General features: G+C 27.4%; 3 protein-coding genes across 3 annotated transcripts; all 3 read left to right on the top strand.

Moving 5' to 3' along the window:
- Nucleotides 1–20351: 20351 nt before the first annotated feature.
- Nucleotides 20352–59854, top strand: LOC100211033 (cytochrome c1, heme protein, mitochondrial). Its single transcript, XM_065819938.1, has 8 exons — nt 20352–20597; nt 26095–26142; nt 40917–41068; nt 41139–41436; nt 44350–44500; nt 51294–51356; nt 51519–51556; nt 59680–59854. Exons 1-8 carry the CDS (start codon nt 20541–20543, stop codon nt 59785–59787), a joined length of 915 nt encoding a protein of 304 aa, XP_065676010.1. The 5' UTR covers nt 20352–20540; the 3' UTR covers nt 59788–59854.
- Nucleotides 59855–60120: 266 nt separating this feature from the next.
- LOC100204688 (uncharacterized) lies at nt 60121–61234 on the top strand. The gene is made up of 2 exons (XM_065819939.1): nt 60121–60749; nt 60828–61234. Exons 1-2 carry the CDS (start codon nt 60237–60239, stop codon nt 61092–61094), a joined length of 780 nt encoding a protein of 259 aa, XP_065676011.1. The 5' UTR covers nt 60121–60236; the 3' UTR covers nt 61095–61234.
- Nucleotides 61235–87766: 26532 nt separating this feature from the next.
- Nucleotides 87767–101661, top strand: LOC100207452 (docking protein 1). The gene is made up of 4 exons (XM_065818965.1): nt 87767–87995; nt 90478–90784; nt 93238–93466; nt 100794–101661. Exons 1-4 carry the CDS (start codon nt 87906–87908, stop codon nt 101083–101085), a joined length of 918 nt encoding a protein of 305 aa, XP_065675037.1. The 5' UTR covers nt 87767–87905; the 3' UTR covers nt 101086–101661.
- The last annotated feature ends 12004 nt before the right edge of the window (nt 101662–113665 follow it).

The raw sequence follows: 113665 nt of genomic DNA, 5'->3' as shown, positions 1-113665 counted from the left end.
GGGAACACAGTGTTTTGACTCCAAATCATTGTACGTCTACTGGGAGTTATTGTCCATGAGGAGTCTACTGGGTGAGTCTATTGTGACATTGTGCTTAAAGCGATCACAGTAACTCAGTGTTCAACTTGGAATACTTTTAATATAAAAGTGAAAAACAAAGTTAATTATATATATTTTGTTTAATTTTGATACAAACGCAAGGAAAACAAATGTTCAAACCTGGTAGTTATAATAATGATAAATCATATAACGTGATTAAAAACTTTTAAACAAAAAATTTTTAATCAAAAGTAAATATAGTAAAGAAATAATAAACAATAACCATGTTAATAAAATTTTATCTTTTTTTTTTGAAAACCACCTGGAGCGTGTTCACTTTTAAATTTTTATGCTTTAAAAGAATTTAAAGAAGCTTTTTTTGCCCTATTTTATGACTAATTCTCCAACAGTTTTATTGTTGCTACGTTTTAGACTCTGATTCAAAGAAAGTAATTAAATAATTCTAAAAAGGTTCTTCAATCTTTTCCATTTATAAACCGTTCTATGGTCACGAGATTTTTTGCGTTATGAGATATGTTTTACTCTGATACGTAATTTTTTTTTGTTTTTTTTTGTACTTTATCTTGATTATCAAACAATTTTTAAAATCTTAAAAAATAATTATTTCATTAATTGAGATCACTACTATAAAGTCCCAGACTCCAAAATATACCGTCAAAAATAAGACAGCTTTTATGTGTTAATATCCTAGAGAGTTTTCTCGCATAGTTTTTTATGCATTAATCATTACTGAGAGGTATAACTTAAAAGTTAATTTTTTGGAGTTATTTGTGTAAGTTTAATGTTTATTTTAATAAGCATTTTAGCTATTGAACATTAATAATGTATAAAAGTTTCAACTTTTGTAATATCAGGAACTTTTAAATGAGAAATAATTTTTTTTTATATTTCGCCGTTTAAATACTGTTACAATACTTAAACTATATATATATATATATATATATATATATATATATATATATATATATATATATATATATATATATATATATATATATATATATATATATATATATATATATATATATATATATATATATATATATATATATATATATATATATATATATATATATATATATATATATGTATATGTATATGAATATGTATATGTATATGTATAAGTTTTTACATGGCCGGGGCAAAAAGAAGGCAATAGTAGTCTTAACACTAGCTCCAATTTACTGAGGAAAAAATATCAATTTTAAAAGTTAATGCAAAACTTTGGGCGTAAGCGTCCTAACAATTTTCAATGAACTTTTCAAGTCCGTTAGACGTCCGTGGGCGTGGTGTGCCAGCTAGGTAATTAGGTATAAAATTTAAAAAAAAATTTTTCCTTTATTTCATGTCGTTGCTGCGCTGCGACTATTTATAACACATAGTTACAGCGTAGTTTTAACGCTTGCTATTAAAAAGTTTTTGAATCTAACAAAAATGGTTGTTTAAAAAGTTTGTTGCTAGAATAAAAATGTGTAATAAATTTGAGGCTAGTATCCGTAGCGGACAGAGATTTATGGTACCCAGGATTATATAACTTTTAAATGCCCTGCTCAAAAAAGTAAAGCAGTAATACTAAAAAATTTTTTTCTTTATTCTATTAATTGCACAAATCAAATTTTTAAACACAACTAGGGAAAAAAACTTCTGGAATTTGTATTAGATATTTAAAGTAAAATTTTACCAAACAATAATAAAAAAAAAATGTTTTTAACTTTTCAAGGAATTTGATCAAAATAGCTCCTATTCAATATATTCCGCTATTAAAAATATAAGTAAAATTGAAACCTTTGAATATTTGAGGTTTTACGAAATGTTGTTAAAAACGTTCGTATTTGTTTGTTTCATTCAACTAGGAAAGCATTTTAACTTGCCATATTTTCGTATTTGTAACTTATATTAAACATTAAAAACGAGGGATATGTCAAAAAGTTATTTATTATGAAAATATAGGTTTTTTGATTTTAAGTTACTATTTTATATGAATAATTTGGTTATAGGGTAAAGGAAGGTATGTTCGTGATATATGTAATTTCGTGATATTTCGCTCGGCATTTGTAGCGAACATACCTATTAGTCAAAAACATCGAAATTGCGTCAAATGGTACCCCGGGGTACTACTGTCGATTCACAAATAGTCGTTGGGTGCGTGTGATACGTCAATTGTTTACTATCAGTTTGTACATTCTTTAGCATTATTTAACGTGCGTTCAGCACATTGGTTTGGAGTACTTGTCCAACATTTTTATTTCCAGACTTGTGTTTTAAGGTAAGTAAATTATTTTTATTAAATATTAAACTAGAAAAGATGCTTGATTTAATGGTAAAACTTTTGTTTTTTTATTAACTTCCTATAACTTATGATTCCTTATCGCAGTTACACATTTTCTTAACGTTTTCACCTCAAATGAATTTACATTTTTAATCATGTTTCTTTTATTAAATATAATGACATTAAAAATTGTTTTATTAAATATAATGACATTAAAAATTGACAAACAGAGAGATTCAAAGTACAGAAATTCAACCACACAGTAATACTGCTATACAAACATTGTTAACTATTCCATCTGTAGAGCCAACCACACCTAACCCTAATAGGCCAAAAAGGGATTCAAGTGCAAAGTGTCTGACTCCTCCTGATCAACCTATTCCATTAACTTCAAAGGATTCTATTCCTGTATGTTCTAAAAAAAGTAAAAAAAATAAAAGTGCTTCAAAAGATGATGATTGGGAGTGCGGTGTTTGTAAAAAAAGTTACAACAGTGATGTAAAAAAAAAAAATGGAAAAAAATGGGTGCAGTGTTCCTATTGTTTAGTACCTTATCATGAGAGTTGTCAAACATATGAGGACATTGGTGAAGAATTTATGTGTGATACATGTTGTCAACAAGAATGTGATTTAGAAAAATAAGTTAATCAGATATAAGTATGGTTAATATTATAGTTATTATATTAAGAGTTTTTTGTAGGTCTGTTATTTTATTTTCTAAGCTACCTATGTTAAAAGTATATTTTTTTTATATATAAATATAAAGTAATGAAAGTATTATTATAATTTTATAACTTATAATTTTGTTAAATTTCGTGAATACACAATGATATTTAAATTTATAATTTAAATTATAAATTTAAATATTATTGTGTATTCACGAAATTACCTAACCACTATCACGAAATTAAATATCATATCACAAAATTACCTAACTTTTCTCAATGACTTTTGAGCTTTTATAAAAACTTATCAAAGGACTTAAAATCCCAAAACTGCATAGATTCTAGTAACTTTACTCTATGTACATCAAACAATTAAAGTAATTAAGTAAAATTACTGAAATTGACTTTGTAATTACACATCTAGTTAATTTATCACGAACATACCTTCCTTTACCCTAAATCAACACTAAATAGTTTATTTGAAGGTTAAAAAGATCTTACTCATTGCAAATCAAAGATATTATTTTAATTCTACAATTTACTCAAAATTATACAATTTAATGAAAATTTATTTTTTCTTTGAAATTGAGGCGAAAAGAAAATTAAGTATAAACTTTTTATAACTATAAAATTTAATAAGAAAAAGTTTCGGAAAAATTTTTCTAGTTGTGTTTTTTAATACTATTAATAATGTTTTTTCAAACGAAAAAATTTTTTTAAAATAATTATCATTATAAAGATAAGCAATATTGTTGATTTTTAAAAATACTTTTTTTTGTAAATGTTTCGTAAAACTTTTTAACTACCGTAAACTCGTGTGACTTGGGCCCATTTTTCACCTTTTGTGGTGAAAAATGGGCCCAAAAAAATAAGGTTTTAAAAAAGATTTTGTGACAAAGCTTACATTAAATGTATAAAAATGTAGGCACAAAATCAACAAGTTATGATTTTATCTAAATAGTATTTTGTGATACACCTTAAGTTATGTAGTTCCACAGGTAAGCCGTGAAGTTATATCAACAACAACAACAAAAAATTTTCTGTAGATATAAATATATGGCTAGCCATCATGCTTTTTGAAATATGCGCGTTTAATCGTATCTTTAATACGGATCTGGATATTTTGTATTTGACTTAAACCATTTGCTGGTTGTCTTTGACTTAAACCATTTTAAAAACTTTTAATGTGTTTTGGTGTACCTGTTCTAAAGTACAGGTAACAGGTTTTCTGCCTACATAGCTTGTTTATAATTTATATATTTAGACTAAGAACTGAAACAGTTTTGCAATCATACTGATTTAATTGTATATTACAAACATTTATACTGGTTTAGTATTATGCTGCTAATACAAAATCCTAATTTTTATCATTACAGCACATAAACTCTCCAGGGATGGATCCAGCAGTTTTTGGTCTTTGAGATAGCTAACTTCCACACATGGAGCAAACATCAAACATTTATATGTTTATATTTATGTCAATTAAGGATGTTTTGAGAAAATTGCGATGACTGGAGCCTGGGAACAAAAAAGGCTCAAAATTATACCCTCCTTCTGCCCCTATTGTGAGAGCAACAAGTTGATAAAAAATTTTTATACTATTCTTAACTAGACTTATATTCATCGATAAATTTTAAGTTTCATATTATAATCTCTCAGCGATCAAAAATTAGGATCATATAAAAATAGCAACCCCCTCAAATTGAAGGGAGCTCAAAGATTATATGGTCATAATTTTTGAACACTGAAATATTTTACTATGAAATTTAAAATTTATTGATGAATAGAAGTCTAGTTAAGTACAAAAAACATTTTATCAACTTGTTGCTCTCACGTTTCGGGCATGAAGAGGTGGGGGGGGGGGGATTTTGTGGCTTTTTGTTCCCAGGCTCCAATCATTGCAATTTTTTTACAAAGCATCCTTATTTAACATAAGTATAGACATATGAATGTTTGGAGTTTGCTCCATGTCTGGAAGTTAGCTATCTCAAAGTCAGAAAAATGCTGGATCCGCCCCTGAAACTCTCCTAATACTTACAAATAATCATTAAAATTATTTCACCTGATGTAAACATGTAGTGGACCAAAGGCATCCAATTTCTTTGAGCCTCAGTTACGAAAAGGTTATAAGCCTATGACCTTCCTAAACAAGATAGAATCAAACATTGATATTTTAAAATTATTTAGTGCATATTTTAGTGAAACACTGCTAGGAATGTTAAAGTTTGCACGACTAAAATAATACGGCTTTTAGGTGTATGCACCAAAGTTTTTGGTGCGCTCTCCCGGCGTCCCGAAAAAGTCAATTGTCCCGGTTTTAAATCAGTTAAGCTTTTGAAAAAAAAAAATCAAAAAATGATTATTTAATTTTTATTCAACAAAACGTTAACTATATTGGCCTGCGTATTGGTCAGCGTAACTGTACAAACCCAATATAAAAAATAAATCCGTAAATAAACCAGGCTATAAAAAAATTTTTGCAGCAGAATTTTATAACTTTGAATTTTATTGCTTTTACGTGTTCTACTTTAAATTTGCAAAATCAATGAAGGAGAAATTTTTTTTTAAAAAAGTTTTAAAAAACTTTTTTAAAGTTTTAAAAAACTGTATGTCTATACCACCTTAAATATTTTATATGCAATATTTTTTATATACTTTAAATGCGCATTTATTTATTCTTAAACTTTCGATCATTAACAAAAGATTACGGTTTGGGAAAACCCGGCGTTTTAAGACCCGACGAGACCAAGCTGAGCCTACGAATATTTATTGGGTCTGGGTGCGGGTCTTATACGTCATTTTAACTCGTAATTTTAACAATAGCATGAAAGGATTTTTCGTTCTCACGCCGATTTAAAAAAATGGATTTGGTATATGTTAAGGTAAATAAAACGACTTTTAGCTGGCTTCTAACGTAAATATATTATTCTATACTTTTATTATGATGTTGAACTACCAAATAAACTTGACATTACTTTTTAAAAATATTGCGTTAGTATTTACAAACATAGTTTATAATTTATAATAAAATGCCTGTAAAAGAACAAGCAAAAATAAAGTCAACTAAATTAAAATATATATAAGTGTTTACACTTATAAGTGTTTACAATACATTCCAGAGCAATTATTTTTTAGTTAAAAAATAAAACTTTAAAAAAACTAATGCACCCAATGAATTGTCCGATAATCTAGAACGAATTTTTGTACTCTATAACGAATTCTTGCTAGATGTTACAGAAAATGTTCGTTCAGAATTTGTTGATGTTGGTTTTACCGTCATTAACGCTTGATACAGTTTTTCTATATATGCAGTTTTTTTTTTAGTCTTTGAAAACAATAAAAAAAAATTTTTAATATCAGCAAATTTATCTCCACAACTTGGCAAAATTAGACATGTCGTACATTCTAATATTTTATGTAATTCTTCTTCCAGTGTTAATGCTTGTGCGTTTCCTGTAGTATTTTCGTTATTTTCTGTTGAATGTTCCTGTTCATTATGTGGATTTTGCTGTTCTTCATCCCCATCAAATAATCTTTTCAGTATATCTGTTGTAAATGTTTGTATTTTTTTTGAAGGCATAATATCATTTACAATAGAATCTAATAGCTCTTTTAATTCTTGGTTTTTACGAATTTTGTTCATTCGAGTTTTCATCGTCATTTATAGCTCTCTTCTTAAATTACTATTAGATTCTTTTAATTTTCTTTACATAAAATCAATTGCTAATCGGGCTGATGCAGATTAGCATCGTCTCTGCTAAAAGCTTCAACAGTTAATTTAATAGGTTTAAGCGTATTTTCCAATTCATGTAATAATTCAATATTAATATTTTCTATTAAATGTACACTTCCAATATCTTGAAGAGCTTCTTTAATGATATAAATTAATTCTAAAAATCTAGATACCATTTCGAGCAATGAGTTTCAACGAGAACTCTTACGTCTAACACTAGCTGAGGTTTATTTCCTAAAACTATTTTGATCTTTTCTTGCAAAATATTGTTTCGCACAGAAGAACTTTTTAAAAATTTAACAATTATACGAACACTTTTTATATTTTCTTCTACATATCTCAAAAAAGAGCTGCACGATAAGTTATACAGAACTGATTGAATTTTGTTCGACAGAGTGGTTCATTTAAATAATTATTATTCCTCATGTTTAACGCACTTAATGGTTTCAAAATAAAAAGATCTTTAAAATTTAAAGAAGGTAAATCATACTTCCACATATAAACAAGAGATAAATTGTTATATACGTTTAGTTTATATATATCGAGGATTTTCATTCAGAGTTGTAAGTCGTTGGCCTTGGCCTTGGTTTTACCTTAAGGCCAAAAATTGAGGCCTTGGTCTTGAAACTGTTGGTCTTGGCTTTGAAAATTTTGGCCTTGGCCTTGATTGTTTTGGCCTTTGCCTTTAAAAAATACATATTTTCTTATTGATTTTGTTGAATTCTGCGCATAAACTTGGTCATTTTTAAAAAATGTGGTTTTGTTGTCAGAGCACTTGCTACTTACAGTTTTGTTAATAATTGACCTTAATGTAAGGCAAAAATTGAAGTCTTTGGTCTTGAAAATGTTTGCGTAGGCCTTGAAACTCTTAATCTTGATCTTGACCTTAAAACTCTTGGCATTGGCCTTGTCCTTAGCCTTGTTACTCTTGGCCTTGGTCTTGGCCTTGGCCTCGGTCTTGCTACTTTTGGCCTTGTTAACAACTCTGCGTTCAATCAAAACAAAGCCGTTGTCAAAACTATAATAATTTATTTCAATATCATGAAAGACTAATGAACATTTGGAGTAATCATGGTTAATAAATATTCGATTAAAAAAAATTAAAAAAAACCGTAGCCGACGTCATTTATTGTAATGTTGAGGTTGGCACCGGAGCAATTGTCATTAACGCAACTTTTGGAAATTAAAAAAAAAAAAAAAAAAAAACCGAGTTACGGTTTGACATTTTTGATAGGAGCAAAGTCAATAATGTTTAGTTGATATGAAGTGGATATCCGCTTCCCTCTTACCAGATTCTAAGTAAATATTAACAATTGAATAGGTTCATACAATTGTTGCAAAGTGGCTTGCAATTGCAATATTATAATGGGGATTTATTGGAAATATATTAGCTTTTACTGTCTCTGGATTGGCTACCCATGCTTTTATAATAAATTCAGATCTTAATGAAATAATTTTGGCACGAGGCAGATATCGAGAAACTCCAAAAGGCGCAAAAAGAATACAATCGAAAGCGAATTGACACAAGCAATAAAACCAAATTGCAATTCACAGCTGAAGAATGCTATCCAATAAAGTAAACATAGAGTTTTGCAGAGACTCTCAGGCTTCAATGTTAGTGTGGGTTAAAACCAAGGCATGGAGAAGAGATAAGAACAGCATTCTTACTATTAAAGTGGTTTAGACAATTGTATAGAAGAAAAATATAAGTTGTAGAAAAATAAGAAAATATAAGTTTTAGAAAAATAAAGAAAAATATAAGGTGTAGAGCTAATATTATTTCATGAGTTAAGGTTTAAAGAAAGATAAGTAATTAAGATGATCAGTATTTCTATTTCATCAGGAATTATACATTTAAAATACAGGGCACATTATTTATTTTAAGACTAGAATTGGAGGTAGTACTCTTGATCTAAAAATTGGGTGAATCTTTAAATCCTGTAATCCTGGGATAAATACATTTATGAGAAAATAGTCGGCCTGGAATTTCAAAGTTAAAAAAGACTAAAACTTTTATTTAGTAATTTTGCATCTAAAACAGATAAGATTAGCTATAAATGAATTTTATCTGTCTTAACATCAAAAAATACGCTTATATGGCCGATATTATTAACATATTTATCAAAAGCAATTTTTTCTGAGTTTGCAATTGTCTTTAGAATTTCATCTGTTGTGTTTTTTAGTGCAATTTCATTGCTTTAGTGCTATACAGTGTGCACAATATTTATGATCTAACTGAGTGATGTTTATTATTTTTACATATAAAAAGTTTTTTTACAATACTCATGAACCCCATTTAGCAAGAGCAATCAAAGTTAAAATGAGTATAAGGTTACACCTGCAAAATAATGACGGCATTATGGACCAAAATACAAAAATCATTAAAATAATTTTAAATGATTTTGATCAAGATCTGCTTTTGAATAAAGAAATGGCTTTTGATGAGTATCAAGATGAACTAGAAAGAATGACAACAGAGATATTAGCCCTGACAAAATTACAGTCAGCTCAGAGACCCGCCCAAAGCTGCAACCTTAACTATTGTCTAGACCTATTTCGGATCAAAGTTAAAGCCTTAACCGATTGGTAATGACGCGTGGAATCAAATTCATTAGAATTTAGTATTGACTGACGATTAAAAAATCCGCGCAGCCAACAACCAAGCTCCAAGACGTTGAACTATCAATGATTATTTTCTATAAAGTAACTGACAGTCTTTAAAAGTAAAAGCGGCTCCAGTGATAAAAAGCATCATGATCATCGTGATATTGAAAAATTTGAAACATTGAAAAGCTTAGTTCATTACAGATATTCTTATATATTCAGATATTCTTCTGTCAATCGTTTTTTCAGATATTTCCGAGGTAGCATTTTCTCAAAAATGTAATTTGCGTTCAAATACGAGTTACAACGATCACTTAAGTAAAATAAAATATCAACAGTCAAATTTTCAAACTACGAGCCGTGTGGTCTATCAATATAAAATCTTTTAGTATTTTACAAATAAGACAACATATTCGTATTCAAATTTTTATAATTCTTTTTCCTTTTTTTGCCTTAATTGTTTTTGTTTTTTTTATTATTATTTTTTATTTCAATCTTTTTATTTTCATTTGTTACACCAGATAAAAATGCGCTTTGTAATGTTGAATTTTCGTTTTGTTTTTCGTTTTTATTTTACAAACGGTATTTAGTAAGAGTATTCCTGGTTTTTGTTGTAAAAGAACTTAAATTTTTGAAAACCCTATTCACCCCGTATTGCGCACAACCTGCGCAACAAAAAATTTGGCAATATTAGTTTAAAAAGTTGGCAATATTAGTCGGATTAATCCTAAATTTTTTGAGTAGTATTTTATTTTTGGCCTATAGATAGATACTTTAATACCGGCCGTAACTTGAGTCGGAAATTGCACTTGGTTTTTCATATACTTATATAAACCCGATTTTTAGTCATCTCTGGATAGTGTGTTTTTTTCAAACCAGACTGCTTTTTAAATTCTCTAGATTTTAAAATAGACTTGTTTGTATTTCAACATTGAACACTTAATCTTTTTATAAATAACTTGGAAATCCTTCATCCAGTGTGTTGTTAGTGAAAAATTTGATTTTCAAAACAAGGTAAGTTTTTATTTTCGAAATTATTTGATTTTTGTGCTAGATAGTCATTTTTTTATTAAATTTGCATAAGGATGTATGTTTCTAATTTACTTTTGTGTATTTTTTATGTAAATAAATTACCCAATTTTAAAAATAAATGCTTCCCAACGAACTTACCCACAAGTAACCGGTTATTAATACCGATAATGGGCATTTGTGGTGTTGCACAATCCAATTTAGAATAAATGTTTTAAACACAAGTTTCTTAAACTACTATTTTCATTTTTTCAAAATATGGTTGAATTCTAATTTCATAAAATTTGACATTTTTTTTACTTAGTTATAATGATAATAAAGTGTAGTAAATTGTGCTTAGCTTAAATGGCATAACAATTAATAAATCAATAATAATATAATTGAAATAGCTATGCCTTATTAATCGTAGATTAGTTGCTAATCTACGATAAATAAGATTTATTTAAAAATTAATACTTAGTAGTTTTTCTTTGTTTTTATTAAGTTGCCTTGTTAATTACTAAATATATAAATCCCTTTTTTTTATTTCAGTTTTTTACAATAACTTGTTTTTGTGACATGGAGAAAATAATTAAAAAGGCAAAAGACTTTGAAAATCTTCTTCGTTCCCACAAGTATAAACTACTTTCAAATGGTTTTATGTGTACAATGTTTTTTTTACAACAGAACAGAAATGCTACAGAAACAGCTAAATATTTAATTCAGCAATTTAGTAAAAATTAATGTAAAGTTTCATCATTAACACTATCAATTCTGAGAGTTAACGAAAAAATCCAGTTTTTTAAAAGACACATACATTATAGCTGGGATAGGATAGTTGTTTTTTTAAGTGAAGACTTCAAGTTTCCGATAGCCAGGGCATCACTTCTCCCTGTTCAGCCAAAGACACCTCCTTCTGTATCTCTATTAAAGACAAGGATTAACAGAGAATGTCATTCCTGTGAAAAAAGGAAACTTTATAATAAAGCCTTACTTACTCAAAACAAAAAGCTTAGGACAGTGATCAAAACAGTAAAAAAAGAGAAAATAACAATCAGTAAGACTTTTCAAGTTAAGAGAGTGAACCAACTACTTAAAAGAACCTCACGCAGGATCTCGAAATATCAGTTGAAGGCCCAAAAATATGAAGCTGATGTTATATCTTTAACAAAATCTTTGAAAAAGTTGAACCTCAAATGCAAAAGTTTGGTTAAAGAAAATAAAAGTTGTAAGAAGAAGATCCTGACATTAGAATTTACTATTTTAGATTTAGAAAAAAAACTTAGAGCTCAAGACTTAGCATTGAAAGAAAGTGATATTACCATAGACCAGCTAAACTGCGACATCAATCAAATTGAAAAGGGTTCAATTTTTACAAAAGAAAAGAGAAGTTTCAATGCCACATTGCGTCTGGTTGTTTACCATTGTCTTGAAAGCAACGTGCCTTGGGAGTAATTGTTCTGCTACAAGTGGCAAAAACAATAATAAATGCTGATGTTGTGACATAAGTATTTGATGCAACAACAATTAAGGGCAGTCACATAAATCAAATTCATTTTGCTACTAAGCAACAAATCCTTACAGCCAGCATCACTGAATTACCAGGAGGCAAGGCAGAGGACTATGTAAAACACATTACTGATACCATTGAGGATTTAGCCAACACATATGCAGCATATTATAAATTAGAGATTGCTGATGTAAGGAAAAAACTATTGGGCAAAATAATGTCAACGTTGACAGACAGAGCCTCGGTTAACCATGCAGCAGTTGTGAAGCTAAACAGCATACTTGAAAAAGAGCTGTTAGAGTTAAACTGTCATCTGCATCCACTTGATGGACTAGCCAGTAAGACCAGGAAAGCACTTCAAAAGCTGAATGATACAATACCCAGTACCAGTTATGGGTCAGATTGCAGAGCTGCAAATCTTTTGTACAGCATTTCAAAGTTAAGATCAATGTTTGAATTATGTATTTGATCCAAATAATGTAAACAAACTGCATATTGTTACTTTTTTTATAAAATCAGAGTTTAATTGCTTGCTATATTTTAAGTCTGCATTATTGTATTTCAGATACAAAGCCAAAGGAGATCCGCATGGATTTAAATCCTTTCTTAAGCAAAGTGGATTATCTTGCAGTACTTTTCCAAGGTATGTTGGCAACCGATTGCACATACTGTTTTGTTCAGCTGGCATTGTATACAGGTACTGACAATTGGTATTCAACTATCTAGTCCATGCATTTGGTTTTCCAATAGCAAATGCATAATTTGTTTTATTCTGTTTTTAGGCACAGACAAATACTAGTCAACTATTTGGAGAAGTACTGCAACAACACAACTTTACTGAGAACATCTCTACTAAGAGATTTCAATAATGAGGAGATAATGATCCATCTACAAGCCCTTGGACTCTGGGGCAAATTCTTAACTGGACCTTGGATGGCCCTTTTTTATGCAGAGGAAAAACAAAGAAACCGTTTTGAATTGGTATGCAATTTTTTTTATTCTTACAATGTAATTTAAACCTGTAATGCATGTATTAATTTATGATCTAAAAAAATAACTTCTAATAAAAAATAACTTCTCTTTTGGCTGAGTATCTCAAGTCTGCAATTAAGGTTGTGGAAATACTTTGTGATGAGCCGGAATTTCTATTGTCGTCACAGTTAGATGCATTTGGTCGCCCACTGATTTCTGATGAGACATTGGTTGCATTACGCATTATTGAAGGGAAGTATTTGGAGCAATTGCTTTCTGTTTTAAAAATAATAGCTAATGCTACAGTGACAGTTTTAAAAAGGCAGCTGTCAAGGTACTTGACTGGTGAACTCTCTACACCGACCCAGTTCAGGCAAGATAAGGCAGTTAGTGCCCCTGTTAATAATATTTGGGCTGAGAAAACCCTTGGCATGATAGACTTTTTTACTCGCAGGGCGCCCAATGCTGAAATTTCATTTTAAGATGGCAAGACAAAGGTTAAGGTGAACAAATCTCTGGACTGGCTGTGTAATAATACAAAAAAAGAGCAAGAAAAAATAGTTAAATTTTGTATATCTAGAGGGGCTGTTTCAAGAAAACAAAGTAAAGAGAGAAGATTGAGAGGAGAAGAGTTAGCAAAGTTACGGTTAAAAGAAAAAGGTCAGAAGAGAGAAATGGAACAGAGAAATAGATTAGCTAGAGATATAAAAAAACTTATTTAGAAAATAGTTTAGATATTGTACATAATTCCATTTTCTCTTCACTCTCAGAATACCAAAGAGTCAAAGTATTAGAAATGTTAAATGAGGATCCAGTTAAAATTGAAGGAGCTAGAGTTGAAAATTTATGAAGTGAGGAGGGGAATAAAGTAGCTTATAAGGGAAGAATAGTTATGAAGTTACCACCTGTTACTGGAAAAGTTGTTAGGTTTAGAATTGCATATTGGAGAGTGGAAGAAGAAGAAGATGATGCAGAAGACTTTAAAATACCAGTAGATAGCCTCTTGGCTGACGTTGCTCTTGGTGATTTAGTTTTCTATTGATTCAGGTTCTACATTTAGTTACCGGTATTTAAATATTAGACAATTGTTTACAGTAGTATTTTATTTTAGTTATGCATTTTAATTTTTTTGATAAATTGTGTTTAACTTTACGTTGTTATCAATTTTACTTCATTTTAAAAGATTTTCAATATTATATTGATAATTAATATTTATATAAGCCTCCTTTCAGCAGACTAGTAACTTGTACCTTAAACATAAAGTTAATGTAATGAGTCATATACCTTAGAAAAATAAGTCTTCTTTGCACTTAGTTTGTGAACTATTAATTTTTAAATTGCATCATCGTCAAAATTCACCCCCACTCCACTTTGTTTTTTGTATCTGATAAGATGAAAATAAGCTATTTGATCCACAAAAAATGTAATAAATTAAAGATCTAATAATGATGAATTACTGTTTTAAATTTTATTACATTATCTCAGTCGGTTTTTTATTTATGCCGTTTTTAGTCCCAGTAACGCAAAATATTGGTCTCGGTTTTTCTTAATTTTCTATAGCAGAAATTACCACTTTTACACGCGGAAAAAAAATCATAACTTCCGTCATAATTAACATAGACAGACAAATTAGGCGTCATTGGTTAGCTCTCATTAAGCTCTATGTAACAGCATAAGTTTTGTAATTGTATTATTATATTGAATTTTTTATCAAAGTACCTAATTACTGTCATTTAACTCACATCCACTTACATAACATGCCTTTTTATTTTTCTGCACATTAAATACTCTTCTTTTTTTGTGATACTTTGTTCTCTGCTTTCTCTATCATTCATTTTTGTGTTTCTAATAACATCCAAATCATCCAAAACATCCAAAAGATTTTATTAAATTTTTTGGTTTCTGTTGTTGGATAAATTAGCTTTGATAAATAAATAATATCGCAGAGGTCTATGTTTGAATATAATAATGAACAGAATATTATTTAGCAAAGAAGATATAAATCAAAACATATATTTGAAACAGTACTCAAGGATAAGTTCACCAACAAAATATTTACCCCATAGCAACGCGTTGTTATGCAAATATTGTCCACTCGGGTTCAAAATAACATAAATTAAACAAAGACTTATGAAGAAATCTATAATTTTTTTTTGCAGATTCAAAATCTACATAAAATTTTGGTCAACAATTATTAGAAAAAAAAAATCAAATTTTTGAAAAAAGTTGAGGGTAGTTGCCCCTTAATGTGTTTTTTTCATTTTATATTATATTTTTTACTTTATTTTATAAAAATTGTAATATGGTAAAGTTTTATAATTTATTATTATTAACTTTTATTTTGCTGATTAAACAATATTACAATTTTTCACATAATTGTGTAAAAAATAAATAACATTGTAAACTTAAAAGCCTTGATGAAAAACGATTTAAATTTTTTTTATGATACATACATATATATATATATATATATATATATATATATATATATATATATATATATATATATATATATATATATATATATATATATATATATATATATATATATATATATATATATATATTGCTATAATCGGTCGGGGACTCATTATAAGATAAGGATGATGCATTTATCATCACAACCGTTTTATAGAGCTCCTTTAGTTACTCATTAAAAAAAAACACTTTAATTTTTAAAGTAAAATAAAAATTCAATAAAACAAAGCTCTTTTTTTTTTTTAGTGTAAAAAACTGAAAACAAAAAATGTTAAAACAAACAAGAAGAAAAAAAAGAAGAAAAAAAGTTCAAAAATCTGAAAACAAATACTTTAAACTATAATTTATATATCAAAAGTTAAGAAGATGCAATTTAGTTTGCCATTTAAACGATCAAATGCTTTTTAGGTTTTTTAATTTTTTTATTTTGGAAATGATTCCATATTGATGGACCACGCATTAGAAAACTTGATTGCTGTAATTTAATTTTTCTAAGGTGATAGTTGTACCTGGTATTTGAACACAGATTATATTTTTCAGATCTAATTGTGTCAATTTAATTTTTATTAATAAGTAGTTTAGGCAGCTTTAACAGAAGGTTAATTGATTGTCTTTTTTTATGAAATAGAGTAAAGTTTGTTTTTTTAAAATTTTTGATAGTTTATTTGCTATGAACCAGAGATTGAAATTTTCGAGTTTAATATTCATAGTTTCAAACAAAGTCTTTGCATCAGGATGATTAAAAAATAAATTTGTATTGTCAGCATACATAATTGTTGATATTTTTGGGAAGCTTTATGAATACCATTAATATATATTAAAAACAATATGGACCTAGGATTGAACCCTGAGGAACTCCACGCGTAATATCGAGAGCTCCTTACTTTTCTAGTAATACAATTTGCTTTCTGTTAGACAAATAGCTTTGAATCCACTTAAGTATTGAGTCTATTATACCGTAATATTTTAGCTTGGAAAGTAAAATACTGTGATCAACTGTATCAAAGGCCTTGGAAAGATCAATAAAAACTCCTAATACCAGTTCATAACTATCAAACGGCTTATATATTGTGTCAACAAGTTTAATAATAGCATGTTCAGTAAAGCAATTACTTTGAAGTCCAAACTGATTTTTGTATGATAAATTGTTTAATATAAAGTATTTATTAACTTTATTATAAATTACTTTCTCAAATAATTGTGAAAATACTGGAAGTAGAGAAATAGGTGGGTAGTTAGAAACATTATTGCAATCACCTTTTTTGAGAATTGGATTGATTTTGACTAATTTAAGTTTGTCAGGGAATATACCACTTTCAAATGAAGATGGTATTAAATAAAATAGCTACATAAAAGCTACATTACTGGAAATACCATCATATCCACATGACTTGTTGCATTTAAGTTCAATAATTGCTTTATTAAATTCAAGTTTAGTTATTTCCTCCTCGAAAGTTATTTACAGCCTTGTCAGGGTGTTTACCCGTTTAAGTATGTAGGTAGATTTTACCGCTTTAATGACTACCATCCAACTTTCACCGCTTTAACAACTACCATCCACAGAAAATTTTTTTGAAACTATCAAGAAAATAAATTCAGATGAGAACTACCGAAAAAATGCTCTGAGACTCATAATGTATTAATTGTAGTATGTACTTAAAACTGACGTAATGCTACAGGCCAATATATTTGATATATTCAAGGATCAATGCAGTACTGTAACCATGTTCCAGCAAACTAATTTAACTTTCCCGGAATGTCACTATGCTAAAAAAGAACAAGATCAATCTCGAACTACTTATTGACGTTGACTTGTACTTGTTCTTCGAGAAAGAAATTTATGGTGAAATCACAATTGTATTAAAACGCTTCGCCAAAGCCTATAATTCAGGGCGTCCAGATTAGAATAACTTCAAATGCTGGATAACGATAACATATCGAAGCTAACATTCTCTATAGCCGGGCCATTATTCAGCTATCACTCGTAAAAGGGTTTTGCATACGAGTTAACCTCCTTTATATCGGTGAAGTTAATTGAAAAATTTTGATTGCATTTAAAAAAAAAGTTATTTTGACCACATTTTAATATTGAAAATAAGATAAATTATGCTATTATCTAAAAGAGTCGGAGCGAATAGAAGACAAACTTTTATCGATAAGCCCCGTTTACATTATTAAATTGTCAGTTTGTAAATAGAAATAAAAAGTAATAAAATACATAATAAAAAATTTTAAAACATTTAGTTACACATGTTGAAATAAATTAAAGATTGAGAACAAAGTTAAATGTATAATATTTATTAAACAAAGAGTTAAAGTAAATTAAATTGAAATAAAATTGGACAAAAAGAGAAATGTATAGTGAAAATAACTTTTTCAGAAAATTTATATTAGTTATGCATTAACTTTGAAAAATGTCTGCAAACAATTTAACCTACAATGTATTTGATAATAAGTATCAACCATTAGGGTGGAGCGATTTTGAAAATTTTTGAAATTTGATTTGCCTGAGCAGCAAATCAATATCTTATGGTGAAAAAAGAACCTTACTCTTTTTTATTTTATTTTAGAGGAGTTCTTGAGGTTCCTCTTTGGATTCTAAATTTTTGATGGGTCCTAATATTGTTTAAATTTTTTTTTTCTAAACTATATCAACTTGATACTTTAAAAGAAGCAAAATAATATGCTGATTTTGAAAATAATATTTGTTTTTATTAAAAAATTAAAATTAAAAAAGTAGAGTTGTTTTTTTCATTAAAAACCCCCGTCTTCAACAAAACGGGGGGTTTTAAGGTATATTTTTGCAAGTATTTTTTTCACTAAAAAATTTTTTTCATAAAATTATTATTTATGAAACAAGCATTTTTTTCTGCTTTTTTTGAGTCCAAGGTTGATATGGTTTAGAAAAAAAAAATTCAAAAATATTAGGACCTGTCAAGAATTTAAATTCCAAAGAGGACCCTCAAGATCTCATCAAAATCAAAAAATATTTTTTTACTTTTATCTTATAATTAATAGACATTGATTCGTGTCTCAGTAATATTGGTTTTTAAACTCTTTTTTTTTGCTATGAAAATCGCTCCACCCTATTAACCATTTATTTACAATAAAAATAGTAGTCGCCCTAAAATTTATCTTTGGAGCACTCCACGCGTAATGCTTTTTTCTGATTCAATATTTTTATAAACTATGATTGTTTCCTGTTTGAATGGTAACCTTCTTAGTAATTTTTTCTTATCGATTGCAAAATTGATCTAAAGTTAGATAAACCTCCAATACCCTTACTAGTCGTCAAATATTTTCCACCGACACAAACAAAAACAAATTTTCGGTGACTAGATTCGACAACAATAATTCCCAAAAATGTTGCGTAAAATAACTAATTCTTTTACATGCATAGTTACCACTAATAAATACAGTCGACTTATTTTTGCGTATTTTGATAAAAGTAGATAAAAGTGTTTCTATTTATATTATAGTATTCCATTTTTTAACAGCAAAAAAACCAATATATTTTTTTCAAATTTCTGAGGAGGTCATGGCCCCCTCGCCAAAGTACCCCGAAAAAATTGTCACATCATTTAAGATGTGACAATTTTTTACACATCATTTAAGATACAAAAAAATACACATCATTTAAGATGTGAATACACATCCTAAATGATGTGTATTCACATCTAGGGTACGGGGGATGGGGGAAGGGAATTTTTTAGAGGTGTATAAAAAAACATTTTTTAAACTAATAGCCATCACAATTGAGGTAGCTAGTAAGTTTTTTCGGGGGGTATTTTTGTTCACAGGCTCCTAGAAGCGTTTCTGATGAGGTCGGTAATATGGAGAATTTATGTCTACTTCTTGCTATAACCATTTATATACTTTTTTTAAAATATTTTTTACATTGTAAACATTTTTTAACGTCGAAATAAACTAAACTCATTACCGCATTTTTTTTTATAAACCCTCATTTGAGATTAGCATGAACATACTTAAGTTTGGTTTTTGCATAATTCTTAAAAATGTCATTTCTAAAGCATTTAAAAATCTTATCTACGCCACTGACTCAAACAACTACATATAAATATAAAGAAAAATAATGTCTTCAGTATTTTGTCTGCGTTTTTTTTATATATAACAAGCAATGCAATATTACACCATAAGTATTTTTTTGCATTAAAAGAATGGTATCATTGAGTAATAGTAATAATAATAAGTTTAATAACAGTATTAATTATAATAATATACATTCAATCGTGTGACCTTTCCTGTTTCTCATAATATCTGATTTTTGAACGCTTGTTAAAACAATTTTTGACAGTTTTATGACTCATAAGTATTTTCGTAAGCAATACCTTTCCAATTTTTTTGAACCATTAAAGTTACTATGGGATACCCTTTTACAAAAACTTTAAAATACCTTGCGGAAACCTTTTATGTTTCGAGATGAACGTATTTAAAGTAGGCCCCAAATGTGAAAAAAAAAATTTGTGATTTCAGCTTATAAATTTTAGATACGGGAGGGTTTTCCTCAGTTTTTTTAATTCTTTATTTTTTGAAGTACTACCCCCGGTGGGAAATCGACTATAATAGAGATAGCGATTTGGCAACGAAGACAGCTAGCTTAATAAGCTAAAGAACCACTGGCTATTGTAGCTAACGTCATATCGGAATAACATCGCTGACTAAAAAATTTTAATATGTAACTATCAACAAGCTATAGATTTGTAGTTATTTTGTAGCTGGCTACAAAGCTACGAAGCTAAAAAAATTTAGAGGCTTCCTTCTACCCTGTAAGCTTACTATATCAAAACTTGCGGGTGATTAAAGGATATCACTTTTGAGCCAACAACACTTTTGCCTAGTTTTCTCAGAAAATGGGTCTTGGTTCTCAACTATCATATTTAGCATTTTGTAACTATACTTTTTAACATTAAAAAAAAAACATCTTTTTTGAAACATATTTGTATAAAGCATTTGATCTATTTTCGCATTCAGCGTGTCACACAAATAGTTATGTTTTTTGAGTATAGTTGTCGAGCTGAGTTAAAATATTACGCTCATACACAACTTAACGTTTGTTACGTTTGGAGGAGGTTTAAACATCCAAAGGAAGGTCGATGAACCGCGAATGAGCAATTGAATATTACCTACCTTACCTTATTTCAGCTTATGATAATTTTTTATTTTTTTTCAAATACAAATTTTTAAATTCATTTATCGGGAAAGTTGTCTCTAGAACTTAGAATGTTTGGCCATATTAAATTTTCTGATTTATCAAGACTTGGAAAAGCAGCTGTTCAGGTATTCTTAATGTTTATGTTTCATAGCTTTACATTTTGACTAAAATTTTCATTTGCATAACGTCTTGTTACTAGTAGGAATCAGATCAAAGTATAGTAATTTAATAACGACTTACGTCATGTTATACGAGAGTATTGGTTAATGTTTTGAAGTCTACAATTGTTGTATTAGTGTTAAATTGTGTATAAAGCACAAATACTATAGCTACACAAGATTTTCTCTTAAGTAATGTGTTGCTGCACCCTAAAACTGTTAGCTTTAATTAAATTTTTACAAAGAATTTTGGCTTAAGTTTTTATTGTTATAAAAAAGTGTAACTAAAATTAGTAAAGGTTTATGGTGATATATAAAAAATTATCATAACAATATTGTATGCTGATTCATATTTATACTAAAAGATAACCTGAAAATAAAAGGAAAATACTCTTATTTGATGTTTCATTAAAAAATACTTTTAAAATAATAATATTTGACCTGATTTTCACAAATTGTTGATGTGCTAAATTTAACATTTATATGCTGTCATAGTTAATCATTTTTCAACAATAAATGTCTGCAATGCTTGAGTCAAACTAAAATAACCAGCTGGTGGGGGCTTCAGTACATACATCTAACTACTAAAAAAAAATTGTATTTTAAGAGTGCTGCTACATATACTAAGGGTTTGGGTTACAAGCTTTTTTTTAATTGTTCATCTTTTTTTTCTTCTGAAAAAGCTGTATGAAATAAAGTAGGCAAAAATAACAAATATATATTAATATAGGCTATAGTAGATAATATTTTTAATAAAAACTTTCTTGTCAAATTGTCTGTCATTCTGTTGCTAGAAATTGTTCAGCCATGAAACATGCACATTTCTTATGTGGATAGTTTAAATAAATGTTATGTTTCTCAACAAATCTCTGCAGAGAATGGATTTTAATTATGCTATTGCAAGCCTTCCCGGAAAGCGCGTGCAAATGCACGCCTTGCTCGTCCACGTTTAAAGTCATTTTTTTTTAAAAACTGACTACGGCAGTTCTTATCTTTTAACTTATAAAGTGTTTCAATCAATCGCATCAAAAAATTATACTTATCTACTAAGAAAAAAATAACAATCCTAAAAAAAAGAAACAAAATTTTAATGAAATATCAAGTTTAAACTAGAAAATTTAATAATTAAAAAAAATAACTATAAATTAGAAAAGACTATAATAAACTATATAATATAGTATATAAGCGTAAACTAGAAAATTTGATAATTAAAAAAGTAAACAAGAAAAATTTTTTAAAATAAAATTTCTATACAACTTTTATATTCTTTTTTTTTAGGGTCGTTGTTGAAAAAAAACATTATCTCATTATATTTTATAATGTTTTAGCAACAATTGAAAGTTTTGATATGCAATTTATTCACGATTTTTATCAGTCCATTTAATTAAGAAACTACTATGTTACCCTAGAACTATGAGAAATTTTGTTAATTTTTTTTCTTACATTTATTCGTTTTGTATGTCTTTTCGCTTTTAAAAATGATTTTGCTATATTTGACATTTTTTTCTCAATACTTATAGAATAGGAAAATAAAATAAAAAGATTATGTTTTGTAAGTTATATTATTAATAAATTTTGTAATGATGGAATAAATTTAAAGAATAGCATGATTTCTTTAATAAATGTATTTACCGCATTTGATGCATGTCTGAAATTGTTTATTTATATTGCCTAATTTCCAATGTTAATACAAATTATTAGAGATAATGAACATAACAATTGCTCTGTTGAAAAAAATGTATTTAAAAACTTGAAAAAAAGTTTTAATTAGGCTCCTAAACATTTCATTAAAAAAGTTCAGTAAATTTTAACAATTTAAAAAAGTTCAGTAAAAATTAACAATGCACTAGCCCGCAAGCTTTTGGAGCATCGTCAATAACAATAGTTCATCAGGAAATAAACTATTGGGTTTAAATGCACCATTTGGATAATCCTACAAAAGTGCAGACTAATTCAATGGGATTATTGAAAACAACCTAATATTTTATATTTAAATTTTATTATTAATGACTTTTAATTTTTTTACAAGAAAAACTTGTTAAAAATTTTTTTTTTTTACAAATAAATAGCAATTAGTTTTCTCACTTTCTGTGCATTAATAAAAACAATAAAGTTTAACAAAAACATTTAAAAAATAAATTTAAAAATTGTCCATGTTTCTTGTGCAAATTATAAAGTATTTCCTCAATATACTGACTGAAAAAAGTCACGAAAAAATTATATATTAAAAAATATTTTTATTTTCGTTATATTCTTATCTACTTTCTTTGACTTGTATCAATTTTGGTAGTGGAAAATAACTAGAGCCCTAAAAATAAGAAAACAAAAACAGTAAAATATTTAGGTATATTATTTTTTTACAATAATTTACTTTTTTTAATATTAAATTTTTCTAATTTTTCTATTTTTTAAAATAAAAATTAAAACAGTTACTATTTTAAATTTCTTTAAAATCGTTATATTAAATAGAAATATTTTAATTTAGAAATGTTTGAAGGGACCATTATGAGACAATCAAAACCAACATATGCTACATTTATATTCAAGGGATTATCAAAAAAGATGTTTATGTTAAAAAACTTTAATAAAAACAGAAAAATAAGTGTATCCTAGTAAAATAAGTTATAGTATTTAAGTTCATATTTGCCATTTTAATCACATGTTAAATTCTCTTAAATGTTTGTGCTTTTAATGCAATCTACAGACTTAATAATTTATTTCAAGTGTGTTTAACTCATAAGAGATTCAGTATTTGGTATCACTGTAGACTATTTACCAAGTTTTATAGGTGCTTATTATTAAATTATAGCATTATGAAATTTTTGTTTTGTATTTAATTTTAAATCAATTTGTATAGTTGTAAGTGTAATCCAATTTTTAAAAAATATTTAAACAAATTTAAAAATAATGATAAAAATTTATTAAGATTTTTTTAGGTTTTGTTTATTGCAATCTTTATATTGCTTTAGTGCTATATTTAGTATTGTTAAATGACAAAGTATTTGTTATCTTTAACAACAATCTGGCAAAAAAAATGTTTTCGATTGTTTTTCCTATGAAAGTATATTAATTAGAACTTATTTTTTTAAATTTTCATTGCATAGTTTTGCATATTCAAAATTTTATATTATTTATCCATATAAGAATATATTTAGGATCAGTTCATTATATTTCAATCAATGGCCTTAGAGACATCTCTAATTATGCAAAAATTATTATTATGTGAACTTATAACCTTACAATTTTTTTCTAACTTATAAAAAGTCTCATTTTTTTCAGAACTATTATTTGGATAGTTTTGGCTTTAAAATAGTGTTTCATTAACTTTATCAATTAAGAAAAAGGTTATAAACTCTTTAACTTTAGAAAAAGTATGAGAAATTTTAAAAATTATAAAAATGAAAAAACGTACTGTCTTTTCAGAAGTATTTGTCAATAGTAAATGGACTTGATTCCTTTTATCATTAGTATCACAGTGAAACTTTGTATGAAAATTTTAAATTGTACTACTATTATTTAGAATAATATGTTAGATTTCAAATCTATAAAGTCCTGCTTCATATACTTCATTTAGAGTCCTAAAAAGGACTCTTATGAATTGAAATGATTTAAAAGTCATAAAAAGGTTACTTTTTTATAGTTTAATAAGTTCCAAGTTAATAAATCTTATAAACTTTTTATTATAGCAGATTGTAAGTCAGTCAATGTTTAAAGCTTCTGAAAACCAGAGACCAGGAAAAAATGAAGATATAGAGCTGGAGTCCTTTTCGGACTCTGTAACTCTGCACTTAAGCATATTCTATATTGTAAAGAATATGCTTTTCAAATTTAAAAAGAAAATGCTTTAAATTTTCGGCTAAAAGTAGACTTGCTTCCTTCTGTTTTGGCAGAAGGAAGCAAGCCCACTCCTTGAGTTGGATTTAAAACATTTGTCTTGCGTGCACAACATTTAGACATTCATTAGATTGAGGGGTCGGGTCGGAAGTTATGGTATTTATTGTGAAAAGCTCTTTTGAGGGTCCTTTATTGGAAGTTTTAAATTAAACTTTCTTATCGTAAAAATGTTAAAGTTTATTTTAAAATAATTACTTAATATACTGAAAAAGTTTAAATAAAAAACTTTTATAAGTATTTACACAGAATAAAAACATTTCAGTGAAAAATACATTTTTATCAGTTTATGTCTAACTCAGTGGGCATGAAGTGTTTGTTGGTCATCTTAAGAATGTTTTATGGACATGTGGCGTCTATAAGATGTTCTATGGATGTCAGTGCTCTCTGGGAAGTATTATAAGTATTTGTTTTATACGCAAAATGTTATAATTTTTTAATTATGTGCATCTAGAGATGTTCAAATCTATCTAGATATTTCTAGATGGATCCTCGAATTTCTTGATTGAGTGTGGAGTGTTCTGTTACTAGTCTATTACCACATAATAAAAAAATAAAAAATTGATAATAAATAGATTATAAAAAATAAATGAATAGTTAATGAAAACCGAAAAATATGAAAATAAATATATAAAACTTTGCAAAACTGTTTGGATTGTTTAAGTGTGGTAGTGGTGTAGTGGTAGAGAGCTCGTTTCATAAGCAAGAAGTTCAGAGTTTGATCCTCACCATGTCCCTGGTAGTACCGCGCTCAACTTGTTTCTCCGCACAGCAGCCTTATTCGTTTGTGTTTCAGAGTTGATAGAGGGCTGTAACCGCAAATAAGAATAGCCTCCTTGACTGCAGTGGCCTTCATGGCCTTAGAGAGGTGAATTAACATTTATATATAAAAATAGAAAACAAATTTGGATGATGACTCTACTATATCAAATGAGCATAGTACAATAATGTTACAATAAAGCTTAAATAAACCCAAGTATTTATTAAAAAATGCACATTTTTGCATCTGTTAGAAAATAAAAACTCAACTTGCACTACAAAACTTTTTTTGTTTGTGTATTAAAAAAAAAAACCTACTTTCAAATAAGCAGCTAAGAGCTGCCAAAATGTGAGCACCACACCTAGCATCCTTAAGACTAAAACATTTTTTGATTTATTTGAAAATCATTAACACTTCTTTTTTATGATTTATTTAAATAAGTTTTTTACTCAAATGATTATTTGTTATGGTTGTTGGTTACTAATGTGTATAATTTTTTTCTTCTTCTCCCAAACCTATAGTTTATTAATTTGATCAATTAATTATTGGTTAGGGAAAAATAAAAAAAAATTGATCTATGTTACTCTTCTCCAAAGTAATACTGCTTTTTAATTTTTTTTTGCTTTTGTTTAGCCATGAGTCAAAGTTTATTTAACTTGTTGTTTTAAATCATTAAAAAAATTGATAAGGATGTTTAATATAAACTTTTTTAGTCCTAAATGTCTTTCAAAATTTTATAGATTTTATTTTTAAAAAAGGTCAAATCTCTTATTAACTCAATAAATTTTGTATATTTTTCTTTCTTTTTTTTAGGTTTCAAAGCTTTCAACTTCATCAAAAGGCTCAAAATATTTTTCATTAGTAAGTTTTCTTATGATTTTAATTTTTTTGATCAATTTAATTTATAATAATATTTTTAATAAATTTTATTTAATAAACTAAAACTTACCCCTAATTGCATATTTGAGTTTTTCATTCCAATCAATTTTGAAAATGATCATTACATAATCATGCTGGTACCCAGCAGCAGTATGGGCGCCCAAAATTTATTTATTATTTGTTGTTTTTCTTTTGCATTTTTATTAAAAATAGGAAAAAATGTTTCAGTTTCAAATGCAGTAGGAAATTAGCTAATTTTCCCTTTATTTTAGCTTGTTCATTAATGTTTATTAAATTCTTTTGTTCTGTATTCAAAGAGTTTTTTTTTATATATAGACAATAACTATTTGAATACAAGGCATAAGCGTTTAATAAGAGTAAATACTATTATTTTAATTTTGTGACTACTAGCTTTTTGTAAATGATGATTAAAAATATTTGTAAGTGTTTTAAACATTTAATGAGTATTTCATATTTTAACTTGAAAGTTTCTTCCCTTAGGCATCATAATCCCATAAATGCTAAAATATTGTTTTGTTGTATATTGTTTTGTGTTTTTGAGCATTATTGACCACAATTTTGTTGATATTATTTTGTTGCATGATTGCAAAATAAAAATCTGCACACAAAATAATATTTCATAAGCTTTTAAAAAAATGTTTAAAATATTGCAAAATTAGTTAAAGCAATAAAAAATAAAGTTGCGTATTTTTTTGAGATTAATAAAATGTTTTTATTTTATTATGTTTCCTCAAATTAAATGACTAAGATTAGCTAATTAGCGCATTGAATTTCATAATTTATCAAACTTCAATCACTTAGCAACAAAAAATCATGTGTTAACTAGATATTTTTGTTTATGCTTCGATTTAAAAAGCAGCTGCGAGAAATCTACTATATATGAAATAATAACTGTAACTTAAGGCATATCAAGCCTTGTTTTAAGGCGTAAAATGGTGTGCCATGTATGTAAAATGGTGTGCCATGTAAGCTCTAAACTTGTTTGTTGACTTATTATCTGCTATAATAAAAAAAATTCATGAGATTTAATGACTTGAAACTTATTGTTCTTGCCGCCATTATACCTAAGGACTCCGGGCTCAAAAAACCATTGTTCCTCTAACCTAAAAGTCTTAATTTTTTTTCATATTAGTAGTCCATAAACTTATTTATATTTTTAGAGCTCCTGGATACCAAAAACTAGGATAAAGTAATCTTTTTGTGACTTTCAAATCCGGAGTCCTTTTTGGGACTCCACATCCCTGGTGTAAAGCCATTTAATGCAAGCTCGACCACTCTAGTCTAGCTGCTTTTTATCATTTTTTAATATTTAAACAAGTCTAAAGATATTGTTTAAGCAGTAAAATAAGAGAGGTAGTTAACTTTATAAAAACCACTTATGAAGTTTGAATGGCGATTAAATTTGATATTAGTGCTATTTACAAATTTAAGAAGTTGAGAAAAAACGAAGAAAATTTAATTTTTGTTAATTTAACTTTGGGTCATTCCATGCCAAATGGATCAAAATTTTAGGATTTCAACATGAACCCTCTCAGATTTTGATGAAACTTAGTGGGTTTGTTAATATCAATGAGAAAAGCAGTTCCTGAAAATTTCAGCATAAAATCTTTTGTGGTTCATAAGGTATGGTCAATTTGAAATTTCTGATTTTTCCAAAAATAAAAACATCAGTAGCAAAAACATGTTTTATAATTTGAAGCTCTATATTTTAAAAACAAAATTTCAGAAAACCTTCTAGTTTTTTTTATTGTATACAACTCTAGACTTACTTTAATAAAACTTTGAAAAAAAAATATGACATTGAATTTTCAAATGTCACATTTTTTCCATAATGGCTACCTAAAAAAGCTAAAATATTGTTTGCAAATATAAAAAGTTGATTTTTGATAATTCAATATACAAAATCTGCAGTTTAAGAAGTGAAAAGACATATTTTTTTAGTTTCTATATATGGTAGGCTTCCAAATTTTTAAAAATTTACTGATTAGATACAAATCAGTAAAAAACTATAGACTTCTAAAAATGGCTGTGGCTAAAACTTAGGAAAATGTGCATCCACTTCAAATCACTGGTAACCAAGGATCAACACTGGTTTTAATAATATTTTTTTTTTCTTCTAATTTAATAGACTTTATTACAGTGATTTCAGAAAGAAAATATTGGTTTTTCATGGGGAAGTTACAAAATCAGAACAATGAAAATTGCCCGAAATGCAATAGAAACAATAAAAATAAAGTTATTGTTGTACTTTAGTTTGTATTATATATTCTAATTCAAAGTATGTACAAATCTAAAAGTATTTCATAAGAAGTACTAAAAATAAGTCTTTAATTAGGCTTGAATTAAACTCAGTTTTTAAATAGCCCTAGCTCTTACCTGCCCCCTCCCCCCTCTCCCAACCATTTACTTTTTTTGAACCATGTTCATTTTTTTGAACTTTGAAAAAATTTGTAATTGGACACTTCTCATTACATGGTGTGTCTGGTTTTATGTCTGATGTATGAAGTGCTTTAATGCCCAAACAAACCACTAATCATACACATATAAACTGTAAAATTTAGTTTTAAATGTCAGATGGTAAAAAGACTACTTATAAAACTTATAAGTAGCCTATTAGATTAAATTGAAAAAAAAAGACTTTCTAGTCTAATTTACCTAATATTTAATACCATGACTATAAATTTTGTAATATTTTTCCAATACACTCTTTATTCCACCCCTCCCCATTAATTTGACTTATTTGATTATCATGTTCAAATTTAGATTACAACTTATACCAAGTTAGTATAATAACTTATATAAGTTATTTGACTTGTCAATACAATGCACAAGTTGATTATGTAATAAAAAATATTATTATCTAATGAACAATCAATATAAGCATTGAATCTTTCAAATAAATTTTTGCTAAAAAACTATGAACAAGTAAATCAAATTTATAATAATTTTGCTACGTTGCTATTTAATTATGTTACTTATGGCATTGTACAAATGTAATATTTCAGTTTTTTCTTAAGCTAATAGCATTAGCTTGAGCTAATTGCTCATAGCATCTACCAGTTGCTGATTGAACTTTTAAAGATGAAATTTTGCATAAAATGTGCGTTATTGGAACCCAGCAAATATCTTCTTTATGTGGCCAAGTAAAAGTGTTTATCAAAATAGACTGCTTCATGAACTTGATAAGAACATCTCGATTTTCTTCAGATATTTCCACTATATTGCCTAAAAACCATTTTGCATCATAAACACATGGTATATTAATTCCTGGTGAAAGAGAAGCAAGTGGAACCGTATGATGCATTTTAAAAACATTTACATTAGTATACATATTTTCAAATGATACCTGTTTCATCTGTAAAGTAGTTAATGATTCTTCTAATTTAAACTTTATGCAATGTAATACAATTGCATCATTTGAAATGTATTGAAAATGTGTTCCTTTAATATTTTGTCTACACCAATCATACATTTTTTCAGGTGAATTGATAGGATCTGTTAGTGATTGCAGGCTTGGTCGGGAAGCGGGAGTGATCACTCTCAATAACTGACCACGGGAATAACATTTAGTTGCGAAAAGCTGGCCAGATTTTTTAGTCATTTTGAGAACATTTCAAAAAACAAAAAAAAAGCGCCAAAAAGATTAATTGGACTGATGAGAGACAATTATGTAAAAAAATAACCTAGAAAAAGGAAATAACTTCTTACTCAAAAAAAGTTAAATTTAGTTAAATTGCAGCGTTTCTTTAAGAAAAGTAACAACACTATGTCTAAATGTAACAGCACTTTTTTTTCAAGTCAAATTTTGAGCAACTTGATTACATAGAAACATGTAAAAAAACAACTATTTATTTTACAAATTATTAAAATTTTACGAAAAACTTACGAAAATTTTTACGAAAAACTGATTAAAAAAAACTATACTTTTAAATTGTATTTATATGTAACAACTTACGTTAACAATTTTAAGTTTTAATTTAATTGTACTTAAAAAGCATTTAAGTAAATTTAAAAATTGATATATATATATATATATATATATATATATATATATATATATATATATATATATATATATATATATATATATATATATAGGGCGAGTAACTTCGTATGGATGTTTATGTTTAGTTACCAGAAACTTCTTTTATGTTAATTTTATAATTAGTTTTAATAACTTCGTTGATTATTAACAATTTCATTGAAAATGCAATTATTGTTGAAAGTCTTTTGTTTACAAAATAGATCGTAAAAATTGCTTTAAAAGATTAAATTAGAATAAAAAACAGATACACAAAATTACATTTACATAAAAAATATATACTTTTTAAAGAAAAATAAGAATATACTAATAAAAATTAATAATACATAATAAACATTCAAAAATTTTGACAATTTAAAAAATATATTTAAAACATTTATTTTTGTAAACAAATAATATTAGTTTTAAAGATTTACGGCTTTGCATATGTGGCTCCGAGAATGAGCCATAGTATTAAAGTAATAGTTTGTTTGATATCCTTTTAACAATTATTGCTAGAAATATATATACAAAACAAATTTCTAATAATACAATTTTTAAAACAATTCAACAGAAAACTCAAAAACTTTATTTCGCTTAGTCAGCATATTTTTCGAACCAATAGAATTCGTTTGTTCATAGATTTGGGGGGTTTTTGCAAGTGTTTGCAAATATTCTTTTTATTCTTCCGCACCAAGAATTTTGAGAACATTCAAGTTTATATATTTTTCCATGTATGTCCATAAAACAAAATTTTTTTTTCGGACATACATAAACTTAAATGTTCTCAAAACGACTACAAAACCTGGCCAGTTTTTCGCAACTAAATATTATTTCCGTGGTCAGTAATCGAGAGCGATCGCTCCCACTTCCCGACCAAGCCTGGATTTAAACTGGCCCTAGCTACTGTCTTTTGACAGAGCCCCCAACGCCATCACAAGCACTCTTTCCATGTGATGTGGCAAAAAAATGCCATTCTGCAGATACTTTATGATCTAGTTCATGGTGACATAAGTTAGATGTTTTTATTATTTTTATATTGTGAACCTGCACCATCACTAAAATAAATGCAGTGGTTAAAGTAAGGCATCAACTCTTTTAAATGTTTTATTACTTCTTAAATGAAACAACTGAGTTTGTATTATGTTGCAAATGATCTGAATAATACAAACACTTTTACATTTTTTCATATTTTCTTATATATATTAAATAACAAAAGGATGCAATGTTGCTTGACTGTTGTGTCAATGGAAACCTTGTACTGCATCTTGAATTAAATTGATTTTTGGCTGTATAATGATGGTCTCTTAATTGGTCTATTTGTTGACAAACTTTTTCAATAAAATCATCCATGTTTTTGTTGGCTTTTTGCCTCTGGTTAAAGGTGATTTCTTCCTAGCTGTGTTTATCAAATAAAGCAGTAAGTTGCTCTTTTAGTGTGTTGGTATCTGAGCAGTTATCGCAACTGTGCAGCATGCAATCTCAATTTGTTAAGTCACATGCAACTAATGTCAAGAGTACTTTATAATCTATAATATCTGGTATTTTTAATGCTAAAAGTTTTGCATTTTGGTGATACTCACAAACACATATTGAATGGAGACCTGAAGCACCTCCAATAGGAGTACACCACTTTGGTCTAAGTTCACAAAATTTTGAAAACCTAATCTTGACATCAACAGAAATTTTAATGAACTCTAAATAAAGTTCTTTTATATTAACTAATAGAAGTCTTTTTTGAAAATGTTGTCTTTTACCATCAACTTGGATTGAGACATACTGTTTTATACCTTGACACATTCTAGAGTATTCATCTGATTGGTAAAATTCATGAACTTGATTTTTTACTTAGTCACTAATATATTTTCCTTCTTTTTTACATGGTTCTGCCATTATGCCATACATTTGTTTCAAATACCTTGCAGCTTTTATCATTCTTAGGGAAGCAGATAAATAGTTAATTCACTTCTTAAACTGCAGATTTTGTATATAGAATTATCAAAAATCAACTTTTTATATTTGCAAACAATTTTTTAGCTTTTTTAGGTAGCCATTATGGAAAAAATGTGACATTTGAAAATTCAATGTCATATTATTTTTTCAAAGTTTTATTAAAGTAAGTCTAGAGTTGTATACAATAAAAAAAACTAGGTTTTCTGAAATTTTGTTTTTAAAATATAGAGCTTCAAATTATAAAACATGTTTTTGCTACTGATGTTTTTATTTTTGGAAAAATCAGAAATTTCAAATTGACCATACCTTATGAACCACAAAAGATTTTATGCTGAGATTTTTAGGAATTGCTTTTCTTATTGATATTAACAAACCCACTAAGTTTCATCAAAATCTGAGGGGTCCATGTTGGAACTTGGTCCAGTTGGCATGGAATGACTCCTTTTCCATCAAAAATGTTCAGCCAAAGAAAAAAAAAAACGCATAAAAAAATATCATGAAAGAAATATGATAAAAAAGCTTCATTATTATAATTATTTATTTAGAAAATTTCTCATAAACATTAAGAAAAATAATTACTAATTTTAGAAAAAAAAAATTTAGCTTAAAAGTTAGTAGGAAAGAGCGGAGCACCTTGACGACTTTTTGATTTTTGCATTGTAACAATTTTTTTAATATCTTTTTTTTAGGCTATTGGTTTGAACTTAGGATAAATTAATACCTACAAAGTTACATTTATAAATGACCAAAATATAACAGGTTAAACTTGTGAGACTATTTAATAAAATTAGAAATTTGTTTAAAGGTACCCCACCCATGGGGTACCTCAATACACACTATGAGAATCATTAAAAGGAATCAAAAAGTAAATAAAAAGTATAAAGCGTGGATAAAAGGCAAATTTTTACTTAAAAGATAAATAAATTAATAATTATGACCCAAATAATGCATCCAACAATCTAATTCACATTTCAGAAGACCAGATATTTTTAGTTAATATTTTAGTATTAAATGTCATTCCTAAATGCCAATAAATAATGCATTTGTATTATTTATTGTATTATGCAACAGTGAATACAATTATATTATACATTAATATACAAAACAACTTTTTATTGATTTGAAAATAAAATTTGCTTTGTTAATACACTTCATATACATTTATTATGTTGTAAATTGTTGATTGAGTCAGCTTTGTGGTACAATTGTATCTTAAAATGTTTAGCAATAATAATTTTGACTAAAGATGGTTACCTTGAGGATCTTCATCGAACATATGATCATGCAAACATTTAAAAACAGATTTGTGCATATTATGCAAACATTTAATCACTAATATTTCTATTATGTTCCTTTTATTTAAATGATCTGTTTGCTCTAATATTCTAAATTCTGTTTCAGCCAACTTGCATAAATAAATAACACTAGGTGTGATGTGTTTATAAGGCCAGTCTTTAGATTTAAGGTATATGGTTTCAAAGTCACAAGTGTAGAAGTATTTTCATCTGAAGTTAAGGCACAAATACAAGGATTACAACTTGTTTAACTTGCTGAACTACAAACCTAGCAATATAGCTTACAACATCAACAACGTAAAAGGATAGGGTTTCAAGTTATGGAAGCTATGCTTATAAATGTATGATCATTTAACTGAAACTTACTTTCAAAAATATCATTATTATCCTTTAAGTTAGGATCTAAACGATCTATTCCCGATTGTATAATTTGAGACTTAGGGTTTCTACTTACAGTTAATATTGATATTGGTGTTTGATCTAAGCAATTTGCATTTTGAGAACCAGTCATTTCACAATGAATCAAAAGATGTTTATACGCACTTTCAAATTGACAAGGTGATGGGTTATTATGACCACCACAACTACTAATAGCACTAAAAAAAACTTCAATATGGTCTTGGGACAATTTATATGCTAAAACATATTTCAATATCGGTTAATTGCTACTAACTTTTTTTTCATCAATTGACTTCGAAGAGTTCAGACTAATTATCATGTCTAGAAAACCCATTTTTCTTCCTGTTGTGTACATAAATTGTCCATCTATTAATTCTCTTTTCAGATATCTAAAGGCTAATTCTCTTTTCAGGCTAATTCTCTTTTCAGATATTTAATAGCTTATTATCTTTTCAGATACTCAAAGGTTAATTCTCTTTTCAGATATTCGAAGGCTTTTCAGATATTCAATTATTTGATCAATGCGTAAAAATATTTTTTCTTTGTTCCAATTTTTTATGCCACACTTCAAATTTTTTGCTAGTAAATTCAGACTATTTAAAATATCAAATGCATCATTAATAATAATAACAAAAGTTTCAGTTGGTTCACTATTCTTAAAATTTTAAAATTTTAAGAACAAAATGCTTTTGCCACACTTAAAATATAAGTCTGAACTGCAGTTTTCACTTTCATTTTATCCCGTACCCAGTCAATGTGTAGAGTTCTAATTTTTGTATCAATGTGCAGACCTTCACTATTCTGTATATCTACTAATTTCTGCAAGTATGACCACTCTAGGATTTCCATTAATAGCATAAATTGCTGATCTAATTTGTAGTGCATTTTGTATGAGCTTTAACATGTGTTGAGGATCAAGTAAAATGTGTATTGGAAGATTTAATATAGGATGAGGAAACCAAGTCTTCATGTTTTCAATAGACATTGGATCCTAAATAATTTGCCATACTAATATTTGAAGCAGTTCCATTAAATGTAAGTGATATAATTTCTGCACCACTTTCATAAATAAACTGTAGACAACATTTAAGAATATCAGCTTTTTCACAACCACCTAAACCATCAATCTCATCTAACACCAATAAACACACAACATGTTGACCAATTTTCTGAGCCACTTTTACATTGATATGAAGAGTAATTAAAGCTTCTTTACTAAAACCAGGAGGTCAACACTTTTATACTATTTTTGTTTAGTTTGTGGATAAGGAAGTGCATTATTAAATAATTTCCTAACATAACTATATGCTTTAGCAGAACAAAAATTTAATGTTAAAGCAAAGCTTCGTAATTCTGGTGGGTAATGCTTTTCAACTTTTCCTTGTAAAATACTGTTTTGTAGACTCAGACATAGTTTCCTGTTTAAATAAATTAATATATTATTAGTTATGGTATATATGCATGCAGAAAAAAAAAAGTTACAATATCATATTATCACAATAGCATTAAAATCATAACAACAATTATTACTGTTACGGCAAATGCAATAATTAACTCATCGCTATTCCTACTGTAATTATGATGAACTAAATTTTTCCCTAACTGTTATCTAATGTTTAATGTATTAAATTTTTAATCTAATTTACTAAATTGAAACCATATTTCTTGACTAAAATAAAATAATTCTAATGGTATAACTTAAATAAGTAACAAATATTAACAAGTAATAAATATTTAAAATAGTTGAATAAAAAAATAAAATAAAAAAGTCACAAATATAAATATGCTTAACAACTACTCTTAATAAAAATTTATATCATGCTATTAGTTTAATTGATATTTCTTCATACTTTTTGATTTAAAATGATGAAGGAATGAATGTAAGTCTTTAATCCTTTTTATTAGATAGTGCTTGGATTGATACAGCATTTTAGTTGTCTATTGTTTAGCAGCAAAAAGTTTTTAAAATTTACTTTTGGTTCATTTTAAAAACTTTTTATTATTTTCTGGTGTTACCATATCATTTTTATCAAAATCACCAATATACCGTTTATCATTGATGTTAGGATTGATTTGACAATTTTCAACATTAAAGTTCTTAAAAATATAAAGTTGTTATATGTCACAAAAAGTAAACTTAAACATTTAAATCAATATAGCCATTGTAAAATTAATTGTAAAGTATGCCATTGTAAAGTAATTACATTAGACTTGCTGTACTGAATCATTGGTGATATTATTGTTGACCTTAATGATATAATTTTTAGTGTTATTGTTCCTAAAAATATATAGGTATTATGTCACAAAAAGTAAACTTAAAAATTTTAAATCAATATATGCCATTGCAAAAGGATCAGTTACATTAGACTTACTGTATTGAATTATTGGGGATATTATTTGAAATAATACTTTGTCTGTTTTTTGATGGTTTTCTAGGATAAGTACTTTTTCTTAAATGTGTTGGGAAATCAAATATAGAAAGAATTGCATCAGGTCTTAGTTTCTTTTGTGAACTCCAAGGACTTCCTTCATAACAGTCACTTGTGTAATGTTTACCACAAAGTTTAGACTGTTTGGAGTAAAATCATCCCTCCGCAAAACTTGTATCCATTTTCTCCTTAATTTCAGTCTTTCGGAAAGCTACCAACAACAAAAAATATTTAATAGGTATATTAAAATTATTTACTATTTAAATTTGAAATATAATGTAGGATCTTAGCAAAGAACGATTTGAAAAGAAACCCCTTTAGTATATCTTTTAGTGCAATTATATGTAGAACAAGATATAACCATGATCTTTATATATCTATATTCTATTTGAAAATTAAAATTTAAAGAAAATAATATACATAAGAAATATTAAAACTTTACGAGTGTTAAATACATCAAGCTATTTTTGCCCTAAACCGATATTATAAATTGTTGAATGCCTAAAGGTGATGTCACACGCTAAAAGATGTTGGCTTCAAAATATTGTGAATATTAACTTACGGTAAGGTGTGTCTATCAGTTTATATAGTTGAAAGTTATAACACTACATCAAAAATGATTATAAAGTGTACGTTTTACTTTTTAGTCATAAGGCAAGTAAAAGCTTAACAGTATATATTTTTTAATAAATGGTTCTTGGAACTTAAATCTTTGTTTCTCACAAAAAAATAACTCTATCTACTCCAAAAAAATTTTTTAGTTGGGACCCAATTGTGGCTTTTATTTTTAATCTTTAGAACTTATAAATGATCTAGAATAAGTCCAGATAATTTCACATGACTGGACATTTTTTCAGGATTATTGAACTGTAGAGTGTTTTTTTATACAATTCCACAGTGATTGAAAATAATCGAAAAGTGATATTAATTCCAGATTTGCGCCGGTGCTAGTTATGGACAATTGTAAATTCCACTGGAGTCTTTCTGTTAGGCAAACATTAGCCTCTTATGGCATAGCTATTAAGTATCTGCCAGCATACAAGCCACAGCTTGTATCCAATAGAAGAATTTTTTTCTTCTTTAAAGCATACTTACAAATAGGGAGAAAGGCCTCAAAATACGGATGGGGTAATCAGGAAACTTAAAAATATTATGGATACTACAGAGTTTAATTTAATTCCATTTTACAACCATATGCGCTGGCTCGGTAACCTTTTTTTGAATAAATAGCAGTGGCTACAACCTAATTTATATTTTAAATATATCTATATAAAAACATAAAAGCCTATATATTGTTTATATTGTGGGGAATTATTATACCTTTCCCAATGACATTAATGAATTCACTCCTTTGTTTATAGTTGTTTTTTTATCATTTGACTGCGAATATATTATTTACAAATATCATCTTTTTTATCTAAGATTCAGAACCGCAAAATATTATATTAATAACTTTAAATACATGTAATTACGTTGGCGTCATTTCCAATACCTTCACGTAGACCGCATTATTACAAATGCATTAATGTTAATATTAAGATTTCACAACAATATAAGGTAATTTTATAAGTAGTTGACTTGCATATAAGAATGAATAAATGCGCATATAAAAATGAATAACCATGTAAGTAATTTTGTATTACTTGAGTAAAATCAAGTAATTTTGATTTGACTTGAGTAAAATCAGAAAATTGATATTTTATAATAATTTGTATAAAAGTTGTCTGATTTTCAATTTTGTACTCAATTTCATTTGGTACAATTTTGTACTAAATGAAAGTGTAATAATTTTTTAGTTTACATTTTAATTATTTCTTGGTTTTGGCTTCACCATATTTTCTGAAAAAAGATTATAATTTGGACTATCAAAAGAAAATTTAAGTTATAAATCATAACAAATTTTATTAGGATACAGCATTAATGTCTTTCTTATGATCATAAATATCCTAAAGCATCAACAGTTAAATGTGAAGCCTCCAATATTAAACTAAAGAATTTTCACGAAAAAAAAAAAAAAAAAGGCTTACTCAAATGTTTTTGATCGCATCAAAAAAGAAATGAGTGTGATGTTTTGAAGCTGAGTTTGAAGGATCAAATGACTGTCAAAAATGCTTGAAAAATGGCACTGTGCTTTAAGGTTTTTATCAACACTATCAATTTGCAGCCATGTAGCGCAATAGGTAGCGCATTTGTCTCAGACTCCAGTGATCCAGGGTTTGTAACCCACCTCTGGACAAGTTTTTCTACATCACTTAGAAAGGAGGTATAAACTTCTTATTAAATACTTCTCTGCGGTGCTCTGTGATAAGACATAAAGGTCTTCTTCCTAATCGATGTACACACAACATAAAAGTTTACAACACACATCATACAAGTTTACAACACACAACATACAAGTATACAACATACAAATTTATTTATTAATCTTTAATCTGCCTCCTTCCTAATCGATGTTCACACAACATACAAGTTTTACTACAAACAACATACAAGTTTACAACACACAACATACAAGTTTATTAATCTTTTAAATTTCTCTGTCGACTGACATTTTTTTCTCTTAATTTTTGGGTATCTGTTGATTTCATTTAGAACCATATATTCAGTTGATATACAATTAGAAATCTCAACAAAAAAATTTTTTTATGTGAAGTTTCCGGTTCCTTGTGTGATATATCTGTTGGCATTGGTTTGAAAAAAAATTTAGTAAAATGAGTTGGGACAAGTCTGAGCATATATTTGAGCATAAATACAATATTTTGGTAGATGTTAATTTGATAGATATTTAAAGCATTTAAGTTTTTAAGTAAAGGATTGAGATGAGTGAATTTATTTTTATTATAAATCAATCTTGATGCGTGTTTCTGGTGTACATATAGAGAATTTAGTTAAGATTTATTTGCAGTTCCCCTGGCAATATTAGCATATGTTAGATAACTTTGTATATTAAGAAAAGTAAAGAATTTTTAGATTCTCCCGGGAAAGTATAGGTTTGACTTTGAGTATGCCTATACTTTTTGATATTTTTGTGTTAAATGTTTTTATTTGGGCTTTCCAAGAAATCTTTTCATCAATAATTATCCTAAAAAAATTAATGGTTTCAGTTCTTTCGATGTTTAAATTATCGATTTTTGCTTAGTTTTTTTTTTTTGCTGGTTAGAATGAAACAAGATGTATTTTGTTTTTGTATTTAAAGCTTTCAATTCTGCATTTAGCTAAAACAAATTTACCAAAAAAAAAAAAAAATTGTTACAAAAAGATGCTTTAGTGCTCTAAACTTTTTTTTATTTTGTTACAAAATTGAGTAAATTTTTCAGCGATAAATGGATGAAAATTTTATGTTTTTATGTTCTATCTTGAAAGTTTATTTAGGTTATGATTTGTTATACCTATATAATACCTATATCACACAAAAATATAATACCAGATGTAATATTTCATTATTTGGAAAAAAACTAAAATTACTTAAAATTAAGTTAACGCTCTCCTGCAGATGTTCAACATTGTCAATTTTAGAATGAAATTTATTTTTAGCAAAAAAGCTACTATTATTATTTTTTATCTTATTTATCAAACCACAGCTGTGAAGTTCCAGCTATTATATATTAGTTGAGAGAATATTATTTGGGCTTTCAGAGTATAAGTTTCTCAATTTAAAAATGTCTTCATTTGTAATTTTTCCTTCCTTTCTTACATAAAAATTGATGGTCATTTTAAATGAAATTGCCTAATTTTATCATAAAAAGAGAAATTGTGATTTAACACCTTCTATAAAAGTAATGTTATAACACATCTTTCAAGTTGACATGACTTGAAATCTACTAAAATTGAAATAAAAATTTTAATCTTAATGTTAATTTATAATCATTGTAAAAAAAAAAGTTTCAAATTCTTTCAAATTGAGGTAGATTTTAAATCAAAAACATGCTGGATTTTAAAATAAAGCTTACTTTTTGTGTTTTTTTTTTAATTTATAAAAATATTTTATATAAGTCCATTTTATAAAAATATCTTATTTAAGTACAATACACCATTTATCATTTACTTTTATTAGCATGATTTCTAAAATTATCAGTCAATTAGGATTTAAATCCTCAGTCAATTAGGATTTCCTTTTTTTAATTTATTTTTTTAAACTTTTAACATTTTACTGTTTTCCATTTTTTTTAAATGTCAAATATTTTAAAGTTAATTTTTAGATAAATATAAAAATTAACTTTAAAATATCTTTTGTCTGCAAAAAATGTTTTACTTTTAAAATTTATGGTCACAATTTACTTTAAAGTTTCTTAATTTTTTTTTCTTGAATAGTTTTTAAAATATAAATAACCAAAGACCCTCTAGAATCCCTGAATAGCATTTATGTCCAACATGCCCCTGGAAATGCTCAAAAACATTTTGAGGTTACCATTAGATTTCTAGTCATTATTTAGACCTTGCATATAATCAGGTCTAATAATTAATCAAATCATTATAATTAAAGCTATTATAATTTAAAAAAAAAGATGTGAACAAATTTTGAAGTAATATTTATTTTATAATAATTTGTATGAATTTTTATTATAAATTATTTATTTTTTATATATATATATATTATTTTATTTTTATTTTGTATATATATTTTTATATTGTATTTAGTCTTGGCTATCTGCAAGTGCTTTAGCTACCAGTGCTTTAGGACTTGGTTATACTTTGTATCAACTCCCTCTTGGAGCAGAATCACTGAGTTTGCATCCTCCAAAACATAGGTGGTCACATAGTGGTCTTCTAGACTCATTGGATCATGCAAGGTATTATACCTTTAATGTTTACTTAATTTTTTTGTTGTTAAATATAAAAATTGTAAAAGTTATATTTTAGTATTCGTCGAGGTTATCAAGTTTACAAACAAGTGTGCGTAGCTTGTCATAGTATGGATCAAATAGCATTCAGAAATTTAGTTGGTGTATCTCATACAGAAGAGGAGGTTATTGAGCTTGCATCCCAAGTTCAAGTAACTGATGGCCCAAATGAAAAGGGTGATATGTTTTTACGATCTGGTAAACTTTTTGATTATTTTCCAAAGCCTTATAGAAACGAAGAAGAAGCAAGAGCTGCAAACAATGGTGCATATCCCCCTGATTTAAGTTGGATTGTACCTGCTAGACATGGTTGCGAGGTATTCACATTTTTTATATTTATATGTTGCATTTTTTTTTTTAGTATTCCTTTTATCCAAGTCTTGCTCATTTAAAACTTTAGTTTCACTTATCTAAAATAGTAATTAGAATCTAAAGTTAGGTTTGATAAAATAAAGTTGAAGCCATTCTTAATTGCAATCGCAATGGTTTTTACCATTTACAAGGTTTAAGATGATAGAAATAGAGATGTCCAAATTTCAATATTGAAATTAAGGACAGTAAGCAATTCTGATCTGTGTGTGTGCGAGAGAGTTTGATTCAAAAAAGTAATGCTGAGAGTTTGAAAAAAAGTTATTTTAGCTATGAATAATTAAATTCTGCTAATTTGATTATTTAATCAAGCCCAGATTTGTAAATAAAACCAAATTTCACCAGGTTCAATTGATTACTAAAGGACGGGCAGAACTTTAGCAATAATACAGTAATTTCTTTTTCTGTATTACTGTTGGTATATTTTTAAACAATTATAATAATTATATTGGAATGTAATCTGTTATAAATAATAATAAATGCAATTGTGGGCTTTGTCAATTGTCATTTAAGAATAAGCAGGAATAGTCTTTTTAAGGATATTTCTGAAGTCCTGGAAAATTCTTTCAATTTATACTTATTCCTGATATCCAAATAGTTTTCTAGTGATACAAGTTAAAAAATTTATTTGTAACTTTGTCATCAGATAATTAAAATAGTAAAGGTATCATTAATCAATTACACCATGCTATATTTAGGCATTATTTGTATGCGTGTGCAACTAATTTTTTCTTATTTATATGCATATATTTATTACTAATTTTTTTGACTATTTTACTTAAAAATTTAGTGTAATTTAATATAATAACTTTTTTATATATATTAAGTTAATTTATAAACCCTATTGAAATAAGTATTGAAATACTTTTTTTTAAATATAAAAAATGCCTGCGAAAACCTAAACCCTCAGTTTCACAACTGTCACTGCTATAATAGTTGATTTATGTCACTTATTCCATAAAACTTAAATAAAAAAATAGATGAACAACAAAAATATTTAAAAAACATAAAACTACTGTGGAATGAAACTTTGATTTGAAAAACAAATAAGCAATCGTAAGATGTTACTTTATATAAAAAATGTCGCCTCATTATATAAAAAAATTATAAAAGAGCGATGTTTCAAAAATATTTATTCTAAATGTAATTTATTTTGCTTTAAGTTTTTTTGCATTAAAAGTTATTTTCTTTTTTCTATTTTTTTTTTTTTTTTTGTTATTGTCTCTCATCGATCCAATTAATTTTTTTTTGCGCTTTTTTTGTTTTTTGAAATGTTCTCAAATGACTAAAAAGTCTGGCCAGTTTTTCGCAACTAAATACTATTTCTATGGTCAGTTATTGAGGGTCATCGCTCCCACTTCTTTACCAAGCCTGATATATATATTTTATATATATATATAAATATATATATATATTATATATATATATGTACGTGTATATATATATATATATATATATATATATATATATTATATATATATATATATATATATATATATATATATATATATATATATATATGTGTATACAGGGGTGTACACTCGGACTTTTGATCAGTCACTAAAAGAGTGACTGAAAGTACTCGGTTTGTTAATTTAGGTCGCCCTCCAACTTTTTGAGTTACCCGTTGCTATTTTTTATAAAAATTTTTCCATTCAGCAGATTTCTCGCATATTATAGATAAAGCACATGCTGATATATATGCCATTAGAATTTTCACTTGAATTGAGCACTTATTTTATCAAAAAATGTGCGCTCTTTTTTACAACAACAAAGTATTGACAAATAAAAGAAACTTCTCAAAAAGTTGTTAACACTTCAGTGACACGACTAATACTAGTTTTAAATAGGATGTTGCTTCAACACAGGGGTGTGGAGTCCTAAAAAAAAAGTACCAACTCTGGCTCCAATTGTTGTAATTTTCAGAACACAACTCCAAAGCAAAGTTTTTTAAAATTCTTTGAATTTTCTAAAAAATATTACGCAATAATTAAGAAATTTTTTTTTGCTAAGCATATGAAAAGTTCTTTGAAGGTTAAATATTTTGTACATGCATGTGCAATACCAAGAAGTTTTACTATTGGGGTTTTACTATTCTGCTAAAAATGTTGCAATAAAGAGAAGTTTTACTATTCCACTAGTTATTTTTATCTAGTTATCAAAAAACATTATATTGTCTCGTAAATGAACCCAATATTTGTCTGTTTCTGAATAAAAGTTTTTTTATTCCGAAACAGACAACAAAATTGGACAACAAAAATAAGTAGTTTCAAAAAAAAACAAAAAAAACAAAACAAAAACAAAAAAAGTTTTCTTTTGAAACAACTTATTTTTGTTGGTGTTCAACTATTGTTGCAACCCTCTCACAACCATTTCACTGTGAAACATTTTGATGTGACGTCTTGACAAACCAAGTCCAAAGGCTCAGAAAAACAAGTTTTACATGGATGTTGAGGGGATAAAATTCAGAGTTTTTTGCTTAAAAAGCAAGCGGTCTATTATTACATCACATATCTATACTGCCTAATACTTTTTATTTATATAGTAAAGTAATAATATTTATTATCAAATTAATATAATTATTATATTTACTATATTTTATTTACTAGTTGCTATTTAAGTTATATAGTTCTATTTCTAAAAATAATTAAAAACATTGTAAAAAAAAAGATATAAAATTTATTTTAAAATCCGTATTTACATCATTATTTACATACTTAAATGAAAAAATTTAGTTTTTAATTTTTTAAAAGCTTTATTTTCTTTAATTATACTGTTAAATCAAGTTTTACATTAAGAAATTACAAATCAAATAACAAGTATTTTATGTTTTTGCAAAATATTACAATTTTTTATGTTAGGATTATATATTTGCATTACTGACTGGTTACAGAGAAGAACCTCCAGCTGGTATTAAATTGCAAGAGGGGATGAGCTATAATGTTTATTTTCCAGGACAAGCTATTGCAATGCCACAGCAGTTATATCCTGGAGTAATGGAGTATGATGATGGTATGCTTTTTAAATAAAAATAAAAAATAAATTTGGAAAGTGAAATAATTTGATAAGTGATTTTTTTTTAATTTATTATTGCTCTGTTCTTTTTCCAATATTAAGCACTACTATTTTGAAGAATACATTTAAAATTATTCACAAATATATATATATATATATATATATATATATATATATATATATATATATATATATATATATATATATATATATATATATATATATCAGGACACAACAAATCCACAAGCGAGCAAACGTTTGTTTAAAAAAAAAAAAAAAGAAAAACAAATGCCATGTTTTCTTACCTTTACTTAAGCAAACGTTAGCGTTCGCCTAAAATTTTTAAAAACGAACAGATAACTTAAGCAATTTTTTTTCCAAATAATTATGCGGTTGATAGTTTTTTATTTATTATAAAAAAACATAATTATTAATAAAAAACAATAAGTTAATAAAATTTAAAACGCATTTTCAACAACATTAAAAGAAATCGTGCTAATACTTTCTTCAATAGCGTTACTTTTAAGTTTAATAATTAAGATGCAACTGAAAAAAGTAATTATATTTTAGCATGGTTTCTACATGCATTTACAAAAGAATGAGAAATTTTAGTTCAAAATGAATGCATATGCAATAACTTAAAAAAACCATGCTAAAACATTATTTTTTCCAAAAGCCTACATTTTATTAATTTTTTTATTATCATTAAATTAAAGTTATGTTTGCTTGCCCTTTTTAAAGTTGGGAAAAAACTTTGTAAGTTTGCAGAAATATATATAATTTAATAGAATATATAAAACTATTATGTTTATTATAGTTTTCATTTTTTACTGTGCGTTTAACAATACCAATGATATGATATTTTTATTAAATAGCTAATGATATTTTTATTAAATACCTAATATTATAAATATAATAATATCATATTAGATATTTAATAATAACTTAATATAATAACTTATTAAATACTTAATATTATATTATTATTTTTAAATGTTTTAAAAAAGAAATTTCAAAACAATTTATTTTATTTTTAGTTCTCTTTTATTTAAATTTCTTCAAGTTTATACGCTTTTTTATTAAGTAAATAAATTTAACAAACTATATTGAGAAAAATTCACTATTTTGTATTAATGAATAACTGTTTACAGTCATTAGGTTATTGCTTATTTGTTATCATTAATTTGTGCGCCCTTTGCAAATGCTTGAAAAATTGTTTTGAATTAATAAAAAATTAATAAAATTCAATAAGCAACTTTGATATATACAATTATTATATATCTTATTAACTAGAATAAAAGTTGTTTAAAAATAAAACTCCCTTATAATTTAATAAAAAATTATTTGAATAACATAATTAAAAATTGAAAGAAATAAAACTGGTTTATTCATGGCCGAAGACATGGATTTTGAAGTGGAGTGTTGCACAACCATCTATTTCTGAATAAAAGTCATCTATATCTAGATTTTCTCCTTAAAAACAAAATAATAAAAAACAGGCCTTTATAAAAAAAGTAGGTGGGGGGGGGGGGTACATGCCCCCCCCCCTCTCCTTTCCTGCATTGTCTGCCCTGTTACATACATATATATATATATATATATATATATATATATATATATATATATATATATATATATATATATATATATATATATATATATATATATATATGTATATATATATATATATATATATATATGTATGTATATATATATATATATATATATATATGTATATATGTATATATGTATATATATATATATATATATATATATATATATATATATATGTATATATGTATATATATATATATATATGTATATATGTATATATATATATATATATATATGTATGTATATATATATATATATATATATATATATATATATATATATATATATATATATATATATATATAGATCTATAGTTTGTTGTCTTTGGGAAGAGCGGAAGGAAAAAAGTGATTCTTACGCCAACACATACATCACTTTTATTTACTTTTGACTTTCGTCCAACATTTTCGTGTTGGACGAAAGTCAAAACCATTAATTTAATTACAAATTAATTGTTATATAAAAAAACCACAAAAACGCAAATTTAATTGACCAGAATGTTTTTAAAACATTCTGAATGTTTTTAAAACATTCTGAATGTTTTTAAAACATTCTGAATGTTTTTAACAATATAAACAATGTTTTTATTTTTATTTTTTTTAATAAAATGTTTTTATTTTTATTTTTTTTAATAAAATGTTTTTATTTTTATTTTTTTTACTGTAAATCATGCGGGGAGTGTTGCTACATCGACTATCTTATAGCCTGACTTGCAAGGGAGTGCTGCTACATCGACTGACAAATAGCCTGACTCGCAAGGGAGTGCTGCTACATCGACTGACAAATAGCCTGACCCGCAAGGGAGTGCTGCTACATCGACTGAGGGTTGGGTTGGGGCAGGCAGTCTATCATTAATAAAAAAAAAAAATTCTGGTTTTGCATTTTAGTTTTTACTTTTTGTCAACAGAATATGGAAAAAACTTTCGGACAACATCTTAGGGTTATATATATATATATATATATATATATATATATATATATATATATATATATATATATATATATATATATATATATATATGAATTATGTTAATGTATTCTACAGTTAGAGTGCTCAGATTTCTTATTATTTATATTGTGTTCATATTAAAGAGAATGATAAAAAAAATAACTTAATTCTTTAAAAATAAATTATTTATAAAAAAAAAATGATAAAACTGACAATTCAGATATAGCATGGAGCATAAAAGTTAAAATCCATAAACAATAAGAAACTTATTGTAAAAAAGAACTTTTTATATAACTTTTTTTAAAACTTTATATGAAAAGAATTTAAAAAAAAAGTTGTTCATAAAAAAAAAAAAAATTTTTATGAAAGTAATAAAAATAGTTATTCTTGCTCAATCTTCAATCAAATTTAAATTAGTTGAATTTTCGAAACCAGGTTTTAAAATAATTTAATTTACTAAAACTTTTTAGAAAAGCTTTTATATTCTTTTTTATAAATTTTTATATTATTTTTTAGAAAAAATGTCCGCATGCATCATGTGTTTTATTATGCTAATTTTGCTTAGCTCATGCTGCTGAGCTTGAATCTCTTTTCCATCATTGTAAGACTTAAGTGACCTATCATCATTTGTTTCATCTATCAAAACTCAATAGGATATGGCTGAATGGCAAGTCACTTTCGTGACTTGCCATTCAGCCATATCCTGTTATTGTAACAGTTTATTAATGCTTGAAAAACTTTTGTCAATTTATTTTGCTCAAACATTGATGCTCTGGAATTTTTTTCCATCTTCATATTTTCCTGACACATAAAATTTACAGTTTTTTAGTTCTTCTGTCATTTTCTTACTTGCTCTTCAGCTCTTTTCTTTGTTTTCTGTGAACTCGTTTAATTAGTGGTTGCGTGTAGTCTAGTTGAAAGTGAATTTGTCAAAGAATACATTTTTAAAGAAACTGTTTTAAGATTAAGGTAAATTGCAACCGATAAATATTTTGGAAATGCTTAACATACAAAATGTGCTGGAAATGTTTAAGATACAAATCAAGTTTTATTTGAGAATGTTAATATTTCAACAATACATAAATAAACAATTGATTATTATCTCAATATTTTATTATCAACAAAATAATTAACTGTTTAATTTATAATTCTGCTGCCAATACTAAACAGTGGTTTAGTTATAAAACTACATCTTATTGTATATGCGCTTCATAAAATGAGCTTCCAATGAAAAAAATTTTTAAATAATTGAATGCACACAACTGGAAATAATAATTCAGCTGACCTCTTAGCAAAAAATCTGCTGAAAAAGTAAATACCATGTGAAACTTATGCTCTTTCCAAATAAGTTGTAAATTTCACATGATCATGATTTTCAAACTCTAAAAGATTATTAAATAAAATTTAAAACCTGTCAAAGAATTCAAGTTTAGTATAATATGGTAGAAATTTTTATTTTGCTGACTTACTGCCTTCACATTTAAGGTTAGCAAACCTTTTTATGGTATTTTTATTCAAAGTTCTATCCTTGGCCCTATACTCTTTTTATTTACATTAATGATCTTCCAGAAATTCTCACAAATAAGGTGGCATTGTTTGCTGATGACCATTTATTTTTGTCTTGATAAAAAGCCAACACTCTCTGATTGGTTGGAGGAGGCATTAGAAGATATTGAGAAGGATGTCACTTCTTCCACAGCATGGAGCTCTCAGTGGCTGATGAACTTTAACTCAGAGAAAACTCAATTTTTTTTAGCCAATTGTTATCGCAATAATCTAGATCTTCCTATATTTATGAACGGTAATGTACTCAATGAGTCATCTACCCTTCATCTTTCGATCTTTCTTGGAAGCCATATATAATATCAATTCTAAGATTAGCATCTGCTAAGGTTGCATCTTTTTATTATGCTTGATACTTTCTTACTCCAGATTCTATTCTTTATCTTTATAAATTTCAAATCCGTCTTTGTATGGAATATTGTTGCTATATCTAGGGCAGATCTTCCAATGATGCTCTTTCTCTTTTAGACAAGATGCAAAAACGCATTGTAAACATAGTTGGATTATGTTTACAATGCGAAGTAATCACAATGATGTTCTTATAGACAAGTTTTCTGATATGCTGAACTCTTGAAATCTTTGTTTAAAATTATATTAAAAATTTCTGTTTTTGACCTTCTTTAATAAAATATAACAATTTTTAGGTTGCGCTGCATAGATGTACAAAGAATTTATTTAAATAATATTTATATTTAATTATTTTTAATTTAGATAAATTATATTTAAATAAATTTATTAAAATAGTTTTTTTTTAATTTTCTTCATCTGAGAGTCACTAGTATTTTTTAAAACTCCTAACCCATCAACACCAGGGATTATCTTTTTTAGGATGTTTCTGGAATTCCTAATGTTTTTCTTAATTTTTAGTTTTTCCGGATATACAAAACATTTTCCATACATACAAGTTTTGATATATATTTTTGTAATATATTTCTTTTTTAGACTTTTTCACTCAGCACTCATACAATATTGAGAATCGTTTAAAAAAAAAGTCAGAATTAACTCTGCCCTAAGCAAAATTAAGAGGAAAATATATTCTGGATTTTTTCCAGATATTTTACCCAAAATTTTTTGCAGATTTTCAAAATATGGTCTGGATGATCAATGCATCACAGTATAAGTCAAGGTGCATACATGACTTAAATAGGAAAAATATGCAGGGAGTGTACAAACATCAACTGAGAGATTTGATTTGAGGGTTTCAATTTCGGTTTGACGGTTTTGAGTTGAGCATGAAATCTACCAATTTATTGAGAAAAAAAGTTTCAACTTTTTTCAACTTTTTTTGCATACTTGCAACTCAGATTGCGCTTCTCGCATTTGACAATATTATTTAGGTTGTTCTTATCATGGCCATTTTGAACAAATACATTTATCAGAAAATCTATTTCTTGTTAAAGGTGTTTTTTATAGCATATTCTTTTCGTGCGACATAAAAACTCTTTGGTTATGCTGATGATAATATTAGGGTTGATGCTTTAGTTTGAGTTTAATATAAGTAGTTGCTTCTTTTTAATGTGTTTGTAATTCATAAGCTCCATTCATTGTGTTTGTAATACTAAAATCTAGTTGTTTTGGTGATTTTTAAGTTCAACAGTGTAATTTATGGCAGAGTTTTGTTCATTTAAAATATTTGAAAATATGTTGTTGATTTATTGAATTGAGCGAGTGATAATTCTTGCAAACAAGCTTATCGTTCAGTTGTGTGCTTAACAGCTAATTTCTTTATCTGATAATGCTGATCACAATAGATCAGAAAATATCTGATATAAAAATTAAAAAATATATATATTTAAAGTTTATTTGCAGCTCCAGTTTATACCCATTTACAATAACCTTATACCAGTCAAATCCAGGTCTGCACATTTCATTTTATTTTGTATAACAATGCAAGCTGCTGTTAGATGGCCTGTATAAGAGTTGATAATCTCAATTATCATATTAATAATTAGATCATCACATACCCTCTCAGTCATTTGTTTTATAATCAACTTAACATAAATGCCAAACAAATAGTGTTTTAGGTCAGAAAAAAGTCGCCGACCTTGTTTCTATGTTTTATGGTAACACTTTTGACTAAATTTTTTTTTTGCGGACCTGATGCCAACCTCTAACAGATTAAGGTCTGCAATATATATATATATATTTATATATATATATATATTTATATATATATATATTTATATATATATATATTTATATATATATATATATATATATATATATATATAGATATATATATATATATAGATATATATATATATATATATATATATATATATATATATATATATATATATATATATATATATATATATATATATATATATATATATAGATATATATATAGATATATATATATAGATACATATATAGATATATAAACACACACATATACACATGTATATGTATGTATGTATATATACACACACATATATATATATATATATATATATATATATATATATATATATATATATATATATATATATATATATATACACACACACACACACACACACACATGTATATGTATGTATATATATACTCACACATATATATATATATATATATATATTTATATATATATATATATATATATATATATATATATATATATATATATATATATATATATATATATATATGCTATCTATACCATAGGTACTCCTGCAACAGTTAGTCAGATGGCAAAAGATGTTTCAACGTTTTTAAAGTGGGCATCTGGTCAGTTTAGTTTTCCTTATAAAGGAATTTATTGTGTACCTCATTGCTTTATTATTTTTGTGTATATATGCTAATTATTATTTTAAAGACAAAGTTATTAAATCAATTTAAATAAAAACTTAAATTAATTATTATTCAATATTGCTTAATGAATATGTTTAGAACCAGAACATGACACTAAAAAGAGAATGGGAATGAAGGTTTAATTTTTTTTTATTATTTCTTTTAATAACATATTTAATATGACATTTTGTTTAATTGTTATTCAAAATCTCAATGAGTTTTGGATGTGTTTTGACAGACGATTTAAAATAATTTACTAAGCAAATTATTTTTTAAAGGTGTCAAAATGTGTCAAAATAATTATTTTAAGGGTATAAAAAAATTCCAAAATTTTAATCAAGTTCAAAGTCAAAGTAGTTTAGCAAGTTCTTTTTTTATTTTTAATAATCAAAATAGTCTTTTTCATGCACCCTTTTAGAACAGTGAATCTTTGGCCAAAAAAAGGTTTTTATTTTTTTAATGAGTTATTTTCTGAGCTAAATCACTTGCCAAGGAGCATCTTTTCAAGTTTGCAAAGGAGACAATTGTTGTTATGGGCCAGATCATGACAGTATTATGAGTGTCAAAACGATTTTTGTGATATTTGCAATATTTTTCAGTGGCTTTGACATAATTGATTGTCTTTATGAAACAATTTTTTTAACAAAATATGGTTTTTTATTCATAATTTTGGTTTTTGAACGCACCAATAGTCTAATATAATGATTGTTGTTTATTTTTTCGAAGAAGTTAGTTAATATGAGTAGTTATATGAAAATCAGCTGCCAAAATATGAAACCTATTATAACCTTGTCATCTGATTGTTGTATTTTTGGTTGTTTTAAATAGCTTTCACAAGCTTCTCTCCTCATCAAAGACTGGATTTGATTCTAGAGTAAAATGTGGACCAATGTTTCATCCCTTGCAATGTATTGATGCATTTGATTATTTTATTTAAATGTCTAAAACAGTTATTGCTTTTGTTCTGGTAGTAAACACAGTACATATTTGATAAACTTTTCATACTTTAATTTTTTGTCTACAACTTCCTGTCTTTGCTATAGGCAATAATGATTTTAAGGGCTTCTTTGATCTTTTCATAACATTAAACGTTATGCATGGGTGAACCTTTAAAGCAGCAAACCAGCATTTAATTGTTGTTGTAGATGGAGCAGGGTCTGTGTAATCAAGTATTTACACAAAATTAAATCTATACGTAAAATTACGTTGTTTCTGAAGCAGCATAATTAGTTTAGTTGCTGAAGGTTGATGTGAAATTTTGATATATTCTTTTAAGGGTGTTACTATTGAAATATCATATGAATATTTTGTTAAAAGCACATTTTAATGGTTAAGCCAGGGTCTTAAAATGTGTTTAACCATAAATTTTACTGATGTGTTAAAACTTATTTCAGTTTCCAGTCTCTGTTGTTTTTCTTTAAAATTAATGCAAAATCAAAAGGTTTATTACCTGTTTGGCTACTTTTAAGACTCAAGTCGACTTTTAAAAATTTTCTTTCTTTTAATAATATTAGGAACCTTTATTCAAGGTTTTTTTTCAAGGTCTTTATTTAAACTCTCTAAACAATATTTTAATTGTATAATCTTTTTGCAGTTCTTTTTTATGTCATTCGTCACCAAAAAAAAAATAACTATGCATCTGTAACAGTGACACATATACACATCACATGCATATATTTAACACTTGTTTTCACTTTAGTCTAGTATTTTGTATTTCATAAATAAAACTTGAAGAAAACACTTTAAATTTAAAAAAGTAAAAAGTATCTATATAAAATATATTTTTTAATATTTTTAGAAATATTTTTTTTTAAATGTCATCAAAAATATTTAAATGTGCATCAAGTAAAAAAAAAATTAATATAAAGAAGCGAAAAAGAGTGATTTAAAATTAATGGAAAATCAACAGTTAAATAGACATTGACAATACAAGTCATTTCATTTACATATTGTAAATATTTGAATAACTAAACATTAAGAAACTCCAAAAAAAAAATAATTTTTATACGATTTGTCACTAAAAAGAAATTGACATAATTCATTATTTCCATTTACATTACAAGATTAGTTTTAATAATTACAAACTTCTTTAAATTAGTTATCAAAGTTATCAAATAATATTATCAAATCACAGTCACCTGTCATTTATAAATTTAAAATATCTTGAATGGCAAGTGACCATCATTTAATTAGTTATTTTAAATTTATAAAACAACGACTACCTGTTATTTTATAAGTTTCAAATTCTTATCAACGATCTTATTAAAGTTCTAAAAAACCAACAGGCATTTTTATCGTGAATTTTATTATTTAAATTAATTTTTCAAGTTTAAAAATAACATTCGTAATATAACAATTTAACAATATAAACATGTAAAAAAAAAAATCTTGAAGATCTTTTCAATAGTTACGATTTCTTTAACATCATCATAATTTCTAAATGTTCAGAAAGTTATTTGAGTTTCTAAACTCTTCGAACTGGTTTATTAGTTAGTCTCTGTCGGACATTACTTTGTTCAAAAAAACCTAAAAAGTTTATTCTAAATAACTAAAATCTTATAAAAAGTTATTATAATTTATATATTAAATAAACATTATAAATTATATGTTAAAAGTTATAAATTATATGTCAAAAGTTATTATAAATTATAAAAAATTAGCATTCATTGATTTTTAACAAATATATGTTTTGTAAAAGCTAGGTGTTGTCATTTTTTTTTTATATACTTTACTTTAATAGTCTGCAGTGGTGATGAACATTTTTTACCTTTTTAAATTTGATTGACAAAGAATTCCAAATCTTCCCATATTTTTTGCTGTAGAAAAACCTTCATGTATCATTTTTACATTTAATACGTGAATTAAATTTTTGGGCATGACATCTTGTAGGATAGTAAGAAGGAGCAAATGTAAAAAACTCAAAAAAAGGTAGATCGACAAGGTTGTGTATAATTTTATAGGTCATTACAAGATCAAATTTTATTCTACGGCATTCAAGAGATTTTATTTAAGACATTCATTAGATTGAAGATATTCAGTCTTAAAGAATAATCTTTATAAGAATACGACATCTTTTACAGACACTTCTAGTGGAAGATTTCTGAACCTTTTCAAACCTTTTCAAACCAACATATATCTTTTTAAAAATTCCACACAGAGCTACAAGATTCTATCATAGGTTGAACATAAACTTTATAGGCTTTAATCAGAAGCTTGAAATTATTACAGCTGATGAAGTTATGATTTAAAAAAAAAGTAGGATTGAGAATGTGCCTTGCTTGCAATAAAAGAACAGTGATTAGAAAACTTCATATCTGAAGGTATGACTATACTGATATCTTGAATTGAATTAATAGACTCAATAGGTATATCAATGTTCATTGAGTATGAACTTAATGGTAAAAAACTGTTTTCATAGTGTAGATAAAAACATTTTTTGGTTGCTATATTAAGTTGCTGATCTTTTGACCATTCTGAAAAAATTTTCACATTATTGATAAGGTATATGTTTTTTTCATCATTTCTTGCTTGATATTACTTGCTGTCATCAACAAACAACTTAATGCTGCAATCACTATCAATACATGAAGTTACATCGTTTATAAAAACTAAAAATAAGATGAGTACCAAAACAGTTCCTTTAGGTATTTTGCTCTTTACAAGAATTTTGTTTGAATACGAGTTACCGATGCAAACACATTAAAAATGATTTGTTAAAAAATTTGTAATATAGTTTAGCAATTCATACTGGATTCCATAATAATGCAGTTTAAACAGTAACTTAGAGTGAGTCACAGAATCAAAGGCTTTCTAAAAGTTTATATATACAACTCAAACTATTTTTTTTTTTAGCAGCAATGGTCCACTTATTTAAGGTTTTCAACATTCTGTGTACAGGTCCTACACTTTAAAAAGCCAAATTGATGAGCGGTACTAAGTAGTGATCGACCGAAACCGAAATTTAAGCCAAAACCGAAAGTACCGAAATTTCGGTTCAGTAAAGCCGAAACCAAAACGGAAATTTCGGCCGAAATTTGAAAATGAATGTTTAAAATCCCTGAACCTTTCATGATCACCGAATTAAAGCAAAAAAAAAACTATTTTACATATATCTAAGCAATCACCATGTAACATAGTTTAATAAAAACTATAATATGTCAAGACATTTCAATAATTAAAGGTAATAATTGAAGTATTTTCTCTGCGAAATACTTATAGGTATTATAGGTTTTGTCACAGAGCACCGCGGAAGTGCATTTAACCAGGAAGTTCATGCCTCCTTCATTACCGTGACACAAAAATATATCCTAAGCTCGTTTCGAGCCTGGATCTCCTGCTTTCAAGGCAAGCGCTCTGACCACTGCGCCACGGTAGCACAAGAAACTGCAGACCTTCTTTAAAGTTTGAATAAATTTTTGAGGTTTATAGGACTGCCGGTAGTTGTATTTCTTTTTCAGTTAGGATATTTTTTAAAGTAAACCACTTCTTAAATGTGATGAAAGTCCGCTAAGTGATTGATGTTTTGGATTGTGCGATCCACAAGATATTTTCAAATTGCAAGCTCCGTATTTGAAATCACTAACTGTCACGGTAAAATTATTCCATAAACCAGTTTTTTATCGATTATTTTCAATTGTAAAATTTAGCACTGAGAAAATTTTGATGAAACAATTGGTTGGGGTTGCTTTACTTAAATGTTAATTCATTTTAAGAATGATTTGAGAAGAGTAACTTAAAACTATTATGTAACCTGATTTCAATTAAAATTTTTACAATTGTTATAATTAAAAATTGATTTACTAACAAACGATTACAATTAGGAAACCGTCATGATCCCACTCTATATTAAAACTTAAAAAGTTTCGATTCATTTCGGTTGCGGTTTGAACCGAAATTTCGGCCGAAACAGGAAAAGTAAAAAAATTGTTGAAGCAGAAATTTCGGTTTCGGCCGAAGCCGAAAGTTTCCGTTCACTAGTACTAAGGTTATTGATTAGTAAATAATTTGTAAAGCATTCTGCAAAGATTAACTCCATAACTTTACAAACAATGCACATCATAGAAATAGGTCTATAGTTTGTGGTTAATGGTAAGTTTTTATAGATGGGGCACACTATAGCGGTTTTCTTGATTAAAGTTATCTCTTTTTTCGACATTGACGAATCGAACAAAAAAGAATAGGAAATTATAGGAAAGAAGAATAAAACTGGGCAATATTAGCTATATTGACTAAATCTTTCTCTCTGAAAATACAATATTTCTGCATCGTATAAACACATTTCTACAAATAGGTCAAATAGACAAAAGGTACAAATAGACAAATCTCTGAAACTAATTTGGAATGACCAGTTTATGAGTGGTAGATTAAAGTCACCTGCAATGATATATGTAGAGTTGCGCTAAGAAGTAATTGTATAAATTGACTTGCACATAGTTTTGGTTTTTATAATACTGGCGGCAGCACAAGGAGGGTGATAAACACATAAAAGTCAAATTTTTGGTCAATGGATGAAACAAATATGTCAACACATATAGTTTCAGTATTTTGTAGTTCTTCTGGTATTTCAAGATTATATTGAACTGAGTGGAGAGGAATGGAACTGGAGAGGAATGGAACTGAGTGATTATTGTTAACTAGTATAAGTGAATGTTCACTGTTTCGATTATGTTGAAATACTTTAAAATTATTGCCATTTAACAATATTGAATCACCTGTTTTTTTATTCATCTAAGTTTTGGTTATGAGTATGATGTCAAAATTGCTGTTTTCAAGAAGATTGTGTAGGTGATGTAGTTTATCGATCTAGCATTGAAGTAACCGCATTTAATGGTTTTAAAAGGTTGGTTTTGTGAGATGGCTGGTAAATAATTGGTGTTGCTGTTAGAGTTAATTTCCTGGATATTGGTAGTTAACTGAACTGGTAATTGCTATTTCTTGAGTTTAACTACCTTATTATTTTTAATACCATAGTAAAAATCTCCATCTGAATTAGTATTATCTTTCTGTTTGCGCTGTTCTCTTAGTTGTTTTGAATTATATCTTTCAGTTTGGGTTTGATCAGGTTTGATGTATACTTTTTCATATTCTTTTGAGTCTTTTAACTCTTTAGATTTTCTTAATATTGTGTTTCATTCAGCTTTATCCTTTAGTACTACTATAAATGGAGCATTGCTACAATTGTTAGGCTTCAATTTTATAACATTTTGTATGGTTACATTCACATTAAGTTTGTTTATTACCTTGTTTATTCTAACTTTTTTTCTTCTTTTTTTCTTTTAAGATTAATGCAGTTAGCCCAAAAATAATAATATTACTCTCCCTTTTCTCTCTCTCTCTTTTGTTTAATTTGTTACAGAGTTGATAATATTGATTTCATCACTTGATTTAGTACCCTTTTTATTAAACAACTTGCTCCAATCCAATGTTTTACTGTTTTTTTGGATTTTCAAAGTTCTAATTCTTTCAGATAATAATTCATTTTTGTTTTGCAGCTTTTTTATTCTGACCAAGTGATCGTTATCCCTCCTCTCCGAATTAACTATTCTGTTTGTTAATATTTAGACATGTGAAAATGAACAACTTTAAAAGTTGAACGAAAAATTTTTATTGACTGTTTATAGTTACAACTTTTATTTAAAAAAATTAACAGGTACCAGAGTACCTGTTGTTTATTTAACGGGTGTCCAGACAGGCCTTTTTACGTATTTTGACAGCCCTCGTCTCACGATTTAAAGGTTTATTTTTAATTTATAAAAATATGTTTTAATCTTAATTTAGTAATTGTAAATTATCAATTATTACACACATGTGAATATTGTATTTAACAAACATGTAAATATTGCTATAAATATTATTTTATTAATAATATTAAGTAGGAAGGGCAAATTAAGGTTGTTTTTAATTTAGATTTACGCAGTTAAGAATAAGATTCTAACAAATTCATTATTTGTGTGCAATATTGTTAAAAATTTAAACATGCTAATGGTAGAATTAAAGTGAAAACCCTTAACAGTAAAATCAAGTGAAATTTGATTCTATTCATACATTGGTGGCCAAAGAGACCGCAAGGTTTTATGTTGTGTCACTCAAATGAGAGTTTCATGTTGTGTCGCTCAAATGAAACTTTTTTTATTCAAGAGTATTTGTCTTGTAACAATAGAGTTTTTTAAAAATCCAAAGAAACCGCTAAGGTTCCTATCATCCAAGTTTTCTGAATTGTTTACAGTCAGTTTGCTGAACAGCATGAAGGGTTTATTCTTAATGTAAAATGTTAAATGTTATAGATTTAAACATGTAGAAGAGTATATTCATAATCAAGAGCGACTCTTTAGTTACTTTTAATGGAAGAAGAGTTTAATTTAGTGTATTTAAATTATTTTTTTTTGCGTTTTTACATTTTGCATTACTTTATTTTAACATGCTGCTCTAGAGCAGAGTAAAAAAAAAAAAATTCGAATAATTGTTATATTTACCATTTATACATTAAATGGCAAATATTTTCAAATATTTTTGTTTTTTAAAGTTTGTTAAAGTTAATTGAAATTTTTTTTTTATTCTTTTTCTTTTTTTGTAATGAGCATCTGAAATGCTGTAATGGGTTAAGGCCACTCTTTTATTGCGTAGATGATTTTCCATAAGTGTCGTCCATAAATTACGTCACGCTCTTGGGAAAGAGGGGTTAGTGGTTTTGTGACCGCTCGATTTATGATTTATAGACTCCATACCGCTATTTTTTATCTAAATATGAAAATTATGGAAGGATTAAGGCAACTTATTACAATCCTGGCGTTATCATGTTCGAAAAAACGATTTCTCTGTAAATAAGTTTTGTCATGGATTTTCGAAGCATTGAGGTTTGAAGCTTTTAAATAATTTTTTTAAAAGCCCTTGACTAGTATAATATTTTATACCTTCAAATTATAAATAAACTAAGGTGTACAATATATTAGTTGTGAGTTATTCATAAATATATATTAGGGTGTAATTAAGTTAGTCACATTTTTTTATACTAATAATTGCATATTTGTATATTGTCAATTCTAAGTGTATATGTTGTCGACGCCATTACAAAAGGACATTTTGAATAGTTTCTCAGTTTCGTAAAGACGCTTAAATCATGAGCTAGTTTTTTCTAACTTGTTATAATTTTTTATTAAAACATTTTTTTGACCGTATATTGACTGTTTTTTTTTCACAAAACATTACAAAATAATTTAGGCAGTTGTGATAACCGCAAAGATATAATAATACATCTTTTTAGGCTTTGGTAATTTGTGGGGCAATGATTCTTATCTCGCTGTATGTTAAACGACACAAATGGAGCGTTTTAAAATCTCGCAAACTAGTTTACCACTCTCCAGCTCGTTAAAAAAAAATATGTATAGAAAAATATCTCAAATTGTACTTTTCATGTGTTAAAAAAAAGAAGTATTCTACCTTTGTTTATTTTTTTTTATCTATTTTTAAATTTTTTGAAAACTATTGAGTACCTTAAAAATTCTACTATATTGAACTTTATGTTCATTGTTATATTTTAAATGGATTTATTCTTTTATGATATAATGAATTAAAAATATATATACATTTTTAAATACTTTTTTGTTCGCTTTATAAAGTGTTTATTTTTTTAAATAAATTTTAACTCTTAATTTAAATTAAAAATTTTTATTTTTATTTAATAAGTTAATTTTAAAATTTTTAAATTTAATCTAGTTTTTAAATTTTTATGTAAAGTGATACAAATTTATTTTAAAATTAAAATTGCTCAGAATCTGTTTTAAAGTATTTATTGTACGTTAAATGAATGGATACAAATGAATGGATACAAAATTAAAACGAAATAAACAATTTAAAAGCATTTGCTTTACACATAATTTTGAAAAAAATATATGCAGAGATGTTTTTGTGGTTGCTTTGAATGAACTTCTAAAACATATTTTGTTTATACGTTATCAAATTCCTCAGCCCTTAATAAGTATTCAAAAAGAGATATTAGATGAAGAAAAGTTAAGCGAGTCAAGAGATAAAATTTCAAGAAATCCAAACTATAAAAGATGGTTACAAAAATCTTGTTTTGTGAAAGGATTTTTAGAGATAACTTCAAGTCTAACTAAAGTTATTCGATCTGAAATAAATAAAGTTGTTTTTATATTCGGGTCAACTGTTATCAGTCCTAAGGAAGCAATTGTCATACATATTGATGATGTTGTTTTTGATGACGCGGAGAAAGAAAATATTCCAATGGAAGATACAGCAACTTTAGTAAGTGCAACTTGTCGAAGGCTATTGCAAGATGTAGTGACTTCTGATCAGTTTCACAATTTAAAGGAGGTATCACCACAAAATATATTTGTATTACTAAATTTAAAAAATACTTTATTATACAACGACCATGTTTTTTTACCTAAGCTTAATTATCGGTTGCCATCTCGTGGAGTTGTTCATAATATATATCTTAAATCGAGCATGACTGAAAAAATTAATCTACCTTTGGATACTGTTCAAAATATTTCAGATAAAAAGGTTTCAACAAGTGAATCGATAGAAATTGATCTGCGTAACGTTTTTAATGATCTCGCAATTAGAGAACGATTTGAAGGTTACTGGTATCAAGCAAATATAAGCCTGCGAGGTTTCAAAGATAAATCTTTAAGTAATGGAACAGATTGGATTTAAAGAAAAAGAATAGTTTTAATATTTTGATTTTTACATCTAATATAGTATTATATATTTTTTTTTGTGTGTGCGTGACTATTGCAGTATTTGAATTAATGAGTTGTTGGTATATATTTTTAAATTTTAAAATCTTAAATTTATTTTGCTTATTTATATTAGGACGTATGTGTATGTGTGTCAAGAATGCCAATACAAATGGCATCACTGTGAACAAGTGAACTCGAGGTTTAATTGCTTCCTAAATATAATTTTTATTTTTTGAGAAATGTATAAACTAAGGCTATTAAAAACTTCCATAAACAAAGGGTATTAAATCATTACGGCTTTTAATAAGATAAAAACAAATTTGTCAAATATGCTTATCGTAAATGGTAAAATTAAATGGTAAAAATTAAATGGTAAAAATTAAATCAAATCAATCTAGTTAGACACGGTTCCTTTGGGTTGTTAAAATTATTCTATCCGTATTTGCACGAAGCTATTATTATTTTCAAATAATACACATTCAGTATCGGACAAAACGAGTGCAACCAAATAATGCTAATTTAGTTTCTTTATATAAAAGTGCTGCATTTTTTCAATTTAGAGAAATAACTGTGTAACTGTTTAGAGACAAAGTTCTTCAAGTTTTATTCATCACAAAGTTCATTATTTGTACACGAAAATTAATAAATTAATCAAAAGTATTTAAAAAATGTTGATTTCCTTCTGGACAAAACAAGTGCAACTCGACAAAATGTTGACCAAGCTGTATTTCGCTATCAATATTTCGTTGTGAATCCTTTGTTGTCGATCACAGCCTTGCATCTTCGAGGCATAGATTTGATCAGGTGATCAATGAAACTTTGTGGAATCGCTGACCAGGCCTTTTGGATTTGTTCAAACAGTTGATCCTTATTACGAACACATTCGCGATTAATTCTGCGATTGACGATCTCCCACAGGTTCTCGATATGGTTGAGATCTGGAGATTGAGGTGGCCGATCCATCACCGATAGGTGGTTGTCTTGAAACCACTGCTTGACTACTTTTGCAGTGTGTTTCGGATCGTTGTCTTGCTGAAAAACCCACTTTATTGGCATATTCCATTCAGCATGAGGTAACATAACATCTTTCAAGATATTTTTATAGACGAAACGGTCCATTATTCCATCGTTTCGATGTATTGGACCTAGACCGTTAGCAGAAAAACACCCCCAGACCATTACATTGCCTCCACCATGCTTCACGGTCTTATGGCAGTGACGTAAATCAAGGCGTTTTCCGGCCGGTCAACGTACACTGCAAATGCCATCGCTCCCAATGATGTTGAACTTCGATTTATCACTAAACAGGACAGTTCGCCATTTCTGCATGTTCCAGTCAATATGAGATGCAGCAAACAGGAGTCTTTTCTTCTGGTTTTTTAGTGAAATCAGCGGTTTCTTCGCAGCGCGTCGAGAAAACAATCCGGCTTCAACAGCACGTCGTCTGATTGTTCGGTCCGCTACAGGCAGCTCTAATTGCTTTTGTAACTCGACTGATAATATCCAGGGATCCTTCTTGACGGATCTGACAATCATAGAATCGTCTCTAGAAGTGGTGGAACGCAAAATTTTATAAAAATTTCAAAAATAACAATTATTTTATAAAAAAATTGATGTTTAAGATTTTTTTGAAATTATAATTAAAAAAAATAAACTTTTTTCATTTTTAGTTTAAAAGGTCATTTTTTCTGCAATAAACTATAAAATAACATTTTTTTGAAAAAAAATAATTGTTATATTTATAAAATTTTGCTTCTTTTGAGACCCAACATGACATACTTTTGAAAAACTTTTCTTTACATAATATTAGGGACCCATTAAAATTTTAAAGGTCTTGAGGAACCTCAAGATAATTTCCTAGAGCATTGGTATTTTTCCAGAGTATTTCTGAAATGAGTAGACAACTTTTGCACACCCAGGCTAAACGAATTGTAAAAAAACTAAAATTCACTCCACCCTACTGTATATATCAAAGTAATTATGTCCAAAATTTTATACAATTTTGACGTGTAGTTGAAGGATGTCGAAAACTACCCGAGCACTTTATCAATTAAGGTTTCTTATTTTTGCAGGAAATTTGCTGCTTAATTTCAGCTTTAGCGTTAAAAACTTGTATTTACAGGATGTCATTTTACGAATGAGCCACTAACTGGATAATGTTCGTCGACAATGGTACAGATGCTATGGCAGGTTAAAAAAAAAAGAAAGGGAGTTGCAACAGTGTTAAAAGCATTAAATCGAAAATGCCTGTATACACATTGTTATGGGCATGCCTTGAATCTGGCTAAAGAAGATTCTGTTAAAAATGTTAAACTATTGTCAGAAACCTTTGGAACAATAAAGAAAATTTGTAAACTTGTAAAAAAATCTCCATAATGAGAAACTTGTGTAAAAAAAATCTCCATGAGTTAAGTAAAAATGAAAACCGTAGTGTTTATACATTTTGTTTAACTCGCAGGGCTATTTATTGAAAATTACGATGAGCAATGAGTTTATGGAGTGTCCGTTTGGAAATGTAAAGGTAACTAATATGATAGCGCTTATCAGCAGTGCTGTAATATACATGCAGCAATTCGATTTTCTTTTTGGTTGACTATTGAAAAAAAATATTTTAATACAAACAGATAATCTATTATAAACTTTAGAGGATAGTGCATTCACTGCTGTTGAAGGCCACCATTTTTCTTTTAATACGGTTAAACATTGATGTCAATTAGAAATAATTTGTCATTTGAGGGAATTTGGAAACTTGTCAAATCCTTGCATTTATGATTGCAGTTTGAAGGTTCTTATATTTCAAGAAAGAAAGATTTATCATGAAGCTCTTAACAACGTAGCTGAAACGATAACAACTCGTTTTGATCAGCCAGATTGGGTTGTTTACCAAAATATACAACAAGTTTTCATAAATGCACTTAACGGCGAATCCAGTAACAGAGAACTCAATGGTGTTTTTATAGTATTTTAAAACAATTTTAGAAAAGCTGAAATGATTTCTCAATTGCAAAATCCTCGGTTCTGCTTGAAAGACACAGTCGTAAGTGAAAACGAGTTAGTTTCATTTCTACAAAACTTAGGTGCCGGTAAAAGTAGGGTTGCCAAATATATGGTTGTCTAAAGGAGGACATAAAAAACCCAAAAGGAGCACAAAGGAAGACATACTTAGTTTTTGTAATTCTTTTTTCAGCAATTCTTTTTAGTAATTTCTTAGTAATGGAAAGTTTTAAAGATTTTTTGGCGCTAATGGCCTTTTTTATGGTGGGAGGGGCAAGACTCCAACGCTCAAGCCACGGTACTGACACCGGATGAGAATAAATAACAAAGTATATTAACCGTAATAATGTTGTATAAGAAAATGTTAAATGAAATGCCAAAATTAATAAAGCTGCGTGTGCTTTTTCCAAAATCTTTGAGTTTTAAGTTGAAAAAAAGACGTCAAACCAATTTAACATGACAGTCTAAGTCAGTAACGTCTTTGTTAGCTACGGATAAGTAAATATCACCAAAAGATTTTTTCTCTTTTCTAAAAACGTTTAATAGAACGTTAATAGTAGAACTTGGCATATTAATTAATGATTAGAACGTTAAAAAAACTTTAAAAATTATACAGTTTTAAGTATTGAAAAGTTTAGATATAAAAGTAAACGTAAAAATAAATTTGCATATGATAAAATAAAAAACTTAAAAAAAAACCCGGACATTTTAAATGTTTTCGGCTAGGCTGCCGGACAGAGAATAATAAAAAGGACATGTCCTTTTTTTGCCATGACAAAACGTCTGGTCACCCAAGGTGAAAGGCGCTTTATGCCTCAAGTGATTATTTTGGCGAAGCTTCTCCTTGTTATGCCTGCAACTAATGCCATAAGTAAAATATCATTTTAAGACGCGTCTTAAAGCAAAAAATATTCAATCAACAACAACTAACAAACGCTTGAATCATTTATGTTATTAAATATTCATAAAGATAGAACTGACGCAATTTATATGATTAAAATTGTGAAAGAGTTCGTTGATTGGAAAGAAACACGCTTTATTTTTAAACGACCTACCCAGTAGTATTGCCTCCTCTTCTACCCCCAATACAATTTTTGTTCTTACGTCATAAAATAACTGTTAATAATCTTTTAATCAATAATAAAATAATTAAAAGGGAATTGACTACAAACTTTCTGGGAGTGCTCTTAGATGAAAAATTGTTATGGAAATTTCATATTAAATATATTGAAGGTAAGATCTCAAAAAATATTGCCATGTTATACCGAACAAAACCTTTTCTTAATAACGAGTCTTTAAAAAATTTATATTTTTCGTTTATACACAGTTATCTTTCATACTGTAACAATTCCTGGCGTAGCACTAATCACACTAAACTCAAAAAAATTTATAGTAAACAAAAACATGCTTGCTGGATAGTATTTGGGGCAAGTAGAAAAACACAATGCGAACCTCTCTTACGTCAGCTTGGAGCTTTAAATGCTTTTAAGCTTAATATTCATCAAGTAATGTTATTTATGTTTAAAGCAAAACTTGGGTTTTCTCCAGTAACATTTCAATCCTACTTTAATGAAATCTCCCATAAATATCCAACTAAATTTTCAGTGAATAACTTTGTGGTTCCCATAAACCTTCTTAAATTAAGTTCGTACCAAATTCAATATCAGGGACCTTTAGTTTGGAAAAAATTTCTTCCAATCTTTAGTAAAAAACAAAACTTCGTTTTAAACTGCACTTTGCAAAGTTTTAGGGATGATTCAAAACGGTATTTACTGAACATGGAATTCGATATATTAGATTTCAAATACCTTTTTTGAAAACAATTTAAAGGTTTGGACTGAATCGCTTGAAAATAAATTAAATCTTTATCACTTTCTTTAGCTTTTATTATAATGGTTTCTAACCATTAGTAAAAAAAACAACAAAAATAAAATTGTCTTTTTCGTTCATATTTTTGATGATACTAAATAATCAGCCCAAATACTTATGTTTACATATATTGCTTTTTTTTTTTTTTTTCAATTAAAAAAAGCCTTATTTTTTGTGTGTTTATAACTTTCATGATTTTCTGTCGTTTTTACTTTTTTATTTTTAAAATTATTCTGCTGGAAGATTGTTAGCAACAAATTATTTTATTGCTGAAGTATTTGATTTGTTTTTGTTTTTGTATTTATACTGTCTTTTTGTCTTTTATCATTTATTGTGCATGTAAACTTTTGTGTGACGGGGCTCGGTGATAAGACAACCTGTCTTCTTCTTGCTCCGGCCAGGATTTTTCTTTTATTGTAATTTCTTTTTTGTAATATTTATCAACGGCAAAATAAATAAATAATAATAAAAAAAAAAATTAAAAAAAAAAAAAATCTGCACTCAACATAAATATATCAACCGGAGGCGACCATATCAGCCCATTTGTGTTTAAAGCATGTACCGATGCAGCGGCTACCCCACTCGCTATAATTTTTCAGAAATCGATGGGATCAAGGTTTAATCCCAAAAGCGTGGCTTTCGACAAACGTGACGCCAGTGTTTAAAAAAGGCTCCAGACTCGACCCAGAAAACTACAGGCCTATCTCCATCACCTCTGTACCATGCAAAGTAATGGAAAAAATGGTAAAATAAAAGATCACGCAGCACCTTGTAGTCCATAGACTTAATTTTCGACGCGGCTTCATCAATAAAAAAGCCTGCGTTACAAATCAGCCATGGACTTTCCGATCTTGGGCGTTTCTCTCAAGTTTCCAGTAGACGTGCTGTTTCTTGAATTTGCCATAACCTTCGATAAAGTTCCACACAGAAGGTACTGCAAAAAATTGAATCATACGGAATTGAAGATAACATTCTGAATTGGATAAAAGTTTTCCTCTCAAATCAATCACAGCGCGTTTTTCTAGGTAATACGTTATTCCCTTCGGTAAAAGTTACCGGTGGTGTTCCGCAAAGTTTAGTGCTAGGTACTACGCTGTTTACAATATTTAATAACAACTTACCGAAACACATCTTGAAAAAGGTATAAATGTCATAGAACGCACCTAGCATCGAGTAACCAAAGTACCTCATAAAATAAAGCACTTTGATTACAAGACAAGGTGCATCAAACTCGGCTAGCTGTTGATGGGTTTAGAAAACACGCCCGCTCTGCGTAATTTAACTAACTAAAGTTTTTTAAACAAATGGTAGAAAAATAAAATCAAAGTTAAGGAGATGTTGCCGCAATCCAATTTCAAGTAAAAATTAAACTGCAAAACTTGATGTTTAATATTACATAGTTTATCTCTATAATAAAGCAGAGCCGTCTGTCCTACCCTTAGGCTTGGACGCTTATGACAACAGGCGGCAAATTTAAAATGTAAATGCATTAGAACTTTTTAGAACCTTTCCGAAGTTTCTACAACTTCGCAAAGTTTCCAGAACTTTTCAAAGTTTCCAGAACTTTTCCAAAATTTTTTTAAACTTCTCGAAGGTTCTAAAACTTTTCCGAAGTTTTTCTCCAAGCTTCTAGAACTTTTCGAAGTTTCTGAAACTTCTCCAAGCTTCTAGAACTTTTCGAAGTTTCTAGAACTTCCCCAAACTTCTTGAACTTCTCGACGTTTCCAGAACTTCTTCAAGTTTTTAGAACTTCTCCAAGTTTCTAGAACTTTTCAAACTTTTGAACTTTTGGCCCTTAGAGCATTCTATAAAAATAAAAGATATATATGAGCGCTTTCAGATCTTAATCGATTTAGTATTCTCTGCAAGAATTTCTTTATTTTTGCTAAGCTAATACATAATGGCTACGAATTATAATTAATCGTCGGCCTTCAAAAGCGAAGACAATTTGCCATTAAATGAGATTTAAAAAAGGTTTCAACTAGAAAAAGAAACACCCAAACAGCGTGGACAACGACTCGCACTAGACCGCGAACGACAACGACAACAACAAAAATCAGTAACGCCAAAGCGAGGCGGACGAGCCCACGAGTATGATAAAAAATGGTATTTCAAACAGCGTCTAACAGAGTCAGCTCAACAGCGACAGAGGCAATTGAAAAATGATCGAGAACAACATCAACATTATTGGATACGTCAGAATGGAGATCTTATACACTAACTAGCCCTAACAGGGCTTTCTAGTACGTTCAAATTAATACTACCAGAACAACAATATATAGAAAATAAGAAACATCAGTGCATCCATTGCAGTGCTCTTCATTTTGCAGCTGATTGTAACAATAAGATAGACAACGAATACAATTACTGCAGGAATATAGTTACCATTACTTTATCAATTCAATATTATCCACTAGAATTACAACAGCTGCTGGATGGAAATACCAAAATTTTGCAAAACTTCTGATCAAATTTTCTACATTTCAACAGCGCACAAGCTATGGCTTCAATGGGAGTAAAATTCGACACACAATGAGGAGGTGTGCCATATTGCTTTCGAATCCAAGGACAGATTAAGTAGTTGATGCTCTATTTAAGCCAGTTGCTTAAACGAGTAAACTCATTCGCCAAAATCTTTCGCATGATAAAGGATACAGCCAAATTGAAGAAAAATAAGCGCGTGAGGAGGGCCATGAAGCGTCGCAGGTACAGTTAGTTTTTAACATCGGTCCCGCTTGGATTGAAACGATACAACACGCTGATCACGGTCAAAGGAGCAGCAATATTTATGCTGCGGTTACAATTCACTTACCTACCCGCTTCTATTTTGCATTACACAAATGGAATATTATAGTTATCGACTGGCGATTAGACCAAATAAGTAAAACCCACTTTTACGCGCTGGCAAACTCTTTCAGCAGTACATTGTTGACGCATATGTTATATTAGAACAAAATCGCCAAAATTATGATCAACTACATCAAACCGAATTACGAGCCGAACATTATTGCGTGCTAGCAGATCATTTTGCAACGGACGACGCTACCGATATCCAAGTCGGAAGGAGAACTATATTACCCTTAACATTTCCAGAGAGAGTTCAAGAGCGATAATACAATTTTATCAAAACGTAATGGCTATCGTAGCAAAATATGGAAAACCAGATTTATTTATTACAATTACGTGCAATCCAAAATGGACAGAAATTACAGAAAATCTTTTGCCACATCAAGCACCATTGGACAGATCAAATGTAGCGACGTTAGTAATCCGTATCAAACTAAAAACAATACTGGATGAAATTTTATAAGACAATTTATTACCTGCGATCAGACAATCAACCAGAGAAAGGAGAAGGCCAACATATTTAAATGACTATGTTACTTAAAATCTTTAGTTCTGAGGCTGATGCGATAATCGCTAATTGTTATAAAGCTTTATTGTTACGTTTATAAAATTCTTGTCATAGTATTATTAAAGTTAATTGCATATAATTGCGCCCTCGTTAATTTTTGCTTCTGTATAAAAGTTGTAAATAGAATTTAATTTACAGAGTCAAAATAAAAGTATACAAAGTTGTCTTATTAATAAAAACCTTTTCAGGAAAACTAGTTCTTTTGAGAGCAAAGATGGATTTTGCAGCTGGACAACTGCAACACGTGGCTCATAAGGCAATCAGTGAGCATGAACTGATGCTGAACATGATAATGCTATCTCTATCATTGTTAATCAAAGTGAATACAGGATTGATTGCAAATTTGTTAAACAGTTTTAGAGTAAAAAAAAATATGTGAAAATGTGTTGCGTTAAGGAGTATTTGTCGCCAAATTTCTTTCACGTAAAGTTTAATTATACTTATAGTTTAATTATACTTATAGTTTTAGATTATTATTAAACTATTATTATTATTATGCATATTATTAACCTATTATTATATACATGTTATATATTATTATTATTATATACTTATTATATATTAATTTTAACAAAAATCTAATGATTTATTTTTTTATGCATGACGCATGAGAGTGTTGGCATTTTGTGGATCAGACCAAAAAATTGGATCATGTTGTATTGGCAGTCTTCTCGGCTCATTAGAATTGCTAGCTGAATACAACCCGTTTTTAGCTAAACATAGAAACGCTCAATTAAACCAAGGCAAAGGTAGGACTTCCTATCTATCAGCTAACGCTTGTAAAAAGTTCATCAAGCAACTTGGGGACTCACTTGTACAAGTAATTGGTAGTTATAAATCGCTTTAATATTTTGTTTGATATACTTTAAAGTTGTTTTATAAAGAGCAATTGACAAGTTTGAAATAATATTTTTTATATTTTCAAATTTCTTTCCTACAGTTATTGAACTTAAAACTGCCAAATATTATTCAATAATCGTTGATTCAACCACAGTCGTTTCGCACTTAGATTAACTAACTTTTTTTGTTCGGTATTTAGTGCCGGACGGAAAACTAGTTGAAAGTTTTTGTATCATTCATTCCAATGAGAAATCATGGGGTAGTTAATATGTTCAGTCTTGTCAAAAAGACATTAGAGATACACGAAATCAACATTAGTAATTTCCACGGGTAGTCGTATAATAATGCTTCCAATATCTGTGGCGTCAACACTGGTTTGAAAGTCCATTTTAAGGAGTTAAATCCACTAGATAAATATGTTTCATGCGCCGACCATTTTTTTAAATCTGGTTGGTGTTGCAGCAGCTAAGTCTTGTGTGGCAGCTGCTTCTTTCTTGAGCTATCTTCAATAGCTAGATAACTTTCTTTCTGTTTCAACGCACTGCTCGGAAGTCTTGATATCAAAACTGGAAAAGTTGTAAAAGTTCCTAAAAGTCTTTCACAGGCTTGACGGTCTGCAAAAAAAAAACCTCAATTATTTAGTGTTTTGGATTTCTTGTTCATCTTCCAGATATGGATTCTGTTGCAGTTTCAGCGCAAGCCCTAGATCTTTTAAAAATCTACATAAACAATCACGGTGCATAGGAACATGCTCTCAGACCTTGCTACACATGCCCAGAAATTTTTATTTTGTTTATTATCAGAAGAACCTTCCTTATTTCAAAAATGTAATAAAACAACTTTTTTCACCGGGGGCCTAGGGAGAAATCGCGTTTTTTAGGCGAGTGCCTAGTAATTTTTTTGTTCAAGATAGGTAGCTAAGAGCTAGGTGGCATACTCAGATTTTTATTATGTTAATACTTGTATCTAGTGAGGAAAACTTGCAAAAAGTTTAGGTAATTGGAGCTAACCCAACCATGTCCCGACACCTAACTGCCCCCTTCCTAGAACTAAGTCTCCTAAGACAATTAAAATTTTTCTTAAGTTCTTTCATAATTTTTTTTGTTTTTTTGTTCATTTAACAATATTTTTTGGTAAAAATGTCGTTGGTACATAATATACGAAGAACACGGAAACTCGAAGAGGATCGTAAGATCCTGTCACCGAGAACCGTTTAATAATAAAAAATCATGAACCAATTATTTCAAAAATATATAAAATAAAAAGTAAATACCGTTTAAGAAAACCTTCATACAAAAAAAAATAAGGTATATCAATTATAAAACACCGTTTAACAAAATAATAAAAAATCAAATCAAATATTTTAAATTACATTTAGATAACACTTATAAAAGAGAAACGAGATCAGAAGAACTCAAAAATATTTTCTATTGAGAAAATAATTTTTTTCAGTTTGGTTTTGAAAGTAGAAAAATTCCAAGTTTGGGAAAAATCAAAATTTTTTAAATCTATTTCCACAATAAAACTAGTTTAAAACTAGTTCCACAAAAAAGCTCCGCAATAAGATATAAGAGACCTTCCAAAATTTGTATGCTAATAATGTTGATAAATAAAATTGTCATTTCTTAGATCATATTTGTTTTTGGGCTTTATTGCATATAAATTTTGAAAAGGAGTTAAGTTTATCTTTTTAACATTTTAACATTTAAACATAAAGCAAAGAATGTTAAAAACATTTAGTTGGTATATATTAAGAATATTCATTTTGAATAAAAGTGGTTTTGCATGAGTAAAACGATCTTTAAAGTTTATTAGTCGTGCTATATGCTTCTGCTGCCGATAAAGAGGATCTAATTGACTTTTTTTAGCACTACCCCATGCAATATTTTTCATAATTTACATGGCATTGAATAAGTGAGTAATAAAGTTGAATTAATGCATATTTATTTACAAAATTTCTCACTTTGTATAACATTCCAAGATTTTTTGAAACTTTGTTGCGTAAGGTTTCAATATGATTTCCATGTGAGATTTTCATCAATAAGAACATCAAGAAAAAGTATAACTTTTGATTGTTTTATTTGAATATCATCTATATATATTTGAGGCATGTCGTTTGGCAAAAGATATTTTTTGGATTTTGGATGAAATAGAGTCCATTTAGTTTTTCAATGCTTATTGATAACTTATTTGACTTAAACCATTTTGAAATTTTAATTAGCTCTATGTTCATGTCATTAAATAGTGTTATGATATTAATGCTAGACAGCAAAAAGTTTGTGTCATCAGCAAACATTACTGTTTTTAAATTTGAGGCATTATAAAGATCATTAATAAAAAAGAGAAAAAGAAGTGGTCCTAGTATATTGGCTCTTGGGGGACACCACATGTTGTACATGTTGTACATTGGCCCTTGGGGGACACCATTTGTTGTAGAGGATACATCAATTTGCACATACTGTTTACGATCGCTTAAATAGCTCTTAAGTAATTTTAGAAAATTACCACAGATTCCATAATTTTTTAGTTTTTTAATACGAATCTCATGATTTATCGTATCAAAGACTTTTGATAGATCTATGAACACTGCAAGAGTAAATTGTGATTTTTCAAACGAATCTGCAATATTTCTAGTCGGATGAAGCACTGCGTGTTTAGTGGAATTATTTTTTTTAAAACCCATATTGGGTTGTATTTAGTATTTTATTTTTAGAAAGATGATCATAAATTTTATTTTTTTTATTTTTTTATTTGATAAGTCCCCCCCCCCCCCCTTTAAATATTGGTGTAACTTTGGCTATCTTTAGTTGATCAGGAAATATACCTTGTTTTATTGAACAACTAAAGACCTGAAAGAGTATAGTTTTTATGAACTCGTAAGAATTGATTATAATGTTACCATTTATTTGATCTGGGTCTATCACTTTATTGATTTTTAGCATTGGAAAGTTCAAAGTTATTAAGTATAGAAATTATCGGAAGATTAAAATCATTTATTGTGTTAGTTATAATTGGAATATTTTTTTCTAAATTTGGACCAATAGTTACAAAAAAGTTTTTTATTTGATTTGCTATATCTTTAGGATTATAAAAAAAATCATTATTGTTTTTAATAAATTTTGGTAAGTTGCATGTTTTAATTTTTTGATTGCCAGAAGTTTCATTTAAAATTTGCCATGTGCGTTTAGCATTATTCTTAAACTTCACTAATAAGTTTGAATAGTATTTTTTTTTTAAGTTTTTTTTTTTGACTTTCAAAAAGCTTTACATAGTTTTTATAAATTTCCTTATTTTTATCTGTTTTTGTTTAACTTTGAAAGTTTTCCTGAGTTCTTTGGTAATTCATGGTGACTTTAAGCTTTTTTTTTTAAGTTAACTTTATATTGTTGGAAGTTTGCATCATAAACTTCATAGAATGTTCTAAAGAATGAGTTATAAACCACATTTGCTTCCGAAGAAAAATTTATGTTTCCAATGCAGTAATGATAGTTGTTCATTAAATGATGCAATATTTACTTCACTGAAACAGCGTTTTAGGAAAACTTGTTTTTCATTTGTAATTGTTCAGTATTTATTGAAAAGAAAGTAGGAAAATGATCTGAAACATTTTTAATTAACCCTTTTTATGAGATTCATTAAAAGTGTCTGTTGTCATTGTATTATCTATTAAGGATACTGACTTTAAAGTTACTCTTGTTGGTTTATTAATTAGCGGAATTGCACCGTTTTCAAACAAATCATTATAAAAACTATTAATTTTGGAATTTACGTGATATTTTAATGCGTCTAAATTCATGTCACCAATTATGTAATTTAATTTCTTTTCTATTGTACATTTTTTTATAATATCAGTAATTAAAAAGGACTTGAAACTATTTATTTCACCAGATAGTGGGCGATAACAGAAACTTAAAAGTATATTTTTAGTTTTTTGGGCTAAAATTTCAATTGTTAAAACCTCTTTATCGGCATCAGAAATACTCATGTAAGGCCTATTTATAAACCGCATTCTATCACTTACATAAAAAAGTACTCCACCGCCTCGTTTTTTTTTACGTGCTAAAGATACAGGATTAAAACCTGGCAGGTGAAGACTCGAGTTAGATATAGCCTCATGAAAACTACAACAAGTTTCTGTTAGGCATATAACGTTAAAAATATTTAAAGTTTCCTCAATATTATTCTTAAAATTTTCAAAATTCTTTTTTTAAACTTCTTATGTTAAAATGTATCACATTTAAGCAATCTCGCTCGAGAAGTTCTTTTAGTTGGTTGTTATAAAAATAAGAACAATTGTTTAACAATTTACCTGTTTTAAATATCCCGTAAAATATTAAGCATCAAAAAATAAAAAATAAAAAACTATTTTATACTTGGCGACTTTTTGCATCAACTATCTTTTCTACCCATTCACGAATGATAATAGGAGATAAATAACATACTTTATATAGGAGATAAATAACATACTTTATAGGAGATAAATAAGATACTAGGAGATAAATAACATAGGAGATAAATATAGGAGATAAATAATAGGAGATAATATAGGAGATAAATAATAGGAGAATAGGTCATAGGAGATAAATAACATACTTTCGTTGTTTTCCTTCTCTTAACATTTTATCTCTTAAATCTTTTCGTATTTGAACAGTTTAGTAACAGAAATCCTCGTTGATACAGATGTTCATTCGTTTAAGCCTTAAAGATCTCTTCATTATATCAATCTTATCTTTATAGTTTAGGAGTTTTAAAATTATTGTGTTATTTTTTTAGCATCTCTTGGTCCGGTTCTATGTGGTCGTTCAATTTTAACATCATTGATTTCAAGCGTCTCCTCAAATAGTTTAACTCTTCCCAGCTTTCGTTTTCACTTTCTTTTATTCCAGTTATCCTTAGGTTATTTTTTCTCAATCGATCTTCTATTTCCCTTAACTTGTTGTTTATTTTATTTACAGCGCTTTTATCTTTTACCTGACTTCTTACTTTCTTTGTTTGCTCTTTTACTTTTTCAAATTTTGATGTGACTATTTCATCGTTTACATGAATAAATTTTTTAATATCGTTTAACTCGTTTTCTAAAGACGTATGATTAGATATTTCCAAAGCTTTTGTAATACTAACAATTTTTGTTGAACTGTTTATAACGTCTGTTTCAAGTTTATTAAATCTTTCGGTAATAATTTTTAAATTAGCAGTTGTAATTGCAGTAAAACTTTTTTCTAATTCTTTTAATAGTTTATGACTTTCTTCAACTATTGTGTTATTTTGTTTTCCCAAAAGTAAGCTAATTAATTTTTCTATACTTTCCATTGATATATACTTGCGTATATTGCGTATAAGTTTAAGTTAGACCAAAATTTATTAACAGATTTTATGTTTGATCAAAAAGTCTTTTTTCGTTTAAGATTTATGACCATAAGAAGTTTAAAGTTCCACAAATTTACCCCCTAAAATAAATTTGAATGGTTATTAAAATTCCACAAATTTAACTGAACTTTATTAATCACTTACTACTATTGACGAGTACTACTATTTAGTCATTACTATTATTAGAATTTAGTTATGACAGTTACTATTTCAAAATTTAATAATTAGCAACGGCTGACCGTTGCTAGTTGCTAATAATTAACATAATAACTCCTTACACGCGTTGAATTTTAAACTAAAAACATGCCTTTGGTCATTTAATTGAAATTTAATTAATGGGGTCGATATATTATGCCAACATTATAAATGCACATTGGAAGTTTTTATTTGAAGTAATCTTTTTAAAATGTCAACCAAAAGAACTGGTTGATTTTGTTAAATTTTTTGCATTTGCTGCTTCAGGAAACGCAAGGGTTTAAGACCTATAAATAATGACGAAAAAACATATATAAATCTAAATAAAAAGAAAAAAGACTATTCAAATCTTATCAAATTAATATTCTGCTAATAACTTAGACCTTCCTACTATGCCGTGTAATGAAAGTAAAATGTACGTATTTATATATAATGTACTTTAGCTAAAGTTTAGTTACGTTATTATGGGAACAATAGTTACTAGACATACGCTATGAAATTTAGACCTGATTACCTGAGTTATCAGAGGCAGAAAATGTGAATGTTTTATATGTGAAAATAGGCGCAAATCAAAAATAGAAAAATATTGGCCCCTTCGGTTGAATGTGTTTTGGGAAAACGTGCTTATAAAGGTGGCAAAGACGTTCCAAAAAATGCAAAAAGTCTTATTTGTCCAGATTTCTATATTCAAGTGTCACAAGGAATTTCACATCCTTGTACGAAGTTAGAAAGATAAAAGAATATGACGGCCATTGTAAGATCAACACCCCCTACAACGCAAGGAAAAGTTCTGTCTTGTTCTATTAAAGGCTTTTCCACAAATGAATCAGGGAACACTTTAGCTTTGAAAACTTTTGGTTTAAAGCAACTTGTTGTCTCTGTCGAAAAGACTCAACTTAAAAAACCTTTCTTTTCTTTGGATAAATTGAACAAACTTCAACTAAAACTACATACCAGGTAAGGTTTTGATGCTTAAATTTTTTTTTAAATAATTTACTTGTGAATTTAAAGCCAATTTTTTAACTAATTTTGTTATGACTTCTAAGTAATCGCAATTTGATTGAAGTTACACACTTTTTGTGAAGTGAAAGAGGACGGAAAATTGTGGAATCCGGTTTCCAAATTAAACTGACTGAGAGCAACCAGCTTGGAATATTATTCGATGTTAACAAATTTCCATTATTATTAGGATTAAATGAAAGCAAAGAGGTAAGTAATCTATTACTTACAATTTTTTTAAATGACTAGAATGCAATCTGTATTATTCATTTTGAGTTTTATTCATAAATACTTGGTAGAAAAAGATATCCCTACGATGTATTGCAATGACGTTGAAGAGCTTGTAGCAATGGTGCTTTATCACAGACATTAAGAAACAAATGATGTTGATGTAAAATTAGGTGTAGACGGAGGGCAGGGATTCCTTAAAGTTACTCTATCAATCACCCTAAAACCAGAGTTAGAAAATAATAAAATCCCAAATAAATTGAGAAAGTGTGACGGACATGCGTTAAAAGATTTCAAAGATACATAAAACTATTATACTGGCCATTTTGCCTTTATTGAGCAAAAAATACCATAATCTGCGGATGGTTTTCAATAAATGGAATATTTCTTCTTTAGATTACACAGTATCTGAAGATCTAAATGTTTTGCTTCAAATGGTTGGAAAACAAACTGTAACACCAAAGCACCCTTGTCCGCTTTGCATGACCTCATCTCCTAACTTTCCAAAAGCTGATCATTATTCTTTAGAATCTTTGTGCAGATTATACGACCAATGAATATCTGATGGTGTATAATTAAAAAATGCAAAAATGTTCAAAAATGTTGTTCAACCTCCTTTATTAACAGGGGACAAAAATAAAAAAATAATAGAGCTTGTAAATATTCCCAGTCTACATACACTCTTAGGTGTTATAGACAAAATTTTAAAAGAGATTGAAAAAAGTTTATTCGAAAACAAGGAGTGTGGGTTACAGTTTGTCAACCGATATCTGTCTACGATAAACATCTACAGAGTATCTTACCAAAGGCAGCATTGTTTGGAGGCAATGCTTGCAATAAGTTGCTTAAAAATATAGATAGCTCTGAGCTGTTTTTTCAGGAGTCCAGTCTTGGAAATCCCGTATCCAAATACATCAAGGTACTTAGAGATTTTGAAAAAGTAGTCCATGGCTGTTTTGGAAAATCATTAAGCTCTACTTATGTCAAAGATATAGAGCAGTTTTCTACGAGCTATAGAAAATTAGGGGCTACAATTCCAAACAAGGTACTCATAGTTGAGCAACAAATTATCGAATTCATTAACATGATAGGTGGAGTCTTTGGTATGATAAATAAATTTTAAGTTTTAAAAAAGATTAAAATAAGATTATTTAATTATAATAATAGTAATTAAATACTTAATATTACAACAATACAGCAGTTTATGCAAGTTTAAACTTGCATAAACTATGACGATTATTCATTAAATAAACTAAAACTTATTTGGTGCATTTTATATTCTGTAGGCTTAGGTTACTGGACCGAACAAGCTCTTAAATCCATTCACCAGAATTTCAATGACTTTTGGCGAATGAGAAAAATGGAGAACAAAGCCCAAACCATATTGAAGCGCTAAATAAAGCAGTTGTTGCTTACAACTACAAACACTTTTAAAGTAGCTTTCAATTTGCAGGTAGCTTGTAAAAAGTATAATATCAACCTCTTATGAACAATTGTTTAACATAATTTCTTGATATATGATATGATGATATATGACATGCAAAATATAAATAATAATTTAACCACATAGACCAAAAAAATTTTTCACGGCGATTAAGTAATTGTAGCAACCCCTATTGGACCCCTATTACCCCATCACTAGTGTATGGTTCCTAACTTATGATAGAACTTAAGAAAAATTTTAATTATCTTAGGAGACTTAGTTCTAGGAAGGGGGTAATAAGGGATTGGGGCAGGGTTGGGTTAGCTCTAATTACCTAAACTTTTTGCAAGTCATCCTCATTAGATACCAGTATTAACATACTAAAAATCTGAGTATGCCACCTAGCTCTTAGTTACCTATCTTGAACAACAAAATTACACGGCACTCGCCTAAAAAACGCGATTTCTCCCTAGGCCCCCGGTGAAAAAAGTTATTTTTTACATTTTTAAAATAAGGAAGAGTCTTCTGATAATAAACAAAAAAAAATTTCTGGGCTTGTGTTGCAAGGTCTCAGAGTATGTCTCTATGCACCGTGCAATGCGGACATTTAATTTCCAAATTAATGTCTGCATTTCAAGAGTTTCGTATTCGCTTCAATTAATATTGGTGCCGGTGACCAAAGAAACTTGTATCACATTCCCAATGTTGTTCTAAGAATGTTTCTTTCTGCTGCTGTTACAAATTGCATAAGTAGAAAAGAAAGATCTATTTTTTCAATGCCTATTCTTGGGATTACGTTGTTATAATTACCAAATTTACTAAATAAATTTTAGTCTTGTGCAATAATTTATTATGAAAAGCATATAAAAAATCATGTTTGCGTGCGTATTTTAAAGTTTGAGTGAGGGAGGGGGAAGGAGAAGCCTGAGAGCCCACGATTGCTGTTTCGCTGGGGGTCAGGATGGCCCAAAGACAGGCCAACCTGACCCCCAGGTTATTTATTAAGTAGATATTCTACATAACAACCATCAAATATGACTAAAACTTTTGATTTTTCAATGGTTTTACAACTTTGATAAAATACTTAAGTCAATCAACCAAACCTGCATTAGACATTCAACTTTTCAAGAGTGTAATAAATATTGTTACACTCTGATATGATGATGTATCTATGTTTTATCCTTATAAAATAATGGATTAACATAGCTAGAATCCTGCAGCGCATACAAAACTAAAGTAAACACTAAAAATTACTAAATTAAACTTTTGTTGCTTATTAGTAATTATTCTCACTCATTTTCATCTCATTTTCATCTGATCGTCATTTTGTTTGTTCTACCCAATTGAACTTCCATCTTCCATAAACTTCTTGTACTGTATGTAGTGTAACTTCATCCATATTCAAAAGTCTTTTCCAGAGATTATTAGGTAATTCGCAATGAATTCTCATAAATTATATGTAATATATTATTATTTATAATAACGTATTAGTTTATTATGTTATTTTTATTGTTTTTTCATTTTTATTATTATTTATTTATTTTGCCGTTGATAAATATTACAAAAAAGAAATTACAATAAAAGAAAAATCCTGGCCGGAGCAAGAAGAAGACAGGTTGTCTTATCACCGAGCCCCGTCACACAAAAATTTACATGCCCAATAAATGATAAAAGACAAAAAGACAGTATAAATACAAAAACAAATCAAATACTTCAGCAATAAAATAATTTGTTGCTAACAATCTTCCAGCAAAATCATGAAAGTTATAAAAACACAAAAAAAATGCGTTGTTTAATTAAAAAAAAAAAAAAAAAAGCAATATATGTAAACATAAGTATTTGGGCTGATTATTTAGTATCATCAAAAATATGAACGAAAAAGACAATTTTATTTTCGTTGTCTTTTTTACTAATGGTTAGAAACCATTATAATAAAAGGTAAAGAAAGTGATAAAGATTTAATTTATTTTCAAGCGATTCAGTCCAAACCTTTAAATTGTTTTCAAAAAAAGTATTTGAAATCTAATATAACCGAGACGTGACATTATAACGTAACGCTACGTGAAGAATGTTACGTAACAACACGTAACGTTTTGACATATTGACACGTAACATTGTAAACTATTGTTTATATCAATGTAATTTTTTTCATTTGTACATTTATATATAGAGAGAACGCTACTATGTGTAAAGAGCTAAATAAAAAGAAAGAAGTGAAATTAAGTTAGAGAGTGTAGACAGATATATAACGTATAGTTTGCAAACTATACACGTAATTGGGTATTTTTGTGGTTTTTCCTACTCTGGCTAATTGCCATATCTAAGCCACATACCCGGGGCTACCGAAGACAAGTTCAGCTAACTAATGAGCATCATCACCAGCGTCGCTGACTAAGAGTAAGCGAATTTAGGAAGAGCGAAGTAAGTTAGAGTGAAAGTCAGAAAAAGTTGAGTTAGGATGACAGTCTAGAGAAAGCGTACAGATTTTGCACTAGACGTTTGAACGTGCAATTCAAACTATATACGTAATTAACTTTAGCTAATTTTAATACTCACACTCATCATAAAAAGGTTGAAACTTTATATACATTTTTGCCTGTGGGTTTATAAAAACTCGGGAAGCATCCCAGTGAGCACGGTACGTTTTAAAAACGTTTTTTAGACGTTTTTATAAGATTTAAACCTAATAAAAACGTCCATAGAACGTTTTAAAAACGTACTGTGCCCACTGGAATTACGCTTATATTATTGACCAAAAAAAACGTAACGTGACGTAACAAAATCTAGATATGAGACGTAGTTAAAAAACGTCTCAAATATTGATTTTTTTAACATTAAGTTACGTTTCAGTCTACACTTTTTAAAAGTTGCACTTGTATAAGTTAAAATAAAATAATTGAAACGTAACATAGCGATTGAAACTTTTTCTTTTCGTGACAAATTAGTTACAAAATAAAAAAACTAATTAAGACAAATCTATTTTACAGTTAAAATAAACGATAATAATTAGGAGTTTTAAAAAAAATATTTTTTAATCACAAATGTCTGGACAAATGCATTGTTAAAAACTCATGATCATGAGTTACAGTATTTAACAAAATTATTTTATAAACAATATTATTTAAGTATTTGATTATTTATGTTTTCGGTTTTTGAAAACGCAATAACACGCTTGTCAAAAGCGTTATTAAGTTAAGCTATCTAAGGTACTTATTTCTTTTAAAAGTATAACCAGTAGGAAGTAACGCAAGGTAAAACATTTAAGAATAGACATTTCTCTAATTCGATTGTGCAACTGATTACTTCAATATGAGGCCAATAAGGACAAAATTGTAAACAAACTATATTCGTACTAAATAAAAATGTCTTAGTTTAACTATAGCATCAGACTAATTGTTGAAAAAAAGTGGAAGAGGGAAGTATTACTGTATATCATTGTATAGAAATTCATTTTATAATAACAATATAAAAAAAACTAATATCTGTCTGTTTTCTTTCCCGAACTAAGAGAAAAAACTCGATGTTCACAAAGCTTGGTGTAACAAAATATGTTAATATAGACGTAAAGAAGGTGCTGATAATTTTTAAATAATAAAACACACTAAAGAGCAGGAGTTTCACTTTAGGCCTTAGGATATCAAAATTAGTTGCAGTAAAATATCTTAAAAAAAAGAAATGAAGTTTAAAGCTGCAAATGTTTAACTTGCTATAACTTCTTTGTGTAATAGTTGATTTCTTCATTTAAGACAACACAAGAAAAATTACCTTGAAAATCTCCATTTAAAAGGTCAAAATAGCCAGAGTTCACGACTAAGTTAAGCAATAAAAAACTTTATACATTACTGGATTTCACAAATAGTTAAAGTTGTGAAAACTGTAAGCTGTTGTCATGCGAAAAAAACAAACGTTTAAAAAAGATTAGTAGTAGTTTATGAAAATTAATAGAGCTTGCCTGAAGAATATAAAAGTTTAAAAATAATTAACGACCAATTGATAAAAAAATAATATTGTTAGTTACAAAAAAGGTGATAAATGTTTTAACTCGTTGACTGGCATGAGATAAGAAACTTTTGGCATTTTATTTGAATATTTAAATCCTGCAAATGAACGTAAAATTATGAAGTATTATCATCCTGAACATAATTCTGAATTAAAGTTACCCAAAGAATTGTTTACATATCCTTCATATTTTACATGTCTGGTTATAGGTGAAACATGATTGATCAACTATCGATTGACCAACTATTCTTGTTATTAACATGGCTTCGACTTTTTAATTTAAATTTTATTTCCTGGTTCAAGACACCAAAAGCTATTGCGTCAATATCTTATTATATGGTTAAATTTGATATACCATAAACTTGGTACAATACTATTTTAGTCTAATTTATATTACCAAAAACTTAACATATCGTAATGTTTCAAATAGACTTATCCTAAAACAAAAGTTATTATTGACTGTTTTAAATTGGTTTGTCAAATAAATTCAAGCCTTACAGTTCAAAGTAGTTTGTTTTCCCATTTATCTTATACCATTTTATCTTTAAAGGATTAGTTGGAATTGCTTTTTTTGGTACAATAATATTTTGTTAGTGAACTACTTGTTGGTTCTATCTCTGATATTGAAATAGTTAATTTTGCTTAAATTTGCTTAAGCCTTTTGGTATAATACGTAATTGAAGAAATCAACTATTACACAAAGAAGTTATAGAAAGTTAAACATTTGCAGCTTTACAAATTCATGGAGAATGTGCCATTTTTACTCTATAGATCCTCTTATAAAACTGTAAAAATACATGAAATGTACTATTTATTATTGAGACAAAATACATTTTTTATAAAAATACTCCAACTTATCTACAAACATATATAAAAATACTCCAACTTATCTACAAATTATATATATATATATATATATATATATATATATATATATATATATATATATATATATATATATATATATATATATATATATATATATGTATATATATATATATATATATATATATATATATATATATATATATATATATATGTATGTATGCATATATATTCCTTGAATTGATTTACAAGTCCATCTGGACTAGCACCATGACAAGTAATACATAGTTAATCTTATAATCCAGTTTCAACAATTTTCTTATGATTTAACATGTCTTTGACATTTGTGAATTTTTTATTGTCTTCTGTAAATTGTTTTACCAAAAATTCAAAGTTTTTTTTTTTAATAAATAAACAAAAAAATTAGTAACTAAGAAGGATTATTTAAGCGATTTGTTGCTATTTGTTTACATTTTTGTCCTTACTGGCCTCGTTTTAATGTTAAGAAAATAGTTGCGCAATCGAATTAGAGAAATGAAAATTAGAGAAATAAAACGTTTTAAATCTTAAATGTATTTAATTAACGTATTTTCATTACGTTAACGCAATTAAATAACGTCACAAATAGAAATTTTTTTACGTTACATTACGCTTTTTTTTCCTTTAAACTGTAACAAATTGAGACGTAACGTAACATTAAAAAATTCTATGATTGAGACGTATTTTAGTTACATCTCAAATCTAAATTGAGTTACGTAACATTACGTCTCTATATATTACATTTTATATAATATTAGGTTAAAAAAAACAAACAGTTAAGACGTAACGTTGCGTATTGAGACTTTATTGTTTTTTCGTGACAAAGTAACCAATTGAGACAAAGCTATTTTACAATAAAAATAAAATAAATGATAAACAAACAAATCCCCTATGATGTTTTAATGTTACGTCACGTCTCAATCGGTTACATTTGGTTACAAGGTTACATTCTCTATTTTTTCATTAAATATTAAGTAAATAAACTTGATAATGCAGTAATGGTTTGTTACTGCATTATCAATACTATCTTTTATTTTTAATTTTATTGTAAAATAGCTTCGTCTCAATTGGTTACTCTGTCACGAAAAAACAATAAAGTCTCAATACGCAACGTTACGTCTCAATTGTTTTTTTTTTAACTTTATAAAATGTAACCAATTGTTGTAGTAATTACAACAGTAATTATTTGCTTAAGCCAGTTATGTGTACTCTCTGACTTAACACACTTTTATATCTCTCTATACGTAGTAGTCTATACATGGTGGCGCTCTCTCTCCATATATAAATGTACATATATAAAAAAAAAAGTTAAATAAATAGATATTATAGATTACAATGTTACGTATCATTAGGTCGAAATGTTACGTTTTGTTACGTAACATTTCTCACATAGCGTTACGTTTACGTAATGCTGTGTGAGAAATTTACGTACGTATACGGTTACGTAAAAATAACAGACATTTTGCACGTAACGTAACGAATCCCGTTTATGTTACAATACTTAACGTAACTTTAAAATATTAGGGGAATACTGCATTATCAAATTTATTTACTTATTATTTAATTAAAAAAATAGAGAATATAACCTTGTTACGAATTGAAACCGATTGAGACGTAACGTAACTTTAAAATGTTATAGGGGATAATTATTGCCACGTAAAAAACGTGTTTATTCGCACGTAAAAAACGTGCGAATAGACACGATAAGATAATTAGTTACAATCTCGCTCTTTAATAAAAATCGTACTTTAATAAAAAAAAAAAGGGAAAAAATCATCCGATTTAATAAAAATTGAAATAACAATTATTTTTTTTATTTGATTCTTAAATTTAAAAATAATCTAGCGCTTATAGTGTACATTCATCGACTGACTATATAGGGATATCGCAGAGCAAATTAACACATAACAGTGTAGTGTTTATGTAAAGACTGACTTTCTAGGGATATATGCAGTGGAGCGTGAATATATGGAGAAAGTTTTTAGGTTTAGCAGGCAAACTTATAATTAAAAAAAAGTACTTTAAAATGTTTATTTTATCCGTTGGGACGTTTTTTTTTTTTTTTCAATGAAAACGAAAATTTATTTATATTTAAGTAATTTTAAACTTTAGATTGGCTTTTAAAATACTTAAATTATTAATTATTATTTTTTGTTAATTTTTATTATAAAAAAACTTGACATTAATTATTTAACATGCAAATAGACTACAAAAAGATATAGCTTGTTTTACCCTAATAAATTTGTAAATAATAAAAATTATAGAAATAAAGAAAATTAAAGATTGAAAAAACCAAAAAAAAAAAAACGCATGTACAAAGTCTAAATTACGACTTTTCCCTTGAGTAAAACATTTACTTTAATTTTATCTTATTCCAATATTTATTCATAATGTAATCCCAAGTGGTTTTTTTAATGATGCATATCTAGTTAACAACTGTTTGCTTACTAAATTAAAAAAAAAACACCTACTAAAATTAAAGTATTCTTAATTAATATTAATTACTTAAAAAATTCTTCTTTTTTTTATTTAAAAAAATTAGTTAATGAGGTGCTTGAAGAAGTCCTATGGGTCACATACCGTTAGTAACTCTTCGAGCACCGAAGAATAGAATTAAACTAGGAAGTTCGGGCCTCCTTTCTTTCCAATGATGCATAACGGCCAGAGCCGATTTTGAACCACGGACCTACAGTTCTGAAGCCAGAAATCTAACTCTGAAAATACAACTGCTGCTTATGCATTACTCATCGCGTGTTGGATTGAAAATAATGCCTTTGTAGTTAGGAGATTTGATTTACTTTAGATTTTAATTTAATTAATCAATTGTTATTGAGTTTTTAAAGGGAAAGCAAAATTTACGATTACTTATATAATTTTAGTTTTAAACCTATGTTGCTTTTTTAAAGCAGGTTTTAAACACTTTTCTGTTTTTTAAACAATTTCTTACAAGAATAAAATATATATATTATATATTTATATCTTTTATATTTATTTCCACTGGGATATATAAATGTACACTACCGGTCAAAAGTTTGGATTCACTGGATAAATATATTATTATGCACAAAAAAAAGAAGATTTTTTTCATCCTATGTGTTTATTTATATTGTTTACAGTAAGATTAATTAACTTTTTGCAAAGTAAGAGATAATTTAAAGATCATGTAATATATATATATATATATATATATATATATATATATATATATATATATATATATATATATATATATATATATATATATATATACATATATAAATATATGTATGTTAATTAAGTTAATATTACTGCAAAATATCTTCAAGTATTAAAGCAAAATAATAATTATAACAGCAAAGTATACCCAATTATAACAGCAAAGTATACCCAAAGAATTCATTATTATAATGGTAATAAACATGTTTCCGCTCTATGTTATATCATAAACATATACTCTATGTTCACAAATAGATGTCTGTATTAATAAAATTTTATAACAATTACCTAAAATTAATGATCCGCTAGTTTTGAATGGAAGGAGCTTCAATTGTCGAAGAAAATTACGCAAAGTTAAAAAATAAAGCAAGTGAACCCAAACTTTTGACCATGCGTCGTCCGGGGACGTCCGTCAGACATCTTACGGACGTCTGGATGTCCTCCGGACAACGCGTGCCCACTGGAATATATATATATATATATATATATATATATATATATATATATATATATATATATATAAAGTTGTATTATATGCCATGTGTAAGTTAAAACAAAATTAAAAAAATTCAAACGACCTCTGTTAAAACTTTTTCATGCGAAACTACATCAGACCTCAATAATTTTTAATTTTTTTCGTAGTATTATTACAAATTTAATGTGCTATAAGTCTTTTATCCCTCCAGATAGAATATAGCAAAACTAGCGTGTTTCAACCCCACCCTCGTTGGTACGGGCTTATGCGCAATTTAACTAAATTAAAATACTTTACAAAATAATTCAATCGAGATACTTTGAAAATCAGCTAAATATAGCAACTGTTAAAGTCAAATTTAATTAATTTATTATGATCGTTAGAAGTACGGTAAAAAAACACTTTATATCTTTTTAATTACTTTTTTTGTCTGTCAATTTTTTTAACATTCTCTCCTTCATAGAGATTGCAGTATTACTTGTTGTTTTTATTAGAATCTAAAACAATAAGTTGGATTTGTTGTTTTAAACTATTACAATACCTTCAACGTTATTTGGTTACTTTATTACTCCACTATAAAAACTTAACAGCAAAGTAAATTTCAACTTATAAATATAGTACAAATAATTCAAAATTTAAGATATAAATTTTGAATTATTTATACTATATTTATAAGTACATCATTATAATATCTGCGGAGAAAAAACAGCTTAAGGAATTTAGATTTACATTCCTTCATACATTTGTTTTAATTATTATATAAAGCTTTAAAGGATATTTCTTTAAATAGGTTTTGCTTATGTATTAAAATGGTGAAAAAAAGTACATATTTATCTAAATAGAATTGCTCTATTTTTGATGGCGATGTTTTTTTCTATTTATGATTTGACTTAATTATATATTATTTGTATGAAATGAAAGCATGACATCAATTGATAACTACGATGATCTTGTTAAATGTGGCTACTTAGAAGTGAAACTGCCAAGAAAGCATAGAAAATTTGGTACGCAAGTAAGTAATTTGTTGTATATATATATATATATATATATATATATATATATATATATATATATATATATATATATATATACATACGAATAATAACATTTTCTTTCGATTGTAACGTCATTAAGGTATGAGCTTATGTACGTTCTACGGAGTAAATTTCTTCAATGGATTCCGTGCCACATTTTTTAAACTTTGCTTAGTGTTCGTCTAGTTAGGAAATGTTTTGTAGTCTTACTTTTAAAAATTTTTAATCAACCTAAATATGTTTTAAGAAGTAGAAGGATTTAACTTTATTATAGCATGTTTTTTTTTTCAGTTTTTTGAGTTTTCTTTGAGTTTTTTTAAACATCGCGTTTATATTGTTTTTCTCAATTTTTATATGTATTTCTAAATAACTTCCAAATTTTATTTTAAAATATTATGTTGCATACCTTCCATTTTCCCTCGCAAAATAGGTATAATTATTATCGGCTATTTTCACCATTATTTTTGTTTTGGCACAGCCAAATCACTTGTCCTTAACTTTCAAATGCAATTGGTTATTATGCGAATACAATCAATTAATATTGTGACCGAAATGTCGTTTTATTTCGAAATAACGAATAATTTCAAAATTAATCACAGTTTTCTTAAAGACTCCTTGTTGTCAACTTTCGTTACTTAAATGCACATAACATTTTGCAAAATGATCCGATCAATATAAGGTTTTCACTTTTGTAAATTATGTTAATGTAAATTATGTTAATGTTAAATTTAGCGGGTAGAATGAAATAGTTGTGACAATGTTTATTATTTTACTCTTAATTCGTTTTCGGAAAATCTTTTTGAAAATATTTTTAAACCATGTTGTAGAGAATACTTTTCTGAGTAAGATGATGTCAAATTTTATTTTTGATGAAAAAAAATTTGTCATAAATATTTAAGTTTTCGTATGCGTAATAAGAATCTTTTTATTATTTTGAAGAATTAACTTACAACACTCGAAGTTAAATTTGATATCATTAAACTTAAAAAGTTTACTGGTATAACTTTTTACGCAGATCAAGAATCTTTTTTCAAAATTAAATTTGCTATTTAGGAAAAAAAGTTGTGAGTATAAAACGGAAAAGGAGAGTTGTGGGGTTGAAAAAAAAAACGCTAGTAATAAGTGAAGCAATAGCTCACTTCTTAAATGCTGCTTTTTTAAATTAAATCTCTAGTGACCAATAAATCTCCAAATAAATTTTATTGAAAATATTTTTCAATGAAATTTTCCTTAATTTAAATGAATGGCTTTTACTGACTGCTTTTATTAAATGATTCTAATGAATTTTGAGGTAAAAATCTAAAGAAATATAAGAAGAGGTTGCAAAACAACTGCAATCAGCCCAATCACTTGCAGCAGCTTTGCAACAAATGTTTCGTATCCAACACATCGGCACAAAAAAAAAAAGAAAAAGTGTTGGTATGCCAAGATTCAAATGGGAGTGTCTTAATAAACCTGAAATACATGAAAGGTTGAAAGATGCTGAAAGTAAAAAAGCAGCAAAGCAAGCTAAAAAAACAACGCGAGGTTAGCTCTAATGGCGAATAACAGCAAATAAACCAAGCAAAAAGTCGAATTAAAATATTAGGTGTAAACCAATTAAAGTGTAAAAAGTGCCGAAAAGTTTTAGGCGAATCTTCAGCAAGTCAAAATATGAAATGGAACCAATGTGAAAATTCAAACTGCAAGGTTTGGCTATGTCAAACATGCATTCCGAAGCGATACGTAAAAGGCGCTGAGTTTTATTGCACCAAAAAGTGCCGCTGAAACTGAAAACTCAACTCAACCTCTAGTACCTAAACGTACTAGAGGTTGAGTTGAGTACTAAACGTACTAAACTTTTAGTACTAAGCGGCTAAACATCATCACAAGAATAAAAAAGTTTATTTTATTTGATTTTTTAATTGTTATTACTGATTGCTTTTTTTAAATGTTATTATTGATTGCCTTTTTTTAATAAAGTGTTGTTTTAATTACACATATATTTGCGTATTTCATTCTTCCCGAATGTCAATGTAGGAAGGAATAAATTTTTTTTTAATCAAATAAAGTTTCACAAAAAAATTTAAATTAAAAGATTATTTGATTTTAATATATTTAAATATAGCTCAATATACTCTACAACGTCTTTTTTTTTTTTTAAAATTTAAAAATCTTTTTTACGTAAAAAATAAATAAATAAAATCCTTAACTATTCCATTCGACCACATTTTACTCTAATAATGTAATGTTTAAACTATTAAAAATTTTTACACACATACTTATATTATTACATTTTGAAACTGCTGTTACTTATTTAGCAATAAAAAATATCCTATTTGTATGGTATTAGCGTTTTTTACTTATTATGGATTTAATTTTGAAATTTGAAATGAAGTTTTTGTTACTTAAACAATGAATTTTAAATATGAGTTAAAAGATTAAAATATAAATCTTATTGAAATGATTTTTTATATTTAGGCCTGGAAGCAAAAATGGTTTTTATTACGTCGAAAATCTTCTCGAGGAAATGCTCGATTAGAATACTACAGGTCTGAAGATAGTTGCCTACATAAACATAATAAAAAAGTTTTAGATTTAACATGCTTGAGAACAATTGATGAGTTAGTGTATTCACGCAGTCATCGAGTTTGCTTCAAACTAATATTGAAAGATTTTTTTATACTGTTAGCTCCTGATAAAGAAAATATTAGAGAATGGATTAGACTTATACAAAAACTTGTGTTTCCTCAGCCTAATATTACGGGACAGTTAAACAGACCTAAAGGTTAGTAATGTTTAAAATGTTTAAATAATTTCATGCTTAGTTTTATTAAAAAGGATACCCACCCTTCCTGATTTTTAAATAAAAACATTTGAAAACAGCTTTTGACAAAGTAGCTACCGATATAACAAAAATGGAAGCTTTCTAAAATAATTTTTTTTTTAATAAATAATTGTTGCTCTAGCCCCAAAATAAACAAAAAAATAGCATTTGTGATGGCCAAGATTTAGCAAAAACTAAAAATAAACTGTATTAAGAAACTTTAGTGACACATTTAGAATAGCGGCAGCGGTGTAGAGGTAGAGGGCTCACCTCATAAGCGGGAAGCGGTTCTTATAATTAATTACAAAGTTTACATAAAAGTTATTACCAACTCTAATTAAACCCAGCTTATGGGAGGCTATTACTTACAAAAAACAAAAATAATAAATATAATATTATTTATTAATTTGAATAAATTCTATTTATTATAAACAGTTGTAAAATTTTATTTAATAAAGTTTGGGCTACGTAACAATTAAGAAACAGTTTTAAAACTATCGAGTTTATTCATTCAGGTTGATTATAAAAGAAAAAATATTTTATATTAGTTTATCGCTCGTGCTTTAAGTTTTTTTTTTTTGTAATTCACCTCCCCAAAGGTCGAGAGGGCCACTACAGATGAGGAGGCTACTTGTGGTTATAACCCTCTCTCAACTCTATAAACTCCGAAACACGAACCTTGACGAACAAGGCCGCTGCGCGGTGAATCAAATTGAGCGCGGTACTACCAGCGACGTGGTGGGAATCGAACTCGGAACCGGTCACTTATGAAGTGAGCGCTCTACCACTACACCACTATCTCAAATTATTTCTGAAGAATTTTTACAGATTTATCAATTGGTGACACTTTTGTGTGTAAGAAAAAATTATCTTTGTATTTAAATATGTACGGTAAATTTATAATTAAATCATTTACTTCAATTAAGCAATATTAAAAAAGTGTACTAAAAAAGACTTTGAAAAGTTGCTAAAATGGTTCAATTGTTTTAAAAATTTTTTAAAAAAAAGTCTGCTTGATGTAATGGATGTTTGAGTAAAAACTTTTAATGAAACACGAGTGTTGGTTTACTGACCATATTTTCCTTGATGCAAATTCAGTTTAGACAAAAAAAGTTTAGAAAATTGGAAAAAACTTGAGTAAAAAAAACAACAAAAGTTAAAATAGCCTTAAAATAAGGTTGCCATTTTCCTCTTTATTCTGAAGAGAAAGCGTTAAAAAATTTTATTTTAACAGTTTTAGCGCTGCGCTTTCCTTCTGAAAAAAAAAAGAACAATGACATCCTTGCCTTAATAAAATAAACTGAGTATAAAACTGAAAAAAACTCTGAGAGTAAAAAGCAACTCATAACAAAACGTATTGGAATCACAGCATAATGAAACGAAAACAAATATAAGTAAGCGTTACCAGGTGAGAGAAAATAAAATACTATAATTCAAAACTAATGATACAAAATCAATTTATATTTGCAAGTCTGTTTTAGACGGCTTTTTCACTGTTCGTGCAGTCATTTACTCTCTATTACGCACTCTCTCTTAAAACAACACACACCAACATTTAAACAAATAATAGTGACACCAAGTTGTCACTATTATTTGTTTAAATGGACAGCTAAAAAAAATCTAAATAAAGCTTTATGAAATGATTTTATATAATGTACATTTATAAGCTGAAAACTTTTTTTTTCTACGTTACGTTGGTTTTCTCAAAGTCGAATATTTGCAAAGTAGTTGTCATTGGAAGACATTTTATATCTTGATTTGAATTCGAATTATTGAAACATTTGTCATAAATTATTTGAATTTTTTTTTTCCTCTAAAGTACTTAACTTTTTTTATTTTTTATTGAAACGCTTACACTATACATCTGCCTAATATTAAAAAAATTTGATATCATAGTTGAGTTTTAGGGGGTTTTTTGCTGTCTTTTTTTTTCAAATTTTTCACTGATAGATTAAAACATTCTGAGTAAGTAACAAATATAACAAACAAAAACTGTAGATAGAAGCAGGATGATTGCAAAATTTAAAAGTAAAAGTAAAAAATAAACTTCTTCTCTTTAAACCCCTTTCTCCTCTTGTAAACCCCTAACGTTCGGAGGAATTGCAAAAGTATGCATTAGTCAATGCAATAGTTCGAGAAAAAAATTGAAAAAATACTTTGAAAAAATTTAACTAATAAAATTCAATATATTTTTTAACTTTAACTGCGATATTTATATTATGTTTAAAATTTTCGTTTTGACAAAAAGTAATTTTCTAAAATACCAAACTGATTATTGAACATTTAGTAAATTCCTTTCATCGGTTTCAATGGTTTCAACGGTTTTAACGGTTTCAATGGTTTTACTTTATTTATTGTTCGGTACATTAAATGTCTCAGAATATTATAACAAGAAATTTTTTTTTCTTTTTCAGGAACATTTTTTGTCACAATAATAAAAACAGATGGATCAGAACGGCTTGGCTTAGCAGGAGATTATATTTTATCGATCACACAAAAAAGTATACAACTATATCATGCAACTTCGAACCTTTTGGACAACCCTGCTGTTGTATGGGATTTGGATGATATACCAAGATTCAGACTACAAAAGTTAAATCAACTGTACGATACTGAAAAAATTTTCACTGTAAATTTAGCCCGGTATATATTTAGTTTATACAATGTTTAAAAAATATTGGGACAGCAAAATAACCAGAGCCATATTAAGACATAATGGGGCGCTAAACCAGAGTCAAATGTGGGCCTTTGTTCCTGGGATAAACAAAGAAATAATTTTAAAATTAAGCAAGAAATATTTTTAAATTACCAAACAAAACTTTTTTACCTTAATGACAATATACTTATCAGTTATTTCAATAAACAAGTAGATAAAAAAAATGGCTGTAAAATTTCGATTCATCTATAATGTCTTGAAAAATTTCTTATGTTAAAAAAAAATAATAATATAAGAAATAATTCGATTTAGAAGTTTGTGATGTACTGGTTTAAACGCGTTTAGAAGCTTAGGCAGTAGAATCGACTCAGTCTCTATAAATTTTTGGAAATCCCTTTCAGAATGTCCTCTTCTTATAGGACCCACTATCCCACTTTCCCCTAATTGTTAACAACTGACAAATCAAAACTGTTTAATTCAATAATTATCATACATTTGATAACGTTAAACAACGTTTCCATATTTATTTTGAATTAAGGTGGTCCATATAAATTTACTTACCTTCATGATGTTCAAGGAAAAGAAAAAAATATTTAAGGCCAATTGTAAACTTCCTTGGTGCGATTCTAAATAAGAATATATTATGGAAATTTTATATTAAATCTATTGAAAATAAAATCTCAAAGAATAATTCCATGCCATGTTAGAATTTTTAAACTGTAACATGGCATGGAAATATTCATAATATAAAGACTCAATATTAAGTGGTTTAAAAACCATTTAATTTGAATCTTTAAAACATATACTAATTTTATTTATTCTTAGTTATCTTTCTTACTGCAATAATACATTTTTACGAAAAAATTTTCAAGAAAATATTATCAAAAACAATATTGTTCTAAATTTCTCTTTAAAACAGAAAAAAAACAAAACTTAAGTGGTTAATACTACAAAAAAGACATTTCTTCTAAATATTTCTATTAATTGCATAAAATAAAAAATATTTTTACTTTTACATGTTAATATTAAAACAAAAAGTAATTTTGAAGTTAACTTATAATATATTGTGATATATTTTAAAAATTGTATTTTACATTTTTTATATAAGTTTGATATAAACCGACGGTGACAGGGTTAACGGGGCTTGGTGATAAGATACTATATGTCTTCCTTGGCCATTTCTTAGAAATATACACAATCTATCTTATTAAAAGCATTATTTAGAAATTTCATAATCATAGTTTGAATTTTTTCAGAAATCATTTTAATTTTTTATGGTATAGGAACGTTATAAAAAATAAACTGCTGACTTTTTAACATGCTAAGGTTTTGAAAATTTTTTACTCAATTGAGCCGACTGTCTTTATAATATTTTTGATAAATGCCAATTTTGGTCTGACTTTTTTCTTCTTCCCCTCTACATCGCTTGTCTAAGCTTAAACTTGTCAGTCAATATGTACAAGTTTTTTTTGTTTAAAAATTATATGTTTCTAAATTTTGAGTAAAAAAAAAAAAAAATTATAATTATTTGGGTTTTTAAAGAAATTTTTAGAGAATACTTTGCTAAATTTGATTGATGTTGAGTTAGTAAAATTATAAAAAGAAAATTTTAGTAAAATTCCCTTCCCACCCCAGTTTTTACGCTTGTGTCAAACGATGTTTATTTATATATTTACACTTACTCATATGTAGTGATGTGATGTAACGGATGTATGCGTATCGGCTTACGGGCATTTTTTAATTTTGTCTTATAATGTCCTGTGAAATTCATCATCACTCTTTTCTGAAATGACCAAAAAAAATTCTTTTATGAATTATATAAACTTAGAAGCCAAATATTTACGTTTAAAGAGGTGGATTTTAGATTTTTAGCGTGCAGCAATGGCGTCTAAGCATGATGCAAACTCCAAGCTTTTGCTTATTCATAATTGCATCAAATGAGAATGTTTTATAAAATATTAAGACAACCAAAACATGTGAACATAATGAATGCCCAATGATTCTTTCTTCTCGCCCTCGTTAAAGAAGGTTTTTTTTTAAATTTTTTTGACTTCTCAAAGTAAACCAAAGCACTTTAATAAAGTTTAAATTTTATCTGAAAACCTCTAAATGCATAGAAATAATGATCATGTGAAATTTATAATCTTTTAAGTTTGATGGGGGCTAAATAATAGTTAAACTTCAAATGTAAAAAAAAATAAAAAAATAGTTTGTTAGTTAAAAAAAAGTTTTGAAAATCTGATCACTTTTTAATTTAATCCATAAACCAACTTGATTTAATTTATAAACAGTTGAATTATTTTCAAATGTTATAAAAGCAATTAAGTGACATTAGATTGTGGTTATAAAATAATTATTTGAAAAATCTAATTTATTTTAGTTAAACACAATACAATTTGGTTTAAATAATCAATAATTGGATTAATAGAGTAAAAAGGGGCAAAATAAAACACTTATTTTTATAATTAATGTTGATTTATTTTATAGTAAAATGATTAAAAAATTTTTTTTTTGTTTTTGTAGAAAAAAAAAGAGCTATATCCGAATATGAATAAAAAAAAAAAAAAAAAAGATTGAAAGTTTTGAATTTATTTGAAGAAAAAATGTTAAGATTTACCCGACAATTCGGGTAGAACGAGTTAAGGTATTGGTAATTTAATAAAAACAACTAATTTACAAATTGTTTACAGTTAATTTACAAAATGATTGGATTAATTTTCAAGAAAAAGAGATTTTACAAGTTTCGACATTTTTTTGTAAAATAAAATTCTTCACCAGTTTTATATTTTTTTAGTAAACATGTTTGACAAACCCAGCTTTTGCAAGTTTCATTTTCTTCAAGTTTTTTTTTGTATTTTTTGCAGTTTTTTTTTTGCTGTTCAGAATTGTTTAATTTTTTCTTCTTTGAATTTTTTGTTGTTTTGTTTTAATTCTTCAGCTTGTCGTAGCCTTTCTAGAATTTCAGCCTCATTTAGGCAATTGCATTCCACTTCTTTATTTCAACATTTTTTTTTTGTACTGACGTTTTAGACTCTAAAATGTTATTTTAAAAATATTTCAAGTTAAATTACAGCTTAATTAAATGCATGTCTTGCTATACTGTAATTGGACAAGTTGGTGTTTCAATAAGTTGCAAATGATGTTGTGTTGATTAAGATTTTTATTAAATTGAGTTTCACCCTCCTCCCAAAGATGGTGATTTTCAAGTTAGTGTCGGTTTTCAATATAGTCGGGTATTCGGGTATTTAACAAAATTCAGTCGGTTGAATTTTAGTTTAATGACTTATTTTTTTTAAAAAAAAGAAAAAAAAAAAAGTTAGGAACCAGTCAGTACTTGTTAGGAATTCACCCTCACCCCACCCCTCATTTTATTCGTAGAATCTAATGACATCCAACATCCTCCACATCTAATAGTTGAAATGCGTGGAGGAGTGAGTTGGTAAACATCAATTTGATATGAAATTATTCTCAATGAACGTTGGTACAACTTGATATGTGTGTTATGACTATCCAATACTAACATATGTTTGGAACCTGGAGTTTTTTAATTGTTGGTATAAATAATTTATTTAGCCATTGCATAAATTGTTTATCTTCCACCCATCTTAACGGTGAAGTTGTATATTCAGCGTTTGACGAACCGCCTAAACAACAACTTTTGCATAGACCCTCCTTTGACTTAAATATTCTAAATGGTGTAATACCCTAACGTAGTGTTAAACTATGATAAGGCTGTAAAAAAAAGTTATTTTGTAAACTTTTAAAAATAAATTTGCCACCCCTAAAAATAGTGCCGCCATGGCTTTACGCCCCCGTCGCACCACTCTTGGTGTCACTGGTCACTAATATATAACCATCTTATCTTTTTATGTTTCTTATAAGCATGCTATCAAAACGATAATATATTTAAAACTAATTGTTTTATATTCGTTATTTCTTTAAAAATAAAATAAATTTATTTTCTTATTTCGAATTTTTAAAATTTTACAAATTTACAATTATTTTACAACATTTTATTCATAATGTAGTACATTGAAAAATAAAACTCAGAAAATGTTCAAGGCTACCTGGAATTAACCGGTAATCTTCCCAATTGTATCTGTCACAATAAAGGCAAAAGATTTATGTACAAGAAAAAAAGTATTGCTTAGTCATGCAAAAAGGAGAAAGATTAAGGTAACGAGGGGCAAAATGAGACACTTAAGCTCTAATTTATCTAATACAGACATTCTGTTTATTTTGCCCCTCTTTGTGAAGCAAAGTGAGACAGATTTTTTTAATAAGTAATTCAAATAAATAATGATAAACAAAACAGATTCTTAAGAGGCAAGATAAATATTTTAAAATACATTACAGCTAATAATAAAACATAATATATAATCAAACAAATGTAATACATAATCAAAGTGTAACTAGTTAATCATATAATCAAACACACAGTCACTTGTCACATAAATCACATAATGCTTCACCAGTATTAACAGAAATTAACATCAGTCTGAATGTGCTCAAGTTGTAAATTTTAAACATTGACTCTGATTCAATACTTTTGCAGCCATACCCCATAATCCATTACAAAAGCATTCACAGTTTTCAACACTTAAACTTTTAACTCTTTCTTAACCCTTTCCTAATACCCATTTTCTATTTTTTGTTCTTTTAACTTTTTAGATTTTTCAGAGGATTCAAATAGTGATTTTCTATAAGGTGATGTTGTTATTATCTGTGATTCTTCTCCTTTTCTTGATAATAAAGTTATTTTAGAAATAGCTAAAATAAAAACAGGTTATTACTATATTAAAATCAATATTTTCTGAATATCCTAACAACAAAGGTAGTAAGGTGCTTGAATTAACTTGTAAATCAATTTTATCAGGTTTATGTAAGTTGGCATTAGAGCTTTTGTCATTATTAAACTTAATGTCTGGAATTATATCCCGACACAAAAGATAAATTCCAGATATACGAAAGCCAAAACAGGCAACTTCTACAGAGACAGCTTTACAATATGCTTTGGAGAATATACCTCTAAGTTGATCATTTGTTTTTTTTGTCCAGGATGCTCATGTAACCATGATCCACATTATATATTATAAAAAGTTTTGAGCGGTTTAAAACAACGGTTGTTGTTACACCTCGTTCACCACTAGTTACAGAAGAAACACAATGTTTTACAAAGTTTTCTTTTTATTGCTATAACTTTAACAGATTTATGAACAGTTGCAATGCCTGATTCATCACAGTTAAAAATTTGATGAGGTTCAAACTTGTACTTTTTCATAAAAATTTCTATATCATTGAAATAAATATTCATAGAACTGCTGTTTAAACCATAAACACAATTTAAAGACAACACTTAAAGATTTCTTAATGAAATGTCTGGACGTCTCTTTAAAAACCCACTTATAATCTTTAAAAATCTCTTCCTGCAACACCATTTACTTATTAAATGGATGAACTATTTTTTTGTTACGGAGTGCATAAAAATGTTACATTCTTTGAATGTAACTTTTTTTTCCACTCCGTAAGATAAAAAAACACTGAGAAAAATTAAAACAACAACGCATCGAAATTCGTAATTGTCATATAGCCAAGAGATGAAATGGTTGTCGTTCTCTTCATAAGATGAAAAAACACTGAGAAAAATTAAAACAACAACGCATCGAAATTCGTAATTGTCATATAGCTAAGAGATGAAATGGTTGTCGCTCTCTTCATAAGATGAAAAAACACTGAGAAAAATTAAAACAACAACGCATCGAAATTCGTAATTGTCATATAGCTAAGAGATGAAATGGTTGTCGTTCTCTTCATAAGATGAAAAAACACTGAGAAAAATTAAAGCAACAACGCATCGAAATTCGTAATTGTCATATAGCTAAGAGATGAAATGGTTGTCGTTCTCTTCATCTTCTTTATTTCAAAGTGACTCTAGATATTTTTTGTAACAATAAATAATTTATGAACACAGCAAAACTTTTAAAAACCATTAAAACAATAAATTGCGAGGTTAGGATTATTATCATTAGGTTTGTTGAGGAGATGATGGTTAAAATAATTTCAAAATTTGAATTTTTTCATTCGGATTATTGATATTTATGCTTTCTTTTAGTAGTTTAGCGTTTCTTTTAACTACATTTTGGTATGGTAGGGCACAGTGAATTGGGGTACAGTGAATAGGTTGATTCACTATGCCCAATTAATGATCTTAAAAATTAAATTCATGCATTTTTAACAGACAAACTACATAAAATGAATTTATTAGTTTTAAGTTATGAATAACAATATTTTAATAGTTTTTTAATTTTTTAATATATATTTATAATTTTTGTTATCAATATAATTCTTTTTTTTTCTTCTCAATTTTCAAAATGTCTATTTTTTCGATTTTATACTAATCTAATTAATAAAAGTATGCCAAAAGTATAGTGTACAGTGTCTTTATTCACTGTAACCTAGTACTGGGGCACAGTGAATAACGTAACACAACTCGCTTTAAACCTTTCTGTGAGCCTTTAGATAATAGATATTTGGGTTTTAGTGATTTATTATTATGAAGGACATATATCTCAATCCTTTCGCCATGAAAAAAATAAAATACATATTTTACCTTTTGCTCAATTTAAAAAATAAAAAAATCGGATCCACTGTGCCCCAACTTCCCATACTCTAAAATCAACCAATCATATAATAACAACGCAAATGCTGTTAAAAACTGAACTCTTGAACTTATATTATGAAATTTTAACAAACATACTGCTTGAAAGAGATTGAAATTTTAGGATTAATATTTGAGTTTTGCAACAAAATTTTTTGCTTTTCTTAAATAGTTTAAAACTCATTGATTTGAATTCAATTTTAAAATTTGTTTGTTTAATGACCATGTAACAAATTTTATTACCTCAAATAGAGGGGGTTGTAAATTTCGCAAGGTAAATTTCTAAACATAAAGAGAATTTAAGATTTAATTAAAGAGTTTTGGCCTTCTTTATGATCACGTAATCCTCGTAAACGAAGTCAATAGGGCAATATTTAAAAAAAATATATAAGATAAACTGGAATACAAGGAGTTATTTTTTTATTTGTTTAATAAAGTTGATGACTTATACAAAAAAAAAAAAAATGCTTTTTGTTTTTTTTCAAGAATTTAATTCATTAAACTCATTTCTATTAAATTGATTTGGTTTTAAATACATTGAAACAAAGCCAAATTAATATATTTATTTGAGACGCTTTAATCTAAAAATGTTTGTTGTAAGTTACTTATAAAACTCAAAAATATATATATTTTTAATATTTTTATTAACTTTCTAGGACGAGTGTAGCAAAAGAAGGAGAATTTCAGTTTTTAACACTAAATGGACGCGAAATCCTTGAAACGGTAAAGTCGCATATCCAGCAACGCAGTGCACTACACTACGATTCATCACAATCTAGTCCAATAAACGTAAAAACTACTCGTTCTAGTTTTGGAGTATTTGATAAAAGATCACGTTCGCACTCTTTTCCAAATCGATTTTATCGGCATCATTGTACTAATACCTCTGATTTATCGATGCTTTCTAACGGCTCACATTTGCCATCTTTCCCATCATCGCAGACCTAACCTGCATGTTTTTACATGATTTATACTTGCATACTTTCGTGTTCAAAAATTAATGTAATGAACTTTGTTCATTGAAAATTTCTAAAACAAACTATATAAAAATATATTTTTATACATATATTTGTGTGGTTAAAATCCTTGCTATTAGAAGGATTCCATTTTGATTCTAATTTCTTTATTAAAATTAGATTTCTGATACCGGTTTCTGGCAAATTGTATAGAAGACCTAATGCAATATTTTTTTCAATGCTTTTATTTTTTTCTAAATTTATTATCCTTAGATATTTTTGAAATATTATTCACATTTTTTGTTTGTTTGTTTCAAATCCGATTTCTAATACGTTACTTCAAAACGGTTTCTTTAAATTTTAAGTGCATTTATGTAAGTATATATCTTTAAATTTTGTGTAAAACCTTATTTCTCTAAATTGTTTTACGTTGTCTCAAAACTTTGTATGTTTATAACTGTTATAATATCTGTATATTCTGTGCTTATAGTTTTTGTAATTATTTGTACATTTTTTGTATATAGAAAACAAAGTTTCTGTACATTTTAAATAAAGAGCTACGTTTTTATGTTGTGTTTATGTTTTACCGAATGTTTTTTAAAAAACTTTAAATAAATTAAAATTTTTATTAGTTAATGAAAAAGGCGTCTACACGCTGATTACTTGTAAAAATGTGCATATGTAAACTTGTACTTGTAAAAATGTTATACCTATGTTAGTTAAGTTACATAATTTAGATACGAATCTTGTTAAAGTCAATATTTTAGGGATGCGAGTCCCAATAAAGGCTCCGAATTTGAAAGTCACAAAAAGATTATTTCTTCCTGAGTTTTGAGGCTCATGGACTACCTTTGGAAAATCAGGACTTTTCGGCCTCAAAAATTAAGACTTTTAGAGGAACAATCAATTTTTAAACCTAGAGTACTTATATATAATAGCGTCGAGGAATCCTGAACTCCGCAATAAAAAAATAAAAAAAATTGATTTCAAGTCATTAAATATGATTAACTTTCTTCTAACTGTAGATTATAATTCATCAAGCATTTTTAGAGCTCCTGGACATCGAAGACTAAAAACAATGAGACTACGGAAAACAAGAGATTTAAAGCCGGAGTTCCTTTGGAACTTTGCATCTCTGCTAAATTTTTATAAGTAATTGCTAAATAGGGTTAGTGGTTTTAAACGTGTTTATTATTTTGTTTGTAGATTTTATTTATCAACGTTTATCAACACATGTTATTTTATATTTTATTAAGATATTCTTTTTAATTGCATTAATACCATTGACTATGAGGAAAACAAAGTTTTTTTATAATATTTGATACTATAGCTGAAATAGTATATAGATAGTAGATGGAAGCGGAATGACAAAATGAGAATTTTATAGAACTAAATAGCTTTAAAATGTTTATATTTCACTCATAGGATAATAAAAAAACTCAAGTTACATTTTTTCAATGCATAACACAATTTTATATTTTTAAATATTTTTCTTTTTCCGTTTATTTAATATATTTAAACTTCAAAATCTGAAGTAACAGCATAATTTCAATGTTAAATTTTATAGTTTATAACTTTGTAATGAGCAAGTATAGAACCTCGGGTCTTTTTATTTTTTTATTAACATTATGCTTTATGTATTATTATATATTATTATGTTTTTTTATTATCTTTTGCTGTCCAAATGTAAAACGAATTACAAAAGAGTATAAGCTAGGCATTGCTACAAACATTTGAAAGCGCTACAGCTACCTTTCGCTTATTTCGCATATTTTGTACCAAGGAAGAGCATTTAAAAGGAAGTTCACGATTCCTTCTTTACCGATGTTTTAAAACTTGTCTAGAGGTGGTGTTGAACCACGGATCTCTAGGAAAGCGCAGTAACCACTGCGATACGGCTTTAAGGCTACATTTGTACAATGATACGGGGCGGTAAATTTTTATGGGCGGCTATAGTTTGAGGAGCAATTGTAAAGAAGTACAAAATGTTGAATAAATTTTGATAACAACGATAACAAAACAAACAAAAAAATTATTTACGTAGAGCCTTTTTAACCTTTACTCATAACGCGCATGCCGTATTGATAAGTGATAATCGCTGTTCATTGTTTATATTATTCAGTCACCGTAGCTTACTTAATTTTAACTACTATTATCGTATCTCGTGATAAGTAATTACATTTATGATACTGAGGTGATGTTGAATTAATGATAACACAATTATAACATTAGATGTTAGTAATAATATATTCTCAAGAAAACTAATTTATTATAATCTAGTTGTGATTTATATAAATTAAATTATTATAATATATGATCAAAAAATTTTATTTATTAATAATAATATAAAATTATTATATAAATTAAATATGACTTATGATTTATATAGTTATGTAGTATAGTTTAGCTTTTGACAAGATAGCAAATGATGAAAACAAGAAGCCAGTTGCACTCTGTGAGGCTCAAGAAAAAAAAAACTTCCACCTCCTGTAACTTGAAAGGTAAAAGTTTTATTAACTCTTGGAGTTTTAAGTTTTTTTCAACTTTTTGTAATAGCCTACTTGAAAAATATAAGCTTTGTAATAGCTACAGTAAAAGTCTATAAGAGTGCCAATATACTTTTAAAAAAGTATCATACTGATCTAGAACTCTTTTTCTAAAAAATGTCTTTATTTTAGAGGCCATTTAAAAGCATTGGTACTGATGCTCCAAAAACAATTCAACATATGTGTTCGTTTATGAAACAAAATAATTTTAAAAGTATTTATATACTATGCAGGTATAGTACTCAGAATTTCATAATGTGCACCCATTGCAATTGTTCTACAAAACGAAAATAGCTTTATTATAAGTAATTACATTAAAGTATGCATATTTTCATGAAGGGGACAAATACCCAAGCATATCTGTTTAAAATACGCCCTAAAGGGAGGGGCGATTTAATTTGTACTAGGCGCCAAAACCTTTAATGCGGTCCTGTGTGTGTGTGTGTGTGTGTGTGTGTGTGTGTGTGTGTGTGTGTGTGTGTGTGTGTGTGTATAAACATTTTAAAATTTTTATATAATGTATATATATACATATATATAGATAAATATATATATTTAAATATATATATATTTATATATATATATATATATTATATAAACATTATATAATATATATATATATATATATATATATATATATATATATATATATATATATATATATATATATATATATATATATAAACATGTTCTTATTTTACAAGTTTCATCATTAAAATAAGAGCGACAAGAGCAAGTAGATGACAGAAGTCTTGTCATCGTAAAATAAAAAACAAGTTAAAATAATATATTTAAGTAATAGTAAACGTAAAGTATTTTTACAAATTATATAAATTTACAAGTGCTCATAATATAAAATAAGTTAATACATAATCACAATAAATTCCGATAAATTGTAACAATAAAATAAATAAATATTAAATAAATAAATATTAAATAAATAAACTGTAACAGTAAAATAAATAAATATTAAATAAATAAATTGTAACAATAAAATAAATAAATATTAAGTAAATAAATTGTAACAATAAAATAAATAGATAAAGTAAAAAATAAAACAAGAGTTTTTTTAAATTTTTTTACAAACTTAAAAATACAAAAATATGTTTGTATCTGTTAATTCAAGTAAATACTGTTTAACTCTATTTTTAAAACAATTTATTGAGGTTATATTTTTCAGCTTTTCATCAAGAACTATGTTCGATAGACGAGGTCCTCTATATGAAATTAAGTAACCAGATTTTTCAAGAGTTGATTTAGGTAAGTTAAAGTTATTTAAAGAGTACCTTGTTAAGTATTTTTGATTAATTTTTAAAATTTGGGTATTAAAGAATTTTTAAACTATGTCAATTTGATATTTAAACATGAATAACATGTTTTGGAACAAACTAATAGAAATTAGGAGCTTTAATTTCCCAGAGGAACGGCTTGGAGTGGGCAAGTTTATTTACATTACATATCACTCTACTGGGTTGTTTTTGTTTAATGTATATATATTTTTAATGCTTATAGACAAATACTTGCCCAGGCAATATTACAACAGCTAATGCAGTTATAGTTACTTTACTTACTATGTGTTTTGTTTAATGCATAATGCCTATAGCTCCTAATGAGGATACAGCTCTAAAACTCAGTTTTATGGTTCTGAGGCCGGCTGGCAATTAAGTTTCCCAAACTCTGTGGTAGCTCTCAGAGAGGCTGATTCCATCAACAACTGTAAAATATCAAAGTACTAACAGTGCCATTAACGCATGGGTGGTGTCTCTGTTTGTATTTTTTATGTGCATTATTAAGGCCACATTTGGAGGCATGTTAGAGGCCACAATTTCTGATCTTCTTGCATGAGATTTGCTTACGTCTCATCTCAGGGCCACATTTGGAGCACTTTGTTACGGCTTAGGGTTTGAGTACTGTCTATGCTTTGAGTCAAGTTCTTTAACAAATTTAAAAATAAATAAAGTACCAAAAACTATAAAACACAAAAACCATTGTCATCACCAAGTTCTCTAAACCAATCATTCACTAATATTCGTGGTCTTCGAAGTAACTTTTGTTCTGTTGAGTCTTATCTCTTGCAAAGTTCACCAGACCTACTTGCTCTTTGTGAGACTAGTTTGAGTTCAACTGTCTCATCTTGTAATCTTAAAAGATTAAGCAAATAATTCAGCTTCGTCCTAAAGCTGAATTATTTGCAAAGAGCATTTCATCAATATAATCTCTCGATTCCACTACTTGCGTTCTATCTGATATAGCCGATAAACAGATTGATCCATCGCTTGAAATTCGTCACTCCAGCTGCTGCATCTAAATTGATTTCCTGGTAAGACTTTTCCACAGCTCGTGGTCCGGACAACATACCTGTTATAGTCTTGCAGAAGTGTTCTGCGGAGCTGTCATCTATGCTTTCAAAACTATTTAACAAGTGCTTCTCAGAGTCTTGTTTTCCAGCCTGCAGGAAAACGGCATCTGTTATCTCTACTTTCAAAGATTCTGGAGAGCAATCTTAATTATCTAACCAACGTTCCATTAGTCTTCTTCCTATCGTAAGCAAGGTTTTTTAGTCATTAGTTTACAAACACTTAATCTCAAATCTTAGATCTAATAACTTACTTTCTGATCATCAATGTGGATTTCGATTTTCTTGTTCTACAGCTGATTTGCAGTAATAACCGATAAATTTTATCGTGTATTAGGTAGAGATGGAGAGGTTAAGGCTATTGGTCTTGATATTTTCTAAAACTTTTGATAAAGTTTGGCATGCTGGTCTTCTCCGTAAGCTTTCTTTCTACGGTGTATCAGGTAACATCTTTAAGATTATTGAATCCCTTCTTACCAATCATGGTATAAAAGTTGTCCTCGATGGACAAGGTTCCTCAAGGTTCTATCCTTAGCCCTATATTCTTTTTAGTTTACATTAACGATCTTTCAAATATTCTCACATTGAAGGTGGCATTGCTCGCTGTTGATACTACCATTTATTCTTGAAGGTGGCATTGCTCGCTGTTGATACTACCATTATTCTTGAAGGTGGCATTGCTCGCTGTTGATACCATTTATTCTTGTCTTAATAATTCTCTATAAATCCCAAATCCGTCCTGGTATGGAATATATGCCATATCTGAGGCAGATCTTCTAATGATACCCTTTCTCTTTTAGACAAGGTAAAAAAATGTCTTTATTGTTAATTAAGTCTCTTAAGTCTATTGTTAATTAAGTCTGATATTTAAATTGTTCAATATATATATATATATATATATATATATATATATATATATATATATATATATATATATATATATATATATATATATATTTATATATATATATATATATATATATATATATATATATATATATATATATATATATATATATATATATATATATATATATATATAAATTATGTTAGTGTATTTTACAAACAGAGTGCTCAATATTCTTAAAAATCAGAGCAATTATAAATTAGTAAAAACGCTTATCTAATATTTAGTTTTCTTCAACGTTATGTTGAAGAAAACTAAAAATTAGTTTTCTTCAACATTAGTTGACGCAAACTATAAAAATGGTTGTTAAAGTACTATTAAGTGAGAAATTTATAAAAATATTATTATTTTTTATTTTAGCAACAAACTTAAACAAAAATCTAATATTACCAAATATCAGTTCATATAACAAGCCAAAACACTAGCCCTTATTTTTATCTGTTAAAAAAACCTAAAAAATTTTTTTTGTTTGTTTTTTTGTAAAAAATTAGTTTTTATCAATAACGTTAAAAATTTAAAAAAAAAAAAAAAATTTTTGTAAAAATATTTTTTTTTTCCATAGTAAATGCTATGTATATAAGTCAACTAGTCCCGTTAAAATTTTGCTAACTTACCCCAAAAACCTTTTTTTCAATATTTTTAGATGTTAAAAAACGGCAACTATTGAAAAAAATCTGACTGAAAATAGTAAACCAATTGTGACTGGAATTTTTACAATTTTTTGATAAAAAACTTATTTTTGATAAAACTAACTATTTTCATTGCAAAGTAAAAAAAGGAATAGATGTTCCAAAAGTTACGTTTTTATCCGAAAAACACGTAAACCCCAATATCCCCCATGCGCATGCGTGAATCCTAAAAATACTACAATGATTGATGAAATGGTCAATTATGAAGGTTCTATGTAATTTTTGGCACTCTCTGACAGAGACTCTGAAGATCAACGCAGTTCGTCAACTTACTCCTGCCGCTAATTAGCTCCCTATAAACGTAAAAATCTTCAATAAATATAGTTTATATATTATTCCAAATAAATGTTTTACTATATCTTGTATGTTTTTGCATCTTCTTAGTGGGCACTGAACATAAAAAAAATGTCTTTTGAACGTTCAAATAACGTTCAAAACGTTCATAAAACGTCTTTTTTACGTCCCGCGCCCATTGGGTTGTGATATGCTTCAATAAGTAGTAATTTATCGAACTGTTTCAAATCTTTTTTTCAAAAGAGAAAAAAAGTTAGAGTGGAATTACTTATACGTAGTCATAGGAAGCTCACAGAAGACTGAAATCAGTCATGTCATCAAGTAACTTTATACTAGACGTGTAGTACACATAAACAAGTCAGTTCACTTGTAATTGATGTGAATATTATTTAATATTGAAAGAAATTTTTCGAAAAAAAATTCTAATTTGATGTATAAATTTCCTTTTCTGATTTTTGAGTTTTCTGGCTATTTTCCATTTGGTTTTTTATCATAAAAGTTTCATGATAAAAACTAAGATTTTGACCTTTTTACGTTGATTAGAGCATTTTTAGGAAAAACTTTTAATAAACACAATAAATCGTTGACTTAAATTGACTTCAGTTGCTGAAAATTTTATTGATATTGAACGTATCTATAGAAATAAGACTGCTAAAAAACAAACTACAGAATTTTTAAGAAAATTTTGCTTCAGGTCATTCCATATAATCGCGGTTGTGAAATCTGTAAAAAATTTCGAAGGTTAAATATGAGCAAGGTGTACCCAATAAACCTTAACGTTTATGCTAATGTTTATTCTAAATTTGTATCGCAAAGCCTAAATGAAATCAGTTGCGGTCGTGACAGCCACAAAAAATAAAATGTATCGTTTTAAATGTATTTTGTATTTTTAGATTTAAATACGTCAATAAGTCTTGCAATAAATTATTTGAAAGTATATCCAAAGTATCAAACGCAAATACTGAAAACGTAAAATTCAATTATTATAAACTTTTAATTACCACAGGCAATGTGAAAATAAAAACCGAATTCACCGCAAGTGTTGCAAATAATATTTTTCAACTCTCTTGTGCCAAACAATTCGCAAACATTTATACAGAAAGCCAATCGCATCATGTCAAAACATATGCAAAGATTGATCAAAATCAACAGACCACAAATACTACAGATAAAACTAAACAATCAAGTTTTGGGTTCAAAGAAAAACCATCAAGTATTAAAAATAATCCAATTAGTTTTATTTTAGCTAGCAAATATAATAAATCTGCCCGCCAAACAGGTTTTGCACTTTTTGGAAAAATAATTTTTTTTTGGGACCCTATATTTCGAACAATAATTCCGGGGAATGAAACCATTGCCGTATTCAAATAATTCGTAATTTTGATGCTTTTATAGGCGGTGTAAGCAACAGAATCAACGAAAACCATCTTAAACTTATATGGAAACTAAATTAGGTATTACACCTATATAAATTATCTTAAACAGAGCAAACGAATTCAATATATCATATAAAGTTTCAGAAAAATAATTCAGAAAATAATAAAACTTTTAACCCTTCATTATGGGATAATAATACCATTATTAAAACGTTCCGGAAAAGGCGCGTATATTCTAACGTGGATCAGCATTTTGTATCTAACGTGAACCAAAAAAAAATAAAAAATAAGTAATTTAAATGGCTTCAAACAACATGATAAAGGAAGCAAATCTTCCACAAACGTTTAGCTTGTGTACATTTAATAGCCAGGGACTTAAATCAAATATTGAATATACTGAGACTTTATTCATTTCTCATGACATAGCATTTCGATCAAAACTCGAACATTCTATCATGAAAAACATAAAAACTTCAACTCAATATATTTCAGCTAGGCAAATAATTATGAATAGGGTCAACCTTTTCGCGGGAATGCATTTTTTATCGAAAGAATCAATTTCAAAAAATTGTAAAGAGATATCTTTACGAAGATGATAATATATTTGTAATAAAATTACAAAAAAATTGTATTGACATTATTTTAAATGGCATTTATCTGACCTCGTCACGAAACAATCAAGCATAGTTGGAGAAATGTCTAATATATACTTATATATACTTGTATATACTTGTATATACTTGTATATACTTGTATATACTTGTATATACTTGTATATACTTGTATATACTTGTATATACTTGTATATACTTGTATATACTTGTATATACTTGTATATACTTGTATATACTTGTATATACTTGTATATACTTGTATATACTTGTATATACTTGTATATACTTGTATATACTTGTATATACTTGTATATACTTGTATATACTTGTATATACTTGTATATACAAGTATATACAAGTATATACTTGTATATACTTGTATACACTTGTATATACTTGTATATACTTGTATATACTTGTATATACTTGTATATACTTGTATATACTTAAAGGAGTTATGAATAGTTATAAGAATAACGGCAAAGTAATTATACTTAAAAATTTCCAATCATTTCCGCACTGAATATATGATATACTAGAAAGATCTAGCCCGAAGAGAAAAAATTATTCTTCATTTCATCTGAACTTATTAAATCAAATAAATTAGAATTAGTCGAGGGTCTGGTCCTGCAATCACATATCGACACCTTACATTACCAAACTCATGTTACATTAATCATATAGCTATTTCAAAGCATACATCTTATCTATTATACAAATGAATCTTATTTTGATTTAAAGATTTTCCTGTTTCTTATGAAATAGTAAAACCTTTATTTCAAAATGTTAGTGATCGCTTGCCACTATCAATTTCAATTGGTTTAAAAGGCCAGTATCATAAAGAAAATATAAATAAAAAACGGAGGATTTTAGCATTCAAACATATCTCTGGAACAATCTAGTTTCATTAATCTTAACCTTATTGGTGATTTCGAAAATGAGCTTACCCAAATATATACTACTATTACTAATAGTGGAGAATGGGCACTATGAAAACACTTAAAGTCAAAGATCTACACATATAAAATCCTGGTGGACTCCCGAACTAACTCGAAGTAAAAAAATTCTTTCATTTTATTTTCAAAAATGGAGTGAGACGGGATTCGTTAAAAAGACTCAACCTTTTTAATCTTTAATCGCACCTATTTGCTCGGAAGAATTGATAATAACCTATAGATAATAACCTATATCAACATTAATATAAAATAGAAAAACTAAAAATTCTAACCCAAAAAGCTTTTGGAATATTTTTAAGTGTATAAGAAAGGATTCAAATCTATAACTTTTTACTATAAGCAATAAAAATGATAAAAGAATCCATCAATGCAGAAATTGCTACTATTTTTGAAAAACGATTAAGCGCTGAAAGAATAACTCATAATCCTACTTATCGACAAATTCAACCTTGTGAAAATCCTGATGAAATAATAATTACTGATGGAATTATAAAAATAGCTATTTCTTACCTAAAACTAAATAAATGCGAGAATTATTTCAATATATCTGCAAAATATTTAAAATATGCCCAGTATAATGCACTAACGCAACGGAAAAGAAAATTCTTTCACTTGGCAGTTAGTCATGGATGGACCCCTGCATATATGTCATTGTCAACTATTATATCGCTGTTCAAATCGCATAAAAAATGACTCACCGATCCAAACAACTACCGTTGTATCAGCATTATTCCATTATTTACAAAACTTTTAGAAAAAAAACTTATCTTACTCATCAGTCCTGAAAAAAAACGCATCCCCTTCAATTTTGCTTTAATAACAAAAATTTGACCTTGCATGCTGAATTTGTTATAAGTGAAACGATTAGTCATTACAACAACAAAAATTTGTTTATTCACCTATGTTTTCTAGATCCTGGAAAAGCTTTTGACAGCTGCAACTGGAATCTTCATTTTAGAAACTTTACATTGATAAAAACTTAAGTGAAAAACTTAATCATCTGGGCTTCATTTTGGATACAGAAAAATCCATTTTTGCCTCACTAAATAGATCAAATATTATTAATAGGATATCAAATTTCCAAACAATAGAGCAAACTCTGATTCAATCTGGTATCTGATTTGCACATCCATCTTCAATTATCCAATTATATAAATCTTTTGTTATTTTTAACGCTAACGCATGGTCTAGAACTCTGTGGAAATAGAAGGTTAACAATCCAAAAACTTGATAAAATTGGAAGAAATGAAGTTAAGTCATTTTTTTAAGTCTCCAAGTATAGCAAAAACTGTATAAGCTCTCTATTTAAATTTTTATAAATATTAACGTACGTACAAAAAAATAAAAAATCTATTTCTTCGTCTATTAAATAATAAAGTAACTTTTGAAATCATCAATTCCCAGCTTAACTATTGTTCCGTAAAACATTTATTTTTAGATGACATAAAGGAATTATGTAAGATTCATAAACTAAATATGAAAAACTTAATTCAGGTTAAGATAGTAAAAATTAAAATTTCAGAAAATTTAATTCCTGAAGATACTCATCAAATTATAGTACAGGCAGTTCAATGTTGGAATGCAAAGCAAAAGCAAACAATTTTCAAAAATACTCTTGAAGAAAACACTTCCAATTTAAATTTTATATTATTTTTTAAAATCGGTCATATAAACTATATTATATTAGTTATTTTTATTTTTGTTCATCTTTTACATAAAAAGTAGCGAAATGCCGCGATCGTGATATATTATCATTATATTCAATATGTATTATATATTCATTATATTCATATGTCATTGTATTCATATGATCATTATATTCAATATGTATTATATATTGTACTATTAGATGACACTACATTTTAGGTTTTCTCAAGATACATTTTAACAATGCATAAAGAATATATTTCATTATTTTAAGTTTATGTGTTTCTTTTATAAAAAAATTTATAAAAGAACGTATTAACTAATTTTAATGAAAATTCGCAATAAATCATTATATTAAATTGAATAAAGATTTTTAAATAAACTCAACTGGTCAATATATTTGCAAATGCTTGCTTGGTGGGGTAGTTGTCTGATAATGGTCACACTTCTTTCACAGAAAATTTTTTATTCTTAAGTCTTAAGAAATGGTTAAGTCAATCTTTTCTGCTAAAAAAAAAAAATGTCAGGAAGTTGGGCCATCACTCCATGTTTTGGCTAAAATTGAAGTGTGTATGTTTTGGCTAAAACTGAAGCTCACTATCCATAATATTTTTATTTTTGGCGATAAATAGATGTTTGGTGATGTTTAGCAAAATGGTGAATCTGAAATTGAGGTAGCATTTCAAAAACTCTATATAGTCACATACAAAGACTCAATCATTGCTGTAGAAAATTGGTAATCCTATTTTTATACCAATTTATGTAACTGACTACTTTGAATTCTTCTTTTCGCTCTTCAGATGGTGATTAGATTAGGTTGATAGGACATTAAAACATAAACTACATGAGTATTTGTTTTGCCAGTTTGTATTATAAAATTAAATTGTAAAGGAAAAAGCACGGAATATTTTAATAACATTTTTATGAATTAGACGACAGCAGATTTCTAATGGCGTTTCTAAGTATGTGAGCATTTGAGCTCGACCAATTACGAAAAGTTTAGAAAATTTTATTTTGATACCAAATTTCTATGCATTAACATTCCGTTAATTTAAGAAAAAAGTAACGCTTTTGTGATATTTTACCGTCAATTTAAAAAAAATCTTTCCCACCTAAAGTCAATCGAGATATGTCTTTGCGGTTGTAAAACTCTACTACATGATCGATAACACCAGTTATCGATCATG

Source organism: Hydra vulgaris, chromosome 15, assembly GCF_038396675.1.
Source record: "Hydra vulgaris chromosome 15, alternate assembly HydraT2T_AEP".
Taxonomy (NCBI): domain Eukaryota; kingdom Metazoa; phylum Cnidaria; class Hydrozoa; order Anthoathecata; family Hydridae; genus Hydra; species Hydra vulgaris.
The sequence above is the reverse complement of the archived record's forward strand: the minus strand, read 5'-3'. Positions and strand labels throughout refer to the sequence as shown.

Excerpts from the sequence above, each read along its gene's own strand:
- LOC100211033 (XM_065819938.1), top strand. The coding sequence starts at position 20,541 with ATGTTTGGCCATATTAAATTTTCTGATTTATCAAGACTTGGAAAAGCA. Across the intron at positions 26,143-40,916 it reads GCTCAAAATATTTTTCATTA|TCTTGGCTATCTGCAAGTGC; the intron begins GTAAGTTTTCTT and ends TATTGTATTTAG. Across the intron at positions 51,357-51,518 it reads GTTTTTAAAGTGGGCATCTG|AACCAGAACATGACACTAAA; the intron begins GTCAGTTTAGTT and ends GAATATGTTTAG.
- LOC100204688 (XM_065819939.1), top strand. The coding sequence starts at position 60,237 with ATGGATACAAAATTAAAACGAAATAAACAATTTAAAAGCATTTGCTTT. Across the intron at positions 60,750-60,827 it reads AGTTTCACAATTTAAAGGAG|CTTAATTATCGGTTGCCATC; the intron begins GTATCACCACAA and ends TTTTTACCTAAG.
- LOC100207452 (XM_065818965.1), top strand. The coding sequence starts at position 87,906 with ATGACATCAATTGATAACTACGATGATCTTGTTAAATGTGGCTACTTA. Across the intron at positions 90,785-93,237 it reads ACAGTTAAACAGACCTAAAG|GAACATTTTTTGTCACAATA; the intron begins GTTAGTAATGTT and ends TTTCTTTTTCAG. Across the intron at positions 93,467-100,793 it reads TTCACTGTAAATTTAGCCCG|GACGAGTGTAGCAAAAGAAG; the intron begins GTATATATTTAG and ends TTAACTTTCTAG.